This window comes from Schistocerca cancellata, chromosome 9 (assembly GCF_023864275.1).
Source record: "Schistocerca cancellata isolate TAMUIC-IGC-003103 chromosome 9, iqSchCanc2.1, whole genome shotgun sequence".
Classification (NCBI taxonomy): domain Eukaryota; kingdom Metazoa; phylum Arthropoda; class Insecta; order Orthoptera; family Acrididae; genus Schistocerca; species Schistocerca cancellata.
Genome location: NC_064634.1, coordinates 358,067,554 through 358,208,860, shown reverse-complemented (window position 1 = coordinate 358,208,860; position 141,307 = coordinate 358,067,554). Strand labels below are relative to the sequence as shown.

At 40.9% G+C, this 141,307-nt stretch overlaps 1 protein-coding gene and 1 pseudogene across 1 annotated transcript; both read right to left on the bottom strand.

The window, feature by feature from the left end:
* Positions 1 to 29,497: 29,497 nt before the first annotated feature.
* Positions 29,498 to 95,058, bottom strand: LOC126100142 (aldo-keto reductase family 1 member B1-like). The gene is made up of 7 exons (XM_049910682.1): positions 94,940 to 95,058; positions 75,289 to 75,456; positions 65,765 to 65,881; positions 54,087 to 54,278; positions 47,345 to 47,548; positions 32,463 to 32,611; positions 29,498 to 29,633 (listed from the first exon to the last, which is right to left on the bottom strand). The coding sequence occupies exons 1-7, from the start codon at positions 95,012 to 95,014 to the stop codon at positions 29,591 to 29,593; spliced, it is 948 nt and encodes a 315-aa protein (XP_049766639.1). The 5' UTR covers positions 95,015 to 95,058; the 3' UTR covers positions 29,498 to 29,590.
* On the bottom strand, positions 89,709 to 89,826 carry LOC126102350 (5S ribosomal RNA; annotated as a pseudogene).
* Positions 95,059 to 141,307: the final 46,249 nt, after the last annotated feature.

Below are 141,307 nucleotides of genomic sequence, written 5' to 3'. Positions count from 1 at the left end.
TGAAAGTCTTATAGAAGTCTCTAGTGTTGTTCCTTTTAAAGTCTGAATCCATTTCTTCTAATCTGTCTTTATCATATTTTCTTTTCACTGATCTGATGACTTTTGCTGTCTTTTTCCTTTCTTCTTTGAACACTTCCCAGTATTCGTGTTTTTATTACTGTTCCATTTTTTCCATGCCTTTAGTCGATTGTCAATTGCTTCATCACACAGCTCGTTCCACCATCTGTGTTTTGGTATTCTTCGTGGCTGTCCCATTTCTTTAACTAACTCTAGCATTGTTTCTTTAATTTCTTCCCAATCATCCATTTTTCTTGTGTTTAGTATATGACAGAATTTGTCCTGATTTTGCATGAGAAATTTAGTGTTTACTCTTGGAAATCTTCTTGGTTTTGGTTTAGGTTTGTTCGGTTGGAACATGGTCTTTATTTCTATCAGATAATGATCTGAGTCTATGTTTAGGCCCTTCCTCACTCTGACATCCAAGATTTCCTTGTAGTTGCGAGTCGTTATTGCCACATGGTCCAACTGATATTCACCTTGATTTGGATTAGGTGATACCCACGTTTTATTTTCTTTCTTGCAAGTTTCCTGAAACATGTCGACAATAGTTTTAGATTAAACTGTCTACAAAAATCTATGAGTCTTTCCTCATTTCTGTTGGTTCTTGCATGTGCTGAATAATCTCCAACTACTGATTTAAATTTTATTTCTTTGCCAACTTGTGCATTAAAGTCTCCCACTAAAATTTTTATATGTTCTTTTGGTAATATGGATGTTTCGTGTTCTAGCATTTCCCAAAAATCTTCCACTTTCTCAACATTTGTTCTGTTATGTTGCTTAATAGGTGCATGTGCATTTATAATAGTGTAACGTTTATTGATTGACTTGAACGTCAGAAATGAAATTCGTTCTGATGGGGAGCTAAAATTAGTTATTGATTCTGTAAGTTGCTGTTTGACCATAAATGCGGTCCCCAATATAGCCGTATTATTGGAATTTTTAATGGCTGGTTTTCCTTTGTAGATCCTGTATCCACCTGATTCAAATGCATTTTCATCCAGATACCTTGTTTCTTGAAGAGCTAATATAAGTTGCGTTGATTGAGAGTGTCCGTTAGGTTTTCCAGTTTTCATAAGTGTGTTGATATTCAGAGTCCCAAGTAGATGTTTTTTCTTGGGTCTTATCTTTGAAGAAGTACTAGGAAGCTCCGACTCTTCCTTACATGATGTTCTAGGCTCTCCAGAATCCAAAGGTCTAGTTGCACCGCCATGAATAGCGATGGAAGATTGTTTACTTCCTGGAGTAGTTTTCCTTTTGAAATTTACCATCATGTCTTAGGTTAAAGTTTGGTTTGGGGAAAGGTAGTTGAACCTTTCAATGATAAAAATTCAAGCATTTAGCTTAGAATTATAAATGAGGCCGGCACTAACATGTTGGACAGACGCCTTTTGTAGCCACCCACTGTGGGAACAGGCGCTACAGTCTGGTGCTTTTATACAAAAGCCTGCCTCTTCCGCCAGTTCCGCCGTTCTGATGATCTTCATCGCCGCCTTCACTGCCGTTGAGGTCTTCACCGTTTCCCTGGCAAGGGACCCTCATGAGGTACTATCACCTGGGCCAGGTGAACCAAGGTTTTTTAACGAGGTGTTACTCCTCCCCCTCCTCCTTTTTCAACTGGGCTTGGGACCGGCTTTGGCGGAGTTCCTTCATATCCTATACACAACCTACATATCCTTCATATCCTATACACAACCGATATTCCTAAACGATCCTCTCACGCGTACCTACTTCAGTAATCCAACGAGATCACTTTCTTTGCTGTCCTACCTGCCTTCCATTCGACCAGTTTCCACCTCCAGTTCTACCTCAATAATAACACCTCCTGGTCTAATTAGTGGTTCCTGTTTGTCAAGCCTTCAAAAACCCAAGCAATAATTATAGGCTAAATTACCAGAGCGTTCTGTCCTCGAAATTTTCTTCATAGAATCCACAACCGCCCAACTCTGCTAACTGAAACACCAAAACACACTGGACTACAAACTCGATCAGATACAACCTCCCACGCCGACTAACGAAAAGAAAAAAAAAAAGCTCACAGTAGACTAAAACTACTAACCAGCCAGCCATGGGCACTAAATCCCTCGACTGTCATACCTACCTATAAGCCCCTTCCTCACCTAAGCCCTTCTCACCCAGGGAATGTCGCAGGAGTGTTCAACCCTCCTATGTTTTAGCAATCCCTCCAATTCCTTACTTGCCACGCACTCCGCTTTCTGAATCCATTTACACTCTGTCACTCACATCATTTTATATAGTTGCCATACCTCCTCAAACACCTGGAATACCTTCGCAATTCATTCGTGTCTCGAATTATCTAGAACTCTTACGTCTCCTGTAAAATCAGAATGGTTACCCAATTGTATCGCCAGTTCTTGACAACACTGCCTTGCTGCAATGACTCTAGCAACATGCCTCACATTCTTTATATCTCCACACACTTCATGTCATTTTCTAGAGTGACTTCTACCGCCTTCTCCTCCAACAACATGAACTAATTCCTTTCATCTGTATCCTACACAACCTCTCCATTTCCCAAATTAAGATTGGAAAAGTGCAAACCTATCCACCTCCACCCAGCTACATCCCGTCTCTTGACCTATGCCAATACTCACACCACATCCCTTCGTCTCCAATCCCATCTGGTTCCAAATCCCTTACCTAGGAGATGCTGCCTGGAAACAACAGCACTGTTATTCTCGTAGTTTTCAAAACTACATACCTCACTTCCGTTTTTATGCAATCAGACCAGAAGAACGTAGTGAGACATTACCAACAATTCACTTTTTAACTAGAAAACACTCAAAACAGCATACTGTCACCACAACAAATGTAATATTTTGGCGAGTCACACTATTAGGATCTAATCAGACCTAGAACTAAATGCCAGCATGGCAACGAAGAGCAAGATGGTCAAAATGCCCAATACCAGCGTATTTAATCATAGCCAGATCGTGGGGCACTTCATCTCAGACATCAGGCAGATATTGGCTTTTTCCATGCCACCATTTCAAGGTCATACCATGAGTACTCCTATCCTATTAAAACCGCAGCCATTTAAGTGCCGTGGGCATAACGTGTTGATGGCTGGAGTACTCATCTACAACCGGGGACTGTAACAGATAGATAATAGAGCTGTATGTTATTCGCCAGTCCCACAACAAGTCAACATGTGTACCATCCAGAGCTACCTCATCGCTATGAGGCGTAGAAGCCACCGCCTCAGACGTGTGCTTTTCCTCATGACACGTCACAGGATAGAGATTAGCATAGGTGTGGTAATACTGCCATTAGGTGCTCGAAGCAAGGAGAACAGTCTCCAGCATTGACAAGTTGCGGTACACATTGATTCACGCCCATGTCACTGCACAAACACGTCGAAAATTACATGAGGTGGTGCATTCTATTCACCAACAGGGTGAAGATGTGTCCCGTACGTGGGGACCTGGAAAAGTACACTACACATGACATCCCACACTAACATGATTGTGCGGCTAGAGTGGTTTGTTGTTAGAAGGGGGTACTTGTCTGAATTTCTTACAGACAGTTCTACTACGTTACGAATCACAGGTGCATCACAGAATGGGAGTGATATGATATGGCGAGGCAACTGGAGACGTACTCCAAAGTTGAAGTACATGGAATGGTATGATTCTTATAGGCACTGCTTCTAAACTGCACACAGATTCCCAACGAATTTCTGGTGGTAAATAGAACAAATGCAATGCCACGTCCAGCCATAGTGAAATGGTGCACAATCTGATCACAGCCACACAGGTAGGCAGGCCATCAACAACGACCACAGACGACGTTGTCCAAGGAATAAAGAAACTGATTCACAGCAATTGTAGATTTTCCGACGATAAGGATGTTCACATAGCACTTCTCTAATGGCTTCACGACCAAGCAGCGGATTTCTATCGTCCAAGAATTGAACGATTTGTTGAAAGTTGCAACAGTAGTTTACCCAGACTTGGTGACTGTATTGGAAATTAGTGCATATATGTGTGCCACTCTGAAGGGTAATGCAACATTTAATAAAATAAGTACCCTCGTTCGATGCCCAAATGTTCAAGTGAGATGAGGATTATGGGACGAGTGTAGACATGATCTGTGACCAGACTGTTATAATAGCTCCTCGCAAGTTAACAGACTTTGAACGTAGGGTTATAAACGATGTAAGACATTACTCATAGTATATACAAAACTATGCGAGAATTTGCGTTTCCGAGGTCAGTAGCGACAAGTGTGGATCTCCAAGTGTCGCAGAAAAAAGGTTTCCATACCCATTAACCACCTTCTAGGACGATCTCAAGTGTTCTACGACCAGACGTCACATCACCTCTGCAGAGCCAAATGGGAAGCTCGACGGTCTTCTGTGATATACGTGTGGAGACTGAAGTGATAAATGAAAATTTGTACCAAGGCCGGGATACGAACCCAGGTCTCCTGTTCACTAGGCATACATGTACGTGCTACCTGGCACTGTAGATTTTCACGACTACAAGGACTACTCTAACATGCCTCCTTCCTCAACCCAAATTCCCATTCACACTTCAGCCCACTTTGGTACTCCCCCTTAATTCGAACAGCATTGCTTGGGGAATACCAAAGTGGGTTGCGGTGTCAATGGGAATTTGGATTGAGAAGGGTGCTGTGCTAGGATAGCCCACGCAGTTTTGCAAAGCCATTGTGCTGGGGTGGCATAGTGGTTAGCGCATCTGCCTAATGAGCAGGAGACCCACGTTCGAATTATGGCCTTGGTACAAATTTCCATTTGTCGCTTCAGTCTACATACATATATCACAGTAGACCGTTGAGCATCCCGTATGTCTCTGTTTTCATCTACACTCCTGGAAATTGAAATAAGAACACCGTGAATTCATTGTCCCAGGAAGGGGAAACTTTATTGACACATTCCTGGGGTCAGATACATCACATGATCACACTGACAGAACCACAGGCACATAGACACAGGCAACAGAGCATGCACAATGTCGGCACTAGTACAGTGTATATCCACCTTTCGCAGCAATGCAGGCTGCTATTCTCCCATGGAGACGATCGTAGAGATGCTGGATGTAGTCCTGTGGAACGGCTTGCAGTGCCATTTCCACCTGGCGCCTCAGTTGGACCAGCGTTCGTGCTGGACGTGCAGACCGCGTGAGACGACGCTTCATCCAGTCCCAAACATGCTCAATGGGGGACAGATCCGGAGATCTTGCTGGCCAGGGTAGTTGACTTACACCTTCTAGAGCACGTTGGGTGGCACGGGATACATGCGGACGTGCATTGTCCTGTTGGAACAGCAAGTTCCCTTGCCGGTCTAGGAATGGTAGAACGATGGGTTCGATGACGGTTTGGATGTACCGTGCACTATTCAGTGTCCCCTCGACGATCACCAGTGGTGTACGGCCAGTGTAGGAGATCGCTCCCCACACCATGATGCCGGGTGTTGGCCCTGTGTGCCTCGGTCGTATGCAGTCCTGATTGTGGCGCTCACCTGCACGGCGCCAAACACGCATACGACCATCATTGGCACCGAGGCAGAAGCGACTCTCATCGCTGAAGACGACACGTCTCCATTCGTCCCTCCATTCACGCCTGTCGCGACAGCACTGGAGGCGGGCTGCACGATGTTGGGGCGTGAGCGGAAGACGGCCTAACGGTGTGCGGGACCGTAGCCCAGCTTCATGGAGACGGTTGCGAATGGTCCTCGCCGATACCCCAGGAGCAACAGTGTCCCTAATTTGCTGGGAAGTGGCGGTGCGGTCCCCTACAGCACTGCGTAGGATCCTACGGTCTTGGCGTGCATCCGTGCGTCGCTGCGGTCCGGTCCCAGGTCGACGGGCACGTGCACCTTCCGCCGACCACTGGCGACAACATCGATGTACTGTGGAGACCTCACGCCCCACGTGTTGAGCAATTCGGCGGTACGTCCACCCGGCCTCCCGCATGCCCACTATACGCCCTCGCTCAAAGTCCGTCAACTGCACATACGGTTCACGTCCACGCTGTCGCGGCATGCTACCAGTGTTAAAGACTGCGATGGAGCTCCGTATGCCACGGCAAACTGGCTGACACTGACGGCGGCGGTGCACAAATGCTGCGCAGCTAGCGCCATTCGACGGCCAACACCGCGGTTCCTGGTGTGTCCGCTGTGCCGTGCGTGTGGTCATTGCTTGTACAGCCCTCTCGCAGTGTCCGGAGCAAGTATGGTGGGTCTGACACACCGGTGTCAATGTGTTCTTTTTTCCATTTCCAGGAGTGTAGTTGAGGAGATGCTGGTGCAAGTGCCCCGTAATGCTGACGTTGGGACGAGTCAGCATTACCCTGACTGTAAGCCACGGCGTCAGCAACAACAGAATCCCCCTACTTTTGCTGCGAAGCAATTCCTCTGGAGAATGGCTGCTCTCAGCGTCAAGTCTGCACACATCCACTGTGGAGGCGAGTGGAGACTTCCACCCACTGGACACAACCCGTTGCCCTCTGGTGGAGTCTGGCGATGAAGCGCCAATGACCAGTCAGCAGCGCTGTGGAACCAAGTACTGCAAGGAGACTCAATGCTGACGGCAGCTGGCCCGACCCAGACTCGAACCCGCGGCTGCACCTGGCGGTGCCTAGTCTTCTAATCATCCAGTGTGGACCTGCCATTGTGGCTCTTCTGCTGTACTCCAAATGCCTCTGACTCAAACCCCTACTGTTTATATGGCTCCGATGTAGAGTTGTTCCACTAAAACCCCGCACCCAGACACACAGCTCACAACAAGAGTCTTGCCCTGGTGTGGTGTCGCCATCCTGCCATCTACAGCTATTACTCCTGAGTGGTTCAGTTTCCTGCTGAGTATGGCTAGTGTGTCTCACAATCCTCTTGTGTACCTGTTATTCTGACCCTTATGTCACTGTACTACCGACTAGCAGTAGCTTGACAGAATGCTACACTGTGGCTCCTGACAACCCATGCATAGTTCCCATCGCTGCTCAGTGTACGATTGCTAGTTTCCTTTCCATTCTGGCAATGTGTCAACAAAAGAACAGGAAACACGGATATTGGCCAAGCAGTTGGAATTTGTAACGAAAGTTCCACAGCCGCTTAAACACATTACGTGAACTATGAGTAAATTTCAGAGATGGCTTCCAAAATTACTTGCATCTGAATGAAAACACCTGTATAAAACTCCTAAAAAGTACACGGCGATTTCTAGAGAAATCAAGATACCTAAATACACTGAACAAAAACTGAGTCACTCCCAGGACACAGTACACTGAAATGAAATGCCGTGTGGCTAGGGCCTCCCGTCGGGTAGACTGGTCGCCTGGTGCAAGTCTTTTTAGTTGACGCAACTTCGGCGACTTGCGATTCGATGAGGATGAAATGATAATGAAGACAACACAACACCCAGTCACTGAGCGGAGAAAATCTCCGACGCAGCCGGGAATCGAATACGGACCCCTTTGCACAGCATTCGGCCGGGCTGACCACTTCACCGTTTGTTCTGCATTGTTCGTTATGTTTGTTCGAGGCGGACGTCCTATGACACATGTTCAGGTTCTTCGTTGATCTGTTCACTCAGCTTTCGAAGACGAGCTCAGTTCAATGCTCGTTAATTACAAATCATAACCGCAGATCAAAATACCCTCATATTTAATGTTTGAACAAAAGGGTCGGCCCCTGTTTTGCAATGGGAAACCGTCACAGTGAGGAAAACTAATTAGGAATACATCGGTTACTTTTCCTTTTAGAGGGTTGCCTAACCAGAATAAGTTGTATGACAATGGATTGGTTCCGAAATTCAGAATTTCAATTGTGAATTTAGTAAGTCACTTATTTACTCTAATATCTCGACACGTATCATATGAAAATGAGAGAGAATAAGTAATGTAACTACAAAATGAACATAAAATCTCGTAATGTTGAACGATAAGTTGGTCAGACTTATCGAGCCCAAGTCAGTTAAAATATTGAAAAACAAAGCTCTCTTAAATTTGAATGTCCAATAACACTGTGGGGAGGTATCCAGTTTACGTGAAAGACTGCTTGGGAAATGTTACAAGCTTTTCTAATCGGTGTAGCAACACAACAAGTTGCGTAGCAAACGTCGCAAACTGTGAGCTGCTCAGAAAGTGAGTAGCACTAAGGCAAAATGCAACACTTCCTCAAAATTCAGCAAACGTGCCCAACAATGCACCAGTCAGCACAGGATAAAGAAAGACAAAATGGCGGCAGAAAAGCCCTGCCCTTGACGACCTCTGGAATGTGTGTGCCCCAGGCGGCTTCCCAGCGAAAAGCGCCCAAAATTATTCTCGTCTAAACCTAGCTCCCGTCTTCTTGAAAAACTACCATGGAGGAGAATACGTCCAGCCATTACCACAGTCACCAGCGAGAACTTCGCTTTATGCACATAAATACAGGGGAACCGTGCAGAAATGTCCCATTCTTGGCTTACAGAATGTGTCTTAATATCCAAGTGGTTGGTATCAGCTGCCAACCATGTACCACTCATTAGTCGAGCCCTTTGTGCATAAACACAGTAGCGGGCAAGATTCAGATGATTGGATAACAAGAGTTGGAGAGAAAGGCGACGAATTTTCTCACAGTGACCGAGCTGTACCGTGTCAGCCTGTTCATAGATCTGCGTACGGGGAGATGAACTCGTCACGCACAAGTCATGGGACAGCGATACGCACACATACAGATGGCGATAGTATTGCGTACACAAGGTCTAAAAGGTCACTGAATTGATGGAGCTGTCATTTGTATTCAAGTGATTCATGTGAAACGGTCTCTGAGGTGATTATGGCCACACGACGGGAATTAACAACTATGTGTGCGGAATGGTAGTTGGAGATAGACGCAGGAGACACTCCACTTCGAAAATGGTTTGGAAATTCAATATTCCAAATTCCATAGTGTCAAGAGTGTGCTGAGGATATCAAATTTCGGGTATTACCTCCCACCACGGACGTATAGATGTCGACGGCCTTGACTTAACGACCGAGAGCAGCACCGTTTTATAGGGTTGTCAGTGTTAACAGACACTGCATGAAATAACCGAAGAAATCAACGTGAGAGGTCCGGCGAACGTATCCATTAAGACAGTGCGGCGAAATTCGGCGTTAATGAGCGATGGTAGCAGACAGCTGACGTGAGAGTCTTTGCCAACAGCACGACATCACCTACAGCGCCTCTCCTGGACTCGTGACCATATCAGTTGGACCCTAGACGACTGGAAAACCGTTGTCTGATCAGATGAGTCCCGATTTCAGTTGGTAAGAGCTGATGGTAGGGTTAGTGTGTGTCATAGAACTCACGACGCCATGGACCCAGATTGTGAACAAGGCACTGTGCAAGCTAATGATGGGTCCATAGTTGTGTGGGCTGTGTTCACATGGAATGGAATGGATCCTCTGCTCCAAGTGAATCGATCATTGATTCCAAATGGTTATGTTCGGCTGCTTGGAGACCATCTGCAGCCATTCATGGACTTCACATGTTCCGAAACAAATACGGAATTTTGATGGATGACAGTGCGACATGTCGCTGGTCGACAATTGTTGACCGCTCGTTTGAAGAACATTCTGGATATTTCGAGCTATTAATTTAACTACCCACACAGCCTAACATTAATCCCATCGAACAATTATGAGACATAATCGGGAGGTCAGTTCGTGCACAAAATCCTGCACCAGCAACACTTTCGAAATTATGGTCGGCTGCAGGGAACTTCGAACATGTTGAGCGCATGCCACGTCGAACTGCTGCAGCATCCCGGAGGAAAGGAGGTCCAGCACGATATTAGCAGGTATCCCATGACATTCGTCACTGTGGTGTACTCAAGGGACTTGCAGTGGCTTAGCGGCAGTTGCTTTCAAAGGAGAAAGCCACCACATTCACTGTGAAAGCGAGAGGTAGGGGCTTATCACATATGCTTCGATAAACTGCAATGCCCTCGGGACCCACTTCCCTTCTCCAGAGGCCCTGTAACCTCTTGTGACAAGGTAGACCATAGGATGAACGCCTGGGCCTGCTCGTTTGTTAACCAAACAATTTGAAGCCTTCCTCAAGAGTCATCATGCCTTGTACTCTCCTCAAAAATATCCAGGAAGTGAACAGAAAAATAATTAAGTATCAATCAGTGATATTTCACTTTCACATCACACCATTCACTGACGATTCGATCCGTAGAGCTACCAAAATACAGGGATGTTGATCGCTATGTTCCACCCACCATTCCAAATATTTCATACATTTTGTATGGAATCAACGTCAGGTGATTTAGCGGGGCGGTTATGGCGCGATTGATTGCTTGAATGTTCGTCACACCAGCATACTACTGTGAAAATGTAGAAGAAAGGGCAACACTTGTTCGTCAAAAATGTTGAAATAAACTTCATTGCGCATAATCAGGTAACATGAATGAGTGTGCCCAAATCACACCACAAAAGACACCCCCCCCCCCTGAAGAGATGATGGGACCATTCCAAGTCTGAACTGCGCCCTCAGTACACTGCAGATTAAAAGCACTGTTTGGCCATCAGTGCACTCGATGCCCTGCATCATTTAAACACAAGTAAAATTGCGAATCGTTGGACAACACGAAAACCCCTCCAGTCAGCTTCTGTCCAGATGCGTGTTATTTAGCCGACTGAAGACGAGCATCTTTATGTGCCACTGTGGGCAATGGCTATCTGCAGATCTCCATTATCTGCAGTTCGCTTCGTAATGCTTGCTCGATAACTGTTTCAGATAGTGCAGCAGCTCCTGTCAGGTTTGAAACTGATTGTAATTGACAAAGTGTGATACTTATCTCCAGTCCCTATAAGTTAGGGTCTTTCTATGACGGCCATCTTAATGCCCATGTCACAATGCTGCGAGTGTTGCGCCATTCCTTGTTCACATATTACAAACTCCGTGTTGATATACTATCAAATCAGACATCTTCATTCACAGTGTGGTCATGGGCATGTCCAAACACGATAACTATTTTCTTTCATTGTGCCTTGCCTCCACGTCGACTTATCCTATTGCTCTGATTGTAGGCTATACAAACGACTGTCACATACACACCATTTCACTGTCATGACTTACGTCAGTGGTGGAGGGCCCCATGACCATCTAGTGTCAGTTGCACAGCATCCACAGCCCACCAAAACGACCAATGTGCTCGTTTAAGTAGATAATAATATTTTGTTATATATCCACGACTTGATCAGTCTGGAGGTGATCTGTAATGTATGGTAACTGAAGAATACTTCACAAGCGAAGATCGCTAAAAAAGCAGTTTATTGGATGACCGGTTACAACAGAGCTTTGTTGCCATCATCAGATCTTACACTTTTGAATTTTTAAAGCATGTTAAACTTCCTGTCAGATTAAAACTGTGTGCCCGACCGAGACTCGAACTCGGGACCTTTACCTTTCGCGGGCAAGTGCTCTACCATCTGAGCTACCAAAGCACGACTCACGCCCGGTACTCACAGCTTTACTTCTGCCAGTACCTCGTCTCCTACCTTCCAAACTTTACAGAAGCTCACCCGCCAACCATGCAGAACTAGCACTCCTGAAAGAAAGGATATTGCGGAGACATGGCTTAGCCACAGCCTGGGGGATGTTTCCAGAATGAGATTTTCACTCTGCAGCGGAGTGTGCGCTGATATGAAACTTCCTGGCAGATTAAAACTGCGTGCCCGTCCGAGACTCGAACTCGGGACCTTTGCCTTTCGGGGGCAAGTGCTCTACCAGCTGAGCTACCGAAGCACGACTCACGCCCGGTACTCACAGCTTTACTTCTGCCAGTACCTCGTCTCCTACCTTCCAAACTTTACAGAAGCTCTCCTGCGAACCTTGCAGGAAGTTTCATATCAGCGCACACTCCGCTGCAGAGTGAAAATCTCATTCTGGTTTACAGCATATTATCCATCAGTGTAACAAGTCACTTCGCACTGCATTGTACATATTACATTTACATTTGACATGCCAATGTGTAGTGACCTTCATGGTAGTGAGTCATACAGTAGCACTGTGAAGCGAATTGTAACACTGATGTGCAATCTATATATATACTGATCAGCCAGAACATTATGATATGTATCGGTGTAAACCAGACCAGGTGCCTCCAGGCAAGGTATGACTGCTAGTCAGACACATGCATGGTGCATGTTGTATCAGTGAGTGGGCTGTCCGCTTGTAGAATGGGGAAGCCATGCGATCTGTCTGAGTTTGGCCAAGAAGATTTTGATGGCCCAGAGGCTCGGCACGAGCATTTCAGGAACTGCACGACTTGTCGGGTGTTTGAGGTGTGTTGTAGTGAGTGTCTTCAATATGTTGAGAAACCAAGTCCAGACATTGTGGGGTTGGATGGCCACCCCTCAATACAGATGTTGGGGGCCCGGAAGACTGGTAAAGTAGGACAGGTGGCGAACTGTGGCGAAATTAACATCAAACTTTAATGCTGGGCAGCGAACAAGTGTGTCTGACCACACAAGGCACCGACCTCACCTAACGATGGGTTTCTGCAGCCGACAACCCATGCATGTGCCAGTGTTAACACTATGACATTGGCAACTATGACTGAAATGGGCACATGACCACTGGCACTGGTCGTTGGCGCAGTGGCAGAGCATTGCATGGTTTGATGAATCCCAATACTTTCTTTATCGTGCCGACGGAAGTGCGCGAATTTGTCATCCTCGAGCTAAATAGTTGGTTGACACCTGTACTGCAGGACCGAGACAAGTTTGGCGGCTCCGTTATGCTCTGGGCAACGCTCTGGGGAATATTCAGTGGACATCCGTGGGTTCAGTGGAACTCATGCAAGAAACCATGATGCCAAAGGAGTATCGTACACTGATTGCAGACCACATACCCTTTTTCATGACGATCATGTTTCCCTACGGCAGTGGCATTTTTCAGTAAGATAACGCATATCTACATATACGGGACTACTCTGCTATTCACAATAAAGTGCCTGGCAGAGGGTTCAGCGAACCACCTTCAAGCTCTCTCTGTACCGTTCCTCTGTCGAACGGCGCGCGGGGGAAATGAGATCTTAAATTTTTCTGTGCGAGCCCTGTTTTCTCTTATTTTATCGTGAGGATCATTTCTCCCTATGTAGAAGAGTGCCAACAACATGTTTTCGCAATCGGAGGAGAAAACTGCTGATTGAAATTTCATGAGAAGATCCCGTAGCAACGTAAAACGCGTTCGTTTTAATGATTGCCACTCCAATTCAAGTATTATGCCTGTGACACTATCTCCCCTGTTTTGCTATAATACAAAACGAGCTGCCCTTCTGTCAACTTTTTCGATGTCATCCGTCAGTCCCACCTGATTGGGATCCCACAATGCACAGCAATACTCCAGGATAGGGCGGACAAGCGTAGTGTAAACAGTCTCTTTAGTAGACCTGTTGCACCTTCTAAGTGCTCTACTCACCACATTATCTGTATGATAGTTCCAATTTAGGGTATTTGTAATTGTAATCCCTAAATATTTAGATGTATTTTCAGCCTTCAGACTTGTGTGACGTATCACGTAATCGAAATTTAGCGGATTTTTTTGTTTCTAGTGCGTATGAATAACTTCGCAGTTTTCGTTATTCGGGGTCAATTCGCACCATACAGATGTCTTATCTACATCATTTTGCAATTGGTTTCGGTCATTTGATGACTTTACAAGACGGTAAATGACAGTATCATCTGCAAATAATCTAAGACGGCTACTCCGATTGTCCCCTATGTCGTTAATATAGATCAGGAACAAAAGAGGGCCTACAACACTTCCTTGGGGAACGCCGGATATTACTTCTGTTTTACTCGATGACTTTCCGTCTCTTCCTTAAATGATAAATTCTATGCGCCTACTCTTCCTGGAAAATTGGTTAATTGCATCGTCAATCAATGTCAGGGTGAGTCTTCAACAGATCTAAGCCATTAAGTCCATCCTCCTCCATTGTCGACCTCGAAGGTTCTCTGTACAAGAAAACGATAGAGTATTCGCGACTGTTCTCGAACAAATGCCAGACAGAAGAACGTATCGAGATCACTAGAATGTCCATGATTTTTCTCGTAGGTATGGGTTAGCTATCTGTGTGCCAGATAGAAACGAATAAAATACGATGACGCGGACGCTCGTGCTACGTAGGAATGTATAACCACTGGATAACTCGATTCAGTCGACCTGACTGACGAAAGAAACGAATAGCTTGCGGGCTGAACGGCGGGGACGGCGCGAGTGGCAATGCGGTCCCGCAAGGTGCGTGTGTGTGTGTGTGTGTGTGTTAAACCTCGAGAAATGTCTCAGTTTAGCGGATGAGTCCGTAGATGGTGAGGCGCACAGTGTAATTGGCCACACCTTCCCTCCCGAGTTTTGCGATAATTAAGCCAGTCCGTCCTTGAACTGACGAAGTGAACCGCAGTGTAGGAATTCTTCCTACCAGTTACATAGAGATGCTCTCGTAGTTTTACGTCCCCTTGCAGAGCCGCGGCAGCGCCGTCGGATTCTGAAAGTGCATTGCTACTATGTTTAACATAATGAAGCGGGAAGAAGTTTCATGTGCAAATAAATTTTAAACGGGATGTCATTTGGAGCGTTTATTTAAGGAACACTATAAAGCGAATTTGTTCACGTTGATTAAAAGCTATCTATTAATGGTACGAGAGCGTGACAAGATCGGAAGGCATCCTATCAACGACTGCTGACTATGGTAAACATCTACATCTACATCTACATCTACATGGACAGTATGCAAATCACATTTCATCGAACCACCTTCACAATTCACTATTATTCCAGTCTCGTGCAGCGCGCGGAAAGAATGAACACCTATATCTTTCCGTACGAGCTCTGATTTCCCTTATTTTATCGTGGTGATAGTTCCTCCCTATGTAGGTCGGTGTCAACAAAATATTTTCACATTCGGAGGACACAGTTGGAGATTGGAATTTCGCGAGAAGATTCCGTAGCAACGAAAAACGCCTTTCTTTTAATGATGTCCAGCCCAAATCCTGAATTATCCTGTATCATTTCTGTGACACTCTCTCCCATATTTCGCGATAATACAAAACGTACTGCCTTTCTTTGAACTTTTTCGACGTACTCCGCCAGTCCTATCCGGTGAAGATCCCACACCGCGCAGCAGTATTCTAAAAGAGGACGGACAAGCGTAGTGTAGGCAGTCTCCTTAGTAGGCCTATTACATTTCTTAAGTGTCCTGCCAATAAAACGCAGTCTTTGGTTAGCCTTCCCCACAACATTTTCTATGTGTTCCTTCCAATTTAAGTTGTAATACCTAGGTATTTAGTTGAATTTACGTCTTTTATATTAGACTGATTTATCATCTAACCGAAGTTTAACGAGTTCCTTTTAGGACTCATGTGGATGACCTCACACTTTTCGTTATTTAGGGTAAAAAAAATGGTTCAAATGGCTCTCAGCACTATTGGACTTAACATCTGTGGTCATCAGTCCCCTAGAACTTATAACTACTTAAACCTAACTAACGCCAGAAATCATTTCTGTTTTACTCGATGACTTTCCGTCAATTACTACGAAATGTGATATCTCTGACAGGAAATCACAAATCCAGTCACATAACTGAAACGATATTCCATAAGGAAGCAATTTCACTACGAGCCGCTTGTGTGGCACAGCCTTCCGGAAATCCAGAAATACGGAATCGATCTGAAATTCCTTGTCAATAGCACTCAGCACTTCATGTGAATAAAGAGCTAGTTGTGTTTCACAGGAACGATGTTTTCTAAACCCATATTGACTGTGCGTCAATAGTCCGTTTTCTTCGAGGTAATTCATAATGTTCGAACACAATATATGTTCCAAAATCCTGCCGCATATCGACGTTAACGATATGGGCCTGTTCAAATGGTTCAAATGGCTCTGAGCACTATGGGACTTAACATCTGAGGTCATCAGTCCCCTAGGCCTGTAAATTAGCGGATTACTCCTACTGTCTTTCTTGCATGTTGGTGTGACCTGTGCAACTTTCCAGTCTTTGAGTACGGATCTTTCGTAGAGCGAACAGTTGTATAGGATTGTTAAGTATGGAGCTAATGCATCAGCATACTCCGAAAGGAACCTAATTGCTATACAGTCTAGACCAGAAGACTTGCTTTTATTAAGTGATTTACGTTGCTTCACTACTCCGAGGATATTTACTTCTATGTTACTAAGTTGACAGCTGTTCTCGATTGGAATTCTGGAATATTTACTTCGGCTTCTCTGTAACCAGAGTGTACAATCGGTATAGGTTGTATAAGTTCGTACGTTTCGGTTATGTCAAAGTCATTCATTTATTTATTACTGCCAACACTTCTTGGGACTGTAAAATTCCTGAAGATAGTATTTACGACCTGTAGACTCCTCCTACTGTCTGACTTGAAAATGGCAACATTTGTCAGCAAATATTTGTTAATAACAACTACCTGATTCGCGCCAGAATAAATGTACTTTCCCTGCGTATCTCTTTGCTGACATCACGAGCGATTTCTGCATAATCACCTCATCCCACTGGCTCTGAAAGCGCCAGATGGTTACCCGCCTCGGCTAGCCAACGTGGGAACCTACCGCACGCTCCTCACTCCATATGCACGCAACGTTGATACATTCACTTCGTATGTGTTAAGCCTTTCGACATTTTCCACACTGATAAACGCTTAAACTGTGGTTTTAACAATTCCAAAATCAAGCTCACATTTTAATTAGAATTTTATACCATATTATCAGTCATTGCCCGACTAAACCGACCAATCAAAACCGCGCTCTGTGCAGGCAAGCGCGGATGACGAACTTTCAAGCAATTTATTGACAGGCAGTCTTCGACTAGTATCAGGCCGACAACTTTTACTCACTGCAAGTGGGTATTTTATGTTCTTCTACTTAAGTGAAAGCATTACTCGGCCTTGGAAAAGGCTTATATGCGATCTCGCGTGGATATTTTTGAGAGCTTGCAATGGTGCTCGACGAGTGAAGATTAAACTTTACTTTGCGGCAGGTTTTGTCATGGGGGAAGCCTCGTCTGAGAGGTCCACCGCACGATCGTCTACGGAAACGATTGCAGTGGTGGTTTCCCGCTGCCTTCCACTGATGATGATGAAATGATAATGATGACAACACAACACCCAGTCCTTGAGGGGAAAAATCTCCGACCCAGCCAGGAGTCGAACCCGGGCCCCTTGGCGTGACAGACTGTCGCGCTGACCACTCAGCTATCGGGGTGGGCAAGAGAAGATTAGGCATCGCTAATTTAGATTCAAGAGTGGCTCTAAAGATTGTCAGTTTTCCTTAGTGTTATTAAAAACAAGGCGGCATCCTTTTATTTCGAGACTTTCATTGAAGTCCATCATTCCACATTCACAGTAGACATTATGCACGTTGAAATCTGCGGCCGACGGAGAAGAAGACCGATTGGGACATCGAAACACTTTTACTAGGAACGAGGTAAGACAACCTTTTGTCTGTGAGACAGGGAACTTGCAGATATGGTGGTTCTCTTTTCGAGTTGTTCATCGTAGCCCTCCGCATGTAACAATTCACGAGGAAAAGATCGCACCATCAGCATGTCCGACTTAATAACGTGTCACAGCAGGAACAATCCTTATCTCTCAGCCTAATTAATGAATTAGTTGGTCACTGTGGTATACACTGAAAAGGAGCCGCTACACATGGCATATCTCGTATGAAAAAAATGTCATCAAACAGCGGTGAAATTTAAAAAAGGATGTACACAATCAGTATCACCAACTTCGGGTATGGTCATCATGACGCAGTCTTGCTCACAGGCACTCTGTGTGAAGCTCATTCTCCAGATTAATTCGTGAAGCTGGCCGTGAATCCAAGTAATTGGTGATGCATCGTGTGCTTGTGGTTACGTCATAAAATCCGTTTCATTTCACATTTACCCGTGATTTTTCAAGCTTTTACCGAAACGTGCGAAGTGGGTGCGACGGAAACTACAGCATATCTGTCGATCGTGCAGGACGTCCGTGGCAATGGTGGTGATCCTCTGCTCCAAAAGTACAAAGTAAACGCCAAAGCAATTTTAGTCCAATAAGTGACGGGTGAGTTCACCGTATACGAATCTGATGGCGGCCGTCGTCCTACTTATGTAAGCAGTCGCCTGTTTGCTTACACTGGAGTGCTGTGCCTCGCCACGCTCTCTGAGGGCACGTCAGCTGAGCGCAGGCGGTTCCCGCTGTGCTGTCAATGCTGGACGGTCTTTATGCGTCAGTACAGGTAAACAAGCATTACAAGCTCACCACCACGCACTCCTGAAGGTCAAGTACATGCAGTGTGTAATCGCTCTTTAGAGAGTGGTTATACAGAAACGAGTATTAGATTAAATTCTGTAACACGAAATGTCCTAAGAACCAAAAAAAGGTAGTAGTACACTACTGGCCATTAAAATTGCTACAACAAGAAGAAATGCAGATGATAAACGGGTATTCATTGGACAAATATATTATACTATAACTGACATGTGATCACATTTTCACGCAATTTGGGTGCAAAGATCTTGAGAAATCAGTACCCAGAACAACCACCTCTGGCCGTAATAACGGCGTTGATACGCCTGGGCATTGAGTCTAACAGAGCTTGGATGCCGTGTACAGGTACAGCTGCCCATGCAGCTTCAACACGATACCACAGTTCATCAATAGTAGCGATTGGCGTATTGTGACGAGCCAGTTGCTCGCCCACCAGACGTTTTCAATTGGTGAGAGATCTGGAGAATGTGCTGGCCAGGGCAGCAGTCGAACATTTTCTGTATCCAGAAAGGCCCGTACAGGACGTGCAACATGCGGTCGTGCAGTATCCTGCTGAAATGTAGGGTTTCGCAGGGAACGAATGAAGGGTAGAACCACGGGTCGTAACACATCTGAAATGTGACGTCCACTGTTCAAAGTGCCGTCAATGCGAACTAGAGGTGACCGAAACGTGTAACCAATGCCACCCCATACCATCACGCCAGGTGATACGCCAGTATGGCGATGACGAATAGACGCTTCCAATGTGCGTTCACCGCGATGTCGCCAAACACGGATGCGACCATCATGATTCTGTAAACAGAACCTGGATTCATCCGAAAAAATGACGTTTTGCCATTCGTGCACCCAGGTTCGTCGTTGAGTACACCATCGCACGCGCTGATGTGATGCAGCGCCAAGGGTAACCGCAGCCATGGTCTCTGAGCTGATAGTCCATGCTGCTGCAAACGTCGTCGAACTGTTCGTGCAGATGGTTGTTGTCTTGTAAACGTCCCCATCTGTTGACTGAGGGATCGAGGGTGGCTGCACGATCAGTTACAGCCATGCGGATAAGATGCCTGTCATTTCGACTGCTAGTGATACGACGCCGTTGGGATCCAGCACGGCGTTCCGTATTACCCTCCTGAAACCTACCGATTCCATATTCTGCTAACAGTCATTGGATCTCGACCAACGCGAGCAGCGATGTCGCGATACGATAAACCGCAATCGCGATAGGCTACGATCCGACCTTTATCAAAGTCGGAAACGTGATGGTACGCATTTTTCCTCGTTACACGAGGCATCACAACATAGATTCACCAGGCAACGCCGGTCAACTGCTGTTTGTGTATGAGAAATCGGTTGGAAACTTTCCTCATGTCAGCACGTTGTAGGTGTCACCACCGGCGCCAACCTTGTGTGAATGCTCTGAAAAGCTAATCATTTGCATATCACAGCATCTTCCTCCTGTCGGCTAAATTTCGCGTCTGTAGCACGTCATCTTCATGGTGTAGCAATTTTAATGGTCAGTAGTGTATTTCAAAGTAATAGTTAGTTAAAATTTTACAACGTGTAAATATTCGAAATAGAGAAACGCAAAGTAGTACAAAGGGAATCCAAGGAAGACATAACAGAGCTGCGTTTTGTTTTGAATGTAATATATAAACCAACGCACAGCATTGTTAGGTCTCTTGAGTTTTTGTTTTCAGCGGTGTCGAGTGTGTTCACAGTTCTTCCGTGGCAGTCGGAACTTCGGGATTAGATAACCGCATTCTTAGAACTGGATTAAACATTGGAGTGGTGGAGAATAAATCATTTTGGGATAAATTCAGAGACGGAGTCAATTAGAGGAACATTGATATTCAAGTGAATGATTATTGTACGTGTTAAACAAAACGCTGCGATCGTATACTTACAATTGTGAAGAGATTTACTGTCAATACGGAAACTTTTATATTGAATTAGGACTTTATTCGCTGTATGCGAATTATTAAAGAGTATTGGGACGGAAAATAGTTTGGACCTTATCACACTAGTATCTTTGCCGCGCGTTGTCAAGGTGATTCCGCTAATAAACAAGAAGTGAAAAATAGTGCCCGTTAAGACACTAAACTTGTGCTGAACAGACATTGAAAGAATTCGAACCCATAATTAATATCCTGTCGTGAGAACTGAGAAGCTTAGACATTGTAAGGCCCAGAGACATATTTATAATTTATCGGATATTAATGGCAAAGGTTGGTTTTATGGGACAGCATATTTTTGGTGATAGGTACACGAAGGAATGTAGTACTGACTGTTGTTATCGTACCGAAACAATACACACTGGGATCAACCTCCCTTTCATGGATCCCCCAGTGCTGTCTTTCATTAATTTAAGAACTTGATTGCGTCAGTCCGCAGCTCGTGGTCGTGCGGTAGCGTTCTCGCTTCCCGCGCCCGGGTTGCCGGGTTCGATTCCCGGCGGGGTCAGGGATTTTCTCTGCCTCGTGATGACTGGGTGTTGTGTGATGTCCTTAGGTTAGTTATGTTTCAGTAGTTCTAAGTTCTAGGGGACTGATGACCATAGATGTTAAGTCCCATAGTGCTCAGAGCCATTTAATTGCGTCAATAAAACAGAAATATACGAGACATTCCCAGTGTTTACTAAATTCCATAATCAGCTAGAACATAGACAATAATATCTGTGAACATTCAAGGGTTATTTAAGGAAGCTGATAAACCTTTTACAAACATATTTAATAGGATTCAACGAATGCATTTAGACTGCTAAAGTAACTAAATCAAACTACTCAGGGAAACAAATCAGTAAAAATAGACTGGAACTCAACTGATATCTTACTCCAGGGTAATAAAAAACAAAACCGTCTTTGGACCAGTCATGGTTGAAAGTGTATGAATTCTCTCTGTGAAAACGCAGTCAATTTTCATCTGCTAGTTCACACGACTAGATTCACAACGTGATTCAGAGATGTTTTATGCCCCACCCACACGGCAGGGAATGGTTCGTAACTAGTCGGGACAAGATACAGTATACACAAACACTTGATATCAGCTCCGCTACCGCGGGGCGAAACGGCGAAACGATATCTGTGCAGTCGCGACGACGGTGGGTGTGTGGGCCTAAGTTCTCCCATAATGGAAATGGGTTGTCACCACTCACAACTCCACCGAATTGAAAACAAACACCAATAAGATTCGTAATTGAAACAGCAACCAGTCGCAAGTATGGATCGACAATGTTTATTTCTAAGAAACTATTATTTGTTTTCAGATTTCTTACAAATCTATCTTCAGATGGCTGTTACACGTTTCATAGTTTTCTTGCTGCTGCATCGTTTATCTGTCACTGGTTTGCTCCTCTAGGAGAGAGAGAAATTTTTTTTTGTTCACTATTTGGTAAAGTTTACCAGAGATTTAATTCTTATTTGATTTTAAAAACCACAACAGAAACGCAGGGCAATTTCGTCACAGAATCATACAGCAAGAAATTTTTCACAACATTTTGCTTTCTAATAACTTTAAAATCTTTTCATAAATGCTTCAGTAAACATCATAAGAACTAAGTCTTTGAAACTTTACCAAATAGTGAACAAAAAGCTTTCTGTGCTAGTGCAGAAAGTCAAAACGACACCCCAGCAAGAAAACAATGAAACATGTAAAACCACTTGAAGACAGATTTGTAAGAAATCTGACACTGGTCATGGGTTAATCTAAATATGATGTCTGTTAGACCTTTGGCCGGGAATAAAGACTGGCCAAGTAGTTCCCTTGGGACTCCACACACTTCTCCCAGCGGTGCCGCCATTTTTGAAAGCATGCCGAGAAAGACTCTTTTGGAATGTATTTTAGCTTTTTGTTATTGCTGCCATAATATCCTCTCTTCTCTGAAATCGCATTCCTTTCAGTGGCCCCTTGAGTTTGAGGAACAGCCAGAATTCGCAGGGGACCATATTAGGATCGTTAGGACGTCTGTTGAAATACAGGAATCTAGTTTTTCACTAAAAACAAAAGTTTGTACCAAGTGCGAGGAATGTACTGGAGAATTGTCTTGATGGAGGCGCCAATTTTCTGTTGACCACAAATCCAATCTCTTGTGCCACAGAGCATAGCATAGGTGACAGTGATTATTTGACCCTGTGGCGCATACTCATGGTGTACCACACCGTGGGAGGTAAAAAAAAGCAGTCAGGATTTCTTCGTTGTTGTGCACTTTCATCTTGATGACAAGGAATGGTTCCATTGTAATGACTGGGATATGGTTTTCGGGCCATACCCATACATCCGGGACTTGTCACCAGTGATTATGGTGTTCACAAAGTCAGGGTTACTGTTTGTGGAGTCCAGCATGCCCTGTGAGACTTCAATATGATGTTGCATTTGCTCCACCATCAGCAGCTTCAGCAGAAATTTCACCGATACTCTCTCCATGGCCAAATCTTCAGTCGCAGCGGAATGTGCCAAAAAAGTGCTGATGTCTACCTCCTCTGCAATTTCTCTGGTAGTCGAGTGACAGTTTCGCATTACCACACTGTTTACTTAAGCAATGACATGGTCATTCCAGCATGCTGATGGCCGACAGGTGTGTGACTCGCTCCCTACTGATGTACAGCTATCTTTAAAACTGCTGTACCAGTCTTTCATCTGTGTGATGCCCACAGCATTATCACCGAGAGTTCTACCTGGCTGTTGCCCAGTTTCTGGCAGAATCTGTTGCAGTAGCACTGCTCCAGTCGTTCCGTCATTTCCCTTGCAATGAAGAACCAATGCAAGCACTACACACAACCTCACTCAACTGCTGCTCACAAGCAACTGGTGCTATCGACAGATGGGAAAAACTTTATGTATGTGCATCAAGGTTCAAGGTTGGCTCATGCAAACATGCTATATTCAATCCATCAGGTGTTCGCAAAAAAATGAAAAAGGTAGGATACTTTTCTAACAGACCTCATAAACCTTGATAAACCGTATTTGTAGCTGGTTGCTGTTTCAGTTATAAACTTGTCAGTATTACATGCACATTTCTCAAAATGTCAGTTTTTGACAAAATAGCATAATTGAAAACACTATTCTTGACATCACAATGTGTGTTCCAAACATAGCCACAAACAAGAAAATTCCAAAATAAACCATAGAAGAGATCAAAAGCAAATTAAATGTGTGGAGGCACCAACAGGTGCTAATACAAGAGCAAATTTAAGACATTCACCATGAAACACAGAAACTACCCGCAAAATTTGTCAGAAAATCAGTGCCACCCTGAAGATAAAAATCAAATTGTTTGAAGAGGAGGAAATGTAAAGCTCAAGTTTCAAGACCAACTGTCTCATATGTACCACTTGCTTCCTCAACTGGAAATAATAATACAAATACAGTTTTGAGCAACGAGGCAGAGGTGCACATGCAAGCACCATAAACAGTATCTTCATCTTGATAACAGATAATAAGGACACCAATGTTATGAGGGAAAAACTTATTAAATTGGTTAACAGTGTAAAGTATAATCTTAAAATCAAAGCTATCGAGCTGACATAAAAAATAATAATTTTAGAAACCAAAAATAAAATATACAGTACTGGGAAAAAATTGTCAATAAAATTCAAATGGTTGCAAATATAAAAGTGCAAACTACTGCAAAAGAAAAGGCACCTGCTTGCAATATATGATATACGAAAAAAAAAACAACTGATGAAGAAACAATAGAAAACGTATACAAAGTGAATTTAAAAGACAAATAATGTGAAAGACAAAGAATTTGCAAGCAAATTAGTTCCGTTGTTAACCATAATACAACATAGGTAACTTCATTAGATAACTGTTCTCTGTTGCTCGAACAGTCCACGGGTATACTGCCGGTTCATAGTGTCCAACAGGCACAATATTTCGGCGATCAGACATGTTGCCATCATCAGGTGCGCTGACGAACTGAGCTCCTGAGGGTGGGTGGCCAATTTAAATCCCCTCCCCCTCTGGGCCACTCTCTTCGCCATCTGCGCCCGCGCGCCGACGGTTGCGAAGACGTGGGCGTCGGAAGCTGTATTAACATCGATGTGCTTGCTACATCCACCCTGGTCGCCAGTTAGGAGAGATTGCCGAGACTGCGGCTACAATCACAGCAAGGCTTAGGACCTGGCACTGAATGTAATTAAGAAGACTCTCAGTAAGAAATACGAACTGGCAACCAGGGCGGACGTAGCCTCAATAAATGCAGCAAAACTGATCCACAGAAGTACCATTCTGTATTTCTCATATCTGTTTGTAATACAGTTGTGGATAATACTCTGAATACTGAAACAATAACCTTTTCCATCATAACCATGATGGTGTTCTGAGAGTTATTGACAAAAGCAATTAAGTGGATTCAATGTTTCAAACTTTCATAAAACTTGTTAGTCAGTACCACATCTATGCCTACTAAAGAAAATGTGTTTGGACAGGGTATCTAGCTAGGATTTCATATGTAATGAACGCCTTTTGACAAACAGAACAGCCTTTAATTCTAGATGGAAATCATTCTCAGGCACACAAGTAATTTCAGCTGTACCTCAGAGATGTGTAATAAGACTGAAAATATTCAGCTATTCACTCGTTATTTACTTACAGTATCAGAGTTCTCACAAATGACAGTTACCTATGAGTGAAACTTTCCCAATAAAAGCCATACCAATGATCAGTAGGATCTGCATAAATAACAACCTGCTGCAATAAATAGCAAAATGTGCTTAATATAGAAAAATATAAGGCCTTACATGTGTGAAACAAACCAGCCCAGTAGCCTTTGTATATATGATTAATGATCTACAACTGTACTCAAACATACCACTTGAATGTCTGACAGTAGTAATGTGTGTGCTTAGGAATGGAACAGTCAATAGACTGAATTGTATTTACGGCAGATGACAGTCTTCAATTTGTTGATAGGGTACTGGTAAATTTTAATTTATTTGCTCAAGAGATTGTTTGCAATAATCTCATACAGCTTATACTGAAAAACCGTTCAAGTGAGTGGGATTCATGTTATCTAGAAACAAGAACATCAAGCACACAGGGTATCCAAGAAGGCCTGGTCAGTATTCAGGAATAGAACAGGAATGATCATTTGAGGCAAAAAAGTCTAGGAAACACAAACTCTAAAACACACACCTTAAGAGCTGTGAATACTTGTTCAGTTTAAGAGCTGTGAATACTTGTTCAGTTTAAGAGCTGTGTTTCACAGTATCAAAGATGGGCAAAACCTCAAAGCTCTTAAATATGCACTTTAGAGCCCATGTTTACTACACTATTTTGTTTTGAATGGTTTTTCCTGTCATATCCCTGAATATCAACTATTCTTCATGGGACACCTTGTATTCAATGAAGAGCATTGAGAATAGCCATATGGCCTTTTGCATTGTGGGAGAATGTGACAGAAATTCTGATCAATTTCAACTTCCTCAAAAAAAATCAAATATTTCATAAATAGTGACAGACATTTCCAGGACTAGTTTACAGAAAAAAAATAGATAAATACTGGGTGTACATAAAGTCCAGGAACACTTTCAATCGTTTATTGCACAAGAACTAAACATTTCACAGATATCATACATATGTCATTTTGAAGAGAAACTCTGAAAGTTTTCTTTTTCATGTATGCCACTACAGTGTAGTTTGGTAATTTTTCTGTGTGTTGGAGTTCATGAAAAGGCCTCCCCGATCACCAGATCTCACTCTGTGTAACTTTTTTCTGTGGGGACACATTAATGATCTGGTGTATGTACTGCCTCTACCAAATGATGTAGCAGAGCTCCAGGAGGGAATACGGGAAGAAACTGCCACAGTCGATAAAGACATGGTGGGATGTTTATGGCAAGAATTCGATTACCGTATTGATGTCTGCCGGGTCACTCATGGTTCACATACTGAATGTTTGTAAAAAAATAAAAAATAAATAAAAATTAAAAAATTCAGTGTTTCCCTTCAAAATGCAATATGTATGACTTCTGTACAATGTTTAGTTTTTGTGCAACAAATAATTGAAAATGTTTGTGGACTTTACGCACACCCTGTGTTCTTCTAGATATTTCATATCACTCCCACAGTTAAAAAAAAAAAAAAAAAAAAAAAAAAAAAAAAAAAAAAAAAAAAACACACAGAGGCGCGTAAGCTCTTTATTTTTCCCATGCTCCTTCTATCAATGGAATTTGGGGAATTACTAATATTCAGGACAAGATAAAGTACACTGACTCATGTCTTTGATATGGTTTTCATAACGCAGATGTAGCTTGTGACGTTTGCCTGCTTTATTTCTTCATTGATGATCCTGAGTGTCGACATACTGCATTGTGATACTGTCTGAAAAATGGGGGGGGGGGGGGTGGAATTTCAACACTGAGTACTGCAAATAATGTAGCCAACAGATGCACAGTTGTGTTTCACAGTTCTTTACTTTCACTGCTCACAGCCCCAGAATAATACACAGTTATATGACCAGTGCACTATTGTTTAACTTTTGATAAGCCTCATTAATAGTTTACATGCATACATCAGCATACTCTACAATAATTTACTGTTGAATATCTATGAGCAGTAAAAATCTAACCACACAGTTCACAAGTCTTGTAGAATATTATGGTATGTACTGAACAGGTGCTGTTATTGTTTTAACACATGGCCTAATTGTGTTACACTTATTTCACAGTTAAGTTGGTGTATTGTTGTTGTTCTAACCAACACAGGTTTCTTCTGTGAAACTTGGCAGTGGACTGATTGTCTCGGGACCAAAAATAAAGCATTTATATATTATCATAATAATAGGTACTGAAGCTATACACTGTTTGATGTTTAATTTACAGAAATTACAACTGAAACATCACTCACTGAATTAACTGAATACATGGAAAAATTCTTTATTTTTAACAGTTTCTTCTACTACCAGGGGTTAAGCCAATTTATTAGTTTAAATGATGAAATTAATAGATATAGTTATGGCAAACAATACTTTTGATGAAACTGGTAATTACTTTGGAATTAATGAAGAGATGGCTTTGCTAATATGTTTTCAAATAGAGCCAAATAAATACTTACAGAATGCTATTTGTTGTCCCTCCAAATGTTCATAATTATTATAGAATTTATATTTGTTTATAAGTCAACAACAGAATCTAAGTTATGAAACAATTACTGCTTTCACCCTATAAAAAAAGTATTAACTAGGAATAGTCGAAATAAATCAGGAAAATAATTACATACACAAAACTAAGCACAAATTTAGATCTGCTCTTGTGTTCTTTAAAACTGAGGGCCAACCTTTTCCTTTTATGAAAATGCATATTATACTCACTTATGTTAATGGTAATTAGTCAGACATGAAAAATGAATTTTAAGGAGGCAGATGGCAAAACAAGAGGGGAGGTAAAAATATTCCAGCTTGCATCATCATAAGCTGTAGAAATGGACTATGAAGGCAAAAATCAAGCTGATTATTTTTTTGAGTAAATCATTCCACACAGCGATTTTCCATTTCAGGTTGCAGACATATCTGAAGTAATGAGAACTCCCTCACCCAGGCTGCTGAAGGCCTCCAAAGGCCTTCGCAGACAGGCAATACCCCCCAGACCTAATACACAAATAGATCTTCCATGCCATATCACCACACACACCTCATCCTCACATCCATCCCAAGTACCAATCACAAAGAAGCACCCCCTTGTCACCCAATAACACCCAGGACTGGAACAACTGAACCACATCCTTCATCAGGGCTTTGGTTATCTATCACCGTGCCCTGAAATGAGGGACATCCCACTCTAGATACTTCCATCCCCTCCCAAAGTGGTGTTCAACCACCCACCAAACCTTCACAACATCCTAGTTCATCTTTATGCCACTCCAACCTACAGCCCCCTGCCGCAGGGATCATACCCTTGTGGAAGACCCAGATGCAAGACCTGCCCCATCCACCCTCCCAGCACCTGCTACTCCAGTCATGTCACAGGCTTAACCTACCCCAGCAGAGGCTGGGCCACCTATGAAAGCAGCCATGTTATATACCAGCTCTGCTGCAACTACTGCACAGCATTTTGCATTGGTATGCCAACCAACCAGCTGTTAACCAGAATGAATGGCCACTGTCAAATTGTTGCCAAATGCAAAGTGGACCACCAAGCAGCACGACATTCAGCAGAGTACATACAACATGTGAGATTTCAGTGGCTGCTTCATGATCCATGCCATATGGATCCTCCCCACCAACACCAGCTTTTCCAAGCTGGGGGATGGGATCGATCCTTACAGCACATCCTCCGCTCCTGTAGACCTCCCTGCCTAAACATCAGGTAATTCGCTGTCCCCCCCCCCCCAGCACCCCATCCAGTATGTACACACCATCCCTTTCCCATTACCACTCGCAATATGTGTCAGCTAGTTATGTGCTGCCATCTCATGCCCTAATCTGTGAAACTCCATGCTCAGCCGTCTGCCACCAGCCCCCTCTACCTACACCTCTAGCTAGCCCATAGGTGGCTCTCCACTCTCCCATGAGCCACTAGACATTTTCCCCCAGCCCCCTCCCTTCCTCATGCATCTCTCCACCCCTCACCTTCCCCCACCCTGCACCCTACCTCACTCATCATGGGCCAGGAAAGAGCTGGCAGTCTAATGAGCACAGTATAGGGAGACAAGCATGTGCATATATATATATATGTGTGTGTGTGTGTGTGTGTGTGTGTGTGTTTGTTTGTTTGTTTGTGTGTAAGTGTTTGTGTGTATGTTTCTCCTACAGCCTGAGAAAGGAATTTCATTCTGAAAGTTAGTAAAGCAAAGCTCTATACCTTTAGTTCATGTATCTATCGACAGCCCAGCACTTCCGCCTTTTGGTGAGCCGTCTCTTTATTCCTAAATAATACATTATTCTCAACCAGAACTTTCCATGTATTATTATAGCAATAATTTTCATCAGTGACACTCATTTCTTCTAGATATTTTTTTGTTCATGAGTCTATCCATACCTTGTCTGTGTAATGTTAGTGGTTGTCATTGCTCATTCCATTCAACTTAAAATTTTCTGTAATATCAGTAATGAATGAAATATACTACATAATCATTTTATAAAAAAGTAACACATCATTAGCTTTGATTGAAACTGTATATTTACAGAAATATCACAGTTGTGTGGTACATAGTGCCTACTACAGGATGGTTAAATATAAAATAGCACAAAAATAAATCTGTAGTGCTCTTATGGTCTCTTCTGACAATTTTTTCAATATTCATGTACATCTTGTGTGGTGCCTCAAAATTCATCATGAAATGGATAATATTTAGAAGCTTTTGCCCTGTAAGAAAAAGAAATTGCCACCAGTTAACATCTATTTGCTGTATGCTACATATGATCACCAGCCTATTGCACTAGTCTTGGCTCTTCAATGCAGAAGTGTGCCTCTAAATTTTTCGTGGAAACATTTCCATGATATTTTGAAAATATGAGATATTTTGCACATATGAATGATGAGCAGATCTGATGACAGCTGATTGACAAAGAAATAAAATTGACAGTCTTAAAATGAAAATGTATTCCATATTTAACAAAGAGTTCTAGAATTGGTCATCATTCATGTAGACTGAATAAAGAGGGTTGAGTCTAGAGAAAGGATATTATACTGCTGAGACAGAACAAGGATGAGCAGAGAAACATGGCAGACATCATCATGAAGCAGGTGGTAAAATTGTGTTTAGAAATCAATGAAAGCAAAACCAAATTCTTGTTAATATCAAGGTCTAAGCAAGACCATCTCTCACTACCTGCAAGTGCACTGACATTTAAATAAGTGAACAGATTTAAGTACTTAGGAAAATGGTTTACTGTACACAATGCTGTAGAATTGATGTAAAAGAGAAAATAGAAGAAGTGCTATTTTGGCCTGTGAAGTATGCTAGGGTTCAGTTTCTTCTGACATTGGACTAATACACATAACCTCATCTTTCAGTCAGTTGTGCAGAAATGTTTAGAAGCTGGTTGACAGACCTAGGGCAGCTCAACATTTTCAAAAGGATGATGAGTCAAATCCTAACCTGAGTAAAATATGGTAAAGAATGGGGACAACAGACAAATGAAGAGAGATGTGGTGTGATGGGAGGTAAGCAGATTAAAAATACATTGAGGAGCAAACATATATTACAAGAATAATCAAGAGCACTATTCTCTGTACTCTAATGGAAAAATTTCCACAAAATCATTCCAACTTGGTAGAACAAAATATGTTGGTGGGCCAAACACAAAAGATCTTCAAAAGTTGTGTATTTCAGGAGGCTGGAAAAAAGTAGCTCTAAATTGGTGGAGATGGAAGCAACTCATTAAAGTAGGAGATTGTCTTTGGGGTCAGAGACAACAGAATGATATTCTTTTTACACATGTCAGTAGCATTCTAATTAAATACAATTAAATATACAAATCATTACATAACATAGTTCATTTGCATAGATTACAAAAAGTAACTTAACAAGAAAAATGGACTGATCAGATCTATATTCAGACAACATTTCTCCAAAACTGAACCATACCAGGGGTGTTGCCATTGGCAAGCAATAAATTTGTTCTGAATGTGAAAATGGACAGACAGAGCACATATGGCTGACTTTTGGTTCTTGGCCACGCATGTACTTGCTGTCCTCTGGTGTAAAGTATCATGATTTAAGTGATGACAGCCCTGACAACATCAGTTCATATTCAGTTAAGTGACCTCCAAACACCCGAGTCCTCACTGTAACCAACTGGATGATGATCATGTAGCTCCATCCACTCTTGGTGCTTAGATTTCAACAGTGAAAGGCTTGAATTATTTGGATGTACTTCCAAAGGCTTTGCTGTCTGAAGGAAATTTTCCCTGATTTCAGCCTAGGTTGAGCAAGACAGTTCATCATTTCAGCAAGGGTGGGTTTTAGGCATCTAGTGATTAATTTGCAAGCTTTGTTCAAGGCAAGGTCCACAGTCTTGGCATGGGTTGACCTAAAGCACACTGGGGATGAATATTCTGGACCAGAGTAGCACAGAGCTAATGCTGTGGTTCTAAGAACTTCGGATTTTGCATCCCAATTTGTACCTCTTAAGTTCCTCAGAATGTCATTTCTGGCACCGACTTTATGCTTGGTTTTAGAGCAATGTGTTCTGAAAGTGAGGGAGTGATCCAGCATTACCCTAAGGTACTTAGATGAAGGAATGCTCCAATAAGGTTCCATTTCAGCAATGGTGGATAAAGAAAGGAATTTGGGAGACATATCTTAAGTAAGGAAAAGTGCAAATAAGGATGGGGCCAGTGCTATATTTATGATGGTACACCATGCTGGTATCTCTGATGGAAAAAAATCATTAAAATAATGTTTTAAGAGTCTAAGTTGCAAAAAAAAAAAAAAAAGCAACACTGAGAAGGTTACAGTACCAGAAGCTCTTTTTTTTACAAATCAAGCACTGAATGTGCAGTGAAGGTTTACCACAATCAAAACAGTCTCAATATTTTTTGTGGTTATTTCAGTTGCTATTCTAAAAATACAACACTGACATTTTACAAAGAATTTTTTGTAATTAATTTCTCACATAAAACATAAAGCACCCATTCTTTTTAAATGCCAAGGAAATAAGTCATTTCATATACCTCCAATCACCAGCCAACCAATACTATATTCTGCACTTTCTGTTCCCTATTTCAATTGTGGGACATCCTACAGAATATGATAAAGAGAAGCACAGACATATTTGAATTCAAAATGAAATGTTGCAAATGATGAAGCAGGGTCCTTATAAACCTCCAAAAACTTACAATGAATTTTCACTGCTGATAAGACAGTGAATTTTATGAGAGCACAGTGTTCCCATTAATGTAACTGAAAGAAAAACATGCAGCAGGACTGTTTTTAAGGAAACATGTAAGTAAAACTGTGCTGCAAATCAAATGACCACTTCCCATGTTATTATCCAACATGCAACAAGGTAACTAAAACAATTTCATTTGTATGAAGGCCATCTCTATATCAAGTCTGTCTTATTTCACCTCTCCATCATTCTGTTTCTGTGTATCACACTAAATATCTTTTTTCTATAAACACAAGTGTCAGTAATAAGAGGGAAGTATTTGGTGTTTAATTAATCTATATTTGTCTTATATACTTACTCAGTAAATGGAAAGACCCTGTAGTTTTTGTTAAATGTATTTATGTAGGTCATATCATCATTACTGAGCTCAAAATCAAATATCTTTATGTTTTCCTCAATCCTCTTCTTGTTAAAGGACTTTGGGATTGGAACTGTGCCTAGCTGATACTGCAACAAAATTCAGAAATAAATTTTGACTACACTAGAATGAGGGTAATGTGAAGTCATATAAAATAATGAATACATAGTTGCTTCTACAGTAGAAATATACAGGCATACATGATAACTCAGTATGTTTTTGTGAACATTGGTTACAAAATGAGTATTTTCAACACTTAAAGATATTGCATTTTAACCTTGTAAACTGCTATGTAGAATGGAATCAAAACACGGGGGAATGTTTTATATATTGGTATGCAAAAGAAAAGGTAGAGTATAAGAGTATAGTCTCTGCATGCAAACTAGGTTGTGAAATAGACTTTGGAATCTCAGCTGTTGAGTTAATGTTTGAAAAAAAATTATTTTGTGTGTGTGTACAGATCTTCTGCTAGGAATGTAAGTGGTTTTTTTCCAAAACACTGGGAGTCACTTTAGGCAAACTCAAGACAACTGGAGAAACAGTGGTACTGTGTGAAGATTTTAATATCAACCTTCTGAGCCATAGCCCTAACAGAGAAAAGTTCTTAAATATTGTAAAACCCTACAATCTATGTCTGTTAGCTCTCCAAGCCACGTAACAAAAAACAGTGTCACTTTCCTTGATCAGGTATGTGTAAACATGGACAAGTGTACAACAGAAAACTTTGATACTGGCTGTAATGACCACCTTTTGCAACTACTAACCATACCTGTAAATCACATTTCGACCAGTGTACAAAATATTATCCATAAAAGTAGTTATAGTCAGAAAAATATTGAACACTTCCATTACCTAATCAGCAAACAATCTTGGAGAGTGGTATATGATACCTCTATTACCAATGAAAAGATGGAAAATTTTTTGAACATTTTCAAGCATAACTTTGACGTAGGTTTTCCACAATGGAAAGTCATTTCCAGAAGCATAAATAGATTCAGAAACTGGATTGCATCAGATATTAAAGCATCTTGTAAAAGGAAGTGATAACTTTTGCTGCACTCAGAAACTGACATTTAAAAAAAATAGATGTTAGTTTTGAAATGTGTCTTAAAAGAGGCAAAAATTAGGGAAAATGACAAATATATTATGAAGTTTTCAAATAAAACTAAGTCCATGTGGAAAGCTGTGCAGGAACTTACAGGGAAGAAGACAACTCACAAAAATAATGTGATATCGCATGATGGCAAGAATATCACTGACCCTAGGGCAGTTGCAAACAGCTTCAATTCTTATTATGCAACTGTCACTGGAAAATTAGTGAAGGAAAAATTTGTTAATACACCTAACACAACATTGAAAGAACTTTCACCTGTTGAAATAAATAATATATCTATGTTCCTCAGTCCAATAGGCCCAACAGAATTCCTAAATACCATTAATTCACTGGAGAGTAATTATTCAACAGGTATTGATTATATTCTAGACTATATTATAAAAATAACAGCAAGACACATACTCTCTCCTTTATTAGACACATGCAATTCATCCTTGTCATGTGGTGTCTTCCCATAGCAACTGAAAATGGCAAAAGTAATACCACTATATAAAAAAGGTGATCATCAATGTATGGGTAACTATAGGCCTGTGTCACTGCTGTCAGGGTTTCCGAAAATTATTGAGAAAGTGTTCCTTCCATAACTAACAACATTTTTCAACAAGAATAATAATATTTCTGGATGTCAACATGGCTTCAGACCACAGTGATCAACTGAAACAGCCACTTTCATCCTAATAAACCCTGTCTTCAATGCCATGGTCAACCACAGAAAACTCAGGTTTATTCTTGGACCTAACAAAAACTTTTGACATCGTTGATCATCCTGTACTCCTGAGAAAGCTTGTATGGTATCGTGTAAGAGGTGTGCCAAATCAGTGGATTAAATCATATTTGGAATAACACTCTCAGGCAACATAAAAACTATGTATATGGAAGTAAAATGAACTCCAGGTGTATCTTTCAGAACCATGTGGAATAAATCATGGTGTTCACAGGGCTCTATTTTAAGTCCCTTTCTTTTTTGGTATACATTAACGATTTCCCATCACATGTTAAGGATTCTGAACCAATACTTTTTGCAGATGACACCAGTCTATTGATTGAAGGAAATAAAGAAGAAAATCTTACTGCATCTGCAAAAGATATCCCCAAAAAACAGTACTCATGAATTTCCACACCGATCAAAATAAAAATGCAGCACAACCAGTAATATATATAGATAACGAAAACATTAGTGCTGTCCGTGAAACTAAATCTCTTGGGATTCACATCCAGGAAAATCTTCACTAGAGCTCTCATATCACAGCCCTAAATTCAAAACTAGCAAAAATTTGCTATTTAGTAAGAATTATTTGCAACAATACTAATGCAGAAAACAGTTATGGTTTTACAGTTTGCTCATGTACATTCAATACTGAAGTATGGTATCATTTTGTGGGGAAATGTACACCAGGTCAAAACAGTTTTCAGGAAGCAAAAGGCAATTATATGAAAATGAAGCAAGTGAGCAACAGAAAACCATGCAAACCTCTCTTTAAAGATATATAGATCTTACTCCTTCCCTGCATTTATATACTGTAAGTAGTCATGCATGTCAAAAAAAGTATACTGAGAAAAGGAAAGCCTTTTCCTCAAAACAAAAGTATCCATAATCACAGTACCAGGTCAGACAGTGACATACATGTTACCGGTAGTCATCGTAACACCATGTTATGCCCGAAAGGTGTATATCTTATAGGAACAAAACTGTACAAAAGGTAACCAAGATGTATAAAATCTCTTCCTAAACTACAGAGCTTTTAAAAGTCTGTGACAGCCTACCTTCTGAAAAACTGCTACTATTCAATCTCACAGTATCTTATGCAAGAAAAAATGTAATTTGCATCTTTAATTGTTGAAATAAGTTATAAGTATACAGTTTGAATAAAATTTGTAATTATTAACTCTATAGATCCAATTTTTTATAAAAATTTTAATGATGTATGCTTGATGTTTGTAAAACCAATAGCTAAAAAGGTTTTCTGTCCAATATCCCATGTACGATACATGTACTGAAAAATAGATTCATATGGACACATAAAATAAAATATAAAATAAAGTAAACCATTGGTAAATGTATGCACAATAAATACCAATAAAAATTACTCTTCTTCTGACAGAAATTGCTGTATTTAATCTCTAATATCTGTTATTTATCAAATTAGTAACTAATTTGTTTCTTATTCTGTTCTGTTAAAGGCCAAATTGAAACTATGTACAAGTGCTGAAGTTAGTTTTACAGTGCCTTCTCCAGTACTTCTTCAGCTCTTTATCTGTTTCTTTCCCCTATACTAACTTATCTGCATAGATCTCTTGCATAATTCAGACTTCATTGTCATACATATTTACATGCTAAAATCGAACAATGGAAAATCCAGGATGGAATGTAACAATATCAGAGAAGGAAAGTTGCTACACACCATGTAGCGGAGATGCTGAGTCACAGTGTACGTGTGTGTATGTGTGTCTACTGCTGACAAAGGCCTTAATGGCCGAAAGCTATAATTGTGTGAATCTTTTTGTGGTGCCTATCATGACTCAGCACCTCCGCTATATGGTGAGTAGTAACTTTCCTTCTCTGGTATTATATTTACATGCTAATCATATAGAATAGATATAACTATTAAAAGAATCAAAAAGAAAAACACTGCAATAGAATTCGTGTTTGACATTGTGAAAATGGACAGTTTAGCATGGTGTGTGCATTTACTTCCATATATGATATAGGTAAGACATTTTCTAAAGTGGATAACCTTACATCTTGCACATGATTTTTTTAAGTACTTGAAATTCTTACACTCACTTCACTTTGTGTTTAATCCTTTATGGTTTTTGTTGCTGATAATAAGAACCAGTTCCAATTAAACTGCAAGACACACAGCCACAATACAAGACACCAAAATAATTCATATGCACATTTTGCCTCCTCGTCCAAGATTCAGAATGGAGTTATATACTTTGGTGATAAGATCTTCAACAAACTCCCATCCAACACAAATTAAGAGATTGGGAATCCCTGTTGATTCAAAATAAAAGTAAAAGTATACTTCATTAGCACTCCTTCTACAAATTATCTGAATGTCTGAATTCATTGCTCAAGAGTTCCATTAACTAAATGGCAACTGTCAGTGTTTTGTTAGGAAGTAGTATGACAAGCAATAATGTACTAGAAATAGGACCCAGTAACTACAGACATTGTCTTTGAAAAAAATTATAATCATGTCAACATTAAGCTGTTAGTGTCAGTTAACTAGTATCTGTATTATACAACTGAGGAGGCAGCAGCTTTTTTAAGTATCAATTTAGATGTCTTAAGTGTGACTCATGTTACACAGTACAGTGGTCATTCATAGTTATCACAGTATACATATTAAGTTTGTATGATGTCTTATATTAATGAATACCTTGACTCATTCCGCACCTGAATGAATGAATGACACTTAAGAAGTGATGGGTTTCATATTTTCTCCCTATATAGAATACAAACATTATCACAGACATAGTGCTCAACAGCAATTTTATAGATGCTATACCATCCCACTCAATGTTCCTGAAAAAACAGAACTCATAAAAATAATTCAGAAATTAAAATGCAATAAGTCTCCAGGAGATGATGAGTATCAGATGACCTAATCAATCATATGAATGGAGAAATAACTGTGCCTCTTTTAGATATAGAAAAATGCTCATTCAGGGAAGTATTTCCAGAAAAATTAAAAATAAACAAAGTAATACCAACATGTCAGAAAGGTGGCAAAGATGTCACAAATAACTATAGACCAGAATCTTTAACCCCTGGTTTGTCAATAACACTAGAGATACTCTGACACAATAGGATGAATACATTCCTATAGAAGTATAGTATTCTGATTCTGGGACAACATGGTTACCAAGAAGGAAAATCTACAGAAAGTGCCATCTCAAGCCTAAGAGAATCTGTTATAAATACATCAGACAACAGAAGCTCTGTATCTGCTATGTTTCTGAATTTGTCTAAAGCTTTCTACACAATCACCCATAAAGCATTAACTGAAAAATGTGAAAGCTATGGCACACATGGACATGCAGTGGAATAGACAAAATCATATGTCAGTAACAAAAAGTAGTCTGTGCCAAAAGAATCTGGATGCAGATCTGAAATCAGGGATATGGAGTACCTCAAGGGTCTGTACTTGGTCCACTTCTGTTCAACCCATTTACAAACAATACTAAAGTCAGTAAGAGGGATGAAAAAATACTGTATGTTGATGACATGATATTACTGAATGTGGAAGAAAATTTGGAAACACTGGAAAGAATTGTGTTCATGTCAACAAATAACATGGTAATGTAACCACCTTTACCCACACATAGACCATCAGTCACATTACTTATATTCTAGCTCCAAGGACATTATTCAGGATGAGTAAAAATGGAACTGGGGTAACATATAGTGTTAAAGAAATGGCAGTAAGTGCCATGTTCAGAAGGTACACAATGCAAGCTTGATAAGTCTACATTTAAAATACAGAAACTTCCTGAGCAGACAGGGAATTGTCACAGCTAGCCAATGGAGCAGGCAGTTTTGAGGTTTCAAGAACTGATTTACTGATTATTTTTGCCCCACAGTAACAGGCAGATGGCAGTTAGTGCAAGCTTCTGGCTGTTTCATGGTTGCAAGCTAGAATTCAATAATCATGTATTAAAAACATGACCTCTGTACCACAATTCTACATAGCTGCAAAGATGCATTTCTGGTACTATAGTTTGTCCATGTGAGCCAGAATGATATAACATAAATCCTTAAATATGTAATTGAAGCAAAACAGAAATAACACATGTATAAGAGAATCCGTATGATTTACCATGACCCTGTTCTCAACCAACGGCATCATTAAATGGTAATGTATTCTAGCTAAGTTAAGGTAAGTGCCCATTTTATTACATACACATATAATTAGTCAATGACAGATGCAAAATATTGCAAGATGCAATCAAATGAACAATATGAGCATACTGATTGTGCAAAGATGATGCTGGAACATACCATACTCACATCAGTACTATAACTTTTTTTTATTGTGTAATTCAGAACAACTAAACTGCACTAAACTAAACTAAAACTGATCTTCATTTGTGTGTTATTCAAATATATTACTATTATTGGATTCACAAATACACATAAATGTGTGTGTACATATATATATATTTTCTATCACTGCAAGCATGGTATGTTATAGCATCATCTTTAAACAAGCCATCTGCTATGACAGTTCATTTGCTTGTGTCATGTGTAATTTTGTATTATCTTAGATAAATTATATGCATATAAGAAAAGGTAACCCCCTCATGAACCATGGACCTTGCCATTGGTGGGGAAGCTTGCGTGTCTCAGCGATACAGATAGCCATACGATAGGTGCAACCATAACGGAGGGGTATCTGTTGAGAGGCCAGACAAATGTGTGGTTCCTGAATATGGACAGCAGCCTTTTGAGTAGCTGCAGGGGCAACAGTCTGGATGATTGGCTGATCTGGCCTTGTAACACTAAACAAAACAGCCTTGCTGTGTTGGTACTGCGAACGGCTAAAAGCAAGGGGAAAGTACAGCTGTAATTTTTTCTAAGGGCATGCAGCTTTACTGTATGGTTAAATGATGATGGCGTCCTCTTGGGTAAAATATTTCGCAGGCAAAATAGTACCCCATTTGGATCTCCGGGCAGGGACTTCTCAGGAGGATGTCATTATCAGGAGAAAGAAAAAGGCGTTCTATGGATCGGAGTGTGGAATGTCAGATCCCTTAATCAGGCAGGTAGGTTAGAAAATTTAAAAAGGGAAGTGGATAGGTTAAAGTTGAATATAGTGGGAATTAGTGAAATTCAGTGTGCCGAATGAACAAGACTTCTGGTCAGGTGAATACAGGGTTATAAATGCAAAATGAAATAGGGGTAATGCAAGAGTAGGCTTAATAATGAATTAAAAAAATAGGAATGTGGGTAAGCTACTACAAACAGCATAGTGAACACATTATTGCAGCCAAGATAGATATGAAACCCATGCCTACCACAGTAGTATAAGTTTATATGCCAACTAGCAGATGATGAAGAGATTGATGTAATGTATGATAAGATAAAAGAAATTATTCGGATAGTGAAGGGAGACGAAAATTTAATAGTCATGGGTGACTGGAATTTGGTAGTAGGAAAAGGAAGAGAAGGAAAAGTGGTAGGTGAATAATGGAATGGGGGTAAGGAATGAAAGAGAAAGCCGCGTGGTAGAATTTTGCACAGAGCATAACTTAATCATAGCTAACACTTGGTTCAAGAATCATGAAAGAAGGTTGTATACATGGTAGAGGCATGGAGATACTAGAAGGTTTCAGATAGATTATATAATGGTAAGACAGAGATTTAGGAACCAGGTTTTAAATTGTAAGACATTTCCAGGAGCAGATGTGGACTCTGACCACAATCTATTGGTTATGAACTGTAGATTACAACTGAAGAAACTGCAAAAAGGTGGGAATTTAAGGAGATGGGACCTGGATAAACTGACTAAACCAGAGGCTGTACAGAGTTTCAGGGAGAGTGTAAGGGAACAAATGGCAGGCATGGGGGAAAGAAATACAGTAGAAGAAGAGTGGGTAGCTTTGAGGGATGAAGTAGTGAAGGCAGCAGAGGATCAAGTAGGTAAAAACACGAGGGCTAGTAGAAATCCTTGGGTAACAGAAGAGACATTGAATGTAATTGATGAAAGGAGAAAATATAAAAATGCAGTAAATGAAGCAGACCAAAAGGAATATAAATGTCTCAAAAATGAGATCAACAGGATGTGCGAAATGGCTAAGCAGGCATGGCTGGAGTACCACTTTAAGGATGTAGAGGCATATATCACTAGGGGCAAGATAAATACTGCCTACAGGAAAATTAAAGAGACCTTTGGAGAAAAGAGAACCACTTCTATGAATATCAAGAGCTCAGGTGGAAACCCAGTTTTAAGCAAAGAAGAGAAAGCAGAAAGGTGGAAGGAGTATATAGAGGGTCTATACAAGGGTGATTTAGTTGAGGACAATATTATGGAAATGGAAGAGAATGTAGATGAAGGTGAAATGGGAGATATGATACTGCATGAAGAGTTTGACAGAGAACTGAAAGACCTAAGTCATAACAAGGCCCTGGGAGTTGACAATATTCCATTAGAACTACTGATAGCCTTGGGAGAGCCAGCCCTGACAAAACTCTACCATCTGGTGAGCAAGATGTATGAAACAGGTGAAATACCCTCAGACTTCAAGAAGAATATAATAATTCCAATCACAAAGAAAGCAGGTATTGACATGTGTGAAAATTACCAAACTATCAGTTTAATAAGTCACAACTGCAAAATACTAACATAAATTCTTTACGGACGAATGGAAAAACTGGTAGAAGCCAATCTCGGGGAAGATCAGTTTGAATTCCATAGAAATATTGGAACACGTGAGGAAATACTGACCCTATGACTTATCTTAGAAAATAGATTAATGAAAGGCAAACCTATATTTCTAGCATTTGTAGACTTAGAGAAAGCTTTTGACAATATTTACTGGAACACTCTCTCTCAAATTCTGAAGGTGGCAGGGATAAAATACAGGGAGAGAAAGGCTATTTACAATTTGTACAGAAACCAGATGGCAGTTATAAGAGTAGAGGCACATGAAAGGGAAGCAGTGATTTAAAAGTGAGTGAGAAAGGGTTGTAGCCCAGCCCCAATGTTATTCAATCTGTATATTGAGCAAGCAGTAAAGGAAACAATAGAAAAATTCAGAGTAGGAATTAAAATCCATGGAGAAGAAATAAAAACTTTGAGGTTCGCCAGTGATATTGAAATTCTGTCAGAGACAGCAAAGGACCTGGAAGAGCAGTTGAATGGAATGGACAGTATCTTGAAAGGAGGATATAAGATGAACATCAACAAAAGCAAAATGAGGACAATAGAATGTAGTCGAATTAAGTCGGGTGATGCTGAGGGAATTAGATTAGAAAATGAGACACTTAAAGTAGTAGATGAGTTTTGCTGTGTGGGGAGCAAAATAACTGATGATGGCCGAAGTAGAGAGGAAATAAAACATAGACTGGCAATGGCAAGGAAAGTGTTTCTGAAGAAGAGAAATTTGTTAACATCGAGTATAGATTTAAGTGTCAGGAAGCCGTTTCTGAAAGTATTTGTATGGAGTATAGCCATGTAGAAGTGAAACATGGATGATAAATAATTTGGGCAAGAAGAGAATAGAAGCTATAGAAGAATGCTGAAGATTAAATGGGTAGATCACATAACTAATGAGGAGGTATTGTATAGAATTGGGGAGAAGAGAAACTTGTGGCACAACTTGACTAAAAGAAGGGATCGCTTGGTAGGACATGTTCTGAGACATCAAGGGCTCACCAATTTAGTATTGGAGGGCAATGTGGAGGGTAAAAATTGTAGAGGGAGACAAAGAGATGAATACACTAAGCAGATTCAGAAGGATGTAGGTACTGGGAGATGAAGAAGCTTGCACAGGATAGAGTAGCATGGAGAGCTGCATCAAACCAGTCTCTGGACTGAAGTCCATAACAACATCAACAAGAACAGGTAAAAATGCACCTGTCAGAGCACAAAAAAGGCAAATATGTTCCTCTTTAAAAGACTCTGACAGAAAAATGAGGAATCAGCTGCCTCAACCTACATTTCTCCTTCCTCACCATAAATTTTGGGCTTGTGAACATAGTCACCCTCTTTCAACACAGAGCATTTTAAAACCTCATCTCACTCTGTAATGAAGCCTTCATACTCAGCATCTCCTTTTCTCTCCTCCTCAGTGTGATTGTCTATATTCATCTATCTCTCATTGTCTCCTTTTTCTCCCATTGGCACTTTCTTCTGTCTGTCACTCCACTGTCACTGTCTTCATCCCTTTCTCTTGCTCTTCCTTACTACTGTCTCCTTCTCTGCCATTTTCACTTTCTCTCATTGCCATGGTCTCTGTCCTAGTCTTTCTCTCCCATTGCCATGGTATGTTTTTTTACTTGCTTACAGTCTGTTATCTTTCTCTTCAACCACCATTGTCTCCTCTCCACACATGGCCTTGGAGATTGTTTGCTCATGGTTTTAAGCCCTAGATGGGGAAACTTTAACATGAGGGTATAGTGCATGGGGCAAACTGGGCAAATTTTGTCATGTTAAAGTTCATTGATCTAAGCAGAGGGGGAATCCAGATCCCTCAAGCCTGCGTATGGCCCCCACTAATCCCTCTTTTTCATTTCCACTGTCTCCTATCTCTTTTGTTCTCATTGCTACTATCTCCACTCAAATTTCTTTCTCTTTTACTGCCACCACTATCTCTCTCTCCTTGGCTCCCATTGCTATTGTCTTCTTGTCTTCATCCACCTCTCTTTTTTGTTCTTTCACTGTCATTCCTCCCCCCACCCCCTACATCACTGTCTCCTCTCCCTTTTAGTCCCACTGGCAATGTCTCCTCTCTCTTTCACTTCCATTGCCTCTCTGCTGCTAACTTCCAGTACAAAAAATCTTGAATATGTTCATATGCCAAAATTTTTGTTGAGCAAGGAAGAATGGTCGCCATGTTTGTGATTCCCTTCTTTCCCCTGTTACAGCAAGGTGTGCTGCTTATATAAAATGAATTCTGCAGCTCAGTAGAATTTTTGACAGTTTATTTATATATTTGAACACATTTACATACTTTGACACACATAAATAGCAAATAACTATGCATTATATAAGGTTAGCATAAAATTGTCCAACACGAAATTTCTTTACACCACTTCAACTACAAATGCTCACCATTTTTAGGCTACACATACAGTTATGTGAGTGCACAGTGTTTGTCTGAAAGAACCAACACCATGCAGAATCTTCAGCTGAGAAACATTATATGTAAATTAATGGGGGGATCACTGCTGTCAACTGCAATGGGACATTAAGTGGAATCAATGGCAATAACAAAAATGTGTACCAGACTGGAATTCGTGCCTGAGATCTCCTGATTACTAGTCAGCTTTGGTAACCACTGGGTCAAGTGTTATCACAACTGCATGGACTATCTCAGCACACCTTATGGCCAATCCACACGCCAACTGAGCACTACCTATCCACAGCTCCTCTTCACTATACTCCTGTTCGCAAGTGTGGACTGGCCGTGATGCATGCCAGGATAGTCCATGCAGTTGTGATAACTCTGTGTCCTGGATGGTGCAATGGTTACTGCAGCTGTCTAGTAAGCAGAACATGGTGGGTTCATATCCTGCTCTGGTATACATTTTCACTGTCACTGCTGATTCTGCTTGATGTTCTGTCACAGCTGACAGCAGTCATCCCCATTAATTTTCATATATTTCTTTGTAGCTGCAGATTCTGCATCATGTCTGCTCTTTCAGACAAACATTAAACATTTATATAATTGATAAGCCTAGCTGGGCAATGGATCCCCATTAATTTTCATGTATTTCTTTGTAGCTGCAGATTCTGCATCATGTCTGCTCTTTCAGACAAACATTAAACATTTATATAATTGATAAGCCTAGCTGGGCAATGGATCCCCTTCCTTCAAGCGCATATACAAAAAAAGTCCAACCTTCTGTGGAAATCTCTGAGTAACAAACAGGAGTATAGTAAACAGGGACTGTGGATAAGTGGCGCTCAGTGGGAGTGTGGATTGGCCATGAGGCATGCCGAAATAGTCTGTGCAGTTGCAATAATGCTTTGTTCCAGATGGTGCAGTGGTTACTGCACCTGCCTAATAAGCAGGAGATTCCAGGTTTGAATCCTGGTCCAGTACACATTTTCATCATCACCACTGATTCTGCTTAATGTCCTGTTGCAGCTGACAGCAGTGATCCCCCGTTAATTTACATACACCTACAGTATATCACAAAAATGTGGTGTTTGATTTGCAACTACGAAGAATTGTGAATGACAAAATAATTTTCTATAATGAGCTTATGTGGTCAGGTGACACCATCAAATAATTTCCAGGTCAAGAAAGCCTGTATAGGTGAGAAGTGCCCATTATGCAAAGAGAGTACTTCATTATATTTTATTGGTGAAAAAATAGCACCTAAAAACACTGTTTGGTGACCTCAGAACCCTTGCAGTGCGTGAGTATGATAACTTTGAATCTCTAGACCTCAGTAACAATAAATAATGACACCAAAAAAAGTTTCAAGGTTCATTGAGAATATCAATTTAAGAACATTATTATGGTAAAAATTTTGGTGATTTACCATGAAGAGAAATTATTGATGTGACCACCCCCCAACTGGTACTTTTAGTGCCCAAACATCATGGTTTTTCGGTTGTCTCTTGATAAAGGATAAAGATTGTTGAAAACAGGAAAATGATATTTCTAAATAAATGTCTAAAGAGTGTATAGTTAAATTTTGAGCCATTTTCTGTAGTTAGTTATTTAGATAATTGTGGCCCACAGATCAAATTTTTAACAAATGTTAAGATAATGTGCTCAGGAAACTGAAATTTTTTTTTGATATCATTACCTCTTACCAAGATCCAGAGATTCAAACTTACCATAGCTATGGAGCAAACTGCAGAAGCCAATTTTTGGCCAAAAAATCATTTTGGAACATTCTACAATGTCGTTCAATGCTCTCAAAGACTCTCAAATGGTTTGGAATGTTCTTGGATGCTGTTCAATGTTCAGGAATGTTTTAGAAATTTCTGGAGGGAAAAACTTCCCAGCCCTTATATCTTCAAAAGCATGCCCTTCCTCATGGATGTAGGATATAGGGCTACCACACCACCTGACTCCATTTGTCATACCAGGACCCACTTCTGAGCTTTAACTGCATGTACATTGTACCCTTACTCTTATACTATACATAGGCAAAAATTATGTTCACCAATTTCAGTTGAACAGTTCAGATTTAATGTAACGTATTGCATTAATATCACACAAAAAACATACATTAAAATAAATTTTAAAATTTAATTTTGTGAAAAAAAGCATTTAAACAGAAAACTACATGATAATGCTAATGCTATGAAAACTCAAATATCCTGCACTCTAAATTTTACTTTTTGCTATATTTTTATTGATTATTACAATATAATAATAATAACACAAACTCCCACAAAATATCCAAAAATATGAAAATTAAACTGGTACTTTTTAGGTGTTTAGTTTCTTTCTCAGAGGTTTTCTTTACATTCACTGGAAATTGTTGTTGAGAATTCAAGTTAGATTGGCTTCTTGCAACAATGGCAAATATACAATGTCTTTCACTTCTTTTTTGGGACACAGGCAGAGCATCTTTGGCATTTTTCCAATCATTCTACAGTGGTTTCTACTCTCAGTTCTGCTACACCCAAAATACAGTGAAGGGTACACAAAGTTCATGGGGTGTGTGACACTAGTTGACTTGCTTTTTTTCTGTGGTGGCACCAATTAGTCTACAAGCTTCTTGAAAAATCAAAGTGTTTCACTTGAGTATTGTCTTTGTAGCAATTGTGAAGGACAAATGCATTCACCCCACCTATGCCCATCATACAGAAAAGTAATGCCATTGGCCGTTGTTGGAAGAGGTTTCAATGAGCAGCGATATTTGTTTCAATCTAATGTATTTCTGGCAGAACCTCGATCTAAACATTCAGTCTCCATACTTGTGTCTTCATCACTTTGATCACTTGATTCATTCAAGGAATTCACGGATGGCAAAATAAATTCATCTTCACTTTTGCACTGTTTGTATATTGTACTACATTCACTTTCAATGTCATTGTCACTATATGATCCAAAATCACTTCCTATACTGTCCTCAAACAATTTGAAAACAGTATCCCCGAAGTCAGAGTCTGTAAAACATGAACAGTAGATGAAGACTTGGCTACTGAATCCAAAACGCAAAGTCCCAGGTGCAGTCTGAGAGACCAGTGGCATGAAAGAAGCAGTAATAGTATAGCTCCATGCCACATTCAAGTGGTTACTGACAAAGGAAACCTCAGAAGCTCTGAGAAAGAACAACTAAACAATGCTATAATCTCCTACGCCACCATTACGCATTTGCAACAGAGCAACAATAAATGCTAGCGGTCTGTGAGACCACACCTGGGATTTTAACTGTTAAAAGGCTTCTTTGCAGAAGCCCTGAATGAGAGTATAAAAGAGCTGTCATCCAGTGGACTTAGGTCAGTCAGTTGCATGCAGTTATAGGTTACAGAACTGAAACTACACTGTCAGTGTAGTTTCAGGCTCTCTGAGACTGCAGATGTGTATGCGAGTTGCGTTTGCATGAGTGTGTGTGTGTGTGTACGTGTGTGTGTGTGTGTGTGTGTGTGTGTGTGTGTGTCTCTATTGCTGACAAAGGCCTCAATGGCCGAAAGCTATGATTGTGTGAATCATTTATTGTGCCTATCGCGGCTCAGTATCTCTGCTATATGGTGAGTAGCAACTTTCCTTCTCTTATGTTGTTACATTCCGTCCTGGATTTTCCATTGTTTGAAATATGTAGAAATCTAGACCCAACAACTTATCTGAAATTTAAAAAAACCAATGACATTTTACTGGCATACCAAAGACAGCACATGTGAAAACTGATATGAGTTCTTTTGTAAAAGAGTAGATGTCTATTAAAATGTAGAGTAGATATTCTACTTATTTTGTTTTCAGAGCAAACAAAACCAAAATAGAAAATGATGATGACATGAATCTCTTTAATTCTTACTAACAGTTGTAGATCACAATGCACATATCTTACCACATATCTAAGAACAACTTGAGCCACTGTCTTCCCGTACTTGGCAGCAAGTAACTTTATCTTTGGGTTTTCCAATAATGGCACTCCCCCTCCTGGCATTGTCATAGATGGATTTGCAAGTGGACTGTAAGCAGTTATCACTATGTCCCTCTGCTTGCAGAAATCTATTAGTTTCTTCTGGTTAAGATAAGGATGACATTCAATCTACAACAATGAAATTCAAGTGAGTAATTACATGTTTCACATTCTCATTGTGAGACTACAGCTTTCCACTTCATTTGGACCATAACTCATGAATGCTCATTATATTCATTCTAGATATAATTTATGTAAGTTAATTGTGCATGTGCAATTTTTCTGCTAACAAGGAACATCCTACTCTTTTATCTTATGTCTTTAATGACATAGTTGTAGCATTCTACTGCAGCATACATCAGTCCCAGTTGATGTCATAATTTATTATTGATTATTACAGTAAATACAACTGGGGTTGCAAAATATATTTAAAAATATGGTAAAAACTGTGATTTAGACTGTGTTATTCAGACAATTTCAGCAGGTGATGTAATGTCTTCTATCATGGTGGATAGTTTTTTCTTACCATAATGAACTACAGGTATATAACATTTACTTAAGGTTAATAAGACTGCCGGTTATATTATTTGGGTATGAACAAAATTATTCTCAAAAACAAAACAGAAATAGTTTTTTTCCAAAACATAAAGTGGTCATTAACACAAAGTACCACAATTTAAATGCTACATCTGTTACTTCAGCATAACATTTACAACTTAGAGAATTTAAGATCATTTATTTCTTCAGGCTGTAATATAATAAATTAAAGTGTAGACTCCTTGCTGCAATACTTTGTGGTAATAATTTGAATTGTGAGGACATCTCATTGTGTAACCCCACTGAAAACTGATCCTGCTTTATAATGGACTGACTACCTTTGGTGTTGACTGTGCAGTGACAATGCAGTCTATGGTTTCAAATTGAGCAGACATGCTTCTCACCATTTGAGTGCAATAAAGTATTACTTTTATCCAAATCATGTTTGTATTCCATATCATACCCACACTTTATAGATCTACAATGGTGACGCACACCAATCACGAATTACAGCAAATACACACCAAACTGGATACTATGTATCAATAATGCTACCATTGTGTAACCATTGATTCAAAATTTGCAAAATGCACCAACAAGTGCAGTGCCAGCGTATACAGTGTTTTGGAACAAACACTCTGAAAAAGGGTATCTTGAAAAGTGATAAGGGCAATCATCCATGCAGTGCACCAACAATTGCCAATAACATTGAACAGTGGCATCCTACGACCAACTTACTGTGTGAATTAGCATCCAGCCCTGTTTTGCAAGTGGTCCATTCTGACCCACTAGTGTCAGTCCGATTGTACCCATGATCACACACTATGAATGATGACTCTTCACGCCCATGTGTAGTAATTTTCATTACTGTGCTAACACAGCCATCCATGCAGATGCACAGTCTGACTACACTTTCAATCATGGTGGCACAGAGCTACATTACCACTGCCAATCCTCCCATGGCTTTTGGCATAATCACCCACAGAGATTGCCTAAAAACCAATTTAGTGCTCACCCCAAGCTACTGCCATTTCATTCCAATCAGCCCTCCATAAGGTTTGTCATAACACACAGCATCCTCACCACCCATGATTTCACTGGTGATGCTGCAAAATTTTTCATGCTCCTCAGCCACTTGGGTGTATAAGCACACATGATAAGAGACATCAGTTTTGCACCACTGGCAGATAATAAATACTCTACAGCAAAATCAGCACCTCTACAACACTTTTACAGGACACAACATCTTTTTCTCCAAACTTAATCATGTTCTTGACAAGATATCCACTCCAAAGAACCACATTCTCATATGTGGGGACTTAAATGTAGATAAACTGAATCCTGATGCTATATGGGAATCATTACTAAGTCTTGCTCAAAGTTTCAATCTAGTTCCAATGGTTAACAGTGCGACAAGAATAACAAAATACTCAAAGACAGCTGTTGATCAGGTATTAACAGATTTAGGCAAAGAAAACTGTGAGGTGGTGGTAGCTGAGCTAGGATTATCTGATCACTCAGGTCAAATCATTAATATAAAAGTGGCTCCAGAAGAAACAAAGAAAATGCATATTTACTGACGAATTTTTTCTAAACAAAATAGATATGAGTTTGCCATACAGATAGCAGGACAAACATAGGACTCAGTATATTCAGAGGTGGATGCAAATGAAAAATTCAAAAATTTCATGACATTGTTTAAATTAAATTTTGAAGAAACATTTCCTAATGTGTTATGTCCATTATCAACAGCAGGAAAAAACAAGTGGGTATAAAAAGGCATCAAAAAATCTTCTGAAACACTAAAGTACCTGAGCTCCATTAAACACAGGCAAACTAATCCTGCTTTCTCACTGTTTTAAAAAAGATATAGGAAAATAATTCTTGCAGCAAAGAGAGCTCATAACTCCAAACTGGAAATGAATCTGTCAAACTTGAAAATCAAAGAGGAAGGGACTCTAATAAAAGACCCAATATATTTGGCAAACTATATAAATGATTATTTTAGTAGCAATGGAATAAAATTACAGGAAAATTTTCTAATAGCCCCTCAGGTCAAAAAGCCAAATAATGGTGCATCACACTCAATGGTGTTATTCCCTACAACACAGGAAGAAGTCTACAAAGCAGTCAGCAAACTGAAAAACAAAAACTCAGCTGGTCTGGATGAAGTCCTCATTTTTATAATTAAGGACTGTATCAAGAGCCTACTTCCGCCTTTAGTTGATATTATAAATCAATCTTTCAAGCAGGGCTACTTTCCAGACTATTTAAAATATTCTAAATTACTATCTCTCTTCAAAAAATGTGATGCAGGAAAAATTGAAAATTATAGGCCAATTTCTCTACTCTCATGCTTTGCAAAAATATTAGAAACTATTATGAAAGATAGGCTAATGAATTATTTAAATAAATACAACTTACTGTCTGTTGATCAGTTTGGATTTCAATTGGGGGAAAAGCACAGAATCAGCAACAGCACACCTCACAAAACACATTCTAGAAGCATTAGATAAAGGGAACTACACAACAGGCATATTTCTTGATCTAACTAAAGTGTTTGATACAGTAGACCACAACATATTGTTAAATAAGTTAGATGAACTGGGAATAAGGGGACTTGTGAAAAAGTGGTTCCAGTCATATCTAAAAACTAGAAGACAGATAACTGAAATCTCACATATTTCAAGTTGCTCAAACTATATTGTAAAGTATACTTCAGACCCAAATTATGTAAATATAGGTGTCCCACAGGGTAGTGTCCTTAGCCTCATTTACATAAAAGACTTCCCACAGAGCATCAAGCATGGACAAATAATATTGTTTGCAGATGACTCAAATGTTCTGATCAGTGACAAATCACCAGATGCACTGAAAGAAAAAACCAAACAAACACTAAACAGTGTGCATGAGTGGGCATCCAATAATAAACTAAGACTAAATTTAAAAAAAAAGAAAATGCTGTTAACTTCTATGTCTGCAAAAAACCACACTATAACAACTTTAAGTTAAATGATGAAACTATAGAATGTGTAGACTACACAAAATTTCTTGGTATGCATTTTGATAGTCAGTTGAAATGGGAAGAACATATTAATATACTTACTAACAGAATCGCTACAGCTTGCTACACTCTTAGAATTCTGATTGCAGTGTGTGATACTACATGTGTCAGATCTGTATATTTTTCTTATATCCACTCTCTTATTACCTATGGAATAATATTTTGGGGAGTCAACAGTAAAAATATTCAAAAAGTTTTCAAATTACAGAAAAGAGCAATTCGTATAATAACCAGGAGTGGCAGTAGGGCTCACTGCCTTGAACATTTCCAAAAGCTGGAAATCCTAACTGTCCCCTGTGAATACATTTTTCAAAGTATTGTGTAAAAAAAAAAAAAAAAAAAAAAACAACAACAACAACAACAACAACATCATTGCCTGCTATGTTAAAAATTCTTTAGTACACAGCTATGAAACTAGAAACCAATACAATCTGCAACCAACGGTTGCTTCATCAGGAAAGAGGGAAGGACAGGGAAAGACGGAAGGATGTGGGTTTTAAGAGAGAGGGTAAGGAGTCATTCCAATTCCAGGAGCTGAAAGACTTCCCTTAGGGGGAAAAAAGGACGGGTATACACTCGCACACACACACATGTCCACCCGCACATACACAGACACAAGCAGACATTTGTAAAGGCAAAGAGTTTGGGCAGAGATGTCAGTCGAGGCAGAAGTAAAGAGGCAAAGATGTTGTTGAAAAACAGGTGAGGTATGAGTGGCGGCAACTTGAAATTAGCGGAGGTTGAGGCCTGGCAGATAACGAGAAGAGAGGATATACTGAAGGGCAAGTTCCCATCTCCGGAGTTCTGACAGGTTGGTGTTAGTGGGAAGTATCCAGATAACCCGGATGGTGTAACACTGTGCCAAGATGTGCTGGCCGTGCACCATGGCATGTTTAGCCACAGGGTGATCCTCATTACCAACAAACACTGTCTGCCTGTGTCCATTCATGCGAATGGACAGTTTGTTGCTGGTCATTCCCACATAGAAAGCTTCACAGTGTAGGCAGGTCAGTTGATAAATCACGAGGGTGCTTTCGCACGTGGCTCTGCCTTTGATTGTGTACACCTTCTGGGTTACAGGACTGGAGTAGGTGGTGGTGGGAGGGTGCATGGGACAGGTTTTACACTGGGGGTGGTTACAAGGGTAGGAGCCAGAGGGTAGGGAAGGTGGTTTGGGGATTTCATAGGGATTAACTAAGAGGTTACGAAGGTTAGGTGGACGGCGGAAAGACACTCTTGGTGGAGTGGGGAGGATTTCATGAACGATGGATCTCATTTCAGGGCAGGATTTGAGGAAGTCGTATCCCTGCTGCAGAGCCACATTCAGAGTCTGACCCAGTCCCGGAAAGTATCCTGTCACAAGTGGGGCACTTTTGGGGTTCTTCTGTGGGAGGTTCTGGGTTTGAAGGGATGAGGAAGTGGCTCTGGTTATTTGCTTCTGTACCAGGTCGGGAGGGTAGTTGCAGGATGCGAAAGCTGTTTTCAGGTTGTTGGTGTAATGGTTCAGGGATTCCAGACTGGAGCAGATTCGTTTGCCATGAAGATCTAGGCTGTAGGGAAGGGACCGTTTGATGTGGAGTGGGTGGCAGCTGTCATAATGGAGGTACTGTTGCTTGTTGATGGGTTTGATGTGGACAGACGTGTGAAGCTGGCCATTGGATATGTGTGTGTGTGCGAGTGTTTACCTGTCCTTTTTTCCCCCTAAGGTAAGTCTTTCCGCTCCCGGGACTGGAATGACTCCTTACCCTCTCCCTTAAAACCCACATCCTTTCGTCTTTCCCTCTCCTTCCCTCTTTCCTGATGAGGCAACAGTTTGTTGCGAAAGCTTGAATTTTGTGTGTATGTTTGTGTTCGTTTGTGTGTCTGTCGACCTGCCAGCACTTTCATTTGGTAAGTCACATCATCTTTGTTTTTAGGTATATTTTTCCTACGTGGAATGTTTCCTTCTATTATAACTATATTTATTTATTTATTTATTTATTTATTTATTTATTTTGTGAGGCTACAGTGAAGATTTCTAGCTCTTTAAATAAGTGTCTGCAGGATGATCTTGGATGAGCTGCAGCAATTATTCTGATTACGCACTTTTGTGCAATGATTGCTCTTTTACTCAATGATGAGTTACCCCAGAATAAGATGCCATACGAAAGCAGAGAATGAAAATAGGCATGGTAAGCTAATTTACTCAGATGTATATCGCCAAAATTTGCAATGACCCTAATAGCATAAGTAACTGAACTCAAACGTTTCAGCAGATCCGCAGTGTGTTTTTTCCAGTTCAACCCCTCAATGCATACACTTAGAAATTTTGAATATTCTAGCTTAGCTACCGATTTCTGATCGAAGTCTATATTTATCAATGGTGTCATTCCATTTACTGTGTGGAACTGTATATACTGTGTTTTGTCAAAGTTTAATGAGAGCCCATTTGCAGAGAACCACTTAATGATTTCCTGAAAAGCATCGTTTACAATTTCACCAGTTAATTCTTATCTGTTGGGTGTGATAGCTATACTTGTATCATCGGCAAAAAGTACCAGCTTTGCATCTTTGTGAATATAGAATAAGCCAATTCATTAATATATATTAAGAACAGCAGAGGACCTGTCAAAAAACCATATCGTGTAACCCCACTGAGAAATGATCTGACTTCAGAACAAACTATATTTGGTGTAGACTGCCCAGTGACAGTGCACTCTATGGTTTCAAATCAAGCAGACATTCCTTCTCACTGTGTATCATTCGAGTGTAATAAAGTATTACCTCCATGTGGTATCATGCCATATATATTCCAAACCATATGGATCTACAGAGTAATATAATGCAAGAGACTGCAACTAAAACATTACTTGTATTTCAAAAATATCCATTATAAGAGTTTTATTGTATTGTGTAAGCAAGTTCTGCCTGAGCAGCTGTTTTAAGACTTCATGAACCATCTTACAGCCATCACAAATTTCTACTTGGAATCACTACTCCATAATTAAAAAACGGTAAGGAAATAAGAAGACCTGTCTTACTTTCTGCACTAAACAAAACTTTATTAAAATATTTGTATTTCGTTACCTGATTTGTAACTGGCTTGATGGTAGCTGCTTCAAGCAATCTGCTGAGCTGCTTACTGTTGAAGTTGGAAACACCAATGCTTTTTGCTAGTCCTAAATTAACACACTCTTCCATTTGTTTCCATGTATCCAGATAGTCAATGTCAGTAGTAATTGCAATACCATTCTCTGAGGGGTAAAAATCATCCCCCTCCTGTTAAGATAATAGAACTTGGTTACTAAAGTTAATATACTACTAAAGAGTCATCTGTATCAAAAGTTATTTATGATAAAATTATGATACAGAACTGCTGGCACTACCACATCATATCCTGAAGTAAGTATTGGCCAGCTAATCTGTTTCATAATTTTATAAAAATAGTCATCGTCGCTTACCAAACTGAAAACTGAAATTATATCACATGGCAATAAATAAAGACAAAGAACATAAACATATAGAATGGAAAGAATTAGTAGTATGGTGAATATTGAAAAAATACTTTTTATTAAGCAGGCAAAAGATGAAACATTCAAGAAAGGGTTATTGTTTTTAGAAAAAATTTAATTATAGAGAGAAATGATTGGATCAAGATGTACAAATGGGTCAGGGTAAATCTATGGGCATAAAGACAGCTCCTTATTATGTCAATCTTTGTTTGGACTGCTTAGAGAAAACTTCCTATACTGGTGATGCAAGTAGTGTTGTGCCCTTTTCTGACTCTGATACCTTCACAACATTTTCACAACATGAGTCTGAGCTGATAAATTTCCAAGGTTAAAAGTATTGCCTTCCTTTACCTCTGACACATTATCTAGCCTCTCCGCCATTTCATTTCATTTCAGATCTCCATCTTGTCCTGTGAAGCTGTGGCATTGTTTATCCAATTCCTGAGACCCTCCCCACTTGGACCTGGATAGTCTAGCATCCCCATACTCTTTCCTCCTCTTGTTCAGAACAAATAAGTCATTAACAAAGACTGCCACATTTATCATTTATCATTTGTGCTGAACTTGTAAATTGTTGGTGGGTTTTTCTATTTCATTTCATTTACTTTCTTTTCTTCTAAGTGAAAGAAGTAGTAGAATCATCTGTCTATAAAGGAACATGTAAAGTAATTGTCTCTGACTAAATACACAAAAAATATTGGGTAATAGTCCAGAATTTATACCAAAAACAGCAGTGTAAGTATTTCACAAGAAATATAGTAATTTTTAATATTTTAAGAAACATATGATCCAATTCAGGAGCAATTCTCTTACTGGCTCTTACTTCAGTTCTGTTAGTACTTCTCTCCTACTTTCCAAGTTTTATTCTAAATTCATTCAAATAATAAGCAGATATAAAATGCCACACACTAATTGAAAGTAAGTCCAAATCAATAGCAAGTATGTGTATGCACACACAGGCTCACATACAATACAGGAAGAAATAAAGAGAGCAGCAGTTAACATCCATTATTAGTCATATTGCCTTAATCAGCTCCTTGGTGTTGGGCTCTCTCAGTATGTGCCCATTGTTCTTCTCTTTAATTTCCATTTTGAACAAGCTGTCAGAGTGGTTGTGCAACAGCACTTGAATTGAGAAAAATACTTCTGCAGCCAGCTTTGATTTATGTTTTTCTTCCTAACTCACTGAAATTGGTGCCAGAATGGGTACATGTAGACATCAAAGAGTTTCTTTACACATTGTTGTACAAATATGCTTATGTTATCCCTCCAGTGACCATGCTGCCAGTGATGCATTAAAGACTAAACAATAACTATCCTGCCTTCCCGCTGTTTATTAATTGTACGTGAGCATGAACTCTTTATGTATAGTCCCTGTAGAGCTGTAAGGAAATGATTATCCGTTTCCTCTTTAACTAATTAATTGTACCTTCCTTCACTGAAGGATATTTGGAAATGAGCAGCTAATACGTAATATTTCAACTATGACTCATACACAGACTTCTACAACAAGGAAAATAAAACACACACACGAAAATTTAACACATCATGTGCATATACAGTTCCATTTTATTCTTTCACATATAATGATTTCAAAATTTTAAGGGGATACGGAATCGGATTTTGGGTTAAAAAATCGAATTTTTTTTTATTGGCGTATTATATTCTGCCATGTTTCCTCTTTAAAATGACGTATCATACATAGCTCTACTACAATTATAACTATTTTATTTTTATATATTTGTGAGATCGGGTATTGCGCTTTAGTTATACACGTCTCTCGTGGCTGACCATGAACTTTTTGGCAGTACCTTTAAAGTGACATGAATTCAAATATCCCGGTTTCCAGCGACTATTTATACACTAGTTGCCCGAAAATGTTTCTCTCTGGTTTCCTCAAGTTACTCTTTGACTTTGTGGCGGGACTGTTTTGTAAACAGTGTGATATAAGAAAGTAGTAGTTGTTGAGTTATTTCGTATTTAGTGCTTCATTTTTCGCAGTGAAAATGCCTAGAGCTAAAGCAAAAGTATTTAAAAAGCGTGTGAACTGGCAAAAGAAAAGAAATAATGATTCATTAGCAAAGCAAAGCAGTTCATCATCATCACTGTTGGAAAATGTGAATCCACTTATTACTGATTTGCCGAACGAACTTACACCAAATGAAAACAGTGCTTCTCATAAAAAACTAAGAGATTTGGAAGAGAAATATAATTTACTTGATAGAGGGAATGAAGTTTTTGAACTCATTGATACGAATATATTGTGTGAAGCTCTTGAAAACAGTTTGTGCTGCAAAAAATGTCATGGAAACGTTTCTCTGAAAGTAGAATCCCATGTTGGCCTGGCTGCCCAGTTTAATTTAATATGCAGTGTTTGTAAATACAGCTGTAAGTTTCCAAGTTCGGTTTCAGTAACTGTAAATAATGGATACAAGAAAACTGAACTTTATAGTGTAAATATTAGGTTAGTTTATGGATTGCGAGCAATTGGTAAGGGCAAAGCAGCTGGTGATATGCTATGTGGTGTTCTAAATCTTCCAAGTGCACCTTCAAAGTTTGAAGCTTACAATTATGTACTAGGATCTGCAGTTGAAGATGTAGCACAGAAGTCAATGCAGGTTGCTGTGGAAGAAGCAGTGGAAGAAAATGACGGCAGTCGTGACCTCACAGTGGCGTTTGATGGCACGTGGCAGAAAAGGGGCCACACCTCCAACAATGGTGTTGTAACAGCAACTAGTGTTGATACTGGCAAGGTTATTGATGTTGCAATAATGCCTAAATACTGTAGGTGCACAGGCAGGCTGAAAAATGAACACAGTGATGACTGTATTGCTAATTATTATGGTAGTAGTGGTGGCATGGAGGTTGCTGGGGTGAAGAAAATTTTTCATCGCTCTTCACAGTGGTATAATGTTCGCTATGTCAAATATCTGGGAGATGGTGACTCTAAAGCATTCAAAGAAGTTTTGGAAAGCAAACCATATGGGAACAGTGTAAATATAAGCAAACTTGAATGTATAGGACATGTGCAGAAGAGAATGGGTGCCAGGCTGAGAAGGTTAAAATCAGTTATGAAAGGGAAAAAACTAGATGATGGGAAAACCTTGGATGGCAGAGGAAGATTGACTGATTCCATAATAGACCACATTCAGAACTGCTATGGCCTTGCAATCAGGCAAAATACAGGCAATCTTGAAGAAATGAGGAGAGCTATATGGGCTTTATATTTCCACACCGCATCCACGGATGAGCATCCACAACATGGTTTGTGCCCCAAAGGTGAAAACAGCTGGTGTAAATACAATAGGGGACTAACAACAGGAGAGAAATACATTCACCACCACAGTCTACCATCAGCCATCATGGCAGAAATAAAGCCCATTTTCAGAGATCTGGCTGACAGAAGTCTTCTGATGAAATGTCTTCACGGAAAAACGCAGAACCCCAATGAGTGCTTGAATAGTGTGATATGGCATCGTCTCCCAAAAACAGTGTTTGTCGGAATTAATACACTACATTTTGGTGTGTATGATGCTGTGGCAACCTTCAATCTTGGAAATATAACTAAATGCCAGGTCCTTCAAAAGTTGGGTATGTGTGTTGGTTCCCGTACGGTACGTGCTATGTTCTTTTTAGATCAGCACAGACTAAGGCATGCTGATAATATAATCAAGACATTAGTGAAAAAAGCAAGACAGGTGCAGAGGGGTGCCAAAAGAAGACTTGAAGATGATTATGAAGACTGTGAAGGGGGTATTAGCTACGGATCAGGAATGTTTTAATCTTCTTTCTCCGTTTCCCGTAAGTTTACTTTTTACTTCATCTAGGAACATTATCTCAGGTACTGGTCAACCTAGAAGTCTGAAATTTTTATGACGTAGTGACATAGGTCCCTATTACATACTGAAACAACGATTTTTTAATTACTTGATTTACAAAAGACTTAGGGGTGATAGTCTAGTAAAAAGCGATGGAAAAAATTTACTTAAAAGTAAATGTACAATATCTCTGTAAGAAAATACTTTGACAATAAACTGTTGTTTCAGTATTGTTGTAACATATGAATGCACATACAGTAAAATTTTTACCTCTCTGTCTCCAGTAGTTTGTGAGAAAATGTTCCCTATAGTAGGCATATATTAACATTGCGGGGATAGGTGATTCCGTATCCCCTTAAGTTGGTCTGCTATCAGTTTAACACTCAACCATTTTTAACAGTATGCAACCATATACATATTAGTTGAAGTTCTCTAAATGTGAAATGGTCATATGAACTCTGTGCATTCCTCACCTTCATTGTCTTTTCTCACTTCTGTTTCTATTAAGATCTCTTCTTATAGGTTTTCAGCATCATAAAAACTGCAATCCATACCTGTTAGTTGGTTCCTTTCCATCCCAGTCCTGCTCTCCCATTAATTTACCATAAGATACCTTATGTATTGGCAGATGCCAAGCTGAGTGGACATCCCAGCAGAAGTAGGAGCAGCAGCAGTAGACAGTAATTTAATTTAGTTTCTGTCTTTTTCTCTGCAAAGAACTGAACTACACCTGTGTATTTTATTGTGTAGACTAGTGGTTAGCAAATTACTCTTAAGTTTTTGTTCTTGCATAAATCTTGGTGCATATCTTTGTTCAAGGTGGTTTCCTAGTGTAATTTTCCCACCACCAGTAGCTCCACACCATGCCATTAAGTTTAATTCTTGTGCTGGTACACAGCATGCAGCTTAGATCAGTTCATTCCAGTATGCTTACTTATCTTATGCAGTAGCTTTTGGTAAGCAGAGTTTCTCGTAACAGGTAAGTGTGGATATATTCACTTCAGTACAGAAATTTATTGCTGTTTAAGAGCTTTACGTCTCAGGATATAGTGAAAAAGCTGCAGAGCAACTTTTAGTGTTTCTTTATTTTCCTCATTATATTTTGCATTCATTCCAAACTCAGTAGGGCCATTTGAAACCTTATATCAATGTTTTACTCTCTATGATATGGCTAGGGACTGTGCTTGTTGAGAACAGACACAAGGAGTATTGGCTGCTGTCTGTAAACAGCTGGAAGCTGTATTGGCTACTGTTGACATGCTTCTGGCTAATGCACGAAGTTGGAAAAACATTGGGGAGCTGGTGATGAGACCTGCGGCACCTTTGGTGTCATTGGAATCTCCTGGTTACCTGGGCATTGCTGCATCTTCTGATGTGCAACATCTGACCAGTCTGTCCTCATTTGAGAGTAGATAGCAGACAGTGGTAAGTTCTTAAGTCACTGGCAGAATGTGAAAGAGAGATCAGGTTATGCAGCTGGCTCTTATGCCTATGCAACAGATATGAGGTGCTACCCAGTGTTGATGATAACTCCAAGCCTGTTGGGCCAGTGGCCAATTTTTCTACCCAGTCTGGACAAGTGCAGAGCTCACTGGGACCTCCAATGTTAGGTGAGTGATAGAGACCCTCACAGAAAAAGCAGGTGAGGTAGTAAAGAATGTCAGTGTGCACTTGGTATGTTTAACAGTGGGGTCTCATCTGTGGTATAGAGGAGGCCTGCCAGTGGCTATCAAGCACACTGGGTGCAGCCGGCTCCATGTAGTCACATGTATTGGCACAAATGGTGCCTGCCGCTTGGGTTCTGAGGGCATCCTTGGCTCCTTTCAACATATATCTGATTTGGAGAAGGCAACTAGCATCACATGTGGGGTAGAGGCTAAGCAGTCTATTTTTAACATCACAGCCAGGGTTGATCACAGACCTATGGTTAGGAGCAGAGTGAAACGTCAAAACTAGAGGCTCAGACAACTCTGCAACATTATCAGACGCGAATTTTTCAACCTCCACTATCAGGTGTAGAATTCTAGGGTTCCTCTTAATAGATCAGGTGTGCACTACATGCAGGAAGCAGCTACTAGGTTAGCGGAGCACATGTGACGTGCTTATGGAGCTTTTTTAGGTTGGAGGAATCCACCCTTGGGATCAAAGATGTTTGGTCTGATAAATTAGCCATAGTGGCCACAGAGAATATTCATCTTCACAGATCAGAGATAGAAAAGGTTGATATGATTTTAGTAAACTGCTGGAGCATCCAAGGAAAGGTCCCAGAATTGGTATCTCTTACTGAAGTCTATAATGCACAGATAGTGTTAGGAACAGAAAGTTTCTTGAGACAGGGTGTTAATAACAGTGAAATCCTAAGTTCAGATTGGAATATTTATTGTAAGGATAGGGTAGTCACCAGGGGTCATGGCGTGTTTATTGCAATAAAGAATTCAATAAAATCTAGTGAGGTTATCATGGATTTCATTTGTGAATTAATCTGGATGAAGTTAAGTATCAAAGATCAGTCAAAAATGGTAATCAGATGCTTTTATAGACCACCTGGGTCAGGAGCTCTAGTGGTAGAGCACTTCAGACAGAACTTGCAGAGTATTGTTAACAATTTTCCTGATCATGCCATTGTAATAAGGGGTGACTTCAACTTGCCAGGTATAGATTGGAAGTGCCATGCTATCAAAACTGGTGCAAGAAACAGGGATTAATGTGATATTTTTGTGGATTTGTTGTCCAAACATTACTTTGAGCTTATAGTTAGAGAACCAGCTCATAAAGGTGACATCTTAAACCTCCTGGCAACATAAAGACCTAAACTTATCCAATCATTTAATGTAGAGCAAGATATCAGTGATTATAAGGGTGTGATAGCATCCATGACAATGCATCTTTCAAAGAATGTTAACATAGGTAGGAAGATATTTTTTCCTAGCAAGGGTGACAGGATACAAATTTCAAAGTATATGAGCAGTCAGCATCAAATATTTGTTGATGAGGACAAAGATGTGAAGAACAAAGTGATGTAAAAGACACACCATGGTTTCATAGCCATGTCATAAAACTGCTACATAAATGAAGACAACTTCATCTCAGAGTCAAGAGAACAAAAACCTCGCTGACAAACAAGAACTGAATGAAGTGAAAATGAGCGTAAGGAGAGCAATGAGAGAAGTGTTCAGTGACTTTGAAAGTAAAACTTTGTCAACCAATCTAAGTAAAAACTGTAAGAGGTCTTGGTCTTATGTAAAATCAGTGTTGTTGTTGTGGTGGTCTTCAGTTCAGAGACTGGTTTGATGCAGCTCTCTGTGCTACTCTCTCCTGTGCAAGCTTCTTCATCTCTAAGTACCTACTGCAACCCACATCCTTCTGAATCTGCTAGGTGTATTCATCTTTTGGTCTACCTCTACTATTTTCGTCCTTCACAATACCCTCCAATACTAAATTGGTGATCTCTTGATGCCTCAGGGCATGTCCTACCAATCAGTCCCTCCTTTTAGTCAAGCTGTGCCACAATTACCTCTTCTCCTCAATTCTCTTCAGTACCTCCTCATTACTTACGTGATCTCCCCATCTAATCTTCTGCATTCATCTGTTGCACCAGATTTCGAAAGCTTCTATTCTCTTCACATCTAAACTATTTATTATCCATGTCTCACTTCCATACATGGCTACACTCCATTCAAATACTTCCATAAATGATTTCCTGACACTTAAATCTATACTCGATGTTAACAAATTTCTCTTATTCAGAAATGCTTCCTTGCCGTACCCAGTCTACATTTTATATCTACTCTGCTTCAACCATCATCAGTTATTTTGCTCACCAAATAGCAAAACTCATCTACTACTTTAAGTGTCTCATTTCCTAATCTAATCCCCTCACCATTACCTGACTCCATTCGACTACATTCCATTATCCTTGTTTTGCTTTTGTTGATGTTCATCTTATGTCCTCCTTTCAAGACACTGTCCATTCTGTTCAACTGCTCTTCCAGGCCCTTTGCTGTCTCTGATAGAATTACAATATCATTGGCAAACCTCAAAGTTTTTATTTCTTCTCCATGGATTTTAATTCCTGCTCCAAATTGTTCTTTTGTTTCCTTTACTGCTTGCTCAGTATATGGATTGAATAACATTGGGGCTAGTCTACAACCCTGTCTCACTCCCTTCTCAACCGTTGCTTCCCTTTCACACCCCTCTACTCTTATAACTGGCATCTGGTTTCTGTATAAATTGTAAATAGCCTTTTGCTCCCTGTATTTTACTCCTGGCACCTAGGTTGCTTGCGGAGTATGACACAGGTGTAGATTTAGATATTTATTCATTCATAAAACATTACCAAGAGAGAAAAAAATCATTACAGATCTTGCTCTCTACTCCCTACAGGAACTGTAATGACTTTATCCAATGCTAAGATGTGGAGTTTATTTATAGTCAGAAGAACTAATCAATGCTAACTTTGATTTGAAAGAGGAGTGGAGCAAGAACTTAAGAGGGATCATTTCAAGAAAGAATGGAAATGCTGAAGACCCGGTGGTGAATCTGTTGTGTTTCATTGTCATGAGGTAGATCAGAGTCCAGTTTAAATGCTTCCAAATAGAGTATGAAGTAACAAAGGCCAAAATTCTTTGTGTGTCTGTAGTGGTGAACAAACCATCACTGACATGACTGAATATAGCTATAGACAGCTGGTGCTTCATGGACACAGCTATAGTCTTTACACTAGTATTTTATGGTGCTAAAGTTCCAACAAATATCATCCTCTGACATTTTTATACCTCTATAATACAAAATTTATTGTAAATGATGCATTGGATCAAAGGTAACTCCTTAACTGATAAATTTATAATTTTAGCAGCAACCATATTGCACTGTGGAACAATATTATGTTCATTGTTTGAACAGCTGTCTATTTCTAAGCAATCTGCACACTGCTAAGGTTTGGAAGTAACACAGCTTGGGTGAACTGTTCACCTCATACAACCCACTAACATTCATCGCTGTCTGGGATAATAAACTTCCTGATCTTTCTGCACAGAATTTGAAACAGATCTGAAATTACTGTCAGTAATTATGATGTGCCATTATCCCAGGAATCAGTACTTTGCCCACTTTTGTTCAGACTCTTTCAAAAAAATATTGAAGGTAGTCAGAAGGAACAAAAATACTCTATGCTGTTGATCTGACATCAGTAACTGTAGAAAAAAATTCATAAAAACCTGAAACAGCAGATTTATTTCAACTAATAATATAGTGTAATGGTTCATAAAAACTTAGTTACCAATAAAACTAAAACAGAAGAAAGTTCATTGTCATCACTAATACAGAAAAGGATAACCCCATAGATATATCTATGGATGATAAAAGACTGGAAAAATTTATCCTTGTAAAATTTTTGGGCATTATATTAGGCATTAAGCTTCAAGTGGGACAACGTACAGAAATGTCTGCTGTAAATGAAGCACTGTCTATTACGAAACAGTTTTCACATTATGCCAATGAGAACTTTCTGTGTACTCCAGCAGTACAAAAATAATTTATGTATTGCAAAAAAAGGCATTAGGATTATTCCGAATAAGAAACAAAGAAACTAATGCAAAAAATCTTACAAAACCTACAAATATTCTCATTTCCATCTATTTACATAAATAGAACAATAGTTCCCTCAATAAACTGCAATAGATCACTAAAAGCCCTTTCATATGACACAAGAAATAGAGACTAGCTGAGACATATACCACTCAGACAGAGCTGTTGAAGAAGTCATCCATAATCTGCTGTACAACTTGTAAAGTGTCTGCCAAAGTATCTGTGGAACAGTGAGAGAAAAGATATTCTAGAAACTTCTTAATGATTATGTGGTTATAGAGAAATTTACAGCATAGAGAGATATATGGTGATGAGCCAAAATATTATGATATTGCCTGCTATGAGATTAAATGCCACCTGGTAATACATTAAGGAACATATGTAAGTGGAGCAGAGACAAATGGAGGACAATTCTAGCAATAATACAGTTGTAAATTGGGGGAAATTCACTGATGTATGCAATTTTGACAAAGGGCAGATTACTGTAGCTCAGCACCTGAGAAGAATCATTTCAATTGGTCATAAATCCTGTGCTCCTGTCATGATCACCTATGGAAAGATGTTGAAGGACAGTGAAACTAAGAATAGGCAATAAGGTGTTGGACATCTTCATCTCATCACAAAATGTGGAGATTGGTTGTTAAAGCAGGCAATAATCTGTGGAAGATTTATGAGAGAATATGATGCTGGTGGATACACAAGTGATGTGGTGCACACCATTCAGTGCATATTGTCGAACATGGGGCTCCACAGCATACGAGCCCTATGTATTCCCATGTTGACCCAGTGACATCAGCAATTATGACTGCAGTGCATACACAGTCATCAAGATTGGACTGTGGATCAATGGTACGCTGTTGCTTGCTTGGATGAATCTTGTTTCCTGTTACATCAGCTCATTGGTTGTACCTAGATATGCTGTCATCCAGGTGAATGGCTAATGGAGACATGTATATCACCATGGTTGCAGGTCAGAAGAGGCAGTATTACTGTTTGGGGGACTTCACTAGTGCTTCCAAGTGACCTGTGGTATTAATCAAAGACAGCCTGGTAGCTCTGGACTACATGATCATTGTTACAGATCACCTGCATCCCATCATTCTTTATGTCTTCCTCAATGGTGAAGGATAACTAGCTGTTTAACAAGGCCAGAATTGTGCTACAATGGTTTGAAGAGCATGCTACAGAAATCACTTTTATGTCTTGGCCACTAAATATGCATCAACTGAAGCCAACGGAACACATCTGTGACACTGCGAGGATTCAGCCTTGTGCACACAAGTCACCAGTCCATAATTTATTGTAATTATGTGACCTGCACATAGACATCTGGTGCAATGTAACCCTAGAAAGATACTAAGGACATTTTGAAATCTTGCCATACACAATCACTACTGTAATGCATTCTCAGTCTATGAGTCTTAAGTTACATTTTGGTTTTAGATCCCATGTTGGTTGCTATAGATAAACTAATTTTATATTCTCAGTCTATGGTTCTTAAGTTACATTTTGGTTTTGGATCCCATGTTGGTTGCTGTAAATAAACTAATTTTTTGAGATAGGTAATTAGCAGCTTACATTAGGAGATGAACACTGGTACAGAATAGATTGCTGATATTTTAAAGTAAGCAGATCCTTAAAAAATAGCTTTCATTTTGTATTATCTTTTTACAAATGTGCCTGTTATTTCTAAAGAAAACTTTTACTTCATAGTTGCTGATATTTAGAATGACACATGGCTATGCTTTATGAGATCTCCTAGGAATTAATTTATATTAAGAATGATCTGCTAAGATAATCATAGCTTCCATTTGTTTATTAGGTATTGTTGTTTTATTTGTCAACTCACCTTGTATGAAAATGGCCAGTGTACAAGATAAAGATCAACATAATCTAGCTTAAGATCTGCTAATGTCTTCTTACAGGTTGGCACAACCAAGTCTGGTCTATGACAGGTGTTCCACAACTGAAACAATAATTTCATTTTATATAAATTTCTGTCTGCTGTAATTCACTCAGATTTCAAAATCTTAAACACGGCTGCAAAACAACATCCATGTAAATCTGAAGAGGCTGAAAAATCAGCCAATCATTTGCAAAACAAAAGTTTATTAGCCTTTGGCCTACGTTTTGGCATTTCTAAAAATATCTTCTTCAGGAGGAGTGATGTAACAAGATCCATTCCTTTTGAAGAAGACATTTTTTGAAATATCAAAACCTAGGTCAATGGCTAATAAACCTTTGGTTTGCAATTAGTTGGCTGATTTTTCAACCTCTTCACTCAGATTGTATTACTGCACTGCATAAAAAAAAGAGTTTACCCATTAAATAATTTAGACATACTTGTACAATATTTTTTAAAAACACTATGGTATAGATACAGGGTGACACATATTGAACTATATGAAATAAAATTGTCATAACTTCTGAAGTGTTTGTGTTAGGATGTTCAAACTGCACAGTTGGCTGCAGGTCGCAATGGGAATTATGTGCATGCAGACATGTCTTTTTGTTGGCCATTTGCATTTGGACAGGTTTGTCAATAATCAAAATTGGCACATTTGGGGGACTGAGAATCCACACTTCACAATTAAGAAGTCTCTTCACCCTCAATGGTTGACTGTGTGGTGTTCAGTGTCCAGTCATGGAATAATCAGTGCGATATTCCTTGATGGCACGGTGACTGCCAAACAGTATGTGAAGGTTTTGGAAGATGATTTCATCCCAATTACCCAAAGTGACCTTGATTTTGACAAGATATGGCTCATACAAGATGGAACTCTTAAGCTCGACCCCATTGAAGCAGGGGAGTGTCTGATGTCCTGGAGGAGCTCTCTGGGGACCACATTCTGGCTCTGGGGTACCCAGTGGCCACTGGCATGGGCCTTGATTGGCTGCATATTCTCCATATGTGAACACATGTGACTCCTTTTTGTGCAGCTGTATTCAAGATAAGGTGTACAGCAATAACCTCAAAATCATTAATTAGCTGAAAACAGCCATTCTGGAGGTCATTGACAGCATTGGTGTTCTGACACTTCAGTGGGTCATGCAGAATTTTGCTATTCATCTGCACCACATCATCACCAATGATGACAGGCATATCGAACATGTCATAACCTAAATCCAAATATCTGTAGTGATGTTTACATATTGAATAAAGTGTGTGCATGCCATAGTTTGCAACTAATTTACAATTTTTTCATATAGTTCAATAATTGCCACCCTGTATCTAACAAGCAATCTATCAAAATAAATGTAGCGTATGAATAGTATTACTACAGATGTTCTGGCTCACCCCTCAGCTTTAGTTTGGATCTAGAGTTCCTAGCTTCGAGACCTGTTGGCATTTTTGCCTTAGCCTCATCAGTGCCTTTGAAAATGACCTTGAATGTGACATCTCAGTCTTGAACCAACCCAGTTTTATAGCTTACATTATTTTCAGTTACCAGTACATATAGGCAGTAACCATATTAGGGCTTTTATAAACTAATCCAAAGAATTATATCATGCTTGATGATTTTCTCTCAGACCATGTAATGCCTCAAATTACTTACAAACTCTACTTGTTCCATCTTTGTATCTTGGAAAATGCCTCATATAAATTTCTGTGAAAACTTTACCATTTATTAATGCAGTCTGTACATCCATCTGTTCTACAATTAAATACTTTGGCAACAGTATGATAGCAAAAGTTCCAATGTTTGCATCATAGCAACTGGTGAACAAATATCCATTACTTTAGTGTTGAAATTTGTTTTTTTTATTTATGTATTTTTATTGTTTATACTCTTTTAATTGATTTTAGTAATAAAACACATCGTTTTTTGCATTATCCAAACAACAAATGGATTATAAATCTTTTTAATATTAAAGTTAAGTATTATTTTCAAACTACCAATTTCTCAGGTAGATTTACATCCTAAGTCATTTTGCCTTACATGGATGGACAAAAGAAAATTGAAATTGTTCAGTTACATCACCTGACAAAAAAAGTGAAGCAGCCAGAACACATGGTTGGATTCAATGTAACTCCATTCACATACACACAATCAATGGGTATGTAAATTCTCTGTCACAGATAGAAAGGCAGTAGAGTGCATTAGCATTTTTCATGTTTAGTGTTGTTCCAGGTATGTTAGGAAATGTAAGGGGCACAAATGGTGTCAGACATTGTGTGTTCACTATGAAGGACATGGAGATGCAACGATTTACGTGAGACAGTGACATTAAGAACTGACATCATATGAAAAAAAACCTCATTATATGTCTCCATTTGGCCAACTGGTTGAATCATGCACCCTCTACATTTGCTGAGCATTCAGATATGACAGTGATCCAGTGTTGGACAGCATGGGAATATGATACCAGGGATACTTTTCATCAATGTTTCATTCAATTACATCTGAGTGTCACAAGAGAGGATTACCAAACTGTATACCAAGCAATCCCTTCACATCTGTGCGTGTCATATGACAACAAATAAATTATTCTATGCATTATTCTGTGACATCTGCACCACTGTCAGCAGCCAGACTAGAGATTTACCGCTCCATATGTGGACTGATTTCACAACACAAATGGCATGGAGTGTTACCATGACCAGAAGGTATGGAATGCTGATGAATGGCATCACATTGTGTTCAGCAATGAATCTTGGTTATGCAGCACCCCAGATCACCATTGTTCCTGAGTATATCAGTAACCTGGGAACATGTCCTGTTATTCCTATGTTTAGGAGAGGCACAGCGGTTTTACCCATTTGGAGTCAGCGTGTGGAGTCATCGGCTATTGCTTCAAGTGAGAGCTGGTACTGACTGAGAGAACTCTGACAGCACATTTGTACACCACAGACATCCTGCTTCCTCAAGTGTTATCTTTCATGTGACATCATCATCATGCCATGTTTCGACAGACAATGCTCATCTACATCAGGCACACCCTTCGCCAGCAAGATTGCCACATCTGTGCCCAATAGAAAGTGTCTGGGACCAGCTTCAATGTCACCTCCATCCCATTGCCAGTATCCAGGGTATCAAGGGTATATTTAAAAAAAACGAAAAAGGAAACAACCATGCCACAAATGAATTATCTGAATGGGACAGAAGTCAGTAGATGTGATGTACATGTACAGACATAAAATGATCGTAGTTTCAGAAAAATCAGATGATTTACTCAAGAGAAAGAGCTTCACAAATTGAGTAAGTCAATAATACATCGTTCCACTTCTGGTCCTTATGCAAGCAGCTATCAATAGAGTTGTTGAATGTCCTTCTGAAGGATATGTGCCAAATTCTCTCTAACTGGCATGCTATGTTGCCAAAATCCCACGATGGTCAGAGGGCATTTCTCAGAATGCTCCAGACATTCTCAGTTAGGAAGATATCCAGCAACCTTTCTGGTCAATTCTGGGTTTAGCAAGCATGAAGTCATGCAGTAGAAATTCTTGCCATGTGTGAGCAGACATTATCTTGCTGAAATGAAAGTCCATGATGGCTGGACATGAAGGACAACATAACAGGGTGTAGGATATCAACATACTGCTGTGTTCTAAAGGTGTCATGGATGACAACCAAAAGGGTCCTGCAAGGAAAAGAAATTGCACCTGAGACCATCACTCCTGGTTTTCCTGGTGCAAGTCTTTCGAGTTGACGCCACTTCAGCGACTTGCGTGTCGATGGGGATGAAATGATGATGATAAATACAACACAACACCCAATTCCTGAGCAGAGAAAAGCTCCGACCCAGTCGGGAATCGAACTCGGACCATTAGGTATGACATTCCATCGTGCTGACCATTCAGCTACTATGGGCAGACCGACTGTATGGTGGATGATGGTCATATTCGTATCCCACCATTGTCCGGGGCATCTCCAGACATTATTTCCTTGGTCACCGGGGCTCAATTCCAATCGGGACTCATCACTGAAGGCAATTCTACTCCTCCAGTCATTGAGATTCCAGGCAATAGACATGACTGGAGACGCCATAACAGTGGTGGGATACCAGCCCAATTGTCGCCGCCAGCCCGCATCTCGTGGTCGTGCGGTAGCGTTCTCGCTTCCCACGCCCGGGTTCCCGGGTTCGATTCCCGGCGGGGTCAGGGATTTTCTCTGCCTCGTGATGGCTGGGTGTTGTGTGTTGTCCTTAGGTTAGTTTGGTTTAAGTAGTTCTAAGTTCTAGGGGACTTATGACCACAGCAGTTGAGTCCCATAGTGCTCAGAGCCATTGTCGCCGCCATATGACTTGACAGCCAGGAATAATGGTGTGGGGTGCCATTTATTTTCACAGCAGGACCCTTTTGGTTGTCATCTGCGGCACCCGTACAGCACAGCACTACGTCAACAACATTCTACGCCATGTTTTGTAGCTCTCCATGACAAGCCACCTTGGGCTTTCATTTCGCAAGATAATGCTCAGCTACACACTGCATCCAGGACAAGTGGGCTCATACTGCCAAGTTCTTTGAAAATTGGACTGGATTTTGTAATCGCTGAAATAACGTCAAATATGCTTTCATCCTGTGAAGGTTTATTTCGTTCCTTTCCTGGGTGCTTCTCTTTTCGTGTCTGGCAGAGTATCGTTTCCAACTCTATTTTTGTTTACAAGTACTATGCGGAGAGTAATGATGTGTTTATCTATACTCCTCAAGCCACCTTCCAGTGCGTGGTGGAGGGTTCTTTGTGTATCAAGGACGCTTACCGCGTTTCCTCTTCCAGCCAGGAATGGTTCCCAGGAAGAAAGAATTTTGGTAAGCCCCCGTGTGAGCTCAAATCTTATTACTTCTACCGTCATAGTCTTTTCATGAGCCGTATCACTCTATTCTTCTATGAACTAAACTCTCGGAAATTTAACTCTAAACCACACATTATGCACAATGCCTATCCTGTAGCGTCTAGTACTGGAGTTGGAAGAGCATCTCTCTGGCGTTGTTTCACTTACTAAATGAACCTGTCACGAAACGTGCTGCTCCTCTTTGAATCTTCTTTATTTGTTATGTCATATCTGCCTGGTACAGATCTCAAACTGTCAAGAAATATTGAAGCTTTCGTGGAATGAGGGTTTTGTAAGCCATCCCCTTCACGGATGGACTACACTTCCTGAGGCTTCTTCTGATGCAACTCACTCCGACATATACCTTACTTGTTATCAGTTTCATAATAATAATAATAAAAATTTACGTGACTGTTCCACTTCAAATCACTCCTTACACATAGATGTGAAAGCTTTCAGTGGTTGTCCTGCAATCGTGTAATGGATCTTTTTATCCATTTATCTATAATACGCTGCACTCGTTTACGCTGAGGTCGGCTGCCAATCCCTGCACCAAGCCTAGATCCTCTGCAGATTCCTTGCAGTTCGCTAAAATTTTCTGGTGTTGCGACTTCTTCGCATGTGCAAAAGCAGCATGTGCAAGAAGCCTCATGGAACTTCAGATGTTGTCCACTAGATCGTTACATATCTAGTGAAAAGTGATGATCTTATAACAGTCCCCTGGTGTACTTAAATGTCTGAAGAGTTCTCTCCATTAAATCTTCATCCAGTCACAAAGTTAGTCTGATACGGCATACCCTCGCATTTTATTCATTAGATAAGAGTGAAAAGCAGTATCACACATCTGGACAAGGAACATGACACAACCTGCGTGACATTATTTAGTGCCTCCTGGGCCTCGTGGACGAACAAAGGATAAGCTGTGGTTCACACGATCGTTGATTGCGGAGTCCATATTGATTCCTAAAGAGTAGGCCTGCATTTTTACTCTCCAGAAATGTCATAAAACGTGATCATAAAACATATTCCAAAACTTTGCAACAGACTGTGCGCCCGTTCCACAACCCTTCTTGAAAAGGGGAATGCTCCGCTCCTCCAGCGACCTGCGGAACACTGCTGGAGAAGCAAGTTATTCGCATACTCTATGTAGAATCGTCCAGTCGTCTTTCATTTGATGAGCGATTTCAGTTTGTTGTGTATTCTGCGGTCACTTATTTAGACACCTACCACTCTGATGTTCTTGTTACGATTTATAGGAGGAATCTCGGTACGTTCTTCCTCAGTGAAACAGTTGTGGAAAAAGGCATTTAATGGTTTGAATTTCTCTGTGTTACCTTCCATTTCGATTTTCGATGCCATTATGGTCACAGAGTGTCTGGACAGATGGCTTTAGCCGATTTACTGAATTAACATAATATCAAAACATTTTAGGATTTTGTGTCAGATCGGTAGGTAGAATTTTACTTTCAAAATGGATGAACGCTTCACGCATGGCTCTCCGCATTTTGGTTCCGTTCAGTTTTTATCTGTCTATGTAGCTTTGGCTACGTTTACATCTGCAGTGAAGCTATCTTTGCAGGCTTTCTAACACAGTTGTCGAATCACGGCGCCACGCCCTTCCCCCCCCCCCCCTCGCCCCCCCCCCCCTCCGCGCCCACCATATGCATAATCCCGTTACTCTCACAACTTTGCTCATAGCTTACCTCGTTTAGGTGACTGAGCTGAGCTATACTATTTAATTTTGTCCATTTATGCTTAACATATACAGCCTCAGAGATGAAAGTATCACGTTGACTGCTCAGCTAATCTTAAACGGAGACGGAAGGCAAGGGGGCTTCAAAAAATAGATTTTTAGATTTTAGCGTATTTGAAATGCCTGGTCTTTCCCGCGTGAAACCGTTTTTGTTTTATATAAACACGACAATTTTTTCGTAAAATATGATGGTTTTCCTGGCGCTCTGTGCAATCTGAGGACGGTACAGCAAGGCTTATGACCGGGTATGTGCAGAACAAACCCTATGGTCCTAATGTCACAGTTTCTAAATTATAGTGCATTGGGCATGTCCAGAAGAGAATGGGGTCCAGGATGAGAAGATTATTGAAAGAAAAGTCAAAAATACTATTGGAAGATAGCAAGAAGATAGGTGGTAAAGGTCGCCTGAGAAATGTTGAAATAGGTAGATTACAGAATTGTTATGGCTTGGCCATAAGAAGAAATGTAGGGAATTTAGAAAACATAAAAATCTGTATGGGCTATCTTTTTCCATAAGCTTTCCAGTACACGGTCTTTGCCCGAATAATCCTGACACTTGGTGCATGTACAGGAGAAGTGCCAGATGTGATGACAAACATTCTTTACCTGTATAAGTAATGAATGAAATTAAACCCATATTTAGACACCTTTGTAAAGATACGTTGTTCAAGAAATGTCTTCATGGGAAACCTAAAATTTAAACGAATGTGTGAATTCTGTCATTTGGAAGCGGTTATCGAAAACGGTATTTGTTCAGCTTACAAACCTCGAATTTGGTCTTTATGATGCTATTTTATGCTTCAATGATGGTGTAATTAGAAAACTGAATGTTTTGGAATTATCGGGCATAAAATCTAGTGGAAATATTGCAAAATCCTTCGTGCAAATAGATAAAGAGAGAATCCGCAAAGCAGATATTGCTAATTTAAAATGCACAAAAGAAGCCAGACAGAAAAGAAGAGGGACCAAGAGAAGAAAAGAAGATCAGTATGATTCACATGATGCTCAGTATGGCGGAGGAAAATATTATTGGTAAGTAATTCTCATCAATAACTATACTATAATTGCAATATTAAACTTTAAATGGATTTTTCTCAAAACTACATTTTTTTTTACTTTCAGGTACCATTATTTGATAAACTAATGAGGTTAGAAACGTGACATTCGGTCAATTTGTACTGCAGATAGTAAATTGAGAACCAACAAACAATAAGAAACTGTTTTATAATAATTAATGTACAAAAAAGTTATATTTTACTAGTGAAAGAATAATTTTTTTTTCTTCAGAACCATAAGAGGTACTATATACAGCAAAAATTTCGTTGTTTTATCACATATAGTTCTTTTGAAAAGTGTACCTATTCAAAGGGTAAAATAGCATTGGCAGAATAGGGATAAAAATTGCCTTCCGTCTCCCCTTAAATCTACTCCTAGTTGCATTTACCGAACAGATTATTTTCTTACCTTTCTTAACATTCTTGTCTAGAGCCGTATTCCGTCGTTCTACATCGATCTTATGATCATTGGTTTCTCGTTCTCCGTTCGCTGAGTCGGAAATTTCGGGCCTAGCTGGACTGCTGGTAGCATTTTGGAAGTCATGAGTGATTCCTTCAGATGATTTCAGGGCGTTATTATTATTATTTTCCTACTACTCTCCGCAGTGTTCGACCGTCCCTGTCCGTCATAAGAGGAGGCCTTGCCTAGTCTTGGTGCAGCTGCGGTTGTTCCTTCGAGTTCCCACTTCACAATCACATCACCAATAGTCGATTTGGGCACTTCTAGAAGGATAGAAAAGTCCCTGATGGATTTGTTACTCAACTGGCATCTAATGGCTGGTTCACGTTCGAGATAACTGCGCTCTCCTAACGGATCCAGTCTGCTGTTACTGCTTCTCTACTCACAACAAATTTGTTATGTCAAATAAGGGATAGATACAAAACAATTTTTAGTTTCTGTTTGCAACACACACAGATTACACAGATTTAGTGTAGTTGTTCCACCAAAACGAATCAGGTTGGTCGCAAAATGCACGAAAAGTTGAAAACCATGAGCCAAGTGAAAGAGACTGGCAACTGACAACTTCTCTACTGTGCTTCCTTTTATATCAGCAGATCAGCACTCGTGACGTCTAGTCGTCAGTTCCGCATTACATAGGGGTGTCCAGATACTTTTAATAAGATAGTGTATAGCGAAGCCGATCAAGTACAGTGTACCCACAGTTGCCAGTCTCTTTCACTTGGCTCATGGTTTGCAACTTTTCGTGCATTTTGTAACCAACCTGATTCGTTTTGGTGGAACAACTCCACTAAATCTGTGTAATCTGTGTGTGTTGTGAACAGAAACTAAGAATTGTTTTGTATCTATCCCTTATTTGACATAACAAATCTGTAGTTCCAATTTTTATTGATGTTCTGTTAAAATTTGTTGACATTACTTACGAATTACTTATTTTCATGCTCTATCAACTTGTCGTTAGTGAACTACAAAGAAGTAGCGATATTTCCGTTAATGCTGGTTTGCTTGAAAAATGTATATGACTTTACGTTTTCTTTCTGCATCATCTGCATGTCTTTTCTGTACACATTGGAATGATGATGTTTGGTTTGTGGGGCGCTCAACTGCGTGGTTATCAGCGCCCGTACAATTACCCAATCTTTTGCTCAGTCCAATTTCGCCACTTTCCTGGATGATGATGAAATGATGAGGACAACACAAACACCCAGTCATCTCGAGGCAGGTGAAAATCCCTGACCCCGCCGGGAATCGAACCCGGGACCCCGTGCTCGGGAAGCGAGAACGCTACCGCGAGACCACGAGCGGCGGACTATTTCTGCGGAAGTCCTTACCTTGCTGGTGACAAACACCTCTTCCCGCTTGACTGCCCCTTCCTTAAATTTTTCTTGCAGTGCTTCGCCCACTTCTGACTCGTTGCGGTACACAGCAGCGGTGTCGATATGGCGATAACCGGCGTCGGTTGCGTGTTTAACTGCCTCCCTGACTTCTCCTGGAGTTGCCTGAAACATCACAAAACATAAGCTCTAACGTTTACCTACCGACTTTGATGCTAGACACTTTTTATCAGTAACTCACATATGACTTTGGGGCATTCTCACACATTATCAGCTCGGTTTTCGGCGCGCGGGGGGTTAGGTTAAGTGGCGTGTAAGCCAAGGGACCGCTGACCTCAGTTTGGTCCCATAGCACAAACTTCCAGCTCGGTTTTCGCGCAGAAATAACACTATCCACAAATCAGAGGACAGACGCCACAGTTCAGGTTCTGTCTTTCCCGACATCGCGAAACCCAACGGTAAGATTTGACGCGAGGGTTTTTATTTATATCATCCCACACACAATTTGCACTGCATACAGTTCTCCTTGTTAACACGTTTCCATCGAGGCGACAACTTCTTACATGAAGAGTCGGTGTTGACAGCATGGTAAAGGTTGTTATAGTTACGTTTCCTGAAGGTCTCTAGTTACTGATTCCACTAATGTTTAGAAAAGTTAAAATACAAATCGAAGGGCTAGTGACAATGTTATCAGACTGTACATTACCCTTTGATCTATATTCTATATCTACATCTACATTTATACTCCGCAATCCACCTGGCGGTGTGTGGCGGAGGGTACCTTGAGTACCTCTATCGGTTCTCCCTTCTATTCCAGTCTTGTATTGTTCCTGGGAAGAAAGATTGTCGGTACGCCTCTGTGTGGGGTCTAATCTTACTGATTTTATCCTCATGGTCTCTTAGCGGGATATACGTAGGAGGGAGCAATATACTGCTTGACTCCTCGGTGAGGGTATAATCTCGAAACTTCAACAAAAGCCCGTACCGTGCTACTGAGTGTCTCTCATGCAGAGTCTTCCACTGGAGTTTATCTATCATCTCCGTAACGCTTTCGCGATTACTAAATTTTTTTTTATTTATTTTTTTATTTATTTATTTCGTATTCCATTAATCCGTATTGTGATAAATCACAAGGATGTGGAATGAGTCATGATTACATACAACAGATATAATACACATATATAAAATGACAAAAATGTACCATAAGATTATGAATAAGTTTGTAGGTTAAAATCAAATCAAAGGTATAGCTCAAGTAATATAAAACAATACCTAAAAAGGAAATATAGTACATTTTCCAAATTAAACAAATAATACACATATATAAAATGACAAAAATGTACCATAAGATTATGAATAAGTTTGTAGGTTAAAATCAAATCAAAGGTATAGCTTAAGTAATATAAAACAATACCTAAAAAGGAAATATAGTACATTTTCCAAATTAAACAGTTAATGTGATCTATAGCAAACAAATTTTTATCAGTATAAAAAATCATTGCTTTATCTGTAGATACTCATCAAGAGAATAGAAGGAATTTACCATTAGGTATTCTCTCAATTTACATTTAAAAGTAGGTAAGACATTAATGTGATCTTTAATACCTGATGGAAGGGAGTTGAAAATTTTTGTGGCTGAATAATGAACACCTTTCTGAACAAGACTTAAATGTTTCAGATCCCTGTGTAGATCATTTTTAGACCTAGTATTATGATCATGACATTCACTATTAGTTTTAAAAAGAGATAGGTTGTTAGAAACAAAAATCATCAAAGAAAATATGAATTGAGAGGTAAGTGTTAATATTTGTAACTTATGAAACAGACTTCTGCAAGAATATCTTGGATGAACACCACTCATGATTCTAACAGCTCTCTTCTGTGCAGTAAATATTTTTTTGGCTAAAGGCTTGTTGCCCCAAAATATTATGCCATACGACATGATAGAATGAAAATAACCAAAGTAGGCAGCTTTAGTAGCGTCCTCATCACCAATGGGGGTGATTACACGCAGAGCATAAGTTGCCACACTGAGCCTTCTACGTAGGTCTAAGATATGCTCAGACCAGTTCAGCTTGCCATCAATTAGAATGCCCAAGAACTTAGATGATTCACAGTGTAGTATATTTTGGTTACCACAGTTTAAGTGGCATACTTCATTTTCTTGTTGAGATGTGTGAAATTGCATATACTGAGTTTTCTGAATGTTTAGAGTTAGTCCGTTGCACTTAAACCAGTGTAGGATGTCAACGAGTACAGCATTACATTTATTTTCTAGGTCACTGTTAGTTCGACTTTCAAGCAGAATAGTGGTGCCATCGGCAAAAAGAGTAAATTTACACTCGGTGTCTGTGCAAAGTGGGAGATCATTGATGAAGATAAGGAAAAGCAAAGGTCCTAGGATGGACCCCTGAGGCACACCACACTTTAATGTGCCCCAATCAGAAGAAATGGGACTATCATTGGCACCATTAATTATCACCTTCTGTTTTCTGTTTTGCAGATATGATTCTATCCATCTACCAATGCTACCTCGCAAGCCATAAAAATTAGCCTTATGTAAGAGAATGTTGTGGTCCACACAGTCAAAGGCCTTAGACAAGTCACAAAAAATTCCAATAGGTGACATTTTATTATTTATTGACTCTAAAATTTCATTTGTGAGAGAAAAAATAGCCTGCTCAGTTGATCTACCTTTTTGGAAACCAAACTGGTTTCTGTTGAGTATGTTGTGGCTGTTAAGATGTTCTACAATTCTTGTACACATTAGTTTCTCTAATACTTTTGAGAAACTACTTAGTAGTGATATTGGACGGTAGTTAGATAAATTAGTTTTGTCACCCTTCTTGAAAAGTGGTTTCACAACGGCAAGCTTTAATCTCTCTGGGACAACACCTTGCTGGATAGACTCATTAAAAATGTGACACAGGACTTGACATATGTGGTCACTACAATGCTTCAGTATTTTTGGTGAAATGTTGTCAATACCAGTGGAATTTTTATTTTTTAAGGCCTTGATGGTATTTTTAACTTCAGTAATAGTAACTGGGGCAATACAAATTGGGTCATACGTGTTAGGGTTAGCTCTGTGTAATAAATGCGTAGCAGCATTTAAGGAACCGTTACAACCTACTTGTTCTGCTGCAGTTATGAAGTGATTGTTGAATATGTTGGAAACTGTTACAGGATTATGAATAACCTCATCCTTATAGCTTATCTCTGTGGTAATAACATTCTTGTTACTCTTGCCACACTCTCTCTTTATAACATTCCAAACTGCTTTTATTTTGTTCTCAGATTTATCAATTTCAGACTTAATATACAGGCTCTTGGATTTGTTTATCACCCTTTTTAAAATTTTACAATATAACTTAAAATGAGACCTTTCAAGGGGATCATTTGATACTCTTAGTGAGGCATGTAACTCCCTCTTATTCCTGCAAGAAATTTTTATACCTCCAGTAATCCATGGTTTACTGGAAGAAACCTCATTGTTCTTTCTGACAGTTTTTTTTGGGAAAGCCATTTCAAATACAGATATAAATTCATTTAAAAAAAGGTTAAATTTATCATTAACATCTGATGTGCTGTACACTGGCTCCCAATCTATCTGTGACAAATAGTCGTTAAAGGCAGACACAGTTTCAGTGTTTATACATCTATAGGACCTATAGGTGTGGGAGATTTTATTGCACAAACTGATGTTATTTACTTTCAGAAGTTGTCCATCATGGTCAGACAGGCCATAAATTACTTTGCTCACACTAGCACTGTTGACTCTATTCTTGTCAATGAAAATATTATCTAGAAGGCTCTTGCAATTTTCTGTAACTCTAGTGGGCCAGGTAACCATCGCAGCCAAGTTGTAAGAATTCATTAAGTGGTCCAGGTCAGTTTTGAGGTTGTTATCAGTTAAGAAGTTGACATTAAAGTCACCTACAATTATTAAATTTCTAGTTTTAGAGAACAATTTGGTCAAAAGAGATTCTAACTTATTCATAAAGATGCAAAACTTCCCTGCTGGAGATCTGTAAATTATAAGCACAGTAAGTAACATGTCCTTTGCAGAAATTTCAGTCCCGCAAACTTCAAAATGTTGATCTACACAATACTTACTTAGATCTAAAGATTTATAAATGATTTTACTGTCTATATAAATTACAGCACCACCTTTCTCCTTACTTGTTCTGCAGTAATGAGTAGCTAGATAAATGATCCTGTAACGAAGCGCGCTGCTCTCCGCTGGATCTTCCCTATCTCTTATATCAACCTATCTGGTATGGATCCCACACCGGTGAGCAATATTCAACCAGTGGGCGAACAAGTTTACTGTAACCTACTTCCTTTGTTTTCGGACTGCATTTCCTTAGGATTCTTCCAGTGAATCTCAGTCTGGCATCTCCTTTACCGACGATTAATTTTATATGGCCATTCCATTTTAGATCACTCCTAATGCCTACTCCCAGATAATTTATGGAATTAACTGCTTCCAGTTGCTGACCCGCTATATTGTAGCTAAATGATAAAGGATCTATCTTTCTGTGTATTCGCAGCACATTACACTTGTCTACATTGAGATGCAACTGTCATTCCCTGCACCATGCGTCAATTCGTTGCAAGTCCTCCTGCATTTCAGTACAATTTTCCATTGTTACAACCTCTCGATGTACAACAGCATCATCCGCAAATAGCCTCAGTGAACTTCCGATGTTATCCACAAGGTCATTTATATATACTGTGAATAGCAACGGTCCTACGACACTCCCCTGCGGCACACCTGAAATCACTCTAACTCCGGAAGACTTCTCTCCATTGAGAATGACATTCTGCGTTCTGTTATCTAGGAACTCTTCAATCCAATCACACAATTGGTCTGACAGTCCTTATGCTCTCACTTTGTTCATTAAGCGACTGTGGGGAACTGTATCAAACGCCTTGCGGAAGTCAAGAAACACGGCATCTACCTGGGAACCCGTGTCTATGGCCCTCTGAGTCTCGTGGACGAATAGCGCGAGCTGGATTTCACACGATCGTCTTTTTCGAAACCCATGCTGATTCCTACAGAGTAGGTTTCTAGTCTCCAGAAAAGTCATTATACTCGAACATAATACGTATTCCAAAATTCTAAAACTGATCGACGTTAGAAATATAGTTCTGCACATCTGTTCGACGTCCCTTCTTAAAAACTGGGATAACTTGTGCCCTTTTCCAATCTTTTGGAACGCTACGCTCTTCTAGAGACCTACGGTACGGGTATCGATGTCGGTCGGTGAGACCTGGCACGAAGTTGGCGTTCCAAAACATCCCAAAGGTGTTCTATAGGACTCAGGCCTGGACTCTGTGCAGGCCAGTCCAATACAGGGATGTTATTGTCGTGTAACCACTCCGCCACAGGCCGTGCATTATGAACAGGTGCTGGATCGTATTGAAAGATGCAATGACCATCCCGAATTGCTCTTCTACAGTGGGAAGCAAGAGGGTGCTTAAAATATCAATGTAGGCTTGTGCTGGGATAGTGCCACGCAAAACAACAAGGGGTGTAAGCCTCCTCCATGAAAAACACGACCGCACCATGACACCAACGCCTCCGAATTTTACTGTTGGCACTAAACACGCTGGCAGATGATGCTCACAGGGCATTCACCATTCCCACACCCTGCCATCAGATCGCCACATTGTGTACCGCGATTCGTCACTTCATACAACGTTTTTCCACTGTTCAATTGTCCAATGTTCACGCTCCTTACAACAAGCGAGGCGTCGTTTGGCATTTACCGGCGTGATGTGTGGCTTATGAGGAACCGCTCGACCGTGAAATCCAAGTTTTCTCACCTCCCGCCTAACTATCATAGTACTTACAGTGGATCCTGATGCAGTTTGTAATTCCTGTGTGATGGTCTGGATAGATGTCTGCCCACCGAGCGAGGTGGCGCAGTGGTTAGTACACTGGACTCGCATTCGGGAGGACGACGGTTCAATCCCGTCTCCGGCCATCCTGATTTAGGTTTTCTGTGATTTCCCTAAATCGTTTCAGGCAAATGCCGGGATGGTTCCTTTGAAAGGGCACGGCCGATTTCCTTCCAAATCCTTCCCTAACCCGAGCTTGCGCTCCGTCTCTAATGACCTCGTTGTCGACGGGACGTTAAACACTAACCACCACCACCACCATAGATGTCTGCCTATTACACGTTACGACCCTCTTCAACTGCTGGCGGTCTGTGTCAGTCAACAGACGAGTTCGGCCTATACGTTTTTGTGCTGTACGTTTTCTGCATTTTTAAATTCTTATACTTAGGTCCACCCTCTTGGATAAAATATTTTGGAGGGAAAATAATTCCCCACTCGACTCTCTAGGAAGGGACTGCTCACTGCTCAGGAGGGTGTTCTCACCGGAAAAGAAAAAAAAAATCTGGCGTTATACCGCTCGGAGCGTGGAACGATAGCTTTCTTACACTGGTAGACAGGCTCGAAAATTTAAAAAGAATAAAGACTTTTAGTCAGCTAAATTCACGGTTATCAACATAAAATCAAATAAATGTAATGCAGGAGTAGGACTACTAATGAATAAGAAAACAGGAATGTGGGTGAAATACTAGGAGCAGTATAGTGAACGCATTTTAGCGGCCAAAATACAGAGCCAACATCCACTGCAGTAGTATAAGTTTATAAGTCTACTAGTTCCTTAGATGATGACGAGATTGGTAGAATGTATGATAAGATAGCGAAATTATTCAGATCGTTAACGAAGATGAAAATTTAATTGTTAATAGGGGGACAATAATTCGTTAGAAGAAGAGAGAAGGAAAAATAATAGAAAAGCATGAACGAGCAGAAAAGAATGAAAGGGGGAGCCGCATAGTAAATTTTTACCATGTCACAATTTAATGATTTGATTTAATAATTATAAAAGACTTTTATATGGTGAAAACGTCCGCAGCTCGTGGTCTTGCGGTTTCGATTCCCGGCGGGGTCAGGGATTTTTCTTGCCTCGTGATGACTAGGTGTTGTTGTTTCGTCTTCATCATCATCATTCATCCCCATTACGGTCGGAGGAAGGCAATGGCAAACCACCTTCACTAGGACCTTGCCTAGTACAGCGGTGCAGGTCTCCTGCATCGTCCCCTACGCTCCTCGGAGTATGGGACATCATCATCATCATCATCATCATCATGGTGAAAACACCTGATGACACCGGAAGGTTTCAGGTAGATTATATAACGGTAAGACAGAGATTCTAAAACCAAATCTTAAACTAAAATATATTTCCAGGGAAAGATGTGGGTTCAGACCATAATTTACTGACTATGAACTGCAGTTACAAACCGAAGAACTCCCAAAAAGGTAAGAAATTAAGAAAACGGGATGTGAATGAAGCGAAGGAACGAGAATTTGTTGAGAATTTCAGTTGGAAGATTAGGCCATGTTTAATTGAAACAGAGGAAATATACAATAGCAGACCAATGGGTACATTTGAGAGACGAAATAGTGAAGGCAGCAGACGATCAAATAGGTCAAAAAGCAAGCCCTGGTAGGAATCCTTACATGACACACGAGACATCGAATACAGTTATCGAAAGGCGAAAATATAAAAAGGAAGCGAATTAAATTGTCATGAGGGAATACAGACGTCAGAATACTGTGACTGAATTACTTGCAAAAAGGCAAAGCAGGAATGCCTCGAGGAGAAATACAAAGCTATAGATGTATGAATGGCTCTTGCACAGCTCAGATGACAACCCTGTCCTAAACAATGAAGTCAAAGATTGAAATGTGGAAGGAATATATAGGAGGGCTATACAAATGAAACAAACTTGAAGGCAACTTTATTGAATGGAAGTACAGTTAGTTTAAATTGGAGATATGATACTACGAGAATAATTTAACAGAACACCCAAAGACGGAACAATACAGCTAAAGTACACGACAGTCCCTCGAGATTATTTACACTACTGGCCAATAAAATTGCTACACCAAGGAGAAATGCAGATGATAAACGGGTTTTCATTGGACAAATGTATTATACTAGAACTGACATGTGATTACATTTTCAAGCAATTTGGTGCATAGATCCTGAGAAATCAGTACCCAGAACAACCACCTCTGGCCGTAATAACGGCCTTGATACTCCTGGGCATTGAGTCAAACAGAGCTGGGATGGCGTGTACAGGTACAGCTGCCCATTCAGCTTCAACACGATACCACAGTTCATCAAGAGTAGTGACTGTCGTATTGTGACGAGCCAGTTGCTCGCCCACCATTGTCCAGACGTTTTCAATTGGTGAGAGATCTGGAGAATGTGCTGGCCAGGGCAGCAGTCGAACATTTTCTGTATCCAGAAAGACTCGTACAGGACCTGCAACATGCCGTTGTGCATTATCCTGCTGAAATGTAGGGTTTCGCAGGGATCGAATGAAGGGTAGAGCCACGGGTCGTAACACATCTGAAATGTAACGTCCACTGTTCAGACTGCCATCAATGCGAACAAGAGGTAACCGAGACGTGTAACCAATGGCACCTCACACCATCACGCCGGGCGATACGCCAGTATGGCGATGACGAATACACGCTTCCAATGTGCGTTCACCGCGATGTCGCCAAACACGGATGCGACCATCATGATGCTGTAAACAGAACCTGGATTCATCCAAGAAAATGACGTTTTGCCATTCGTGCACCCAGGTTCGTCGTTGAGTACACCATCGCAGGCGCTCCTGTCTGTGATGCAGCGTCAAGGGTAACCGCAGCCATGGTCTCCGAACTGATAGTCCATGCTGCTGCAAACGTCGTCGAACTGTTCGTGCAGATGGTTGTTGTCTTGCAAACGTCCCCATCTGTTGACTGAGGGATCGAGCGTGGCTGCACGATCCGTTACAGCCATGCGGATAAGATGCCTGTCATTTCGACTGCTAGTGATACGACACCGTTGGGATCCAGCACGGCGTTCCGTATTACCCTCCTGAAACCTACCGATTCCATATTCTGCTAACAGTCATTGGATCTCGACCAACGCGAGCAGCGATGTCACGATACGATAAACCGCAATCGCTATAGGCTACGATCCGACCTTTATCAAAGTCGGAAACGTGATGGTACGCATTTCTTCTCGTTACACGAGGCATCACAACATAGTTTCACCAGGCAACGCCGGTCAACTGCTGTTTGTGTATGAGAAATCGGTTGGAAACTTTCCTCATGTCAGCACGTTGTAGGTGTCGCCACCGGCGCCAACCTTGTGTGAATGCTCTGAAAAGCTAATCATTTACATATCACAGCATCTTCTTCCTGTCTGTTAAATTTCGCGTCTGTAGCACGTCATCTTCGTGGTGTAGTAATTTTAATGGCCAGTAGTCTAGATCCTAGGAGAGCCAGCTATGACTGAACTATTCCATCTAAGTTGCAAGCTGAATGAGAGGTAAGCACTCTCAGAATTGAAGAGGAATTTAACAGTTTCAAAGAGAAGGTAATGAGGGTGTGGATATTACAGAATCATCAGTTTAATATGTCGTGGTTCAAAAAAACTGACGCGGACTGTTTACAGAAGACTGGAAATACCGGTGGAGGTTACCGTCACGGAATATCCGTTCAAGTTCTGGAGAAAGGTAGAAACATTGTACGGAATATTTTTCCTGCAATCTATGTTAGAAGATAGGTTGAAAAAAGGCGAACCTACATTTATAGCATTCGATGATTTAGAGAAAGTTTTCACCAGCATTGAATAAACTACACTCTTCGAAATTCTGAATGTATCAGGGATAATATAGCGCAAAATGGTTATTTACAACTTGTTATGCGAAACGTAGCGAAGTGGTAGCGTTTCACAAACGCTCAGATTGAGCCGGCACAATGATCTGGGGCCGTACCGCCTGGCCAAATCCCAGAAGGGGCGTGGTAACACAAGCGGCCAGGGTTAAAGTGGCTACATCAGTAAACAGTATTAACCCTGGAACACTAAAGGTGGAAAATGTTACACTGCTACTAAAACATCGTAAATTTTACTAATACACATTTTATTCAAAGGAAGTCATAATTTATAAGTTATGCGTTAGTTAACTACAAGTATTAGCTGTAAGTGAAGCTGTAATAACAAATGATGTTTCAAAAATCTAAGAAGCTATTTAAAAGTGGAAGTGCCACATATCTACCTTTCTGAAGTTCAGGCGCAAATACAGGGTGGCACAGATAAAAGTAGCCCGTGTAAATATAGAGGAAATACAGTGAAATTACGGAACCGTTTCTCAGTGAAGACGTCATGGGCTCTGTCCAGGACACGTTAGACGCGTGGTATGTTGCCCCATCTTGCTGGAAGAAGCAATATTGTCTTTCATATTCAATGGGATCTGAGCACAAAATTATCAAAAATTTCTTTGTCTGCAACCGTGATGAGGGGGTAGTGTCCAAAAATCTCGGTACCATTTCTGTTACACCGCACCAAACGCCGATTTTTTCATCATGGAATGGTTGCGGACACACAATGCTAGAGTACTCCGTTGCCTAGAACCATGTTTTCTGTGAATTCACATGGGAAACATGAAACCATGCCTCTCGCTCATGGTGTAATGGAAAGAGTCTAACAAGCCATTGATGATGTTGTTCAAAAGCCACGTGCAGTAAGTAATCTACACGTTTCTGACTGCCATCCTCCCGTAACTGCTGCACAACCGTCAAACGTTATGGCTTCAGATTAAGACTTCAATATCCGCTAGCAATTCCTCCTTCTTACAGGCACCTGTTGGGCCAATTTACGTGTAGACTTCTTTGGGCTCTGAATAATTCTTCGACGAATGTCTGCAATAACATATGGTGTGCGATCTGAAGGGATGCTTTGTCGTATTATATTTTGCACAGATCCGTAAGTGCGCCAATCTTTATACAAACTGTGAATTTCTCTCTTTGCTGGTAGTCCTCTATTCGAATACTCGACCCTGAAAATTTCGCGCGTTTCCTTAATCGAACCTGTTTTCACATATGCTTCCACAATTTCAATTCTTTCTTCTATCAGGAAAGTCATTTTGCAGGCCGCAAAGAGAAACGTCTAACTTCAGTGCTGAAATAAACTGAATTGCTGACAGAAGAATGTTAACAATAGATATTGCATAAAACTGTCCAACGTTGTAACTGTTTACTTCAGAAGTCGGTATATAGCTTTCGCATTCAAAGGGGAGGCGGGCTGCTTTTAACTGTGTCACACTGTATTAGGACAGGTAGTTTACGTGACCCATGACATTTTCTTAAAAATGAAATGGACAGAATAAAGAATGCAGCCTAAAAGCTCTTTCTTGAGTAATGTCTCAAGAGTGAAACAGAGCATTTATTCATACTTTCTCCAAACAGAATGGTTGTGTACAAGAAACAGTGGGGACAAACGGACAATTAAATAAATTCAGTAACTCATTACTTTTGTAATACCGTTTGATTTGGTCGCAGTAACTCAACAGCAAAGGTCACACATACAAGTACGAGCTGGTATAGAAAAAGTTCAGCAATTTAAAAAATTTCTTTTCTAAAATTAATAAGTCAAGTGCAGTGAATGTACAAAACAGAATTTTTGTGATTGTATTCTTTTCGACGCCTTTGACATTGACACATGGTTTGCACAAAGAACATCTCAGTGCTGGACTTGTTTGTGAGTCATCTCGTGTAGATTTGGAAAAGTTTCGATTATTTTGTACCATGGGGGCCGCTGCAGTTGTGGACTTCAAGTATTTTTATATAGCATTTCCACACAAAGAGTAGATTATAAATGAGAGAAAACAAGGTGTTATAGGAGGATAGGTAAATATTTTAGCAGTTGGTATAAAGAAGAATTCGAATAAAACATTCCATGCAACATGTGTCTAATTTTTTATTTGTTGCAGCGATACAGTCCTCAAAGTATAGCCCAAAAAGAGACACGCACAAGGTGTCAAGCAAAGACAAATGCTTGAGTTCACCACCGATCTCAATGAACTTTCAAATCCCCTTGACAACATCACGTCTAGGTCCTTTGAGGTGGTGTTGGCAGCACTATTCATAATACGATCGGTCAATTTGTCGCTGGTGTTCACTTTTTTCCTTTCAGCCGTACCACGTACCAAAAGTTAAAAGGGACCGGCGACTCTAGTGGCCAAGAAACGTGACTGTTTCTGCCGATCCATCTTCCTGGGGACGTTAAGTCTAGATCATGTGTCAAATGACTATTAGAATGTTCAGAGACCCCGTCATGCTAGAAGAACATATCCATACCTGTAGCCAAATTAACCTCTTCCAATAAGCCTAGAAGCTCGTTTTTAAGATAATGGAGATCAAGGGGCCGTGTAAGACGAGCTGGCAACTCATCATGCCCAATCATACTGCACCACACATTTTCAGTTCTTGAAAATGTGTTTCCACAAAGACGTGTGCTTTCGTCGGACCACCATTGAGTCACGAGTGTTATTTACACATTCACATGTGAAAATGGCTTCATCAGCAAACAGAATTAATGGGATTACTTCACGGTTTGCTGTTAATCAACAGCAATCAACTCTTTAGAAGATGTTAAATGTAAGAGAGGGCGTTAAGGCCTTGATGTGTTCAGGCTAAATAAACAATAAATAAATAAACCGGCTGTAAACGATAGGGACAGAGGCTGTGTATCCGTAACGTCCGCAGTATTCTTGTAAGTGGAATATTGATACGTGTAGAAATTATGCGTGTGTTTGCTGAAGGACTGCACTGAACAAAATCTTATTCTCCACCCACACTCTTTTCATTTGCATTTTTTGTAAGGCAATGTATTTGAGAAAAAAACTCTTTGCACCATAAGCTGCTTTTAGTGAATAATGCTTATTGATGACTATTAGGCTTGTGCAGGGACCCCATCATGCTGGAAGAACATACCCATTCCTGTAGCCAAAGGAACATCTTCCCATAAGCGCCTAGAAGCTCGTTCTCGAGATACATTCAAGTTCAGAGAAAACAGAACACCTTGAGATAGGACGTTCATATTCACAGGATATGTACATCAGTATGTTCTGCATAAATGATCAGCATTTCAGTCACCTGGATTCAGCATGTGTCCTGTTGCGTAGGCACAGGGTCCGCCATGGGCCCTGACAACTTGTTCCAAACGTGATGGCATCGACACGTAGAATGGCGTCCTGTGATGTAGCCATTCATGTTGCATTGAAATGGTTCAACAGTTCGTCTGTGGTGGTTGCCACCGGGCCACAGCGCTGCATCCGTCATTTCACCAAATATATTACATTTCCGATTGGCGACAAGTCTGATGACCACACTCCATAAGTCCTTGAGTTGGCGCCGTATGTCTCGTGCGAATGCAGTCACTGTGATCTCACTCCCCCTGCCTGGGGCGAACCAAAAAGCGGCCATTTTCAAACATACAGAATCTGAGTTCGTCCGAAAACACTATCTGATGCTATTCCTGCCCCAGTAAACGTTGCACCACAGACCCTTGCCGTCTAGCGTGTTTCTGCACATTCGTCAAAGGTAAGCGAAGAAGAAGAAGAAGACGACACGCACTAACCCGTGCCGAAATAAACTGCGACGGACTCTCACGCCTGATAGCGTACGGCGTGTTACATTGTTCTATTGTTGCGCCAGAGCCGAGGAGGACGCAGATATGTCCTGCAATATCATTCGGATGAGGCTTCGATCTTCTCAGGGAGGGGGCGGGGGGCTGGATCGTGCGGCATGACCCATCTCGTCGTTTTGTATGACCTCCCGTAAACAATTCTGCACACATCCATTGTACTGCCGAATCACTTCGTCCCGCACGAGTAGTAATTTCCCGGATGGATGCATCACATTCTCCCATGCCAATAATGTGCCCTCTTTCAAACTCACTGATTTGACGGTACGGTTCGTGCATACGTCTGCGAGGCATCTTGCACGTCTACTGAAGTCAGACTAACCCATTACCTTCGTTTTATAGCGACAACGAGAGCCGTTGGTATGTTTTACCAGTAGGTGGTGTTGCGCCGCGATATCGATGTTGACCTTGAACTCGCGGCCCGACATAGTTCAAATACTAATCATTTCTGCAGAACATGCTAATGTACATGATATGTGAATATGAACGTCCTATCTCGAGTTGTTCAAGGTGTTCTGTGTTTTCTGAACGTAAGTGTAGTAGAGATAAGGGCCATGTAAGACAATGTGACAACTTAACACGCCCAACTGACAGTCGACGTAAACAATAATAAAAACGTCTTGGTAGGATAGATTAAAACTCTCCTCCCGCACAGGCCGAAGGTCCAAAGGTACCGACTGGCCGCCGCGTCATCCTCAGACCACAGACGTCATTGGATGCGGATATGGAGGGGCATGTGGTCAGCACACCGCTCTCCCGGCCGTATGTCAGTTTCCGAGACCGGAGCCGCTTCTTCTCAATCAAGTAGCTCCTCAGTTTTCCTCGCAAGGGCTGAGTGCTGCCTGCTTGCCAACAGCGCTCGGTAGACTGGATGGTCACCCATCCAAGTGGTAGCCCAGCCCGACAGCGCTTAACTTCGGTGATCTGACGGGAACCGGTGTTACCACTGCGGCAAGGCCGTCGCCCCCAGGATAGATTAAGTAACCAATAAAATGGGATACATGTTATATGGAATGTTTTACTCGAATTGGTCTATACTGCCAGATACTAAAATACACTCCTGGAAATGGAAAAAAGAACACATTGACACCGGTGTGTCAGACCCACCATACTTGCTCCGGACACTGCGAGAGGGCTGTACAAGCAATGATCACACGCACGGCACAGCGGACACACCAGGAACCGCGGTGTTGGCCGTCGAATGGCGCTAGCTACGCAGCATTTGTGCACCGCCGCCGTCAGTGTCAGCCAGTTTGCCGTGGCATACGGAGCTCCATCGCAGTCTTTAACACTGGTAGCATGCCGCGACAGCGTGGACGTGAACCGTATGTGCAGTTGACGGACTTTGAGCGAGCGCCTATAGTGGGCATGCGGGAGGCCGGGTGGACGTACCGCCGAATTGCTCAACACGTGGGGCGTGAGGTCTCCACAGTACATCGATGTTGTCGCCAGTGGTCGGCGGAAGGTGCACGTGCCCGTCGACCTGGGACCGGACCGCAGCGACGCACCGATGCACGCCAAGACCGTAGGATCCTACGCAGTGCCGTAGGGGACCGCACCGCCACTTCCCAGCAAATTAGGGACACTGTTGCTCCTGGGGTATCGGCGAGGACCATTCGCAACCGTCTCCATGAAGCTGGGCTACGGTCCCGCACACCGTTAGGCCGTCTTCCGCTCACGCCCCAACATCGTGCAGCCCGCCTCCAGTGGTGTCGCGACAGGCGTGAATGGAGGGACGAATGGAGACGTGTCGTCTTCAGCGATGAGAGTCGCTTCTGCCTTGGTGCCAATGATGGTCGTATGCGTGTTTGGCGCCGTGCAGGTGAGCGCCACAATCAGGACTGCATACGACCGAGGCACACAGGGCCAACACCCGGCGTCATGGTGTGGGGAGCGATCTCCTACACTGGCCGTACACCACTGGTGATCGTCGAGGGGACACTGAATAGTGCACGGTACATCCAAACCGTCATCGAACCCATCGTTCTACCATTCCTAGACCGGCAAGGGAACTTGCTGTTCCAATAGGACAATGCACGTCCGCATGTATCCCGTGCCACCCAACGTGCTCTAGAAGGTGTAAGTCAACTACCCTGGCCAGCAAGATCTCCGGATCTGTCCCCCATTGAGCATGTTTGGGACTGGATGAAGCGTCGTCTCACGCGGTCTGCACGTCCAGCACGAACGCTGGTCCAACTGAGGCGCCAGGTGGAAATGGCATGGCAAGCCGTTCCACAGGACTACATCCAGCATCTCTACGATCGTCTCCATGGGAGAATAGCAGCCTGCATTGCTGCGAAAGGTGGATATACACTGTACTAGTGCCGACATTGTGCATGCTCTGTTGCCTGTGTCTATGTGCCTGTGGTTCTGTCAGTGTGATCATGTGATGTATCTGACCCCAGGAATGTGTCAATAAAGTTTCCCCTTCCTGGGACAATGAATTCACGGTGTTCTTATTTCAATTTCCAGGAGTGTAGTTACTACTACTCCTGAGACACCATGTATACTGTGTAGATAGTGTCACCACCGAATAGCAAACACAAAACGCATTTGAATTACACAAAATAGTGGAGTACCTTACGATGGGAACTTCTGAGTGCTCCTTTGCTCTTGCATAAGTTAAAAGGAGCGACTAGCCTGCACAATTAGCGGGTGACATGGTAGTCGATGCTAGGGATGGCGGTTATCGCTGAAACAACCAATTTTCGGTTATACCTTTTTTTATCCCAGTTTAACCTCACCGTCAAAACCGCTCAAAATAACCTGTTTCTGAAATAACCACCTTTCGGTTTTTTATTGCTGTTATTTCCAGTAATAATATTAGACTTCGAACAAAGATTGAAAAAATTCTGTCGGGAAGGAGTAGGAGATCTCGATCGATAGGGGATTGAGGTTGTTGCAGAAATTGACCTCATTGTCTCCAGGAAGATGGCGAAATTGAAGGAACAGGCATGGCGACGGCGTGAGCGAAAAGTTCACACGTTGATGACTTCCCTGTATCGTCAATTTTGGGTTATATCAATGTTTCACTCCGAACCAACCACAAAATTAACAGATCAGTTATTATCCCAAGCTTATAGCGCATCAATAAAATGATAGGTGTAACAATCAAAGTTAAATTCTCTGCCAAGGAACATTGTTAATGATTTCTCCTTCCATTCGTCGCAAGGTCGTTTTACCCCCTCCCCTTTTTCATCTTTTAAAGCAAATGGAGCACTGTGCTTCATTGCTACCGCACTTCGTAAATTACTGCCGGAGTATGGAGGTGCCATTATGCAGTATACCGATGTTAGAGAGTCGCGCAGGGTAGCCGCGTGGTATAGGGTGCCTTTTCACGGTTCGTGCGATACGTGAATGCCATCCTCCGACCGGTAGTGCAATCATGTCGGCAGCATATTGGCGAGGCATTCGTCTTCATGTACGACAATTTGCGCCCCCGACGTACACATCTTGTGAATGACTTCCTTCAGGATGACGATATCGCTCGACTAGTTTGGCTAGCATGTTCTCCAGACTTGAACCCTATCGAACATGCCTGAGATAGATTGAAAAGGGCTGTTTATGGACGACGTGACACACCAACCACTCTGAGGGATCTACGCTGAATCGCCGGTGAGGAGTGGGACAATCTGGACCAACAGTGCCTTGATGAACTTGTGGATAGTATGCCACGGCGAATACAGGCAACCATCAATGCAAGAGGAAGTGCTACTGGATATTAGAGGTACCGGTGTGTACAGCAATCTGGACCACCACCTCTGAAGGTCTCGCTGTGTTGTGGTACAACATGCCATGTGTCGTTTTCAAGAGCAATAAAAAGGGCGAAAATGATTTTTATGTTGACCTCTATTCCAATTGTCTGTACAGGTTCAGGAACTGTCGGGACCTAGGTGATGCAAAACTTTTTTTGATGTGTGTAGAAGTTCGTCCCAAGCCTACGATTCAGACTGCTTGCTGCTAAGAGTGAAACATGGCGAGGATTTGTTGATGATTTGGGTGACCATATCGTGATATTCCATATACCCCACGTTTACTATGCAAGGGCGCATTACTGCCAAGGATTATGCGACCATTTTGATTGATCAGGTGCATCCTATGGTACAGTGTTAGTTCGCCAACAGTGATGCTTTTTCCAAGACGACGGGGCCCCTGTTTACACAACACGCATCGTCTAGACCTGACTTTGTGAGGAAGAGTGTGAATTGTCGAATCTTCCCTGGCCACGTTAATCACCATCTCTCAACATTATTGAGCCTTCGTGGAGAGATGAGTGCTTCTTTGCTATCTACCTCCATAAACGTTACCTGACTGTACCACTATTTTGCAGCAAGAATGGTATAAAATTCCCTTGTGAACGATACAGGTGCTCTATTTATACATTCAGAGACGACTGCACCCTGTTTTGAATGCATATTGTTTCCAATACAGTATTGGGAACGGTCTTTTGCTGTGTTTTTGGTTTATACGTAATTTTCTCCACCGCCTGCACCTGCTGCCAACAATACCTCATGGTTCGTGAGTTCACTGGTAGAACCGACAAAGCACAGAAACCTGTTAAAAATTGTTCAAATGTGTGTGGAATCTTATGGGACTTAACTGCTAAGGTCATCAGTCCCTAAGCTTACACACTACTTAGCCTAAATTATCCTAAGGACAAACACACACACCCATGCCCGAGGGAGGACTCGAACCTCCGCCGGGAGCAGCCGCACAGTCCATGACTGCAACGCCTTAGACCGCTCGGGAAACCTATCAGACAAGACAGAAAACGAAAGACCCTATAAAGAGCAAAAATGTCAAGGTACGTTTACACTAGGATACATGTATCGCGACATGTATGAGCGACATGTCAATTTGACATGTCGCGATACACCACCTCATGCAAAAATTCACGGAACTTGTATGTGGACCCTCGAGCTCATACATGTCGCGTATACATTTTGTATATCGCTTTTTGGCCATATACGCGACATGTATGAGCGACATTTGAACTCGCGCATGCGCAGTACTATCATTTCCTGTCGTCGCCTGCCGCTTATTTTGACGATTAGCGCATGCGTAGTACCAGGCTCTTTGGCGGCTGTTTGAGTTTTGGAGGTGCCGACTATCGTTTCGACGTTAATGTATCTGCATAGAACATCAAAAAGTGCCATATGCAATATTATTCTTCGTGTTTGCGAGGCCATTGTGCAAGTTTTATTCCAAGAAGTGAAGGTAAAAGTTTTATATATATCAGAGTATGTAATACATTCTATAATTTTTTCATGCATCTGGCACGTATATCAATTTTTTGCTATTATTCCGGCGGCCTCGCGTGATAATGTTGACAACGGATGCCGACAATCGTGTGTGAGACGTTGGCATTAGCAATCGCGCGACAATGCAAATGTTTTGCAATGAAATCTTCGTTTCAAGAGGAATCCCCAGTGGCCAAAAAACAGAGTGTTACTGCCAACTGATCCTCTGGTGGAATCGCTTCCCGAAAGTTTGTGTTGGTTTTGGACACAAGAGGAGCCACAAGTGATAACAAACCGCGGAAATCCTCCATACTCATCCTAACATAATTTCTAAAATATGCGCCATCCTTTAGCGTTAATTCGCGAGAAACTCTCTCTGCCACCATCTACGCTTCCTCCGCCTTTTCTTCCTATCATCTTCCAAAAAAGCAAGTGTACCAGCACATAAAAATGTGACATCTTCCAAATCGTCGTCGAAAGCTATCGCACAGTGATACATATCAACCAGTGTAAACGCACGCTCATACATGTATGAGGTTAATACTTGTCAACTCATACAAGTCGTGATACATGTCGCAAAGTCGCATATAAATGTATCTCATACATGTGCCGATACAAATGGCAGTGTAAACGCACCTTCAGAACGGCTTGACATAGCCGGAACGGCTGAAAGAATTAATTTTCCCAGTTACACACTCGAATAGCCGTAGCCTGCAGTCATGTTATGTTCAGTTTCATATCGTGTGAACTGTAGCCAGTTTGGTCCTGCTATGGTCCCAAAATAAATTTGCTTGACACTTCTAAATCTTTCAGAGAGTGCTCCTTTTTACATGTTTACCTGCCAGGTGCCGAGTCCGAAAGCCGGCATGCTCCTCCCGTTGTTGAGCTTCACAGTGGGTGCGAACGGAGGCATGGCTGTGGAGAGGCGGAGGACGTGTGACTGACAGAGCAGTTGTTGCTGGCAGGTGCCAAACGGTGCGCTAAGATAGACTAATACAGCGTGGCGTTGCACAAGTAATGCTTCGATCACAGCAGATTACGAGCGCGAGAAGGGGACGGGGAAGCTATGAGATAGGAACAGACAGATAACATCACCGGCTTCGAGCACGCGCTGAGCGGAAGGACAAGTTTATTTTTGCCTAATCGCTCCATCGATATTCCCCGCCTTTCACGATGACAATTCAAAAAGCCAGACTTTCTCTCGTACTACGAGGGACGTCTAGAAATGGTTTTCAATTTTCTTGTTTCACAAATACCTCTCAAACTACGGGTACGTCCTCGCGTAGGACGATGAACTGATTCTGGTACATCACGCAGACGCTATAATGCAGATGTGAGCACAGTATATAGTGAAAGGACAGAAGAGAAGGCAATGTACTAGATCAGTAGTCATCAACCTGCGCCCCGAATCATGTATTCGTGCGGCCCGCTGTCTACAGCAGTATTTTTTGATACAGTAATGTGCATCTAGCAACTAACAGCCGAAGGCAAAATCGTGAACTAACGTTAAGAGGTTCTTAATAGTGAAGTTTCCTCCTCAGTAACAAATAAAAATATTTACAGAGATAGTAGTATTACAAGATGTATTGAATTTTAATTGACATACGTTAATTCGGGCATGAGCTAATAAAAGTTGTTGGCGTATCTCAGAGACATGGGGGTAAGTAGAGCGGCTACTGATGGGTTACAGCAATAATTCCCAAAATGGGGATAGTTACTTCCTGAGACGTAAAACCAAAATTTCTGAGAGATACAACAGAAGTGCTCAATTCAGTTTCAGTCATGAAGCTAAATTACCTTTAAAAGCCATTTATGTTATCTCTAATTCGTGAGACTTGAATACTGATTACACAAGTTACCAAAAACACATTTTTTTAAATACTAACATTAGCGTGTGTCACAATGTGACACAATGTCCACTAGATATATACTTCTAACCATTCATCTACGACAGTAAAATGGAGACTTATACATAACATATACTTAAATATCTCATTAAAATGCCTTTTCTGCGTTGTAGACAGTTCCCATAATAAACTAGAAACTGCCTCATTATTCACTTCGCAACAATAAACGAACTAATTGACAGCGCAACACAACAGTAGCTACATAATGGCTACTCCACTGATGTAGGGCCTACCAAATATATAATATTTATTATTATTATTATTATTATTATTAGCGGCAGTCTACAGACACAAAGCATTCACAGCCTGAAGTCCAATTTCTGCCAATTCAGAAGTAAGGAGTCCACCAATCAAGTGATTTTCCAGCAACAAGTTTAGTGTCTGCATTTCAATTTGATTGATTTTAAATGAGGGAGAAGTAATGGACAGCAAGCATCCTTTTATAACAAGTGTCTACCCTCAATGTGCGTAGTTAGCTTTCTTTACCGAGACGGAGTTGTAGGTAGTAATCGTAATTCACTGGCATTTGCTTCATCGTTCTATAAAAAATGCGGTGTTAGAAATACCAAGTACCAATTGTTCCATTGTCTCATTAATTCATGGTTTAATGAAGCATCTACAAACACTAAATATCATTTATCTTTCGTCATTTAGAAACGGAACTGTTCAAAAGAAGATTAGTAAAGTGCTGATGTTTGATAGTTGATGTTGGTGGTGGTATGGTGGGCATGGGGGGAAATGGGGGAAGGTGGTACTAGCTAATATCAGATTCCACTAAGGGGGAATGGTCTCAGAAGGGCTGGAAGCATTGGGTTAGAGGATGTAAGAGGGGAAATGTTTCGTTGTTTGTCTTCCAGTACTGACAAATCGCGGACGTGCGCTACACGTACCGGTCAGATGCTACGGCATAAATTTTGACACAGAAATAATAATGATTCATGAATGCACATTATATGGACGATCATCTTAAAATGCGGTACATATTTTTAGCCAGGAGTATGGAAACTGAATTAAGTTTGTTGTAAGACAATGCAACGGGTAAAAGAAAAATGACTTTCATGTTGCATAATGCATTTAAATATTAGCACAATTTATAGTCAATTAATAAAATGACAACACAGATAACACAACACTTCGTCAGGCACTTACAGTGTCTGAACTTCGGGGTTGCTGAGGCTGGGAGCAATCTGAAACAGTGAACAGTTGACACGAACTGTTAGTATTTGTGGTTCCGGGAGCCAACTTATTGCGGCTTACTGTAGCTTATCTATTAGGGGCTCATCACGTTTTCGTGTACGTAGGTTGCCAATTAGCATATGCAGTAAATATGCGGCGTTAGTTGTCGCTTCACATAGTCAGTATTGCCTCCTGAACAAAAACGTTTGACTACCACTGGTCTAGATGGAAAGCGACTATCATGGACAAAGATGGACGGCTTTGCTTTTGTGCCACAAAGGAATCAAAACAACTAATTTTCATAAACGTTTAACTGCAGCGTGTGATCAACAAGCTCTTCCACAAAAGACCTGGTTACAACTGGATCGTAGAGTTCGCTAGCGGAAGGAAATCTACACGGAATAATGCGAGAACTGGTCGACCATCACTATCGTGACCTCCGGGGAACATTGATATTGTGTCTCAGTTGATTATGACTGTTAGGCGTGTAACCTGTGATGAAATGGAATGGCAGACAGGTCTCGACCGCGCAACCCAGCACTCCATTATTCATAACGATTTGGACATGAAAAAGGCGTGTGCATAACGGGTTCCACGGGACTTGATACAGGTCCAGACAGAGAACGGAGTTGATGTCTGCTGTAGAGTAATGGAAATGAAGAATGAAGAGCGAAATTTTTTTGGATAAACTGGTGATGGTGACGAATCGTGGTGTTACTACGATATATCCGAGAAGACAGATGAATCCATGCATTGGAAGGATCCTGGCAAACCCCGACCCAAGAAATTTCGTGGTGCTCCTTCCGCGGGTAAGCGATGATCTCCATCTTTTGGCACGCTCGTGGCGTAGTTCTAATGGACTAGCTTCCACAAGGAACAACTACATATCAATAGTAGGGAGTACCGTCACACCCTACACGACTTAGACGCAGGATTCAGCAAAGGCGCCAGGGTAAGTAGTTGAAGCGAATGTTTTCCAGCACGACAATGTGCGAACCAGCACCAGCAATGCGACGGCTGCAAAGTTGACATCACTAGTGTTCATTGTTGAAACACACCCACCACATCCATCGGATGTCGCTCCACCTGACTACGCTTTATTCGGTAATACGAAGTACATGCTGCGAGGTAAGAGGTTCGGCAACAACAAAGAATACGGTATTTGACTGTTTTCTGAAAATCGTCTTAAATAGTTAATTATGTCGTTTTATGCTCATAACATGCCTAATTTTCTTCATTAATATAAGTATTTGAAAAAGTGGAAACGAAGTTCAAATAATTTGGAAGGTTGCAAAAACACTCCATTCCAGGCACGTGATGCCTGTGACATTCCCGGCTAGCATTCTGCTCCTATTGCCGCAAAGTTTATTCACAGTGATGTATTGTTATGGATTTTACGTTTCGGAAAACGTGTTATAATGGTGTGTACTACCACAGTATACAAATACATCTATAAAAACTCTAGCAATATTGTTTTGGTAGTTCCAAAGAATCGGCAGATGCGTAAAAAGTAGTTGCCACTCACTCTTAAGAGATCCAAATGAGATAGTGGTTACGGCATGTTTCATTTGTCTGAGGATCATCTTGATGTTAATAAACATTCAATACGAACAAGTTGTTCCCTGTAGCATAATAGGTATCGTTCTGGGCTACTGATAGAGTTCTTGCTAAGTTGATTCTCATTCGCAGCATCATTTTTTTAGTACTACTACTGTCTTCGTGAGTTTATATTATTCGTATTACAGTTACGTAAGAACTTTAAAATCTATATCATATTACGTTTTAAAATCTATTTTCATTTATTAATTTCATTTTACACGTCATGAATTTGAGATGAACCAGAAGGATGCTTTACGAAACTGTGTTTCGTGCCTGATGTAGCACTTTTTTTGAAGAATCTGAAAAACCGTTTAATAATTGCCAACCAAATTATTCTTCTCAAACAAGTCGCTGAAGACAACAATTTGTCACTTACAACTGCCTACACTGAACCTGTTGTAAAGCTGGAGTATTTTGACAAGGAGAAAAATTGAAAATTGCTTCGAACCTACGAGGAACTGTAAGACGACCAGGACATTACGATAAAATGAAAGTTTTGCTTAAGCACTTTTAAATCATAGCGTCTCAGCAGCAGTAAAGTATGTAGTAGGATGACAGATACTTTAAGGTTCTTCATATGGTATAGAGCTATAAGCTGTTTGAAATTTTGAAAACAGTAGCAGTTCTGGCAACAACTACAGCAATTAACAATCAGGATCATCTTCTGAATCAAAAAGTTTCCACTATTTTTCACTTTACAGGCTTTCACAAATTGTCCTAGAAAACGCTTTCAGCATAGTTCAATAAAATAATCCATTTCTAGATAGGATTGCGGGTAAGCTACTACAAACAGCATAGTGAACGCATTATTGTGGCCAAGATAGACACGAAGCACACGCCTACTACAGTAGTACAAGTTTATACGCCAACTAGCTCTGCAGATGATGAAGAAATTGATGAAATGTATGATGAGATGAAAGAAATTATTCAGGTAGTGAAGGGATATGAAAATTTAACAGTCATGGGTGACTGGAATTCGAGAGTAGGAAAAGGGAGAGAAGGCAGCATAGTAGGTGAACATGGATTGGGGGTAAGAAACGAAAGAGAAAGGCGTCTGGTAGAATTTTGCACAGAGCATAACTTAATCATAGCTAACACTTGGTTCAAGAATAATAAAAGAAGGTTGTACACATGGAAGAATCCTGGAGATACTAGAAGGTATCAGATAGATCATATAATGGTAAGACAGAGATTTAGGAACCAGGTTTTAAATTGTAAGACATTTCCAGGGGCAGATGTGGACTCAGACCACAATCTATTGGTTATGAACTGTAGATTAAAACTGAAGTAACTGCAGAAAGGTGGGAATTTAAGGAATTAGGACCTGGATAAACTGAAATAACCAGAGGTTGTACAGAGTTTCAGGGAGAGCATAAGAGACAAATTGTCACGAATGGGGGAAAGATGTACAGTAGAAGAAGAATGGGTAGCTCTGAGGGATGAAATAGTGAAGGCAGCGGAGGATCAAATAGGTAAAAAGACGAGGGCTAGTAGAAACCCTTGGGTAAAGGAAGAAATATTGAATTTAATTAATGAAAGGAGAAAATATAAAAATGCAGTAAATGAAGCAGGCAAAAAGGAATACAAACGTCTCAAAAATGGTATCGACAGGAAGTGCGAAATGGCTAAGCAGGGATGGCTAGAGGACAAATGTAAGGCTGTAGAGGCTTGTCTCACTAGGGGTAAGATAGATTCTGCCTACAGGAAAATTAAAGAGACCTTTGGAGAAAAGAGAACCACTTGTATGAATATCAAGAGCTCAGATGGAAACCCAGTTCTAAGCTAAGAAGGGAAAGCAGAAAGGTGGAAGGAGTATATAGAGGGTCTATATAAGGGCGATGTACTTGAGGACAATGTTATGGAAATGGAAGAGGATGTAGATGAAGATGAAATGGGAGATACGATACAGCGTGAAGAGTTTGACAGAGCAATGAAAGACCTGAGTCGAAACAAGGCCCCAGGAGTAGACAACATTCCATTAGAACCACTGACAGCCTTGGGAGAGCCAGTCCTGACAAAACTCTACCATCTGGTGAGCAAGATGTATGAGACAGGCGAAATACCCTCAGACTTCAAGAAGGATATAATAATTCCAATCTCAAAGAAAGCAGGTGTTGACAGATGTGAAAATTAACGAACTCAGTTTAATAAGTCACAATTGCAAAATACTAACGCGAATTCTTAACAGACGAATGGAAAAACTAGTAGAAGCCGACCTCAAGGAAGATCAGTTTGGATTCCGTAGAAATATTGGAACACGTGAGGCAATACTGACACTACGACTTATCTTCGAAAATAGATTAAGGAAAGGCAAAGCTACGTTTCTAGCATTTGTAGACTTAGAGAAAGCTTTTGACAATGTTGACTGGAATACTCTCTTTCAAATTCTGAAGGTGGCAGGGGTAAAATACAGGGAGCGAAGGGCTATTTGATGACGATGATGATGATGATGATGATGTTTGGTTTGTGGGGCGCTCAACTGCGTGGTTATCAGCGCCCGTACAATTTCCCAACCTTTGCTCAGTCCAATTTCGCCACTTTCCTGGATGATGATGAAATGATGAGGACAACACAAACACCCAGTCATCTCGAGGCAGGTGAAAATCCCTGACCCCGCCGGGAATCGAACCCGAGACCCCGTGCTCGGGAAGCGAGAACGCTACCGCGAGACCACGAGCGGCGGACAGGCTATTTGCAATTCGTACAGAAACCAGATGACAGTTATAAGAGTCGAGGGAAGCAGTGGTTGGGAAGGGAGAGAGACAGGGTTGTAGCCTCTCCCCGATGTTATTCCATCTGTATATTGAGCAAGCAGTGAAGGAAACAAAAGAAAAATTCGGAGTAGGAATTAAAATCCATGGAGAAGAAATAAAAACTTTGAGATTCGCCGATGACATTGTAATTCTGTCAGAGACAGCAAAGGACTTGGAAGAGCAGTTGAACGGAATGGACAGTGTCTTGAAAGGAGGATATAAGATGAACATCAACAAAAGCAAAACGAGGATAATGGAATGTAGTCAATTTAAGTCGGGTGATGCTGAGGGAATTAGATTAGGAAATGAGACACTTAAAGTAGTAAAGGAGTTTTGCTATTTGGGAAGCAAAATAGCTGATGATGGTCGAAGTAGAGAGGATATAAAATGTAGACTGGCAATGGCAAGGAAAGCGTTTCTGAAGAAGAGAAATTTGTTAACATCGAGTATAGATTTGTCAGAAAGTCGTTTCTGAAAGTGTTTGTTTAGAGTGTAGCCACGTATGGAAGTGAAACATGGATGATAAATAGTTTGGACAAGAAGAGAATAAAAGCTTTCTAAATGTGGTGCTACAGAAGAATGCTGAAGATTAGATGGGTAATCACATAACTAAGGAGGAGGTACTGAATGGAATTGGAGAGAAGAGGAGTTTGTGGCACAACTTGACAAGAAGAAGGGATCGGTTGGTAGGACATGTTCTGAGGCATCCAGAGATCACAAATTTAGCATTGGAGGGCAGCGTGGAGGGTAAAAATTGTAGAGGGAGACCAAGAGATGAATACACTAAGCATATTCAGAGGGATGTAGGTTGCAGTAAGTACTGGGAGATGAAGAAGCTTGCACAAGACAGAGTACCATGGAAAACTGCATCAAACCAGTTTCAGGACTGAAGACCACAACAACAACAACAACAGATTCCCTCATTTTTAAGCCAATTCTGAGACTTATTGCTGTCAGAGTACCTCCGTCTCATCGCCACGCAATGCAGTTTTCTCGTTTCTTATTTCTGGAACATAAAAAGCTGGGTTGTTTTTGAAGAACGTATCAAGTTACGGAAGGTTCGCACTGTCAGCCGTCACAAAATTCTTTTCCATTGTTAATTAAAATTTGTCAATGCGTTTTCCGTCACTAAATAACTGAACTGTTTGCCGAAAAAGTACGGAACAATACTAGTAACTTAGATACCACTACTATGCCACACGTATAGCTTCTACATCCACATGGATACTCTGCAAATCGCACTTTCGTGCCTGGCAGAGGTTTCGTCGAAGCACCTTCACAATAATTCTCTATGTTTCCGGTCTCAAAGCGTGCGGAAGAAAGAAACACCAATGTCTTTCGTTGAAGTTCTTATTTCTCTTATTTTATTATGATGATCGTTTCCCCTACGTGGTCGACGTCAACTAAATGAGTTTTGCATTCGGAGGGGAAAGCTGGTGATCGAAATTTCGTGAGACGATTCCGCCACAACGGTAAACGCCTTTGTTTTAATAATGTCCATCCCACATCCTGTATCATGTCAGTGACACTCTCTCCTCTATTTCAAGATAATACAAAACTTACTACGCTCCTTTGAACCTTCTAGATGTACTCCATTAATCGTCTCTGGTAAGAATCCTACACAGCGCAGCAGTACTCCAAAAGAGGACGGACAGGCGTAGTGTAGGCACATTCTTTTGTAGATCTGTTGCAGTTTCTGCCAATAAAACTCAAAGTGTTCGGTCTGCCTTCACCACAACATTTTCTATGTGTTCTTTCCAATTTAAGCTATTCGTAAGTCAATTCCTAGGTACTTAGTTGAATTTACGGCATTTAGATTTCACTGATTTGTTGTGTGACCCAAGTGTAATAGGTTCCTTTTAGCACTCATATGAATGACCTCACACTTTTCATTATTTAGGGTCAACTGCCAATTTTAACGCTATACAGATATCTTTTCTAAGTCATTTTGCAGTTTGTTTTGATCTTCTGATGACTTTACTAGACGATAAACGACAGCATCATCTGCAAAAAATCTAAGACTGCTGCTCATATCGTCTCCTAAATCGTTTATATAGATAGGGAACAGCAGAGGGCCTGTTTCGGCCGCAAGTTTCGGGACCAAACTATTCAATCAGACACGGGAAAGGAGAGGGACTGCTGCCCCTTACGCACGCCTTGCGTCCTCACAACTGCGCTTCTTCCCTCATCCTCCTCCTCCTCCTCCTCCTCCTCCTCTGTCCCCCCCCCCCCCCCGCCAAGCCACCGCCCCCCACTCCCTTCCCGTGTGCCACCCCAACCATCATCCTCCTTTGCCCAGACAAACCTGCTTGTCAATGTTGCGCTTATCCCAACCAAACGGTAATCCATATTCCGTACATCACCGAATGAGAAAGGGATATCATGAACCCATACGATATCATTATTGCTGTTGCAGTGTTCATTTTCTCTATACTGTTTCCGAGAGGTGAGAATGATTGCGATGCAATTGCTACTGAAACTGGACATACCTGGTTTCTTAAACTTTTTTAGTGCGAAGTGCGTCAAACAAATGAAGATCAGAAAGCCGCAGATGCTGGCTCATATTACTTCAGTTATAAGAGTTGTAATGCAGATCGTGTTTAATGCAAACTGTTAATTAATTACAATGTATTTTCGAAAAAATTGTAGAATGCCGCATGGATGATACTTGCGGAGACATTATTTAATCAAAGACAGTTGACTAATTACTACAACTGCCCCAGGAACGTGCACCTCCAAATAGCTGAACGTGTTTCCCATTTCTACTTGTTGGGAATGATTCATACTTATTGCAACCAAAAATCAATTGCTAAGCCGTTTTCGGGGTAGACACCTACAAAAAAGGAATACTGGGTGTAGATGAAGCCCTGCTATTTAAAAAAACTGCAAGTTGGAAACTATCGGAGATAGAGAATTGTGATTTGTTGTATATCCTTTAGCAGCTCTCGAGATCTTTTCGCTTTGTCCTTTGTTACGCATTTGACTTGGAGTGCATAAAATGGCGACAGGCCAAGAGAAAGCACAATGTGACATCTTGTACGCAGAATCTGAATCTGTGACAACAGTACTGCGAAACTTTCGACACCAGTATGAGAAACCATCACCGGCAAAACCAAGCATAATGTGTTGGATCAATAATATAAAACAGACATCAGTGTCGAAGACCTTCCCCAAAGTGGACGTCCGCCTGTGTCTCAAGCAAGGGTTGACGCAGTGCAAGCTGCATTTCAGTGCAGCCCCCAGAAGTCAATTCATCGTGCATCACACGCATTGCAAGAAGCTAGACCAACTGACCATAAAGCGTAACATAACGGTTTCGTCTTTTTGCGTACAAAGTTAAATTGTCGTCCACCTTCTCTCTCTCTCTCTCTCTCTCTCTCTCTCTCTCTCTCCGTCCATCATCTCTCTCTCTCGCTCTCTCGCTCTCTCTCTCTCTCCATCTTCTCGAGCCCCCCTCTCTGATCTTAGGCTTTGTTTACTGATATTGCAAATTAAAAATACTATAGTAGTATTTTCATCATCTGCTGATAAGCTATAAATAAAACTTGCGTTTTTTCTCTGAAAACCCAATGTCTAATGATTTAAATGCCAAGCTAGCACAGCTAAAACTGACTATGAGGAAGAAAACAAAACTGTACATCTTCACAGCTGAGTACAAAACAGCATTTTCTTTCTCGCCATTGGTACCAACAAAAATCCTGTACATTGCTGCTTTGTCCTTCCAAATGCTCATTAGAGTATTGTGTAAAAATTTGAGGTAAATTTTTCAAGAACTTTTCGAGATTTTTGGTAACAACGTTTCCCCTACACATATGATAATGATGATGATGTCTGGTTTGTGTTGCGCTCAACTGCGCGGTAATCAGCGCCCATGCTGTTGTGGGTTGGCAAGAGAGCCAACCCGGTACTACTAGAGGAAGCCGAAAGGCACGCGTTTTAGCTCACGCAGGCTGGCGTGAGATCTGGAACAGGACAAGGAAATTAGACTTAGAAAAAACTGACGTAGCTGGTGGAATACTTAACTTTAATCCATAAATGGTGAACGTCGCTCTTGATGGTACATTATTCATACCCTCAATAGTAACTGGCAATGGCGCCTTCCTAGGTCGTAGCAAATGACGTAGCTGAAGGCTATGCTAACTATCCTCTCGGCAAATGAGAGCGTATTTTGTCAGTGAACCATCGCTAGCAAAGTCGGTTGAACAACTGGGGCGAGTGCCAGGAAGTGTCTCTAGACCTGCCGTGTGGCGGCGCTCGGTCTGCAATCACTGATAGTGGCGACACGCGGGTCCAACGTATACTAACGGACCGCGGCCGATTTAAAGGCTACCACCTAGCAAGTGTGGTGTCTGGCGGTGACACCACACATACAATGTCCCAATCTTTACACAGTAGTCCAATTTTAGCCACGTACACGAATGATGATGATGATGAAATGATGGGGACAACAAAAAACACCCAGTCCTCTGGCAGATAAAATCCCCAATCTGGACGGACCCCGTGATCCAGAGGCAGCACGAGTAGACCACGAGTTGCGGACATTTCCCCTGATATATATATATATATATATATATATATATATATATATATATATATATATATATTCATTTCCATGTATGTCGGAATGCAGCGATTTATTTTCGCCTGGCTTGTTAACCATTTTTTACTTCCAAAGAAACATCATGAATGGCGAATTTTGAGTAAAACATACACATTTCTCTGGTTGCAATATTAAAATTTGCTTCTTTTGCCAAAACACAGCGGAGTTTACACAGTCTCACCCCACTAACATGTGCAGATGCAGTTGCAAAAGAATTCTGAAAAAGCGGTTTATTAAGTGAGGAACTGAGGAAAAGTAAGGTCAGTAATTTATTAAAATGCACATTCTCGGTACAAAATAAACGTGTAATGTCTTCACTTAAGTTGTTCCAAAACCCATAGCATTTCTCGTTTCACCAGCTATTGATGGCCCTTAAAAACCAAATCCTTTCATCGAAAAAGGCTGTAGTTGGTGGAATATCACGGTAGATAATGAAGTTTTGCAAAATAACCATATCGCAAAATACTCTTCTGTTTGCGTCCTATTATTTGCCAAAATATCATTTCGATATTTGAAATTGTTTATGAAATATGACGAATGTTGTAGATATTTCACTTTGGCGTTATCGCAGGCGCGATCGGAAATGGGTGTGTTACGTGAGATCAATTTTCTGGACATTGGTGACAGATACAGACCTCCAGCCCGGTCTAAAGAAAAATTCAATATGTTAACTAAATTTCGTATGCTCCAACATATTATGTAATATGCACCAAACGCAAAATCATAGCGACCTCTATTTTTCATCACAAACTTTCTCGAATTTCGTGCAGTGTCTTACTTCCTCGTAAATATCACAATAACTATGACCATTAACGAAATGATGGGCACGCCATCATGAACCTGACATATAAAGCTATAAGCGAAGCAAACATCGTTTTTTTACCGAATAGCTTCCGTAAAATCGTTAGAGAAATTTTGTATGGCGTGCGCCTCGATTGTGTCGTCGCCGGCCGGCCGAAAGGTTTCGGACACTACCTGCCGCCATCCCTTCCGAACAAATGAACTCACCTAGCGCTTTGGACAAAAATTGGTCACTACGCATCAGCCACCATATCCTGAGTGGGCTATATACCTTCTACATGCCTATACAGGGTGAGTCAAATTTACAGCTTTGGAATAATATAGAAATTTATTGAAACAACTTGCAGAATCGGTATTAAATGTGTCATTTTGTAGCAAACAACCTCAAGTTTGATTCACATAGTGGATCAGTACCCTATTCCGCCACCAGGAGCGCCAGCGTCGTGCACAGTTAAAATGCCTACATTGACTTGTGTGGAGTGTGTTTGCTATATGTTTAGGTACCAGGAAATGAACTTTGCAACAACTGTCCAGCGTAAATTTCGTACCGAATGCGCCAAAGAATCTCCAAGGCGGCCTACAATTTACTCTTGGCTCAAGAACTTTATTGAGACAGGTTGTTCACTGCCACTTGATACAACACCAGGTCGCCTGCGTGTTGATAATTATGTCGAACAGGTTAGGGAAAGATCTACCCGCAGTCCACAAGAAACGTCGCGAGTGACCGTTTGAGGAGTACTGCTTAGATGTTTACACTTGAAACCATAGTACGGCCCTTTCTTCTTCACTGAGAAAACTGTCATTGGTAGTGTGTATCTGGATATGTTTGAAAACTTTTTAATTCCACAGATCGACAGAGATGCCCGAGAGGGGATGGTTTACTACCTGCAAGATGGTGCACCACCTCATTTCCTCACGAAAATTCGAGGTTTCCTCGATAATCAATTCTCAGGTCCATGGATAGGACGTGGAGGGACAATTGCAAAGCCACCTCGCTCCCCAGGCTTGACAGCACTGGATTTCTTGCTCTTGTGTTTAATTAAAGATTGTGTGTATGTTTCTCCCATACCAAGCAATTTAGCCGATCTGATAAATAGAATCTACACTGCTGTAGCACAATTTATGCCCGATTTGCTGCAACGAGTGTGGGAAGAAATTGATCACCAACGGGATGTTTGCCGCATCACAAATGTTAGTCATATCGAACCAGAGTGACAGTTTACACATTTATGTGAAACTTGAGGTTGTTTGCTACAAAATGACACACTTCCAACTCTGTGAATTATCTCAATAAATTTCTATATCGGTCAAAGTTGTATAGTCGTTTTCACCCACACTATATTGTGCCAGCCAAGCATTTGGAAACGATCGGCTGATAATTCGATCGTTTCCAAATGTGTTTCGGAGAAGCAGGTGAACTTCACGAGTGAAGTACGGTGAGGCCCCATCTTGCATGAAAACTGTTGAGTTCAATGTGTCTCTCTCCTGTAGGGCGTGTATAACATGCTGGCAAAGCATATCGCAGTAAGGCTGGCCAGTCACACTGCCTGTCTTTGGTTCTTGAGCGCCAACCTATTCAAAGAAGAATGGGTCAATGATGAATGTAGCCGTGAAGCCACACCATACAGTGACACGTTCACCATGCAGAGGAACTTCACACACAGTGACTGGAGATGAAGATCCCCAAACTCGACAATTCTGTGTGTCATAGAAAAATGAGCTTCATCTATGTATAGCATAGTGCAGGGCCAGCTGTTGTCAACTTCAATGCCGGCCGCAGTGGCCATGCGGTTCTAGGCGCTACAGTCTGGAACCGTGCGACCGCTACGTCGCAGGTTCGAATCCTGCCTCGGGCATGGATGTGTGTGATGTCCTTAGGTTAGTTAGGTTTAAGTAGTTCTAAGTTCTAGGGGACTGATGACCAAAAGAAGTTAAGTCCCATAGTGATCAGAGCCATTTGAACCATTCAACTTCAATCCTTGCGAGAAAGTCGTTGTGCATCCTGTAGTGCAAGCTGCTGTTCGAGATGGATCTTGTACGGATTACATTTGAGAATGGTTCGGAGCACCTTCCGTACAGTGGGCCACGGCATGTTCAATTGTCATAACATGAGCACTGCCTGACGATCGGGAATTGCGCGCAGCGTTGTCTGCCATGGCAACAGCGATTTCATCAACCACCTGTGGTGAAACGGGTCGTCGGCCGCTTCCCGGAACAATCCCAGTTCTCCAGTTGATTCGAACTTCTTCATCATGCTCCGCACAGCAGTTGGAGGAAGAGGACCCGTTCGTAATACTTTCAGCCGGCGATGTTCTCGAAGTGCAGCTGCAGCATTACTCTTGTTTTGATAACAGAGCTTCACCAACAGTGCCCTGCTCCTTTTGTCCAAGCTCATCTTGACACGTCCACGACTGCACGGCGACTGGTCAGGTCTGTGAGACTATGAATCACGATGATTGGTAGCCGTACTTGGAACTGGACGGTGGCGCTGTGACGCATGGAAATCATGCACCCCATACTCTGGGTATTACTGCTACCAAGTTTGGTACAGGTACGGTAATTAGTTTCCGTGTTACAACGTGTTAAATGGGGAAAGTTTAATTATAAACATCCGGAAAAAAGTGTATTTTTAACCGGGAAATTCAAGAAAAATCCGGGAATTTTGTTTCCTTCTCCGTGTACACACTCTGAGTACATTTTACGCCAATTTGAAGTTGGTTGCATGCAGCCTACGAGATCTTGCAGTTTCGACTGTCATCGGAGTACATACTACGAATATATTCTGACCACCAACTGTTATTCTGTGTTTCAATGGCAAACGTTGCAGTACTTCAAATCTGATACCAAATGTTGCTTGTAGGCGGTGCACCAGAACCTAAGTGACGGAAAGCACGTCCTGGACTCTGAGAATTGATCCACAGGTGAAATTAAGATTATCGTTTCATTCACCTCCCACGTGATGAGGCACGATACGTTCATAACTTTCCGTATCATTCCTGTTGTACTGTGCACTGACAGGAAGATAAACATTGTCTGCTTATCATCTTTAAGTACATTCTCTTGTTATCGAGACAAGAAACCGCTCTGACGGATTACCTCATGTCGCGACACCATTCTTAAGTCGTTTCATGAGATTAATTTCGACGCCACTCGTTGCTATCATTCAGTGTGTACCTCGCCTTCTCCCGCAGGCAGCTAACAGTTGTCTGCCTTAGGACACACAGCTAGTTTTTTTAAAAGAAATTTCCGCCATTTGACTGTTAGTTGTTCATTTATTTTACAGAATCATGATTTCGGTCTTTGGAGCCATTCTCAAATGTATGTTGAAATGTTAAAATATGTCTGATCTGTCTGTGACGAGTCATCGTGACGAGTTTCAATTCCTCCGCCGAAGGGGCGGGCCAGCAGCAGCTTAGTACGCCGCTCTTCAGTCTACAGAATTTTTAAAACAGAAAGAAGATAATAAATAATAAAAGCAGGCCATAAAAACGGTGACTTTGTAAGGTGTCAGGCAAATCCAACACCTTCCATGAAAACCCTGACATGATAAGCAAATCCGGCAGTATGTCACATAGCTCCGAATAAATCCTGACATTAAATTAACCAAAGTAATACGATCAACGAGTGAGCAAATGGAATACCACAGACTAACACAAGAACGCCTAAATGCATGTCATACCTTCCCACCGTGAAACAGATGCAGTTCCGAGGGAAGAAACGAGAACAGAAGCCGAGAGCAGAACCGTGTTAAGTTAGAAGGCCCTACGATAAGGGTCGGACACCCACGTCGCCAGCCAACCATCAGGACTACCCCCCAGCCCATGTTAAAAGATAGAGCCCTCCAGAAGAACAGTATAGATCTTACGATAACACTAAAAGGGCCACACCAGCTGCAAGTTTTAGCGTGAGACTTTTTCGCGTCTCTGTTACGTTGCAAACGTTAAAAACATTGCCCCACCACGAAAAGTAACCGCCAGGACCACCCCCCAGCCCATGTTAAACGATAGAGCCCTCCAGAAGAACAGTATAGATCTTACAATAACACTAAAAGGGCCGCACTAGCTGCAAGTTTTAGCATGAGACTTTTTCGCGTCTCTGTTACGTTGCAAACGTTGAAAACATTGCCCCACCACGAAAAGTATAACGTTTCTCATTGGATAGACAGAATTTTTGTAGGCGGAGCTTAAGGTTAACATTGAGACCCTGATTGGTCAGATGGAAACACAGCCAGATAGTTTTTTTAAACCAACTTCGGTAAATTGTAGTAAGGTGAAGTTAGGAGAGAGTTGCTTCCGAGACGGTGAGGTGCGTGGAGCTGTGCCGCCCGCTGGCCCCTGACGAACAGCGACAAGGTAATGAACGCACATGATGCCGCATTTTTGAGCGCATAGGGCTTCACTCAGAACTGCAGAAGTCTCATCTTTTACATCCCCTTTTTACGTAATACTAGTGTCGATCGTCAATTGAAGCTCATGGTATTCATATTTGCTATGAAAGTTAAAATCTGAAACGCGGTGATTTTTCTGTTATATAATTATTGAGAAGCCACATCAGCCACTGTAATTTACGACAAGTTAGATAAGTAATTAAAGATAATTGAGGGTCACTGTAGACCATTTTGATAGTTTTCTCTTTTGTGAAACTTAATTTAAACCTAGATTATAGATGTGATATGGCATAGGTCATCCTTCGATGCATTTTAGAACTTGGAAACACACTCAGGGAATATTCGTTCACATTTTTGTTGAACGCAGTTGGTTTTTATCATCCTGTATTAAAATATTTCCTTTTATCAATAGCGCAATTTATAAACAATGTTTTGTGAGTAGAATAAAATTTCCAATGGTAAACTTAACTGCTTTTTCGACGTTATTTTACCAGCTAACTAAAAATAGGAAAGCCTTGAACCCCTTCCACTAAATTTAGTTAGTATTAAGATTCTTTTACAGGGAGTGCAGTGGAGCTGACGCTGAAATCATTAAGTATTTTGTTATATCATCGCTAGTGTCACTGAACTCTTCTGAACTCTACATGTCATGTGTGGTCTGGCGTCTCCTTACCAGCAACAGGTCCCAGGTTCAAACTAGTCAATTCCCTAAAAAAACACGCTCAGAGCGTCGTTGCGCGAAAGTGATAGGGAGACACGACTTAGAACAAACAGACACGACGCAGAATGTTGGAACTTAAATTGTAAAATGGCGGAAAATTGTGGAAGTTAAAAGATAAAACAAAGGGTTGGCGATGCTAATAAAATACACAGGAAGCAGACAGGTAAAATAGTAGACAGACGATTAAAAAAACGCGGCCACAGCCTGATTTCTGTTCGCAAGGGATATAAAAATCACACCCAGCGACAATATGATTTCTGTTCGCAACACTTCGTAAAAGACGCACAACACTTAACACTCACTTAAACACTGTTCTAAAACGTTGGCACGAAGATGACACACCACAGCCAAGGGCAGATGGATGGCGGGGGGAAGAGGAGCTGACAGAGGGATAGTCGAAAGGTCGAAATCATGTCTGTGTAAAATAAATGAACAATTAACAGTCAAACAGCGCAAATTTGTTTCAAAAAATACTCTATAACTGTGGTCCCCCACGAAGGAAAGATCATTATACGGCTAGTTGTTGACCGAGCGAGGTGGCGCAGTGGTTAGCACACTGGACTCGCATTCGGGAGGACGACGGTTCAATCCCGCGTCCGGCCATCCTGATTTAGGTTTTCCGTGATTTCCCTAAATCTCTTCAGGCCGGGGTGGTTCCTTTGAAAAAGGGCACGGCCGACTTCCTTACCCATCCTTCCCTAACCCGATGAGACCGATAACCTCGCAGTTTCATCTCCTTGCCCCAAAACAAACCAACCCGCTAGTTGTTGAGTTGCACATTTCTGTCAGACGTTTCTTCACTGTAAACCTTTCACGTCGTAACCATTCTCACCAATTATGATGGCTACATCAGACCGCTTCTAACACATGAACAGTGGAATTTGAGACACCTAATTATTAGCGTGCATCTTCCGCTATCTCCCAGGTGGCAGTAGCGATGCGTAGTGGCGCAGACTGCAACATACAACAAGAACACTGGCGACCCATCTAGGTCCACATCGTGTGTCTGTGTCCGCAATACACGGAGCCTGTAGCTGTGTGCACATGTCTGTCGATAAAAGTGCCATCTAAAAGCTAACAGAGATGCTCAGGGAACTTAAATGAGAATCATTGTAAGAAGGGCAATGAAGTTCTCGCAAAATCCTATTGGGTAAACTTAACAAACCTCTATTCCAAAAGAACTGTGCGACTAATGTATTTCCACCATCGAAAATAAAATACAGTAGAGCGTCGATTATCCGAAGTAATTGGGGGACACGGGTGTTCGGAAAACTGGTTTGTTCGGATAATCGAACTGTACATGTTTATTTGCCAAAAAGAAGTACTGTACAGTAAATTTATTCATAAAAACAGGCATCTCTTTTAGTATTACAAAGTAACATACAAAGGCAACTTCAGACAGAGTATGTGTTAATATTCTCGTACTTGTCCCTCATAGAAAGGACAACACGTTTACGTTTAAGCAGCACACAAGTGGTCGTAACAGAGAACAGAAGGTGACTGTTTGCACTGTGAGAAGCTCTTCTTGGGCGACGCAATCCTTCAAACTGCGCGGAGCGGCACGCCTCAACTCGAAGCTGGCGCAGCTGTTGTTGTGAACAGCTTTGATACTGCCGCTACTTCTACTGCCAGTGCCAAGCCGACAGAAGTGTGCTGATTGTTGAAACACGGCGACTGGCGGCTTGGCCGGTCAGCAGCGCCTTTTGAAGGCGCAGTGTTCCGCCAGCGGTGGCCCAGTGCGGCGACTACTGTGGGAAACTTGGTTTGGGAGTGAGGGGGATGATGGACGGCAGTGTGGGAGAGTAGCAGGTGCGAGCGAGTAGTTCGGTAAAGCGATCGTTCGGTTGACCGACGTTCGGATAATCGACGCTCTACTGTAAGAGAAATCAGGGAGGGCACACAGGCATATAGACAATCAATTTTCCCTCGCTCAGTACGTTATATCTACATCTACATACATACGCTGCAAACCATTGTATGCATGCGGAACTCCCCCCTCCCTCCCCCTTTTCCCCGGGATATTACAGAGTGTGGTCTCCCATAAGTCCAGCCCCTCGTCCAAGTCGTGGGAGATGGGCAATGGCACAAAGTAGGGGACTGCCTATAGGGGCGATGTACAGCGGGGACTTCGTGTGCCCCAGGACCGCTACAGTAGCTGAGAAGGCCCTGTGGGAACCCTGAAACGTGACGGCTAACGGGGCTCTGGTGAAGCTGCGATAGGCCTAGCAAGCCAGTAGTGGATAAATCAACTGCTTTTAAAAAGGGAACATGCCTCGGACCACGGAACGGATCTAAAGGAAACCGACCAAGCAATGGAAAAGGATTACGAGATGGTTTACGACTGGGCACCCTAAACGTAAGGACTCTAACTGGGAAGTTAGAAGAAATTGTAGAAATGATGGAAAGGAGGAAATTGGACATCTTGGGACTTGCTGAGACTAGGTGGAGAGGAGTTGGTGATAAACCACTAAGTAAAGGATGTAAACTGTACTGGATAGGGAATGAGAGGGGAAGAAATGGAGTGGCAGTAGTGGTTAGAGAGAGGCTGCAGGAGGAGGTGGAAGGTATCAATGATCGAATGATAAAAGCCAGAGTACGGGTGAAAGGAAAAAGCATTGAAATCATCCAAGCATATGCCCCACAGGTGGGGTGTACAAAAAAGGAGAAGGAGGAATTTGAAGATGACATGCAAAAGCAGCTAAATGGAGGAAATCAGATTATAATAGGGGACCTCAATGCACATTTTGGCACAGACAGGAAAGGATTCGAGGAGATAATGGGACCAGAGGGCTGGGGGAACTGAAATAGAGAAGGAAAATTGTTGCTGGAATTCTGCAAGAGGAATGGGCTGGCGATCGCAAATTCCTGGTACAAGAAGAGAAGCAGTCACAAAATAACTTGGTACAGTGGGGACTGGTCCCAAACTTCAGTAGTAGACTATATACTAGTGGATAGGCAGATGATGAGCAGCCTCACAGATGTTAAGGTCATCCCATCTGAGGCCTTAGACAGTGACCATCGGCTGTTGGTAGCCACCCTGAGAGAGAAAAAAGATAGGAGGGCAACAGAAATACAGGAGAAAAGGTTGAAGACATGGATGCTGAAAGAGGATGAACGGAGGACCCAGTACCAGACACTGATCAGGAAGAAGCTGCCAAAGGAAGATCAGAGAACAGTGGAAGAAGAATGGGGAGATTTTAAGAGGGCTCTAGTTGAGGCAGCTGAGACTGTGTGCGGAAGAACTACACAAAGAGGAGAAGTAGGGAAACCCCATGGTGGAACAACATATGTAAAGAGGCAGTACTTCGAAAGAACAAAGCCTTCAGAGAATGGTTCCAGACCCGAACAGAGGAAGCTAGTGCAAAATATAAGGAAAGCAAGAAAGCGGCACAGACCATAGTAAGGGCGGAGAAGAAGAAGTGGTTGGAAAAATGGACAAGAATGTTAGAAGAGGACAGTGAAGGGAACAAAAAAGTACTTTACACCATGGTAAGAAATAAGAGGAACGACAGAAGCGAATGCCTGAGGATCATGGATAATAATGGAAGAGTTGTGGAGGAAATGCATGAGCTCAAAAAGATTTGGAAGGAGTACTTTGAAGATCTGTTGAACGCCGCCAAGCGGGTAACTAACAGCGATGGAGAGCCTAAGGCAGCAGACGATTATAATAGTGGGGAAATTGATGATCTAACTTGGAATGAAGTGGAAGAAGCCATAAAGAGGATGAAAGGGGGCAAGGCACCAGGTTGGGACGAAGTAACAGTGGATATGATACGAGCAGCAGGAGAAGTAGGAACCCAGTGGCTATACAGAGTGCTGAGGGTGGTGTGGAAGGAGAACAGAATTCCTGAGGATTGGAAGAAAGGAATTATAGTCCCGATCTTCAAGAAAGGGGATAAAAGGAGATGTGAGAACTACAGAGGAATCACCCTGCTATGCCACTGTGGAAAAATCTATGAAAAGATCCTGGAGAAGAGAATAAGAAGCAGTATTGAAAGTAGACTGCAAGAGGAGCAGTACGGTTTCAGACCGGGAAGGTCAACAACGGACCTCATATTTGCGGTAAGGCAACCGCAGGGGAGGCACTATGAGTACGGGAAGGACTTAATCATGGCCTTTTTGGATATTGAGAAGGCGTATGACAGTATCTGTAGGGACAAGTTCTGGGATGTGCTGAACGCAAAAGGGATAGATAAAGAGATAACACGAAAAGTTAGAAAAATGTATGACGGAAGTGAGAGTTGTGTGAAAGTGGGGAGGGAACGTACTGCATGGTTCAAGCTGGAAAATGGGCTGCGACAGGGAAGTGCACTTTCGCCTTTATTGTTTATTATTGTTATGGATGAAATCCTACAGCAAGTATCAGATGCAATTGGAGATCATAAAATGAAAGCAGTGCTTTTTGTCGATGACCTGATGTTATGGGGAAATTGCGAGAAGGAGGTGCAAGAGCAGTTAGATGCATGGGACGCAACGGCAGCACAATATGGAATGCATTTCTCTGCAAAGAAAAGTGAAATAATCGTCACAACAAGGAAGAAGAATAGGCCAAATGTGGATATAACTTGTGGAGGGGGAAAACTACAAGTGGTAGAGAACTTCAAGTACCTGGGAAGCGTGATTGAAAGTAAGGGGGGAAACGCAATGGAAATAAATGAAAGGTGCAGAAAAGCAGGGCAGTTCTACAAATGCATTAGGGGGCTTATTTGGAGCAAGGAGGTGCCACAGAAATCCAAGGGAATTATATACCGAACCTACTTTGTCCTCATATTGGCATACGGAAGTGAGACATGGGTAATGCACGAAAGCGACAAAAGTAGAATACAGGCTAGTGAAATGAAGTTGCAGAGGAGCAGGTTGGGTGTAACAAGACGAGACAGATTGCGAAATGTGTATGTGAGGGAAAGACTAAAGGAGGAACCAGTACAGGACAGGATAGAAAAATCAAGACTGCAGTGGTATGGACACATGAAGAGAATGGATGAGGGAAGAATTCCAAAGAGGATGTTTGATCTGCACCTGGAGGAGAAGAGGCCCAGAGGAAGACCAAGGGATAGATGGGTGAAGGGAGTGAAGGAATGTGTGATGAGAAGAGGAGAGAACTGGACGAAGGTGGAAGAGGGGGAATGGTGGAAAGACAGAACACGATGGAGAGGCTTGTGTTCCCGACAGACCCAGCCAGTGGCTGGAAACTGTCCAAGATGATGATGATGATGATTACAGAGTGTGAGAAATAATGCTAGTTATTTATCTGTCTAGCTCTCTCCCCGAATTATCCACGCTAATTAAACTGCGCCAATTTTCGGCCCAGTAGGAGATAATTACATAGTTTCCTCAATTATGCACAGGGATGATAAGCTGTGCACTGAAATTTAGGGGTACGATAAATTTCTGAATATATTAGCACGAGCTGATTTCGTTGAATATTGTCAAGTAATTCAATAAAAGTTACTCTAGTTGTTACGAAAATAATAATCACAAAACAAGATAAAGTTGAAGTGACTTATAGTTGGCAAAGTTCAGGAAGGAAAGTATATGTGATGGTAAGTTCAGCTCTGTAACACACTGAATTTTAACTAATTCAAATATGTGGTTCTAAAACAGTGAATGCACTAATGCTTGGAATATAAATGAAGTTGTGCAACTGTGTCAGCCACAGTGGCCAGGTAAACCCTAAATGGGCTATTATTGACGGTTATTAAATTCATCGCGACCTATATCGCCGGTACTGCCCGTACAAGGGGCGTTTGAAAAGTCCGTGCAAAGTCCGAGAGATGGCACCACCGCCGCCTATCGAAGTCATGTTTAGTTAGTAGCATCTTTGGAAAGAACGCACACCAAGTTTCAGCCATATTGATCTATTTCTTTGTGTTTGTCATTCGTGTGAATCAAGTAAGTCGTGTGATTGTCAAAAAATGGACGAAGAAGAATTTCGTGTGGTGATTAAACATTACTTTATGGAAGCAAAAATGCCTCAGGAGACCAAAGAGAAGCTTGATAAACATTGCAGTGACTGCACCATCGATTAGAACAGTTTATAAGTGGTTTCAAAATTTTCGGAGTGGCCATATGGTCACAAGTGATGCTGAACGTTCTGGACGCCCTGTGGAGGATACTACTCCATAAATCATTGATAAAATCCGTGATTTGGTGATGGATGACAGAAGAGTTAAGGTGCATAAGATAGCTAGTGCTGTGGGCATCTCGAATGAACGGGTACATAATATTTTGCATAATCATTTGGACATGAGAAAGCTATCCGCAAGATGGGTTCCACGATTGCTCAACGGAATCGTGTGAAGTGTTGCAAGGATGGTTTGTAGCTGTTCAGGAAGAATCTGCAGGACTTCAAGCGTCATTTCGTCACTGTGGATGAAAAATGGATACATTACTATACTCCTGAGACCAAACAGCCATCTAAACAATGGGTTACCAAGGGAGAATCTGCACCAAAAAAGGCGAAGGCCAATCCTTTGGCCAGAAAGGTTATGGCGACTGTCTTTTGAGTTTCGCAAGGGATAATCCTCATCGACTATCTGGAAAAGGGTAAAACTATTACAAGTGCATATTATTCATCGTTATTGAACCGTTTGGAAATCGAGCTGCACAATGTCGGCACTAGTACAGTGTATATCCACCTTTCGCAGCAATGCAGGCTGCTATTCTCCCATGGAGACGATCGTAGAGATGCTGGATGTAGTCCTGTGGAACGGCTTGCCATGCCATTTCCACCTGGCGCCTCAGTTGGACCAGCGTTCGTGCTGGACGTGCAGACCGCGTGAGACGACGCTTCATCCAGTCCCAAACATGCTCAATGGGGGACAGATCCGGAGATCTTGCTGGCCAGGGTAGTTGACTTACACCTTCTAGAGAAACGCCGGCTATTGGACCGCAAAAAAGTCCTTTTCCATCACGACAATGCACCAGCACACACCTTAGCAGTTTTGGTCGCAAAATTAATGGAAATAGGATTCCAACTCGTTTCACATCCCCCTTGTTCTCCAGACTAGGCTCTCTCGGACTACTGTTTGTTCCCCAATTTGAAAAAATGGCTGGCGGGACGAAGATTTTAGTCAAACGAGGAGGTGATTGCAGCAACTAACAGCTATTTTGCAGACTTGGACAATTCCTCTTATTCGGAAGGAATCAACAAATTAGAACAGCGTTGGACTAAGTGTGTAAGTCTAAAAGGAGACTATGTAGAAAAATAAAAGAGGTTTACCCCAAACACGTAAGCAGTTTTTATTTTTGCACGGACTTTTCAAACGCCCCTCGTATATCTCACCATCGCTGGAGTATGAACGCGCTGCGTGTAGGTGGTGCCGATGGCTCGCTAAGTGAACATGCGGACGAGGTATGACCCGGACCCAGGAGTCTGCTGGGCGAACAGCAAACGGAGCGTCCTGTCCGACAATTGTCCCAGTTGCGCGCGGCACCTGAATTCTCTACCGAATGCAAAACGTGTGATGACTTCGGTGCAAACAGAGGCCGAAGTGTCCGCTCTGCAAACCTAGCCTGAAGTCGCTCTACTCAGACAAGAATCCGAAGAGAAGTTAAAAGCGCAGTCTGCGTCAGTTCGGCGTACGTTTTCCGCGTCTCAAGCAGCAGTTGCCAATCAGAAAGTACATTTTTGTTCCACCAGTGAAAAGATAAGGCAGACGTCGCAGTGCTCCCACCACCGTAGGAAAAATATGTTCCTTCCTATCGAGTGTACTCAAACCCCCTCTTCCAGAAACTTCCGTCTAAAAATTTTACGTCATGATACTACAGCCAATCCAGGTGTCTCCTTCTTGGTGCCCTTTGCGCCCTGTTTTCTAGGATGGGTACATAAAAAAAAGTTGGCTGCATGCCGAACACACGTCTGAAGCGTATGACCGCCATTCCCAGCCACTGCCTGTATCTTCTAGAAAACTTTTGAGATTCGTATCTTCCCTACAAAGCTTTCTCTTAAAAATTGCTGAAAAAGCTGGCCGTGCTATTTACCAAATCATCTTTCCACCAGAGAAACACTTCACAGATTGTCCTTTGCAGAAAAATATTACAGAGTTCGCCTGGCTGACAAAGTCTTTGCGTGATACAGAAAGAGCTCACTGAAGGGCAATCACCAGCATCTGCCATCCCTCTGTCTGCTGAATTCAGCACCGGAGACCGACTTTTCTCCGCCTGGTAACCCAGCGGGGATAGTATGGTCCCTTGGTTCAGTTGGCCATGTTGTTCTGCGGCTGGCACAACATGCAGAAATCGCCTTAGCTTGTACCTAATACATGCAATGGAATATTTACAAGTATCTAGATGGAATAAAAGGAAGAAACCACTTAACTCAATCACCGTTCTTGTAATGCAATTGAAAATAAACTCGCGTTTCCGCAGTCTCCCCGATTTCGACTCGATTTCATTTGAAGTGAAATTAATTTGCATATCAAACTGACTCTAATTTGAATATAAAATGTGGCTAGTTCACATAACGACGTACAGCGGAATGAAAAGTGATGAGCCTATTGCTTTGACGCTTTTCTTGGTGCATGGCAGAGGGTACCTACCATTGTACCGGATATTAGCCTTCCTTCCCATTCAAACTCTTGTGTGTGTGTGTGTGTGTGTGTGTGTGTGTGTGTGTGTGTGTGTGTGTGTCCTGTGGACTTACAGCTTATCGCCTTTGGCAGTCTGTGTTTGCGGGATAAAGGAGACAGTCCCACTCTGTCACTTTACTTTTCGCTTTCAGAGGCAAATGTACTTGCTGATGAATCATTTCCTCCTCTGCTTACGTGCAAGTTCTTGCCCATTTGTTGGTTTTGAATCTTGCTTTAACTCATTTTCTTATGCCATTATCTATTATCAGTATCGCTATTGGTCAGGTACGTAGGTACTCTACAGCGATGTCACTGTCTTGGGAGAGCTCTCACTACCATTTATAATCGTCTGGTGATGATTCGCGTTTCGTCTATTTTATTCTTGGATGACACAGGACATACTGAATTTAGCAGAGAGAAGGTGAAAATATAAAATGTAGGAAATTATACATACAGGTGGAGATGAATACAGACGTTTAAAAATGAAACTGAGAGTAGTTAAATGGCTAAATAGGAATAACTAGAGAACAAATGTTTAAGTCTGTAGAAATATGCATGACTTGTAGTAAGATAGATACCGCACACAGAAAAGTGAGCGAGGACTTGGGATCAGCTGTATGGGCATAGAGCGCTGGGATGGGAAACCAGAACTAGGAAAGAAGGGAAAGTTAAAAGGCGGAAGGATATGATACTACGAGAAAAATTTGATAGAGCACAGAAAAACCTAAAACCAGGAATAGATATTCCCTCAGAACCATTGAGATCTTTGGGAGAACCAGCCACTGTCAAAACTACTCCATCTGGTGTGCCAAGTATACTCGTATAAGACAGGGAAATGCAGACTTCAAGAATAATGTAAAAATTCCAGTTCCTGAGAAAGAAAATGCTGAGTGGTGCAAATACTACCGAACCATCATTTCAGTAAGTCAAGGTTGCAAAGTATTGACAAAAATTATTTATGGAAAAGTGAAAAAACTGGTTGAAGCGTACCTTAAGGAAGATCAGTTTGGAGAAATGTAGGAACACGTGAGGTCAAAGTGATCCTACGTCTTACTTTAGCAGAGAGGTTAAAGAATGTCAAATCTACGTTTATACTGTTTGTAGATTTAGAGAGAGCTTTTGAAAATGTTCATTGGTCTACTCACATTGAAATTTTTATGGTAGCAGGGATAAAAAAATGGGAGTGAATGGTTATTTGCAACTTGTACAGAAATGAGACTGCAGTTACAAGAGGGAAGGACATGAAAGAGAAGCAGTGAGGCAGAGTTGTGGCGTATTCCCGATGTTATTCAATCTGCACGTTGATAAAGCAGTAAAGAAAATAAAGGTGAAATTTGGAAAGGAAATTACAGCCCAGGGAAAAGAATGAAAAGTTTGAGGTTTGTCGATGACACTGTACTTCTGTCTCAGACGGCAATGGACTTGGAAGAGCAGTTCAGCGAAATGGATAGTGTCATGGAAAGAGATTTTGTGGTGAATGTCAACAAAATTACAGCAAGGATAATGCAATGTAATCGAATTAAATCAGTCGATGTTCAGGGAATTAGATTGTGGAATGAGACACTTTAAAAGTAGTAGACGGGTTGTGCTATTTGGGCAGTAAAATAACTGATTATGGCCGACATAGGGAGGATATAAAATGCAGATCGGCAATAGTAAGAAAAACATTTCTGAAAAAAAGAAATATTCTTAACGTTTAATAACAATTTAAGTGTTAGGAAGGCTTTTCTGAAGGTATTTGTATGGATGTAGCCTCGTATGGAAATGGAATTTGGACAATAAGCGGCTCAGACAAAAATAGAATAGAAGCTTTTGAACTGTAGTGCTAGGGAAGAATGCTGAATATTATGTGAGTAGACCGAATAACGAATTAGGTATTGAATCTAATAGTGAAGAAAAGAAATTTATGGCACAACTTGACTAAAAGAAGGTGTCCATTGATAGGACGAATCAATGAATAATCAGTTTGGTAATGGAGAACAGTGTGGGAGATAAAAATATAGTAAGCAGTTTCATATTAATATAGAATACAGTAGCTATTCAGAGATGAGGAGGCTTACACAGCTGCATCAAACCTGCCTTCGGACTGAAGACCACAAGAATAGCAGTGAAAAGTTTGGTTGCTCTGTCTTTGATTTTCTCTATTAAGTATGGGTTTTGAAGTGTCCTGTTAATTTTGGTTGTCCTGGTGCACCGTCGTCCTTCTAGACTACATCTTAAATATTTTGTAGCACTTGTAATTGACTTACATTTGTTTGACAGGTTGTTCCCCATGCTGCACTTCCCTACACTAGTATGGGTTCAATAGTTGTTGTGTGCAACTTTAGTTATTTTGTGTTGTGTTATTTCCGTGCTACGTAATTTTGGTATTTAGGCTCTAATCGTTATGAACGTTTATTTATTTATTTCTTGAACGTGATGGGTGAATATTAGTCCTATATCGAGCCAGATTCAGAGGAATGACAAGGAATTCGGTATTTGAAGATGATGAGTTGTCTGTCTAATATTGGTCTTTACTTTGTAAAAGAAAGTATTGTCGCTGTTTTGATAGCGTTGAGAGTGACTATGTTTGGTTGAGTTCATGTTTACAATCTGTCGAGTTGCCTTTGCATACGATCTATTATTTGTGGTACATTCTTTCCTGGTGTTAAGAACGTTGTGCTGTCCGCGAATATTCTTCTAACATTGTGTCCCAGTAGTAGGTCATTTCTATAAATATTGAACAATAACGGTCAGATACGAGTTCCCCGGGAAATGATGGTTGTTATAAACTTAACAGCCTGACTCCTCGCGCTCTGTCTTGAAGGCAGTTGTCGATGATACTGATTGGGCGTATTCTCTATGAGTGTCACTTTTAGTTTCTGGTGCCATACTTCATCATATGCTTTCTGTTGCTGGTTTTACTCTGTTGCAATCAGCTTGTATTTCTTCTGTTTTATGCAGAAACTATAGCTAAGCAGATAGCTTCGACCGATATCCAAACTGTTCCGGTTGCATAACGTAGCGTCGTGCCATATGGCCGCTGATTCGTTTTGGTATGATGCTTACGAAATTCTTTCCCATTACTGGTAACAGACTGATTGGTCTGTAGTTGTCAGGTTTCGGTAAATTCTTTACGGATTTAGGAATGTGTATTATTTTTGCTATTGCCAGGCATTCAGAAAGTAGATGTGAATCATATTATTGATGAAAATCCTCCTAAGAAGTAATATCCGTTTTCGTGGTAGGTGTTTTAATTCTTGATTTCTAATAAAATCTTGTGCTGGGGAGCTGTTCTTCGTTTTCCTTACGATCTGTCTAACTTCATGTGGTGTTGTTAATCTGGGTTCGTCTTGCACTTGTCTTCTTCGAAATTCGTTTAATATCTATGCCAGACGGTCTTCTTCCTGTTGAAGTTGACGTTCATGTTGAGGACGTGGCTGTGACGTTTACATTCGTTGCTCGTAAACGTTTGCATATAATTTTACCTGTGTCAGTGGATCGTATATTACACCTTGTGGCCCGTGTAACGCATGTTTAGCTGTCTTAGGTCCTTTGAGGCTTTGACTGTTTGGCCTCTTTTTTATTTGTTTGGAGGAAATGAGCCGTTCTGTCTTCCCGTTTTTCCTGTTTCCTCTTCATTGCTCTTAGTCTGGCTCGCATGATAGGCAGTGCACCCTCTTTCTACGTGCAAGATTTCTGTTTCGTTTCTACAGTCTTCTGCTGTAGTTGCGTTAATATTTCATTCTTCAAGGAGTGGAGGAAATGGCTAGGAATGTTGGTCTAATGGGATGACCATGGTATATGCACCTTTCCTCGCTGCTTCGATCTTCTTAGCGTCCTAATCGCCGCATCTGCGTGATCTATTATATCGACAATTTGGGTAGGCCTTATGTTCTTAACAAAGGTCGTCAATTGATCCCAGTTTATCGTTCTTTGGAAATTTGTGGTAAGATGGGACCAAACTGCTGAGATCATCGGTCCCTAAGCTTACACACTACTTAATCTAACTTAAACTAACTTACGCTGAGGACAACACACATATCCATGCCCGAGGGATGACTCGAACCTCCGACGGGAGGTTCTTGCGAATTTTGATCCCAGCTGAATGCCTGCTCTTTCGATGATTTCAACAACCGGTAGGTGTCAAGTCGTTTATCGCTTTTACTTGTAGACTTGTGGGTATGTTCTAAATCACTTCGATGTCCAGCACGCCAGTTGTTTGATGCTGGAAGTTGGGAATTCTTGCGGGTTGAGGTGGTCCAAGGGTTGCAGTATTAAGTTCATCTTTCAGGTCGTATAATGTTCTCTCCTTTTGGTTTACGACTGTGAATTCTACGAAGCACGTTTAGAATTGATGTCAATAGTGAACGGAGCTCGTACTACGTATTACTATTATTATTATTGTTATCGCCATTAGCGAATCCTCCCGATAAATGGAAGATACGCACATAAAAAAAATTCGCATCTCCGCGGTTCGCAGAACTCCTTAAGATAGACGTTGACTGTGGATATTGTATCACAGACGCAGTCCCTTTGACTGTTCAGAGATGTCACTAAACCCGAACAAAGATGTAAACAACCATGCATGAGCAGCGCCTATTAGTTCCAGTCATTCCACCAGGAAGGAGGTACACGGCTCGTGTTGTCTATAGTTCAACCATGCCTAGACGGTCAATACCGCGGTTCGATCGCGTCCGCATTGTTACTTTGGGCCAGGAAGGGCTCTCAACAAGGGAGGTGTCCAGGCGTCTCGGAGTGAACCAAAGCGATGTTGTTCGGACATGGAGGAGATACAGAGAGACAGGAACTGTCGATCACATGCCTCGCTTAGGCCACCCAAGGGCTACCACTGCAATGTATGAGCGCTACCTACGGAGGAGGAACCCTGACAGCAATGCCACCATGTTGAATAATGCTTTTCTTGCAGCCACAGGACGTCGTGTTACGACTCAAACTGCGTGCAATAGGCTGCATGATGCGAAACTTCATTCCCGACGTCCATGGCGACGTCCATCTTTGCAACCACGACACCATGCAGCGCGATACAGATGAGGCCAACAACAACCGAAATGGAGCGCTCAGGATTGGCATCACGTTCTCTTCACCGATGAGTGTCGCATATGCCTTCAACCAGACAAGCGTCAGAGACGTGTCTGGAGGCAGTCTGGTCAGGCTGAACGCCTCAGACACACTGTCCTGCGAGTGCAGCAAGGTGGAGGTTCTCTGCTGTGTTGGGGTGACGTTATGTGGGGCCAACGTACACTGCTGGTGGTCATGGAAGGCGATGTAACGGCTTTACGATACGTGAATGCCATCCTCCGACCGATAGTGCAATCATATCGGCAGCATATTGGCGAAGTATTTGTCTTCATGGACGACAATTCGCGCCCCCATCGTGCACATTTAGTGAATGACTTCCTTCAGGACAACGACATCGCTCGAATAGAGTGGCCAGCATGTTCTCCAGACCCTATCTAACATGCATGAGATGTATTGAAAGGGGCTACTTATGAACGACGTGACCCACCAACGACTCTGAGGGATCCACGCCGAATCGCCGTTGAGGAGTGGGACAATCTGGACCAACAGTGCGTTGATGAACTTGTGAATAGTGTGCCACGACGAATACAGGCATGCATCAGTGCAAGAGAACGTGTTACTGGGTATTAGAGGTACCCCTGTGTACAGTAATCTGGACAACCACCTCTGAAGGTCTCGCTGTATGGTGGTACAACAGGCAATGTGTGTTGATCTATATTCCAATTTTCTGTACAGGTTCCGTAACTCTCGGAACCGAGGTGATGCAAAACTTTTTTGATGTGTGTATTAAGCAAATAGCTCAATCAACTTTCCTTGTTGTTCCAATAGGCTTTCATTCTTTCCAAGGAGGCTCGTTTATGTTCTTCTGACCACACTGGAATGTACTGTTTTTGTTTTAGTTGGTCTGACGTAACTTTCCATTTGTCTACTTTGCATCTGAAGATGTCTCTAAAACGTCTGTTTGTCTTGTGTTTGCGTCGTTCAACTCATTTCGAATTTCGTTAAGGCAAGGTGTTGAGTTTTTAAGTGATGGTTCATAGTCTGTTATCCTTTTTTGTAAATCGCTTTCCTGGTAGTCTGTTGAGATAACCATAGAATTTTACTCGCCTTTTCTCAAAGTCAGTTTCGATGTTTGAAAACTTTTCTGGTGTTTTGATTGATTGTAGCCTGTAACCGCCTTGGGTATGTCTTGCTCCTAAAATTTTCCTAATGATCTTTCCCTCTTCGTTTTTGACTTCTTCAAATTCGTGTTTTCTGTTAACCATCAGTTTTTCACTGGCGTAGAGGACTGTTGCTTTTATGACTGTGCTGTAGTGTCGATTTTTTGTCTGTGTAGACATGGATTTTTTGTCGTAAACGTTTTTGGCTAACCTAATGCTTTTTCGACTTTGTGTAGGCGATTCTGCTGTGAAATTTTTTCAAGGCCTGTCGGTTCGATGAATTCTCCAAGGTATTTAAAGTACGGGACCTTGCTGTTTTTACCGTATTATGTTTCCAGGCTCGTGATTTCTGTCTTTGAACATAAGCATTGATAAGAATTCAGTTTTCTCAAATGAGGTTTGCAGCCCTACTTTTTCTACACATTCCATAAGTACCTCGAGCTGTTTGACGGCAGTCTCTTTGTCCTCTGCAAGCGTCGCAAGGTCGTCCGCAAATGCGAGGTATGGCATGTAGAGGTTGTTGGGAAAGACCAGTAGGATTGGCTTCCAAAACCCACTTTTCTTTGTCCCATCCTTCCATAACCTTCTCTCGGACGACGTTGAACAGACTTGTCTCCCACTTGTTTGAATGTCAAAGGATTCTGCGATTTCCCCCTTAAATTTTACTTTAGACTTCGAGTCAGTTAGCGTTTGTTTTATGAGTTCTCGTGTTCCGGGATCTAGTCCTCTCTATTCTAAAATTTAGAATAGTGAGAGCCTGTCCACCGAGTCGTATGTCTTTTTGAAAACTACAAATGTTCGTACTATAGGTTTTTCTCTGAGGGCTAGCATTTTGAATGTGGTTTCGAGGTTAAAAATTTTTATTCCATAAACGTTTCAGGACTCTGAAAATTTGGTTTTTAGCCCACCAGTTAGCTAACAAAAAATATAGTTGATAGAATGGTTGGGAAAAATTCAATTTTTCACATTTTGGGCAGGATTTCGGGTTTCCACTGTGTGGCGGGAAATTCAAAATGGCGGAGCCCTATCTGGACGGAGGCCCCAAGTGCACCACCAACACATGTAAACTGCCCAGGTGTAGGAGAGGAAGGTTAAGTTAGCGTACTTTATTTTAGTTGGAAAACTGAAATAAAGATCGGTCCTAATTATGTAATTAATCATAAATGTCGGTCCTAATTACACGACTATAGGCATAGTGCTACACAAGGAGTACCTAAAATCGCAATACAGCTCAAAAATTGATGGTGGCATACAACTAGTGTTATCCTGCTGGGAAAAAATTTCACAATAGCACTCGTACAGACTGTACCCTTCACCTACAAGCTGATGGGAAAAAAGACTGGAGTGGAAGCTACTATATTTTTTGCACAAATTGTGTTCAACTGACAAGATGCTGGTGTTGGACAGAGAAGAGTTTAATAAGTGTATTACCCGTAAGGATACAGCTGAGGGCAGTGTCTGTCGCTGTTTGACATCACAGTTCACTACAGACGCCTGCTCGATGATCACCATGCAACTTAGGTAATCGAAGCCCGTACAAGCTACCACAACTTATGGAAAATGCTTCACTCTTCTAATTACACATCGAAATTCTTGTGAAAAAAAAACAGCACTTGTAATCGACAGGTCATAATGCAACACAAGTACTGGGGAAAATCATCGTTCTGAAAGACTGTAGATGGGTGGCAGTTGAACATGTGTTCTCCTCTATGTATGGCCGGGAACTAGCGAAATTATAGGCACTCCTACCTTCCCTCATCCCTCCACCTCCCTCGACCTATCATGAGGACACAGGCTTTTTTAAACAGTCAACTGCTACCGCGCCTTGCGGTTTTTCTGCAGCCTATCACCCTTCCGCTGGAGGACAAGCAACACCCGGCCTGCCTTGAGTTGATTTCCACGCACTGGCCCTCCGCCAAGACAAAAGGATGTAAAGCCAATTAAACAATATGAGATAAATGAGGGCCGCCCCAAATGCACCCTGTTTGTTCATCTGAAATGTAGCGGCAGTGCACCATCCCACACGCCGCTCCCTGGTTGCGGTGCGGTTGTCTCGGCGACCACACACACAGAAGGTCCGTCCCAGCAAGTGCCCGCCGTTCTGAATGTGAAAACACTTCACTGTAACAATTGTATTTAATGTCAAAGCATCTCCCATAATCGAGCGTCTATTAAAAAAAAAACACAATTCCGACGATAACAAATGTCCTCTTTCCATGAAAACAGGCACAGTCCATTTTCTATTAGTTTTCTGAGCAAAATTGGTATAATTTTTACATTCGACTGCAGGATACAATGCGCATCTCATTCTTTTGTGACATCCAATGAAGTAAAAATAACTGCAGTAGGGCCACCGATTACAGATAACCAGACAACAGAGGTCACACTGTACACAACCTGTGCACGTCCACCATGCGTGAAATCTGGAAAAAAACTTCCACCATTTTGCTGCAAAAACTACTACTCACCGCACAATGTCCTCATTACTTTGAACCCGTCATCAGAGAAAAGCAAGAGTGAGAATTTAAACTCCAAAGAAAAAACATCTACGTTAAGCTGTTTCTTCCAGCTTGATGGACAAATTACACAACCTCTGACCATTTCTCATGTTCAAATCAGTGGCCGCAAATAAACTGCATGTGTGTATTACAAACATTTCAGACATATGAAATAACATTACAGAATATATTCTCGCGCAGGTGAGACATTTTCAAGTAAAAGTCTCGCCTGTGTGAAAACATACATAAAGGATGCACGGGTACAGGTTGTAGACATATGACTGACGACATATAGAAGTTTGGGAGTGGCCGTGAATCATAGTTGGATAGCTTAATGATACGCCGGCACAGTAGCTCAGCATGTTCGGTCAGAGAGCCGGTTGGCCTCTGCAATAAAAAAACTGAGTGGAAGGATCAACAAACGAACTTGAACGGATGTCTTACCATGTCCGCAAAGACCAAACACAATGATCAACAAAACAAAAAAAACGTTAGCTGGCCTCTGTAATAAAAGAACTGAGTTAATGGATCAACGACGAACTGAAACGGGTGTCTTGCGACATCCGCCCCGAGCAGCTGCAACGAACTAAAACGAACAAAATGAGGTATAAATAATAGAAAATACTACGGGGGCTACTTGCGATAAGAAACAAATCCGCGTCAAGTCCCTGTTCGGCACAAATTTTGACTGTCGTCGTTCCATTATGCAGCTGATGGTTAACCATATTCACAATTGCGAATACATTTCATGTATAAAACAGGAGTTTCGCTTGAAATGATACAGTTCCCTTTGTAAGAAAGTGAATTCAGGTGGGGATATCTGTCGAATTTGTGATGGAACGCTCAAAAACTGGATTATAAAAATTGTTGTGTGTTTTTGAAGAATGATTACAAAATGCATTCTGTGATTCATCAAGTAAATGAAGGGGTCAGACAGATATAGTCATAAACCACATTCAACTAGTTTTCAGATACAACGACTTTAAAGTTTCATGGAAGCATAAAAATGTTCAAGACAATATAGACACTTCCTTTTTGCTTTTAATAATACTAATTTAATACATTTCAAACCTTGTGTAAAATACACGATCTTCTCTCTTTTATGTAATATTAATTTGAGAGCCATTTTAATTATGATGTGGTCGAAAATGGCTTATGACTGTGTCTCCCTGAAAATAATTTAGAACACAAAATTCGTTTTTAAGGTCTTATTTTGAAAATTATATAACAACTAGTAATTTTTAACAATTTTTACACTTTCACATACATACATAACAGATAAGTCAGTCTAATACTTTATTTTACTCTGTAAATGTGAAATCAAGGAAGTTCATCCACGTCAGCATCATTCACATTATTTCCAGTACATGATCAAAAAAAGCTTTGATATGCTGCAGGTATGTATGCCATAAGAGAAGGTATGTCATCAATCTTTTTCTGATTAATTTGAAGTGGCTTTCTATATTTTATTGGCAGCTGAAATATATCTGGCTCAGCAGGTCGTCCTTTCTTCTTGCTACGTAGAGTCACTGACGTGAAGGTTCCTATATCTGAGTAGTAGTGCTTCACACTTAGCGTGAAGAGATCTTTATACTCAAATTGAATTGGTTCACTAAGACGAATGGGATCTCCAGATCTGAATAGCGTGGGTATCAGGATTAATGACTTCAGATCACCAACGCTTCTGAAGTCTTGTCTGTGCATTCTCGTCACAATGAAATTTTTTGGACTAGCAGATTTGACCAGTTCTGCCCATTCATCTGGCGTGTATACTATTGTACATCTGTTTCTCGCATAAATTTTAATGCGATCAAAATTACGATCGCAAGGAAATCTAGTGTGACCTACGATGGGGAAATAATGTGCACAGATTCAAATCCTTTGGTGGCAACGAGAGTCCTTTCCAGGGCTATAAGAGACCATTTCTTTGCCTGGCCCCTACAGTTATCTGTGATTATTGGATATTTTTGGCTTGAGTGTTAGTTATCTTCAAGTATTTTCATAAACGGCTCCTAACTCCATTTGAACCCCTTCCTCTGTCCCTCTCGCTCCATAGAAATATGTATCCCTTATTTTACCCACAGTCGTGGATACTGTAGTTACACGTCCATATTTTTCTCTTGTAGAATGCTGGGCCAACTGTTAGTTTTGGCGCGGGAAACGTTTGTTGCATGTCCATTGCTATTACGTGGTGCTCTTTCACATTCCCTTTAACCGGAGAAGTTAAAGACACGATCATATTTTGCCCAGTATCGGCCTTTTTTACATGCAACTCATGTTGTTTTATCCTTTGTGTAATTTCTTCTGCAAATAATTCTGGGTTACTCGTTGTTGTTAGAAAGGAATCACATGCTGAACAAGTGTCGCTTTTCGGCAGTTTGAAGCATATGTTAAATTCGGACACAAAAATTGCCCTAATTTGCTTTGTGACACATTGGGACACCCTTTTCCTTGCAGAGTATTCAGCGTATTTGTCCCAAAATAAAAATGCAGTTGTGAGATCACAACCAAAATATACTTCGTTGGGGTTCTGCTGCCTGCTATAATGACTGTTATATTTCGGTATAGCATTGAGGATGTCTCTGACACTTTGGACAGCTTCGTCTTGATATTTATGTGGATGATTGCCATATATGCCTGAAAGAAAAGAGCACATGAGTTGATACATTACTTTGTATTATTATTATACTTCAACCTTATTTTATTTGGTTGAAATGGATACCTTATAGCAAAATGTAATAGACCAATCTCTTCGATCTTCTTTTTGAACTGCGCGACACAACTTCATTTACTGTTGCTAATTCTTCACTCTTCTTCTGTGATTCTGTAAGCCATGAACGCTGAGGAAAGCTTGCTTGCAAATCATGACTTCCATTCCATTTACTTTCATATTGTATGAAAATGTTACAGTTCTAGTTGAAATTTGCTTTGTAGTCGTTTTGGATAACTGTGACAGAAAGAAACGTGAAGCAGAACAAGTTAAAGTAAATTTGTGACAATTGGTCCATTCGTGTTTAAGAAAAGTGAAACGAACCTTTGCTTTTTTGGCACCATTTTCATACAACACATTAGGTAAGTAGTCTCGGCATTTAAGTTTACTATGTCCCAAAACAAGTGGAAAATATTTTCTTTTTCTCTGAGTAGTTTCATTTAGCACTTACTACAAGGACTTCCCAAAGATGTTGCCTGAACAGTCTTGTTGGCTTTAGAAGACACATACTACAGACCCGTGTTACGTCGACGTTTCGCCTTAATTTTTTTCCTACTACAAGGACTTCCCAAAGATGCTGCCTGAACAGTCTTGTTGGCTTTAGAAGACACATACTACAGACCCGTGTTACGTCGACGTTTCGCCTTAATTTTTTTCCATCGGTCAATATTACACTTTCTTTTTCTTGAAGATTAGATTAGATTAGTACTTGTTCCATAGATCATGAATACAACGCTTCATAATGATGTGGCACGTGTCAGATTAGTAAAAGGTGTCATACAAGATATTATATTACACAAAATATTACATTACACTAAATTTTTTGTGGGGGTTGGGGAAATTACCCACTTACTTTATCCAAAAATTCATCTAATAAGTAGGAGTTGCCATTAAGAAATTCTTTAATTTCCTTTTAAATGATAAATGGCTATCTGTCAGACTTTTGATGCTATTAGGTAAGTGACCAAAGACTTTTGTGGCAGCATAATTTACCCCCTTCTGAGCCAAAGTTAGATTTAACCTTGAGTAGTGAAGATCATCCTTTCTCCTAGTGTTGCAGCCATGTACACTGCTATTACTTTCGAATTCGTTCGGATTGTTAATAACAAATTTCATAAGTGAATATATATATATATATATATATATATATATATATATATATATATATATAGGGTGTTACAAAAAGGTACGGCCAAACTTTCGGGAAACATTCCTCACACACAAATAAAGAAAAGATGTTATGTGGACTTGTGTCTGGAAACACTTAATTTCCATGTTAGAGCTCATTTTAGCTTCGTCAGTATGTACTGTACTTCCTCGATTCACCGCCAGTTGGCCCAGTTGAAGGAAGGTAATGTTGACTTCGGTGCTTGTGTTGACACACGACTCTTGTCTACGCAACCCCGGTACCAAATGTAGAGACCCTTCGTGCTCGTATTGTGGACGGCCGTGATACAATACGCCATTCTCCAGGGCTGCATCAGCGCATCAGGGATTCCATGCGACGGAGGGTGGATGCATGTATCCTCGCTAACGGAAGACATTTTGAACATTTCCTGTAACAAAGTGTTTGAAGTCACGCTGGTACGTTCTGTTGCTGTGTGTTTCCATTCCATGATTAATGTGATTTGAAGAGAAGTAATAAAATGAGCTCTAACATGGAAAGTAAGCGTTTCCAGACACATGTCCACATAACATATTTTCTTTCTTTGTGTGTGAGGAATGTTTCCTGAAAGTTTGGCCATACCTTTTTGTATATATATATATATATATATATATATATATATATATATATATATATATATATATATATATATATATATATATTGTGAGGCTACAGAGAAGATATCTAGCTCTTTAAATAAGTGTTTGCAGGATGATCTTGGATGAGCTCCAGAAATTATTCTGATTGTACGCTTTTGTGCAATGAACACTCTTTTACTCAATGATGAGTTACCCCAGAATATGATGCCATACGAAAGCAGAGAATGAAAATAGGCGTGATAAGCTAATTTACTGAGATGTATATCGCCAAAATTTGCAATGACCCTAATAGCATAAGTAGCTGAACTCAAACGTTTCAGCAGATCTTCAGCGTGTTTTTTCCAATTCAACCCCTCATCAATGCATACACCTAGAAATTTTGAATATTCTGCCTTAGCTATCGATTTCTGATCGAAGACTATATTTATTAATGGTGTCATTCCATTTACCATGTGGAACTTAATGTACTGTGTTTTGTCAAAGTTTAATGAGAGCCCATTTGCAGAGAACCACTTAATGATTTTCTGAAAAACATCGTTTACAATTTCACCAGTTAATTCTTGTACATTGGGTGATATCTTTGTTTCTGGGGTGATACTTCATTTGCTCACCTTATTCCAAGCTGCAATATGAATAGAAAAATAGTCACAGAACTTCTGTGAGTAATAGTGACAAGCCACATAAATCATTATATGCCGCTAAAATGGCGTTGATAATAAAAATATTCTTACAAATTTGTAGCCATGACAACTATGTTATTACCGCAATTAGTCGTCAGTAAAATTAGGCTCTTAAGGTTTCTCACTAACACAAAAAACGACAATCAACTGTGAGAGCAATGTTATGAGAAACAAAGTCACAAGCCACTGATCAATGATCACCAGTAAAAAATATTTTTGTATACTTACCGAAACATCTTCTGAGCTAGTACTGGTGCTTAATGGACACCAAGACTCATCACCATTTCTGTCAGAAGGATCAGAATCCTCATTTAGACTACTGTCACTGCCATTTATGCCCAGAATGTGCGGAGCACCTTCCAATTTACGTGAGCATTCAGCCATTTTGGTGTGGCTTGTGTCTATGTACCGTATCTTCTGAAAAAGACACCAGGTGGCAGAGTATAGAAATACAATACCTCATCAACTACCAATTGTGGGAGAAAGACGGAACTTCTTCAACCGAAGATGAGGAGGACATCGTTAAGAATGTCATAACGTGAATATCTCAATTTAGACAAAAGTGTGGCTTATGAATATATCTCTCCGACCCTTCAAATTTATATACAACTTCAAAACTGCACAGTCCAAACTGAAACATAGTCCGAGGCAATTTTACATCAATGTGCCCTACATACAATAACCTACAGCTGCATACCAGGGCATAATTCTCGACAATAACAACAAATGCGCTTTGACAATTACTCAAAGCTACAGTAACAAATGTGCCCTGGTGAATTTAGAGTAATTTACTGCTGTAAGTGGCCAACGGCCTTGCCGCAATGCTAACACCGGTTGCTGTCAGATCGAAGTTAAAGCACCGTCGGGCTTCGCTAACACTTGGATGGGTGATCGTCCTGGTCACAACAGCTGACATCGGCCGGGAGAGCGGTATGCTGATCACATGCCTCTCCATATCTGGATTCAGTGACGCCTATCTCCAGAGGATGACACGACGGTCGGTCGGTATTGTTGGATTTTCCGAGATGTGTTCAGGGTGGAGTTTATTTTATTCCTCTAAGTCTAAGTGATGGCAGCGCAATTGCTACCAGGCGTAAACCCTTGCAGCATTGATTCTGGATTGAGAGAAGAGTTTCCTAAAAGAATAATCTGTATTTATCTGGTGTTTCCGACCGTATTTTTGTCTTTTCGTTCCAAACAGAGAGTGGATCCATAAATCTGGGCGCTTGTGATTCTATTTAACTTCCGTGTAATTATCATGACAGGGAAGTTTGAACTCCAGTATAGGGGGAATCACTGTTGTGCAGAGTGAGACTACAAAAATCCTACATACATGTTCCCACTGAAGCACTATGCATCAGCCTTATTACTGACAAAATTTTCTGAGTCGCGAAGAAATAACAAGCGTGGGAAGCCCTCCACAGAATAAAGCAGGCGTACACAAGGGCCTTCCACGGGTTTTCCAAGCGGGCGTCGAATCAAAGAAAGTGCGTGAATCTCTCGAATCATATCGAGCAATTGTACCTACCTAGAAGCCGAAACCTTGTAGTGGGAACGCCCAAAGATTGATAGTATTATTTGTGACTTCGCATTTTCCTTGATATCCTTGCACAAGATAGTCTGTGCCTCATACTGCTCTGTAAGTTCACTATTTCGAATAATTGCGCAATAACGCCACGGAAACTTTGTAAGCCGTACCTAATTCCGAAAGTAGCCACTCTTTAGGAGTGTTTGTGGGATACGTTAAAATACTGCAGCAGTGCCTCGCTTCTTTAATCACCGCAAAGTTTCAAGTACTTGGCTGGACAATACAATATTAAATTTTGTGTGAAAATCCCATTCTTTAAACTTGATTTCTTGCTTACGCGCGACACACTGACGTTATCTGTTACTTTCCACTTGCACTGTCACGCCCCTGAAAGTGTTGTAAGTCACTAAAAAGTCATTGAAATGACGTTGTTGATGTATCTTCATATAATACCCTACAGATCTCCAGCGAGAGCTAATTTTCTATTCTGGTTTCATTTTCGTTTTTAATTATTTTATTAGATTTTATTTTTACAATCATACAGACCTATATGACAAATGCTGTCTTTCGCTCACATATATTATAACATTTGTGCTCACAGTCATGTGCATTATTCCATTCACAAAGCCGCATGGCGTGTTTGCCGTGACTTACTTAAATAATACTGGTTACGTTCGTGGTATCTCGTACAAGCAAGATAGCGCTATATATATATTATGAAAACAAACAATAACAAACCAAAGCGTCGTAAAGGGCTAGTCTCACTGCTGTGGAAGAACTAGCGACTGACAACAGTTGTTATAATAAATAAAGAAACATTCTGTGGATCACAATTTCTTTTATTACCAACTAACGGTTACGCCTTCAGATCTAACAAACAGAAACAACAAAATAATAATTAGAAAAATGTATGGTCACAAACAATGCCATCAAAAGTAGCGTAAATAACTTTAAAACATTATGAAGCCCACATATACCTATCACCGCAATACACAGTTTCTCAACATTGTCATGACATAAAACTAATGTAAAAATACAATGGATGTAGCTGCCGCCACATGAACAAAATATGGAATATCGGAACAAAAACGTGATTGGACAGACAAGTTCCTAGACAATAGCATGTTGTTTTTAATAGAAAGTCAGGTTTAAAAGTATTTTCCGGCATTCCTCTAGTGTGTGCTATAGCATCTTTCAGTGGCACAGCCCAGCCTAGTGACCGCCATGGTGTAATTCTGGTGTGACTACGAAATTCTATCAACGTGCAGCCCATAACAGTTGTCACATCATGTCAGTTCATGCAGCACAATATGACTGTGTCCAGTTTAAGAGTTAAATATTACATCTTGTAGTCCTAGAGTGCTGGCTGTGGTGTGTACATAGCATCACAAGCTACATGACATGGCATAACATCTTCTGTGTCCACACACACACACACACACACACACAAACACTGATGAAAGTATCCTCCTGGGTACATAGACATAACATGATTCATTTCCTATCCTATCCCACAAAACACATACAATAGCGGCAATTGTTTGACAACTATGCAGGTTGCAATAGTGAGTTGCACAATTTTAAACTTAGTAGGCAGTCTAGTTCTGACTGTTGTGTAGGTTGCATCTGAGGGCTTCCCTCCATTTAAACATAGAGTGAATGAATTTTTGAATTTCTTCCATTTTAAACATAGGAGGACAGGTGAATTTTTTTAGTTCCCCACAATTTTAAACTTGAGACAGGTGTATTTTTTCTTAATACCGAACTGTTTTAAGCTCAGGAAAAATGAGGTCTTGAGTTTCAAAGTTAGATTGGTAACTATTTAAAAAGCACAAGTGGGATGCCATTTGTCTGGAGGAAATTGTTTAAACATACAAGTTTTGTGAGTTTTTAAACTTAGGTCAAGCAGTTTTTTAGCCAAGTTGAAACCTTCCCGTCTCCTCTATACCTCTTTTGTTACGCAATAACCGTCTCCTCTATATTTCTTTTGTTACGCAACCTTCCCTCTTACAATAACCTATGAAATCTTTCCTTGGAATTTCTATCTCTTACTTAATAATAACAAATGAAATCTTCCCTTTGAAATTAATTCTCTTGCTCAATCTTCGCATACAAATTTAAATGCTGCTTATTAAAAGTGATTTTCTGGTTATTTCGAGGAAACATAGAATTTGTCGTCGTCGTGGCCCTCAGTCGTTATCTGCAATAACCCAAAACTGTTCCTTACCTTTTTTACTGTTACTGGATCGCCATCTGACTGCTACATCGAACTGCGACATGAATATACTTACTTTGTTTTACTATACTCTATTAGCTGCTGGTGGGCTGTCATAATAAGTGGCTGTATTTATTACCAAAGCTGACGTTATTCTTTAATAGCAAAGCTGACGTTATTCTTTAATTAATTTGACTGAAGTTACGTAATTCATAGTTAAACTTTTTCTTGACAACAATAAAATTTTGCGAAGTTTTACATTGATGGTTTTTGAGATGGATTATAATCAGTAATGCAATATTGCTGGCAAAAATTAATTACATTCTGAATGAAATGATTTTACAAACGTTCAAATGGGACTTACTTTTTACAATAATCTTACAACTAGCAATGCGCAAACATACCTTCAGTAGTCTTGAGTTTCTCAAAAAATAAATTCAAAAATATTAGTTCCTCTTATGATTATAGTTAGCTGATGTCTCTGTACATCCGTTTATAATTTCTTGTAAACCACAGCTAGTGGCTGGCAGGCACACCGCTCCTCTCATCCTCTCGCTTCAGACCTGCTACCGACTCGCTTCACGTCTCGCTTACTACTGACTTCCTACGAACGCTAAAGTGCGGTCTCTCCTGCCAACAATGCTTTGGTGCAGACATTCCCTGCTACCACAATTATTTCCAACATGACAAATATTAATTATTCCTACTTAATCCTGTTAATAAAATATAAACATCTTTCATAAATTGTGATTTGACAATAGACAATAGAAGTATATACGTTTAACATAACCCTCCTCTGTGTTTCCTTAAAATTTTCCTACATCGTTAAGTAATTTGCACTTGACATAAGGAGAAAATTTGATTATAGAAATATGTGTACTAATAAGTAAGTTAATGATAGAAAGCACATACATATACTGTCATAAGAATTTGTTTTCCTAAGTCTAACAAAGGGAATATTCAAAAGAGTATACATCAAATTATGCAAATAATATGAGTCAGTAAGTTGGAAGTGTACATCGGATAGTAAAAGTTATTTATATCCCTAATAGAAATAGATGGCAAAAAATTAGAACATAGTTTATGTTTCATTATAATTTTTTTTCTCTGGTAAAATTGGCATCTATTAGCACCATATTCAAGGAAAGGGGAAAAAAAAAAAGGAATTGGATAGCATGGTCAAAGCACTGGCAACTGTCTGTGAATGCATTCAAAAGTCCGTTTCTTTCCTTCACATACCACAACACCAGGTTTCGCCATGTGATTCCATCGTCTCTTTGATCCATAGTTTTAATGTAAACCTAACACTAAGTTAACCGTCTAATTGCCTGAGTTGCCACAGCTACATCAGGTACAAGTTTCAACTCCAATTGTCCATTGGTAGTGATGGAGTGCATCTTGGTATGCGAGCACCCATTGATGTATATCATGACTGTGGTGTGCATCTTGATATGCCGACACCTCACAGAAAACATCGTAGATTGAAGTAATGTGGTTCACTATTCTCTTTGTTTGTTCTCCATAACCATAGGGATGCACAGGAATTAAGGTACAGGTATAATCATTTTGTCAAAAGGATCACGGATATGGTTGATACTGTTATTACCAAATTTTACATCATCTCTTTCCTCTGTGCTAATAAAAATTATTTATTTTACGTTTAAAAATATGTCATCTAGTGCGACTGTAGAAAAAGTTTATAGTTTTAAACAATTACATAAAAAACACATTTTCCATCTTTAGTGAATTCAGTTTACAGTACATATGACATTACGTGACAGTCAGTAACATAAACAAATATTCCTGTTATTGGAATTTAGTAGTACATTTAGGCATCAACATTTTAATAAAACAGACAAGTACCTTTATACAAACTATGTCACTTTCTGTGACTTTAGCAGATACATTTCCTCTAAATAAATCATAATCTGGTGCTCATATAAATAATTACATGAAGATACTGTTATATTACTTCACAGGTTGTGAATTCACAGTTTTTGAAATATGAAAGTACATTTTGACAAACTATATCACTTTCTGTGACTTCAGTATGTTCGGTAATGTAGTCGTCAGTTAAGAGTCATATTGTCAGTCGACTAGATATTATGTTTGAGTTGTGTAGCACATATCGTCATTGTCGTTTAAAAGAAAACATTTGGATTTTACGCAGAGTGCGAATCGGTATGCTCACATTTGGAGTGATATGTTTTTCCTATGTATGTATCTGATCTAAAAGATATGTTCAATGCAGAAAAAAAATTTTCGAATAGCGAAGTACATATAGTAAGCAGTTTAATGTGGTTTCTCCATCCGTAGTGCTGTGCTGCGTTGTGTCACCTGTTATCAAAATAAATCATTGCTAAATTACATTCCTTACGTACTAACATATTCATTCTCCTCTCTCCTTTGTACCTCGCGTCATCTCTCTTCATAGCCTATAATAAAATATTCACTGTTAATAATTGTCAGCGCACGGCATGACTTCAACATCTTTCTGCATTACCCGTAAAAAATATTCATGGTTAATAATCGTCAGTGCACGGCATGACTTCAACATCTCTCTGCATCTGGAAAATCGCGTCAGCTCTCAGCATGACCTGAAAGCATTTATCCATATTTCTCCATATTCAATACTTATATTATAATTAAAACCACGTTTATTTTTGTTAACTATGACAACAATGCTGCATGCAAGGGTTAAAGAATACATCTAATTGCTACTACTGTATGAAAATCATTTGTACGTGTTATACATTTACATTTAAAGTAGTCCTGTTAATTGCTTCACGTACCTTGCATAATGTGAAATAAATGTCCTGCAGGAACGCTTCTAAGACTGCTATTAATGTTCAGTGTATTTATCTGCTGTCGAGTCGAGGTGACCTGTTGTGCCCGTAAATAACCCACTAGTAGCTCACTGTGTTCGGGCTTGCTGGAATGTGTCAAAAAGCTCATTGTTATACTCTGGCGATATGTATCCCTGTTAGAAGTTTTTTCTGTTTTAAGAATTTCTTTGTGTTTGACATATGACGGTTTCCTCTCGAATTTTTGTTCTGATTGTCTCAATGTGTACTACATTAGTGTGCGGAATATTTCGAGTTCTGTACGGTCCTGC

Bases quoted from the DNA above. Each gene is read 5' to 3' on its own strand.
- LOC126100142 (XM_049910682.1), bottom strand. From the start codon at position 95,014: ATGCCTCCGTTCGCACCCACTGTGAAGCTCAACAACGGGAGGAGCATG. The intron at 65,882-75,288 runs GTAAGGACTTCC...TTATTGTTTCAG, and splicing joins AGGTGTTTGTCACCAGCAAG to TTGTGGAACACCTGTCATAG. The intron at 29,634-32,462 runs GTAAGTATATAA...TTTTTCTTACAG, and splicing joins AGGGTCTTTCCATTTACTGA to GGCAAAAGCTTCTAAATATT.